This window comes from Equus asinus, chromosome 16 (genome assembly GCF_041296235.1).
Source record: "Equus asinus isolate D_3611 breed Donkey chromosome 16, EquAss-T2T_v2, whole genome shotgun sequence".
NCBI classification, from domain to species: Eukaryota; Metazoa; Chordata; class Mammalia; order Perissodactyla; family Equidae; genus Equus; species Equus asinus.
In genome coordinates, this window is record NC_091805.1 from 29,810,280 (window position 1) to 29,936,618 (window position 126,339).

At 38.2% G+C, this 126,339-nt stretch overlaps 1 protein-coding gene and 1 long non-coding RNA gene across 5 annotated transcripts; one reads left to right on the forward strand and one right to left on the reverse strand.

The window, feature by feature from the left end:
- Positions 1-3,997: 3,997 nt before the first annotated feature.
- Positions 3,998-41,188, reverse strand: LOC139040389 (uncharacterized). The gene is made up of 5 exons (XR_011494853.1): positions 40,942-41,188; positions 12,903-12,991; positions 12,496-12,640; positions 10,057-10,105; positions 3,998-4,133 (listed from the first exon to the last, which is right to left on the reverse strand). It is a non-coding gene; the product is annotated as an uncharacterized lncRNA (long non-coding RNA).
- ABCD3 (ATP binding cassette subfamily D member 3) lies at positions 40,450-115,801 on the forward strand. 4 transcript variants are annotated; one of them, XM_070486870.1, is made up of 24 exons: positions 40,846-41,030; positions 66,889-66,925; positions 73,339-73,541; positions 73,943-74,041; positions 76,486-76,574; positions 79,911-79,980; positions 83,021-83,118; positions 83,479-83,602; positions 85,824-85,880; positions 88,417-88,559; positions 91,231-91,300; positions 93,622-93,691; positions 93,781-93,878; positions 93,988-94,079; positions 95,891-95,982; positions 96,067-96,139; positions 96,268-96,331; positions 101,961-102,038; positions 102,144-102,209; positions 102,307-102,396; positions 102,854-102,973; positions 108,852-108,956; positions 112,293-112,349; positions 114,345-115,801. In XM_070486870.1, exons 3-24 carry the CDS (start codon positions 73,503-73,505, stop codon positions 114,420-114,422), a joined length of 1,872 nt encoding a protein of 623 aa, XP_070342971.1. In that variant the 5' UTR covers positions 40,846-41,030; positions 66,889-66,925; positions 73,339-73,502; the 3' UTR covers positions 114,423-115,801. The 4 variants fall into 4 exon arrangements, with proteins under 4 accessions (XP_014691830.1, XP_070342970.1, XP_070342971.1 ...); XM_044748874.2 differs by lacking the exon at positions 79,911-79,980 and adding an exon at positions 81,584-81,653 and having other exon boundaries at positions 40,864-41,030; XM_014836344.3 differs by lacking the exons at positions 73,339-73,541; positions 79,911-79,980 and adding an exon at positions 81,584-81,653 and having other exon boundaries at positions 40,450-41,030.
- The last annotated feature ends 10,538 nt before the right edge of the window (positions 115,802-126,339 follow it).

The following is a 126,339-nucleotide window of genomic DNA, read 5'->3' on the forward strand; positions in this document are numbered from 1 at the left end:
CCAGAACGGAGACTGCGCCAGGCACGTGGGAAGAACAAACAGTGAGAGTACAGAGGGCAAGTGCCTACTTCACTGGACAAACCATCACTCGTCCGACACCTCTCAACACTGCTGTTTTCTGAATGAAATCCCTGGAAGGAACCTCTCAGGAGCGAGTCTCCCAGTTCTCCAGTCTCATTTATCATAACAACTACCTTGCAATGGAGTCAGCCCCAAGGTTCTTAATAAGGGCTCTTTAAAAATTTATTTTTAAATGTGAACTGATTTACTTAACTCATTCGTAATTTAAAAAACAAACGAAAACTAATAAAGAAGTATCATTGTCATACGTTACGGAAAACTTTGCCCAGACCCCCACCCTCTACTTCCACATAAAGACATTATCACTTGCACTGAAAAAAGTGTAATCCTAAAGATGTGAACACCTTTCAAAAGGGCGGATTTCCTTCCTTTTCATGACAATGACACAATAAATGTCCTTAATACAAATGTGTATGTACAATGTGCCATCCTTGTGACTTTTTTGCTTTCTCATTTATTATGATATTCTTTAGGAAATGGGTTTAAACTGTGGATGGAGTATTTGTATTGAAGGAAGAAGAAAGTTCTGGAGAGTAGGAGTTGAAGGCCTTAGGTGTCTACCTTAGAACTTAGCTCTCTGGGTTTACTGTGGTTAGGGGGCCTGACTGGAACAAGAGGAACAGATCGCACGATACCGGACACCTCCTGTAAACAGCCCAGGTCCTCCTGACCCCTATTCCGGCTGTGCTGCCATGATCAACGTCTCTCAAGATTCAACCAGCTTTGCCAGGGCTTCTCTAACGCTGACATAGGGATACCCCTGGCGACCTGCTCCCCAAAGGGTAGTTAACTCTCCAAGTGGCAAAAATAGGAGAGGAACCTATGGACAAACGCTTCCTTTTTCCTTCCCTTGAGTGGATAGTTTTGAGGCATCTTTTGCGATTCTTAAAAGATTCTCAAAAGTAACTGTTTGCCCTTAGGGGTAACCAACTGTTGAGAAGGAAAATAACTTTCCTTCTACGCTTCTGGTGTTCTTGGCTGAGACACTCACTGTAATAAAGAATAGATTAATGGGAGAAAAATAAACAAAAGTTTAATAACATGTAAACTTGAGAGAAACCCAGGAAAGCAGAGTAACTCTCCAAAATGGAGGAGGCCCTCACCTTAAATACCAGCCTCAGCTGAAGACAAAAGAGGGTGTTGGAGGTGGGGAGAGTCAGGGCCTTTAAAGAGAAGGAAGGCAATTCTCAGGTACATGAAAAAGAGCAAATGTTTGGTAAATAAATGTTTGGTGTCACATAGAAACAGCGGGGCACAGAGGGGAGTGCAACAAACAGGCTTTGCTGGGTTCCTCCCTATCTACCACCTAGTTCGTATTATGCTATGGTAAGAGCTTGCTTCCTGGAGCAGATTTTTTTAATTTACCTGAATTCCTTTAGGCAGTTAAGGGGTAGGTGATAAGAAAAACTTTCTGAGCCTTTTGTTTCTTAAAAATAATCAGCCTAAAATAACCCTTATGTTAGAAAGACACATTTTGGGGTGGCAAATTTTGTTCCTCTTCACAACCCATAGGGGTAATGCATTTTTGCACTGGTTTTCTCTCCATTCCTTTTTACTCTGATCCCTCATTCCAAGCTCCCAGTTATCACGTTCAACTAACTGCACACAAGCTCTTGTCTCGGGCTCTACTACTGGCTAAGACGACTATCTTTCACCTTCCAGCACTCCTCTTTAGACCCGTTATTGAGTGACTATTAGTTTGGTAGTGGTAATGATTGTTATGGGTCTTCTTTTATCAGTCTCAGCTATTTTTTCAAATTAAATCATCCTATTCTTAGCAAAGTTTCCAATAGATTACCATCCACAATCATCCTTCATTTTTATTGCATTTCTCTATATCGTGTTTCCTTTCTATACCTCTCAAACTGAAGCACCCCCTACTCAAATAGCATGTTTTATAAAAGAGTTCTGAGTAATGCCTGATATGATGGGTTTATTCCTGCAAGGATAGTGAGGCATGGAAACCCATGAATATCTGAACTCTCTGGGCCCAGGAAATCAGAGTCCATGGGTTGTCTGAGGCCCACAGTGAGAGCAGAGGCCTTCAGGACCCACTATAGGGCTTCTCTGCCAGCCGCACTCAGCTATTCCCCACTAGTCTGCGCCTATTGGGATCCAGCTGTTTCTGAAACTAGCCTGTTTCTCTGTTTCACCTATTTGCTCCTCTACTTAAAGCGTCTGCTTGCTGCTAGTTTCCATTTTATGATAATAACAAGGGCTTGTTCTGACTCCTCAAGGCCTGTACTCTTGTCTTTTCCCTTGTTGCCCTACATCATGGCAGCTCTGTGGGCTTCCTGTCATGTCCACTTCTGCTATGCTAAAAATCTTCTCTTCCTGTTTCCTAATCAGAAGGGAGGTGGGGGAGAGAGAGATTGAGAGAGACAGAGTCCCATTCCATCTTTTTGTGCTGAGTCATATCAGAAGCTGCTGGTCAGCCCATAAAGTCGCCCTCCTTAAGAAAGCTTAGAAAACCCAAAATGTTATATTTGTAATCCTCATTATGACCCCAAAGGATTCAGAAAATATACAACTATTATGGGCATCCTAAAGCATTTTTTATTGTGCTAAAACAGACAACATAAAATTTACCGTTTCAAATCCTTTTAAGCGGACAGTTCAGTGGCATTAAGTACATTCACATTATTGTGCAACCACCTATCCATCTTCAAAACTCTTTCATCACCCCAAACTGACACTCTGTACCCATGAAACAGTAAATCTCCATTGCCCCATCCCATAGCATTTTGCCTACCTTTGCTGAGTTTATGTATTCTGACTTGCGTTAGCATTAGTCAGTCATTAACCGTCTTTTCACCTAACTGCTTGAGCGTTCTGCCTGACGGGACTAGAAGGTTAGCTAGTGAGTTCAGTTAAGCGACGCCAGCTGTGTAGGATTGGGGCCTGGGTTTCTCAGTAGGAGGGAAGACATCTAAGCTGAGTCATCATGCTCTGAAAAAGAAAAGGGAAATAAACAGGGATCTTTATTGTCAATAATAGGCATTATGATATCCATTTTTCAAATAAGGATACTGATGCCCAGAACATATAAATAATTGTTGGTGATCACGCCGCCAGAGTGACTGAGTCCAAAACAGAGGCTCGTTTCCCCTCTCCTCCAGGCAGGTTCTGCTTTTTGGTTCCATGCCATTTAGGAGACTGTACTTTCAAAGTTACGGTGACTACTTTGTGTTGGGCTCCAAGGGAGAGAGAGAAAAAGAAGACTGAGGTTTTGCTTTCAGGGAGCTCACAGATCTTAAAGCCTCAAAGTGCTGCTCACTAGTGGCTCACCAGGCAAGTTCTTACCTCCAGGCTGTCATCACCTACTCAGACCTAAGCAGGGTCATATGAGGAGGTAAAGGGTGAAAAGCTGGATTGTCTTTAGTCAGCGCTGATGAACGACTCGGTGAAATATACAGCGAGGAAACAGCCTGTAATCCACACTACGTTAAAAAGAAATAGCCCGTTTCTTCAAATAGCCAACTCCTCTAGGGCACTTAAAATGTCATTTGATTTAAAAACTTAAAGGTGCTACAGTTTTTTTTGAAAATGTATAATCAGTTTTCAAAACCCTTTTCATCCGCTGTACCAACGGTTGAGCGCAAGGAAGCAAGGTCCTGATGAAGCTGTGTCCTATCCAGCAGGCGGGCCACTGCTTCCCTTACTTTTCCAGCAGGTGTGTTTGCTTGGCACATGGTCTCCAGTGTAGAGGATGGCTGGCCCCGCATGCCCTTACATAATCCTTCCCTTCAAAGAAAATCCTGTTTCCACATTTTGGCTCTCGCAGCCCACGGTTTATATAAGTCATTCACTTCAGGCTGGCAAGACCCAGAGCCAGAACCAGAGCCGCCAGAAGAGCTCCTATCCCACCCTCACCTGTGGGGATCCCCTCCCCCTTACACACACAGAATTTAGTTACCTGTCTTCTCACTTAAAAACATAAGGAGAGCAGAGCGTGATGATTAAGACTTCAGGCTCTTTACTCAGGCGTCTAGATTCAAATTCGCCACTTACTGGGCAAGTTCTTTGATCTATCTCAGTCTCAGTTTCTTCATCTGAAAATGGGGATAATAATAACCTCATAGGTTAAGTTAATTTTTATACAAGTGCTTGGAACAACCCAAATGTCCATCAACAGATGAATGGATAGGCAAAATGTCACAGAACGAACAATGAACATACTATTCAGCCTTAAAAAGGAATGAAGTTCTAATACATGCTCAGCGTGGATGAACCTTGAGACATTATGCTAAGTGAAATAAGCCAAACACAAAAGGCCAAATACTGTATGATTCCACTTGTACGGGGTACCTAGAATAGTCAAATACATAGAGACAGAAAGTAGAACAGAGGTTACCATGGGCTGGAGGAGGGAGAGAATGGGCAGTTAATGTTTACTGGATATAGAGTGTCAGTCTGGGATGATGAAAAGTTTCTGGAAATGGATGGATGGTTGCACACAATGTGAATGTACTTAATGCCACTGAACTGTACACTTAAAAACAGTTAAAATGGTAAGTTGTATGACGTATATTATGCCATAAAAAAAGTAAAAAAGTATATCACGCCACAATAAAAAAAATGTTTTTAAGTGAACTGGGTCTGCTACATAGCAAATTCTGTGTGCTGTGTGGTATCTCTTGCACTATTGCCTAATGTTTTTCTTTAACTCTTGCATTTTTATTCAGCATTCAGTTTGATGTCCTCTCTCCTACTTCAGGGCAAGGGCTGTGTCATGCTTTGGCTTGTCCTTCACTGTATCTGCCTATGAACCGTGCATCTTGTTAGACCCTGTAAATCATTGACTGATAGTACAGATTCCAATAACCTGTGTAAAATAATGCGGCCCATGCTTTTACTCCAGTAGAGTGGATCTCAAAGTTTTTTCTGTGGGAGGCTGTTAGTATGGTGACTAACAGCTAAGATTTGGAGTCAGTCAGACCCTGATTTACGTTCCAGTTTTGCCATTTACTAGCCGTGTATTACTAGCCGTTTACCTTTGGGAAAGGTACTCTTTCTTCTCAGCTTCTGCTCACCTGTTATTAGGATTACTAATATGTTACTTTCTCATATTTTTGTGCTGGTAAAAATGAAATAACATGTTAAGAACATGGCCCTGGGGATGCAATAAATGATAGTTAATATACACATTTTTTATCCTAGCAATACTGCACCTTAACTTCATCACTCTGAGAGTTTCTGAAACTGGCCTTTTCCCTTAAAGCTGATGAAATCCCTGCTCTACTGTGGGTGTTTCTGCAATGAAAGACAATGTCTTGAGACCATAAGTGCTCAGGACGATTGTGGGCCTTACTCTGCTCCCCAGGTCCAGCAGTCTCAGATGCACCAGGACGATTCTAAAAGTGCAACAGAGTGAAAGTAGAGGCTTTCTCAACTCAGAGGTAGTTTGCACTCAATGCAGATGGCTGTTCTTGGATATGAATAGCTGCTCAGAGCCCTTAAGGGAAACGATACCAAGCAAAGTTAGAGCCAAAAGCCTGGTCTCTCTCCAAAATCCACAGTACAGTCATGCATAGCTTAAGGATGGGAATATTTTCTGAGAAATGCATCATTAGGTCATTTTGTCATTGTGTGGACATCACAGATTGTACTTACACAAACCTAGATGGTATAGCCTACTATACACCTAGGCTATATGGTACTAGTCTGATGGAACCATTGTTGTATGTGTGGTCTGTCACTGAATGAAATGTTGTTATTTGGCACATGACTGTAGCTAGAGAGATGGGAGCAGAGGGGCTATTGGTCTATCCAGCCTTAAAAGGCAGTAAATACGTGAAGACCAGGTACATTGCTCAGAGGCTGAACTTGGCTTAAAAAAAAAATGGTGGCCACCATGGTTGACTTTGAAGTCAGCCAGGAACGGGAAGCAGAGGGATAGCCACAGAGATGAACCACTGAGAGCCGAGTTTTTTCTGTAGCGGGAATCAGATCTCAGATCTGGGCAGATTAAATCTTTCTCTCCCTGAAATATCTCAAGGGGCTTATTCCGGAGTGGAATTTTGGGACATTCTCCTAGCCCAGGGGAAGGCAAGTGGTCATACTTCGAGGAGAGTGTTGGAGAACAAAGGAGATTCTCTTGGAACTGGCATTCCAGGAAGTCTGGAAGTGATCTTGAGCAAATGAAATACAATTGTGAACTGGAATAAGACATTTGATTTAACAACACTTGAGCTGACTCCAGGATACAGAGCAGGGAGAGAAAAAGAAAGCTGAGAAGGGAAGGGAGCACACAAGTCAAGAAACCACACTTTAAGTGAAGTAACTAAGAAGAAGGAAGGCCAGAGAACTGTAAACATACTCTTACACAGAGCACTTCCACCTCTGCCACCTGTCAACATTCCTTTGAGGTCATGCACCTGATGGCACAAAGTTTTGTATCTCTGTTTGTATCAGGCACTGCCTCAAACATGGACAGATTCCATTTTCCTGCCCATGAAAAACATTTGTGACTAATCTTCCAAAGAATGTTACATTTTATAGCCCCTATGTCTAAGTTATGAATCTTCGATCAATCATAACCCACAACTTGAAAAATATCACCCTAATTCAACTTTAGGAAATGTTTATGTCACTAAGGACTTGTCTTGAAATTTTCATAAACAGTGGGGAAATACACAACACACGCACACACATGCACAGGGATACCAGTAGAATGTATAGTGTATAATCATAACTATGAAAAAAATATAGGAAAAAAACACTGGAAAGACATTCACTAAAATGTTTAGAGGTTATATTAATTTTCTTCTTCATATTTAATATATATTGTAGTTTTCAAATTTTTAGGAGTGAATAGGTTCCTTTCATAAACTCTTCTCTCTCTCACTGTAGGCGCCCCTTCTCCCTCCTAAGCAAAATGCCTCACTCTGGACCACGGGGTGGGCCGAAGTCTTGTGAGACTGGCATTGGGTTCTATTACTTAAATGGTGGTCTCGAAGGCCATGGTAAACAATGAGCTCCTTAGAAGAAAGGTGTGATATCAATTCAGATGATCCTAAATTATATTTTAACTTCATAGTAGAAACAATAAAAGTCTAAGAGTTTCAAAAACACATTCTTACCCTTTCCAAGGCAAACACTAAATTATTGAAATAACTTAGGTTTTATTCTCTCTTCTATGTGATTAGCACTGGCAAGACTGTCAATTCAATTCAGCACATATTCATCACTTGCTATGTACAAGGCGGTTTGAAGGAACACAAAGCTAAGCTTTAATCTAGGGGAAGAGAAAGTACAAGTCCATAAACAACAATATCACAGGTCAGAATATGGTCAGTTCAGCAAAGACTGTCACAGTGCTCTAGGGTGCCTATAACACCTTGTTTACACTTTCTGAATCCTTTGGGGTCATTATGCAGATTACGGATGTAACTATTTGGGCTTTCTAAGCAGTCAATTGAATATTTGATCATTAGAGAAATTCATGGGAACAATTAAGATTTTCAATAAGCAACATTTCTTAAAGATTTTTGTATTTTTAATTTTTTTTTAATTTTTCTTTTTTCTCCCAAAGACCCCTGGTACATAATTGTGTATTTTTAGTTGTGGGTCCTTCTAGCTGTGGCATGTGGGATGCTGCCTCAGCATGGCTTGATGAACAGTGCCATGTCTGTGCCCAGGATTCAAACTGGTGAAATCTTGAGCCGCCAAAGCAGAGTGCACAAACTTAACCACTCAGCCACAGGGCTGGCCCCAGTAATGTTTCCTTTATTCGATTTAGTTTTCAGAGTTAAGTCTCTCAGAGAATCTGTAATGATTATTTTGAGCTGCTAAAAGAAGTGTAACTAATTCTTTGATTTCCTAACATTTTCTTTTCAGTAGATGTGCTCAGATAACTGATTTGCCTTTGGTTCTATATTTGCAAACATTTTTTCTGTGTGAAACATCCTACTGAGTTATGCATGAACCTCCATTTCACAATTTAAGGAAAGTCTGATGACCTCTTCAATGTTTCTGTCAAGTCCCAGCTCAAAACAGCCTGTGCATGTCCCTGACACCACTGCTTACCTGTCATCTTGGGTGGGTCATTTCACTTTTCTGGGCATCTATGTAATAAAAGGCCTTGAGTGGTTTAAGATAGTCCATGTCATCTATTACTTACTGCTGGTTTGGTGGAAGCTAGCAGTGATGGTGGGTGGCTTCACTGGGGGAATCAAATTTTTTAAAAAGACACTGAGAGTTAGCAATTTATGTTCCTACAAGTTCTTGGAGCCCATGCTCCACCCTACATGGCACCAGGCTATTCATTATCTTGCTGCTTCTCTCTCTACTCCTCCCATTCTCCTCCTTACCTCCATCCCTTTCCTTCTGGGTTCCCTGAAGAACTCCAAACTCTTCTATTATGAAGAACAATTCCATTTCTTGAGCCTTTTCAAACTCAGTTTTTGGTTTACCTTTGCGAAACCAAACCCATTAAGATACTTAACTCACAGGGAAAAAAATTCAAATATAGGACCAGTCATTCATAAAACATCGTTATAGGAGAAAAATAGCAACTTTTACTCTGCATGGATGAAAGCGTCACGCGGACATTGTCAAGGGTATGCAATATTCACTTTTTGTAAGTAATTCATGTTCTTATAAGGTATCTGCAAAATAATTTGTCAGCAACTTATTCTGGATATATTCCAAATTTTTCTAAAGATGTTTTCTTTTTAAAAATAATTTTAATGGAAGAATTTATCACTAAAATTTCTATTATTTGTGAAGTGTATGTGGGTGCGTATATTTTTTACAAAATCTGCCCCAGATTGTCATGAGAAAAGAGTGTATGGAATGACTTTAACTAACTTTGCCTCTTACAGTTTATGATGTTCTTTTCAAAGTCGTGTCTATGTACACAACCAGAATTTGATTTCAGGTATTACTCAATCTACTTTCCCTTATTTGATGATCTGGGTTCCTCATTGATATTTATTCTCTTCCCACGGTTTCAATTGTATCCTCCACCTGAATCATGCGTAAATATATACTTCGGTCTTGTCCCCTAAGGGTGGCATCTGCTGGCTGCCAGCTGAATATCTTCCCGAGACGTTCCACATGCGTCTCAAAAACAGACCATCCAGAGCAGGAGTCATCATTTGACCCCAGACATTCCCCACCTAGTGTTTCTATTCTATTCTTTTCCTCTGTTCATTATCTTGAGTCATCACCATCCTCCTAGGGATTTGGCCTTGAAAGCTGTGTAATCTCCAAGTTCCTCCTTCTTTTAGTTCCACACTCAAAAATCTCTTCTCAAATCCTGTTGATTCCGTCTCCAAAATACCTTTTGAATTTACCATCACAGTGACTACCCTCATTCAGGCCTCATCCATAGGTCTCCGTCCACCTTGGTCTTCTGTCCCAGAGCCTCCTACACATGGCTGCTTAGGAAAATATTTCCACAGATTCAGTGATAAGGCCGTTCTTTTTGCAATCCTCAGATGGCTTCATATCACACATGGAATAAAGTTCAAACTCAACCTCATATTCAAAGCTCTTTGAACCTTGACCTCAGTCTTGTTTCCAGACTTATCTTCAATCTATCAACAAATATTCGTTAAGTCTACTATGTGCCAGGTGCTATGCTGGGCCCTGAGGATACAAGGGTGAGCAACAGCAGACCCAGTCCCTGGCCTCACTGCATTTCATCTGGGACATGCTTTCTCGTCCCCTTGAATTTCCAAACCACTCATCACTATCCAGATATGCTTTATGCTTTGCTCTCTCTAGGCTTGTCCTCTATCTGGAGTGCCTTTTCCTTCCCCATAGTCACCTGTCGAATTCTTCAAAAGGTCAGACCTAAATTTTGCTTCCTCCAAAATTTTTCCCAGGTTCCCCCAACCAGGATTAATTCATTTATACACCACAGGCCCTTTCTACTTCTATTATAATTCATTATGGTACAGAGGAACGACCATGAACCTTGAAGCTAAAAAACACTGGGGTCAAGGCCTGTTTCTGCCACTTACTGACCTTGCAAACTGGAACAAATCACACAGTTCTTCAAAGGCTATTTCTCCACCTGTAAAATGGAGACAATAACATCTAGCTCACGTGGTTGCTACAGGTTAAGCAATACAGATAAAAATAATATGATGGCACACAACATGGTCTATCTTTTATATTATATGTTTGTAGAAATGGCTGATTATTCTATCCCTGTAGGAGTGTTAAAGGGAAATAGTCCATCATAAATAGAAACTTTTACCATGGTGATATCACTTTACCCATTTTTTGAGTTGAATATTGTTGTCATGTATTTAATCCTTTCTCTAAACTGGCTGTTGTATGTAATCTCAATCATCTCCATTCCCAGGTAATATGTATTATCCCTGTGTTTAATATTGTTTATTAGCAATCAGCATTTATTTCCATCCTCTTCTATGCTTTCCCCTGTATCAAAAGGACTGGAAGCTTAAGAAGTACATTTCCGGATGCAATTTAAATTACAACAATAAGATAAACTCAAGATATGTGGAACAGGGAGGGAAAGTTGAAGGCATTCTTCCAAAAGAAGTGGAGGTAGACATGGTGGCTTTGGCAGACGTGAGTTTTTGCAGGTATGTCCAGACTCCATGTTCTACCAGTAGTGCCTAGCCTTGAGGCTCTTCTTTCCACTAGCTCCAAATAGAGAAAATTTGGAGAAGCGCTCTCCTTGGCCAATGTCCCATGTTCATCCCTTAACCAACTACTGTGGCCAGGGAAACAAAGCTCCCTAAGAATATGGCAACTCTCATTTGGATCATGTAGCCACAGATGATAGCGGTATACTTCCCCAAAGTAAGTGGAGTAACACAGACAAGGCCACTGAGAAGTCATCTTAGCCTAAGCTTCCCAAAAAGCAGTTTTGTGTGAAGGTAGCTTATTTAGAAGTTATCCTAAGGCACAGGAGTGAGGGTCTGGAGGAGTAAAACAGGAAAGGGGAAAAAAAAACCACAAAAATCCCATGATGCATTATTGATTTGGTAACCACTATGGGTAGCTGGTGCTCAATCCTGCCAGCATGTATTATTTACTTTGACACGTTAACTTGGCTGAGGGAAGCAACAGTTTCAAGTTTCTTACCGTAATGGCTCTGACTGCACAGGTTTGGGAACAAATGGGAGAGTTCTGCCAGCTACTAACTATACATATCCCAACTGCATGCCCAAAAACCAGGGAAATCACCACAGGGTAGACCCCACAGATCCACTGAACCCACTGTGAGACATACTTGAGCTCGAACTCCATTTATCACCTGGCTTCCCAATGGCCCCGTTTTAACTGAAGGATAATGAAGGTACTTTAGGTCCCCTGAGTCAGTATCAACACAGAGCCATGGGCTCCTATATCAAGAGTTGTCAGAAAGTCTGAGGATTCCCTTTGTGCCAGTCCATATTCACCCTGATAAAACAGTCTTAGATGCCTTTAGAGAATGATCATGGGAACATCTATCATATCTACTTGCAGTTGCATTGCTTCGTCTTTCCTCAAGGGGATCCACCTCTCCTTCAATGAGTGGGCTTTGGGTCTGGGAAATGACGCATTCGGAAACTGGGTGAGGGACTGTTTTTCTCTGAAGTAAAAATTGATGAAGGTTTCTGTTCACCAGCTCTTGATTTTCTTGTTATTGTATAAGTCAAATAACATTCTTGTTGGCTTTCTATCTATCTCACCCCTAGGAACACATGATTTATTAGTTATTACTACAGATTTCTGAGGGTCAAGGCATACTGAATACTACTGTAGCCTCACTGCCCATTATCCTAACAGATAAGTGCTGCCATTGGCCACTGTCATTTCAGAATCCTATCACTCCCTTGACATTAGGAATCTCAATTTCCTGGCAACATTCAGTCAACCCCAGACTATACAAGACAGTTATCACAGAGCTTCTCAAATTGACTGGTGCCCATTAGCAATACTTGCCTCATTGTTTTGGTGAAAGAAGTGTCCTCTGAGTTCTGCTGGGGAACATTGTCAAGTGCCAGCTTCTCTGATCACAAATAATAAATTTATTCTAACATTTTCACCTCTTTGAATCTTCAGACCCTTTCCTCTGTACTATGCCAAGGCAGTTCCAGCATCTCCACCTCATTTATAGTGGGCTATCATAGTGCTCAAGCTTCAAAAAGCCATCTCAGCAGCATGTCAGATAGGCTTCTGGTGCTAGGCTCCTGGTGTCTTTGCCAGAACATTGAGCCCCAAGTCGTGGGGGAGTGCTCCCATGTCAATAAACTATACCCCACCCAGCTTTATAATCCCACTCCCACCACCATCCCTGACGAAGTATCCTCAAGATCCTCAGGCATTTGTGTTCCCTAGATTCCCGAAATATTCATATTAACGAGGTCCTGCTATTTCTTTGGCATGTAAGCTACTTTCCTACAGAATGAACTGTATTTCTGCTCTGGGGCTATGCTGATATCTTACCATAGTTATGGGTCTGAAGGCAATGAGGGAAGTCATGTCAGATCTTGAAGAAGAAAACCATAACCTTGAGAGGAACCTGCTCAGGTGTGATCTTTCAAATGTCTCCAGACAAGAGGAGGTTGCTCTCTTCTACAAAGGTCAAGAGCTGGTGAACAAAAGGCTGATGTCAGTTACCACGATGGAAAAAAGGAGTCCACCTCATTTACTGTAGATCTGTGAGATGCTAGTTCTGCTCTAATGGATGACATTGGCATGGACATCCTCTACACCTGGTAAGGCTTATGCCTTGTGGGAAACTAATAAAAGAAGATGAAATCTCAGCATAAGAACAAAGTAAATATATATAATCAGGCTTATTAAATACTCCACAAAAAAGAAGCTACCAAACTGATAGGGGTAAAACATACCTTGGAGCCAAGTTGACGCTGGTCATATTTTATTCAGACCTGGTGTAGCCTGCAGTCAGGACACAACACAGGGAGTCAAGGAGAAGGCCCTGAGCAAGCAGAGGAGCTTGGATGAACTTTTTAGACTTTGGTTAAAGAAAAAAAAGACCCTTTAGGGGCCAGCCCAGTGGCGCAGCAGTTAAGTGCACACATTCTGCTTCGGCGACCCAGGGTTCGCGGGTTCGGAACCCGGGTGAGGACATGGCATCACTTGGCAAGCCATGCTGCGGCAGGAGTCCTACATATAAAGTAGAGGAAGATGGGCACTGATGTTAGCTCAGGGCCAGTCTTCCTCAGCAAAAAGAGGAGGATTGGCAGCAGATGTTAGCTCAGGGCTAATCTTCCTCAAAGAAATAAAAAAAGACTCTTGGCAGATGACCTTCCGTTCTTTTCTTGAAATTATAGTCAAAGTTGTCTTGTCTTCACTTCAGCACCTCTAGAAGTGATCCCCCCGAATAAGCCCTCCAATTAACTCCAAACCGTGTGGAGGAGGCAGTGTGATTGTGGCTGTCTACGTATGTAAACAGGTGAGCAGCTATGAATAAAATTAGTGAATTCAGAATTCTGTGTCTATGGTGATTTGTTTGAAGTCTTCTTACTCAAAATCTAGCTTAAGGAAGAAAAATACCATTTGTATTTTAATTGAAAGCATTCAGTAGTGAGGAATTTGCTGAATTTTCCCCAAGACATTCTTTTCAATAATTTAGTTGTACTGTAAGCAGTTTAAGAAAAGCTATTTGGACATACTGTTTTAGGAACATTTATACCCTCTACAGAAAAGAATCCAGTATTGTGACACCATCGTAAGCATTTCTCTGATAAGAGGGAATCGATTCCTTACTGTACGACACTGGAGTAGGGCTTACCCAGGGAGTTAAATTCTTTGTTTGGAGTAGGAATGAGGTGAAATAAGCTTTAAGTTAAGAAATTTGGAACAAAGAGGGGAGTCAAGGCAGTATCTGGGACAAAGATGGATCTAGGAAACAAAATAAAGATCTAAATGTTAACACATACTAAGGGAGCGATCTTGCCTATAGGAAAGAGAGACCTTCAAGGGCAGCAGTCTGACTGGGCCAGAAATGCCAGAAATGCTTAACCTGGTTTTTAATACAAAGTAAATATTGTCTTCTCCCTTAGTGAAAGCAAATTAATAAGAGATCAATTACGGTGTCTAATCACTGACATCTGCAAGGGGCGAAGGGTTTAGGGATAACAATCAGCCTGATAATCTTGCATGTTTTGTAATGTGTTTTATATCCATTTCTCATTGTTCACATATGTACAACTCATTTCCAAACTAATCTGTAAGTCTCTCAAAGGCGAGGGCCAAAGTACTAATTTTTCAGCAAACAACACAAGGCCTATCATAGTGTCTTACAAAAAAGTCAATGAGCAAATATATTCCATAATTCAGAACACTGTAACACTGTTCTAGTTTTGCTTTTAGATTAAAATTGATCTTGTTGCTAAGAAATTTAACAGATACTCTGCAATGAAATAAATTTGCTTATGTAGTGGAAAGTGTGCCTTGACCTGGGAGCAGACAAACCATGGTATTCTCTTACTTATTAGGTAGGTAAATTCAACCTCTATAAGACCATCTTAAATGAAAGAAGAGAAGAATACTATTCACCCCGGAGGATTATTATAACCATTCAGTCAGGTGAATTCTGATTTAAAAACATTTATTAAATACCTGTTATGTACTAGGATTATCATGCTGAGCTCTGGGGATAGAATGAAGGGAATATTTTGTAAGACAGTTCACATTCCACAGCACAGGGATTTCAGAACCTTATACCTCACACGGCCTAAAGAATTTTAGAACTCAGAGGGAATGAAGATATCATCTTGATCAATATCTTCACTTCTCAGATGAGTAAACAAGGCCAAGAGAGTTTAAATGAATTCGCCAAAATCACCAACAGGTTAGCTGTAGAGTCAGATTTACAGTCTAGGTCTTCTTGTTCCTGGTACTCTGTTCCCCTGCATCCTGACACAGTATGTCCTCTCCTTGTGGGTAATGCATGGATGCTTTGCTGGAAATAAAGACAGAACTTGAGAACAGCATTTCCTCCACAGTCCTGCCTATTCTCAAATGGAACAGCATTTTATTACTGCCCACAACTTATCTAGTTCACATTTAAAAATAAAAATGGTGTGGAATTTTTTTTTTCACTGAGGAAAATTTGCCCTGAGCTAACATCCGCTGCCAATCTTCCCCTTTTTTGCATGTGAGCCACCACCACAGCATGGCCGCTGACACATGTGTGGTGAAGGTCTGTGCCCAAGAACTGAACTGGGCCCACAAAATGGAGCATGCAGAACTTAACCGCAAGGGCACCGGGGCTGGCTCTTCAAAAAAGTTGTGGAATTTTAGGGGCCAGCCTGGTGGTGCAGAGATTAAGTGCACATGTTCCACTTTGGCGGCCCGGCCTTCGCCAGTTCGGATCCCAGGTGTGGACATGGCACCGCTTAGCACACCATGCTGTGGTAGGCGTCCTACATATAAAAAAGTAGAGGAAGATGGGCATGGATGTTAGCTCAGGACCAGTCTTCCTCAGCAAAAAGAGGAGGATGGCAGCAGTTGGCTCAGGGCTGATCTTCCTCAAGAAAAAAAAAAACAAAAAAAAAGTTGTGGAATTTTAGAGTTCATCAATATACAGCCACTCTAACATTTTGTCTATTTCTTTAGCCCCTGATCACAAATGCACCCATCAACATAGATGCAATTTTATGAATTGATCTTTTCATTAATAAATCGTAAACATCTTCTCTATGTTGCTACAGTCTCATAAATATACTTTAAACAATTAAGTTTATTGGTGGTTTCCATTATAAAAGATGACAGTTACTCTGGAAAATTTATAATTCAGAAAAGGCTAAAATTAGAGGAAAATGCAGCACCTATTATTTCATCACATATAAATTTAACCACTACCTGTTTTTTGGAGTTTTTATTATAATATTTAATGACAGTAATTTTTTATCTTGACAGAAATATATTCTTTATTATAACATATTTAGGTAACCGTGTTGGCATTTCTGGAGGAAGGAGGGGCTTGAATGGGTTGGTAGAATTAGTTTGAGGTTGTTTAGTGCTGTTCAACAATATTTCTGTTTCTCCTTTGAAGCATATGGCAGAATTGTATTTCTCTGCCCTCTTGAAGTCAACCAAGGCTTTTATCAATAGGATATGAGTGGAAATGACATGTGTTAGTTGAAGGTGGGAGCTTCTAAAAGCCAGTGCACAATTTGCTAAGTTTTCTTCCTCCTGCCATGGTGACCTGCAAAGTACCAAATGGTGGAAGTTCCATCAGCTCGAGTCCTCGTGCAAGGATGATGCAGAAACACGCCCACAGCAGGGCAACAAGAAACATACGACACGAGCAAGAAATTGCATTTGCTGTTTTAAGACGGTGAGATTTTATTACTGCAGCGTAACCCTAGTCTATACATTCTGACATTTTGCTTTAATTTTTGAAGCATTCTGTCTCACATTGAAATGACTGCTGGTGATAGGGTGATCTGACTTTGACATCCGCCACTCCACTGGTCACCAGAGGTCATGTGATTGTACTTTCGGTCTGTTCCTGTTCCATATATCTCCTTCCCAAAGACAAGAGTTCAGTGGGAGAGGATAATCTTCTCAGATAGAAGAGGACCACTTTTTATTTATTTATTTATTTATTTATTTATTTACTTTTGAGGAAGATTGGCCTGAGCTAACATCCGTGCCCATCTTCCTCTGTGTTATCTGTGGGATGCCTGCCACAGCACGGCTTGATTAGCAGTGAATAGGTCTGCTCCTGGGATTCAAACTGGCAAACCCTGGGCCGCCGGAGCAGAGCTGTGAACTTAACCATTGTGCCACCAGGTGGGCACCGAAAAGGATTACTTTTTAATCAAAGTGATAAAAATAACTGCACTCTCTCCTAAAATCTGAAAACAAAGCAAATTGGGTTTTTATAAAGAGATTTGTGTCCTTGACAAGAAAACAGTGTGTTTGGAAAAGTCCTATTATAGATGGTTATAATTCCTTGATTAAAGAACTCAAAGAATAGGATGCGTAGCACAATCTCTGGCATGTAACAGATATTCAATATACACAAATTCAGAAAGAGAAAAGAGTAAAGTGGAAGAGGAAGAAAAGATAGGGAGAGGGAGAAGGAGGAAGATGAGAAGGAGGCTGAAGACAGACATATATATATATATATATATTCAACCTGAATAAGATAATTTTCAAAAAGAAGGGTATGCCCATGTTGGCATTATCTTAATCAATCAAGAGGTTCTTTATAGCAGCTATGTCTCACAGAGAGACTTCCAATACCACTGGGTCTAAAAAGTCACAAGGCCCAAGTGGCAAGGCAACTTGCCTTGCAGCCCAAACCTAATATAGAGCCTTTTCTTGCTCTGGACGCCACTCAAAACCGGATGCCTTATGTGCTACTTGCTCAAAGAGTCAGAGAATTGTGCTCAAATATGGTATAGGTTGCCTCCAAAATCCAGAGAGGTCTTTTCTTTGTGATGGGAGATGCCAGGTACAGCAATGTGTTTGTAACTTTTAGAGGGGATATTTTAACATGCCTCAGACCACTGTACCCATCGAAACTCACTGGTGTGCCAGACCCCTGAAGTCTCTCAGAATTTGTCTTCCATCCTTTAGTGTACATATTAAGGCATTTAGGGTTCTTGCTTCTTCCTGCTCACCAGGTACAATTAGCATAATGTAACCAATGTAATGGACCATTGTGATAATCTGTGAGATATTAAGATCAAAATTTTCCCTCTGGGTTCTGTTATGACAGCAACAGGAGAGCTCCTATAGCCCTGAAATAAGACAATGATAGTGTTCTATGCTCCCTGCCACATAAAGGTAAACTGCTTCTGCTGACCTTTGCTAATAGGAACTGAATAAAGCATCTTCCAGGTCAGTATCTGCAAACTAGAGGCCAGACTACAAATGACATCATCACCTAATTAGGCTTGCAAAAATCTACATTCGTCCTCCAAGACCTATTTGGCTTTTGCCACCAGCCAATGGACAAGTTAAATGGGAAAGTGAAGCAAATTAGCAGGTTTTTATGCAGGGGGAGTCTGGTTCTCTGGGAGCAGGGGGAAGGTAATGCTTCTGCTGGCAAGGACGGTTTAGGGGATACGAGGATTCAAAGTTCTCAGCCCCATCTCCTCTGCTCAAATGTCCTGACTATGTCTTAGTTTCCTACCCCTTTCCTATCGATGGCTTAACTTAGCACAAGAGACTTAATGGTGTTGTGCATTTAACTGATGCTGCAACTCTGCAACCTTTACAGTCAGGCTCTGTGTTTAATTCTCAGTCACACCTGCCCTGAGCATCTTAGACCTAAGGGAGTCCTTTAAAAATGTGGTATATACTTTCCAATTATCCATCCATGCCCTGAGTTGGGCATTCAGTGCTCTAAATTTGCCCTTTTTTCTATATATGCTCTGCCGGGTTATGAGACATGGCCATCCCAAGCCACACAATCTTTGTACCTACCATTGTTGCCATAGCCACTAAGTGTCAAGGCCACTTGACATTCTAGTGCCCTGCTTTTAACCTTCTTTCCATTCCACGCCATTAGTAATCGTGTCCCAATATTCCCCCTTGCAAGATGGTTATCCATGTGGTCTGTTTCCTGGAGCTATCCCATTCTCCTTTAATAGTTCTATCAGTCAGGAACCTGCCAGGAAAGAGATAGAACCCTCAAAAGGGGTGATTAAAGAAATTTTAATGAACTCAGTATTTACAAAGGTGACAAGATATAGGGAAATCCATAAGAGATGGTGGAGTACCATAGGGCTAGCAATAGCAGGCACCATCGCCATCTCTAAACTAGAATGGGCAAGTAGAGAGAGGGATTATGAAACCAGTGAGAGCTGTAGTCACAGGAGAGGGCTTCCCAGCAGGAACTGTGGCCTTTGGTACAGGAATACATAATGTTGTCTAAAATGGACAGTATCTAGCACAGCACAGTCCTCTGACACGTTAGTATCTATGTGACTCATAACTGGAGGGCTCTGAGGCAACTGGAGTTCTCTGGAGGAAAATGGTTATCAGATGGAGATGGGGCCAAGACAGAATTAAGCACCAGGATAGGAGGGGCAGAGGGACAAACCAGGAGTTTCTGAGCTGGGTTGTCTTCAATATCAGAGCCCAATTCCAGAGATGTCAGTCCTGACGAGCATGCTCTAGCCCATCTTTAGAGGAAAGAAGGATCTGGACCCAGGGAAAGGACCTAGTAAAAAGTAGGTGAGGAGGTGGTTAGAACTCCAACCTGTTAGGCAGGCTTTCAGGACTAGGTACTAATTCTGTCCAGTAACAGGACAGAAGGTTGAGTAGATTAGCCTCTTCCAGCAGAGATTAGATAGACAGGGAGCAGCCCGATGCTCATGTGGCACCCTGTTAATCAACAAATATTGAGCTTTATTATGTGCCAGGCATTGTCCTGAAAACTGGAGATATGGTGTTCAAAGAAGAAAAAAATTCTTGTCTTTATGGAGCTTATGTAGAAGTGAGGAAGGCAGAGTTCAGATAAATTCATTCAAATGGTTAATTAACTATTATAGTAAAACGTGCTGTGGAGGAGAACCGTAGCGTGATATCAGGGCAGACCATGGGGACCCAACCTAATCTAGGGTCAGGAAGACTTCTCACGGTCATTAGCCTGCAAGGGTGAGAGGAGCAAACCACTTCCAGACACCGCTCCTCTATGGGGAAAGAGCTCCCAGCCTTGCCTCTGCCAAGCTCCAGGCCTGCACAGAACAGAGCCTGACGGAAGGCTGGCCCTGGAAGAGTCTAGAGGAGACAGAAGCTGCTTCTGGAGGTGTGTGTGCTAATGGCGGGGCTCCAATTCCATTTCCTCTGTGAGTCTAAGATTTCTGTGTGTGTGTGAGAGAGAGAGATAACACTTTTATGTCTCTGTCTCCATCGCTGTTTCCTTTTTGCTCCAATGTTGGGTCTTCAAACTTGGAAACCAAGCCCAGCAAACACTCAAACTGATTCTCAGGTAGCTGAGGCAAATGCTGAATTCTCTCATGTTATTCCTGCCTATCCCTTCTTTCTCTTCTCGGCACCTGTGTCTGCACAGCCTTTGATTCTTTCTGCGTTGTGATTAAGAGCTCCAACTCTGAGGTCATATAAACCTAGGTTCTAATTCTGGCCTCCCCAGTTACTAACTGTGTGACCTTGGGCAAGTTCCTTAATGTCCCTTAGCTTCAAGTTCTCCAAATACGAAGGGAGGGTATTAATAGTAGCTACCTCACAGGGCTAGTGTGATAATAAAATGAGATATGCCACGAGAAGGAAGCTCTAGTAATTATTCAGTTTTTCCCTTTTCATCCCTCGGACCTGACAACACAAATCTCACCCCTGAACTTTAACCCCCATCCTCCACCAGGACACTGACTGCAGTTACTCCTAGGTGCTTCTCACTCAGGGCTGCCTCACAGAAACACCTCATCCAGCCTCGTTCTCTAGGGCGCCACGAGAGGGTTGGCCATGAAGTCGGTGCCCACCCCAGGGTATCGGGCAGCTCCTCCTCATCTCCTATCCTCTCGCCTTTCCCTCTCATTCCATACACTGTTCCTAATGTGGATAGAAGGGTGTTTTTTTTTTTCATATTTATGGAACAATTTTATGTAAACTCTTCTTAATTTTAAAGTCACCTGAATATAATGTTACACATTTCAGTCTGCAAAAAACTCTGACAACCACAATGGTTTGTACTAATGCTAACGTTTTTCTCTGGTTCTATGGGCCTGGATAGGAACGAAACAGTTCCCCAGCCTGGGACGAGATGATCTCTTGCAGTTCTTATAGAGATATGAAAACCAAGCTAATGACAAAATAATGAGTTCTGGTCTTACACAATGTGCAAGGCGTGTGTCCAGGCTCTGTTGATAAGTCTGAGGGGTTTGGGGCTGGCATTTCAAGAAAAAAAGAGTACAGTGGTCTATATTTCTTTCTATTTAATCTTTTGTAGGATTTATTTATTTACGCTAGTTTCTTGATTTCTGGATTCGCCAATAAGGCTCCTGATTAGACACACATATTCTTCATTTCGACACTGAATGTATTTTATCATAACGTTTTTCCAACCTTTTTATTTTGGAACAATTTAGATCTACAGATAAGTTACGAAGATAGTACAATGATAAGTTACAAAGATAGTACAGAGAATTCTTTTATACGTTTTGCCCAGCTTCCCCTAACGTTGTTATACTCTTCATGACATTTATCAAACCTAAGAAATCAACACTGGTACCGCGTTGTTAACTAGATTACAAAGTTTATCTGAATTTCTGGATTTCACCATTATTCCCACGTATCCTCTTGTTCTGCTCCAGGATTCAGTGGGTACCCCATTGCATTTAGTCATCACATCTCTCTAGTCTCTTCCAATCTGTGACGGTTTCTCAGTCTTTCCTTACGTTTTGTGAACTTGACGCTTGAAGAGCACTGACCAGATATTTTGTAGAATATCCCTCAATTTGGGTTTGTCTGATGTTTTCTCATGGTTAGACTGGAAGTATGGGCTTTTTAGAATACCACCGAGATGAAGTGCCCTTCTCATTGCAACATATCAGGGATACAGGATATCAACATGTACTAATCAACTTACTACCAGTGATGTTAACCTTGATCACTTGGTTAAGGTGGTGTCTGCCAGGTTTTTTCACCGTAAAATTACTATTTTTTCCCTTTTCATGTTCTATTCATTAGAAGTGAGTTACTAAATCCAGTTAACACTCAAGGACTGGCGAAAATGCCTGACGCCTCCTGGAGGGAGCAGTACTGAAGAATTTGTGGACATATCTTAAAACCACCAAAGCTTTAATAAATATTTGGGGGAGCTACTTTGAGGTTATGCAACTATTCTGTTTCTTTTTAAAGTTTCACCCACTAATTTTAGCATTCATCCCTGAATCTTGCCCACAATTATCACTGTAGTGTTAGAATAGGGATTTTCTATTGCCCTCATTTCTTTTACATTTATAATGTGGAATTAAGGAATTTTTCTTTAAGGAGGAGTTTTTCCTTCTTCCCCATTTATTTATTCGTTGTCATTTGTTTATATTGGTATGGACTAATAGACATTTATTTTATTCTTTGAGTTATAATCCAATACTATTGTTATTAATTTTCTTGATCAAATTTTTCCAGGGTTGGCCAATAAAAGCTCTTTCTATTTCTCTATCTATCTATCAATCAACATCGGTTTATACTGATACCTTTGACTCATCCAACACCACGCAGTTCATTCTAGCCTTCCCTCCTTTGCTTATTTGTAACTTACTGTCTCTGACATAAAGAAACATGACTTCCATTATCCACAATTTATTTACTTATTTATTCAACCTTAGTGTACCTGTAAAGCAGCATCAGAATTGCTAACCTGTACTCTTGTGTGGAACACAGTTACCAACTAGAATACTTGTGTTTTTCTATAGTTCTTATGTCTTTAATCTTATAGTTTTCAGCAAAAACACTGTTTTCCAAAATTACTTAGGTCAGCTCCTTCCCCACACCTCCCATGTAGTTATGTCATACATTTTTCATACAGTTAGATTCATTTGTCATAGTCTTTCTGCATTTGGTCTCTGGATCCCCCAACATTCTGATTTATTTTTTAAAATTCACACACTGTAAAGTTTACTCTTTGTGGTACACAGTTTAGCAGGTTTTACCGATTGCATGAGTCATGAATTCACGAATTCATCCCCATAATACCATACAGAACAGCTCCATCACCATAAAATTGTGCAGCTCCTTTGTAGAGAATTCCTTCCCCTCACCTAACACCTTATCATAATGTTTTTAGTAATACACATTTTCAAGCAATAAAGGATATTAGCAATCAATTTGTCCAAAATTTTTCCATTTTATAATTTTTGATATTTTTTAAATTTATAGAAGTAATACATACACAGTTTTGTTAAATCGTAGAAAAATGTATAATATGAAAAGCAATTCTCCCTCAGTTGTTTGCATGCATGAAGATGTAAGGGCTTATCTACCTCTATGGGTCTTTTTCTCTCCACTGGTATGCTCTTGTCTGGCCCAGTCTTGGACCTTTATATCTAGAAGTCTCTCCCAGTAGTTAATGGTTCCAAGCCCCATTCTCAGAAGTAACCAGCACTGAGTTTTTTATTTCACATATGAGAAAGTCGAGAATCAGAGATTACTCACACAATTATTTATGGTAAAACTTGAGATGAAACTCAGACTCAAGACTCCCAGCCCATTAGTCTTCCTGCCTCCTGGTGTTTTTGTCCAAAGGTATGTACTCAGATCAATCTGCAACCCAAATATGGATGACTTTGAAATGAATAACTTGTCAAACACCCATGAGGTGGTAAGTAGACATTCTGACCTCAGCTGCTGCAGCTGTAGATAAAGGGCCATTCATGTGTTGGGGCAGGGTCTCAATCCCAATGATTTTTCTTTTCCATGTTATGCCCTGGAGGCCTATAGAAAACCTTTCCACTCTGGCTGCAGCAGGGGTTTAGTAGGGATTTGTAGAGAAGCTTTCGCACAGAAGGCCTCAGCAAAGATTTTCTTATGGAAGTCCCTGTTTTGAAACATTTGAGCAGTAGCGATTAGAAGCACAGCATTCCAGAACAATAAAAGCATCGTTAAGAAAATCTGTGCCCTTAAAACTGAACTTTGAGGAACTGAAGAGAATGAGAAACTCCAGATTTCAGATACTAGCTGTGACAAAAAGAAGCAACCCCCCAACTGGATCAGTGTGACACTCTGAAGCAAAAGAGATCAAAGAGAGAATGTATGGAGCCAGCCTGACTCGAGAGGAAGAGCTGCCACAGGAACAGAATAGGACATCCTCCTATCACCTCCTGGCTGAAGGGCTCACCAGCATCGAGAGGAGAGGAGCTGCTGTAACTCTAAAACTATACCATGATCATAGCTGTGAGTACTAGAGATACAGCACAGATAGTTACAGTCATTATTTCCATTGCACGATTTAGTTTTTCTGAACGAATTTTCTTATCACTTGAATAAAATGAACTCCTTCATGTACTGTTAAAGATAGATGCCCAGGGGCCAGATTGTGACCAAGTGATTAAAGTTCCATGCATTCCATTTCAGCAGCCTGGGGTTCATGGGTTTGCAGCCGGGGTGCAGACCTACTCCACTCATCAGCCATGTTGTGGTGGCATCCCACATACAAAATAGAGGAAGATTGGCACAGATGTTAGCTCAGGGCTAACCTTCTTGACACACACACACACACACGAAAGATAGATGCCTTAACTGGTTGGAACATGCTAACATGTATAGTTGCAGCCCTGGGTGGAGCCCGGCATGGGCAGACGGGGACAACACGCCCACTACAGAATGGTGCCCAAACAGGCCCGACTCCTTGCATGTATAAAACAAAAATCCCAAGCAGCAAAATGTAGAAATCTTTCCAAGTGTAGCAATATATGCATCTTTCTGGGTTACAAACTGGTTAGATATGTTTTGAAATTAACTGGATGTCCCATTGGACATTCTCAAATACTCTAAAGCTTCTTTAGGGAAGGTTAAGATAAATTATTTCCCTTCCATGTTTTCAGATACCCTAGGTCTTCTTAAGATAAATTATTTCCCTTTCACATGTTTAGATACCCCAGGTCTTTCTCAGGACATAATAGTCTTAACACTGGAACAAATTCCAGGGCTGTTTAAGTGAATGCAACTTCTCTTTCAACCTGAATTTACCTTAAAAGATCTCCCTTAAAAAATAATTAGCTTGTTTGTTTGTTTATTCTTTCATTCATTTAGTTGGAGTTATAACTTATATACTATAAAAGGCACAGATCTTAAGTGTTCAATTTGATGAGCAGTGATGTTGGTAAATACCCATGAAACCACCACCCCAAACAAAATATAGAACATTTTCACCACCCCAGAAAATTCCCTCATGCTATCTTCCAGTCGATTTTACCCCACTTCCAAATGCAACCACTTTCTGACTTCTATCATAAATTTATTTTCCCTATTCTTGTACTTCATATTCATTGAATCAAGTAGTATGTTTGTGTTTGTATCTTTTTTCATTCAATGTTCCTGAGATTCATTCATGTTGCTATACCTATCAGTAGTTCTTCCTTTTTCTTGCTGAGTAATGTTCCATCATAGGAATGTACCACAATCTGTTTACTCATTCTCTTCTTGATGGAAGCTGAGGATTTCCAGCTTTAGGCTGTTAGGGATAAGGCTGCTATGGACATTCTTGAATTAGTCTATAATTTTTCCCTTTTTAAAAAACTTTTTATTTTGAAATAATTTCAAACTTATGGAAAGTCTCAAAAATTAAAATGGCACAAAAACACTAATATACCCTTTATCTAGATTTAGCTATTATAAACATTTAACCTTTGCTTTATCATTTGTACGTGTGCTCTTTCTTTTTGTATATGTGTGTGTGTGTGTTTTCCCTGAACCATATGAAGACCCTTTACTCCAAAATTATGTCCCTTTACTCCTAAAGAGTTCAGGATATATTTCCTTAGAATATAGATATTCTTTAATATAATCACAGTATAGTTATCTATCCCAGTGAATTTAACATTGATATAATACTCTAATCTACCAATCATATTCCAATTTTGTCATTGACTCAATTCTTGACCCAATAATGTCCTTAATGAAATCTCCTACTCCCCCCCAACAGAAAATTCAGTTTAGGTTTATCCTTTATCTTTTAATTGCCACCTGTCTTTAGCCTCCCTATTTGGTCTGAAGTCTTCCTTTGTCTATACAACATTGGCACTTTTGACAAATACAGTACACCTCTCTTTTAAAAAAAAATGCTCCTTGTATTAGATTGTCCTGATATTTCCTCATGATTAGAGTCACATTATGTATTCTAGACCAAAGTACTGCATAGAAGATGTTGTGTCCTTCTCAGGGTAGCACATTTACAGGTCTGAGATGTACATCTCTCTCACACTGGTGATGTTAGTTTGGATTGCCCAGTCAAGATGTTGTCAACTTATTCACTGTAAAATTACTGTTTTTCCTCTGTTGTAACTAATAGGTAGTCCATGGGGAAATAATTTAGGATTGTGAAAATATCTTGCTCCTTATCAAAATTTCCTCCTATATTTGGCATCCATTGATGATTCTTGCCCGATTGAATCTTTACTATGATTGTTGCAAAATGATAATTTCCCAACTTGTGAATTCCTCCCATTTACCAGTTGGCTCCCAGCATTCAACTGTAATCAAGAGCCCTTTCCTCTGCACTATTATTTATTTGTTATAGGTATGGACTCATTAATTTCTATTTCTTCAATAGCTTATAATTCATTACTGTCCTTATTTTGATGCATCAATTATTCAAGATTTGGCCAAGAGGAGTCTCTTCAAGATGGTTCTGTGTTCTTGTGACATGTCCACATCATTTTTTTAAATTGCTTCTTTATTTTCTGGCATAACTAGATATTCCAGGCTCATGTTATACCTACCCTGCTCCATCCCTGGAATTAGCCATTTCTTTGAGGAGCCCTTGTTCATCTTAGTGAAGAATACTAAAGAACTTAGTACTATACCTTAAAGAACTTAAAGAATATTAAAGGTATTAAAGAGCAAGATTAGGTACTAGGTGTGATCGTTGTTATCAGAGTATCTTTGCTTCTTGGCTCTTTCAGTGGACAGAATTAAGAAATATAAGAGCCAGTCCTGATGGCCTAGTAGTTAAAGTTCGGTGTGCTCCACTTTGGCTGCCTGGGTTCAGTTCCTGGACGCAGAACCATACCACCCATCTGTCAGTAGCCATGAAGTGGTCACAGCTCATGTAGAAGAACTAGAAAGACTTACAACTAGAATCTACAACTCTGTACTGGGGCTTTAGAGGGACGAAAAAAAAAAAAAAAAAGAAAGGAAGATTGAAAACAGCTCTTAGTTCAGAGAGAAAATTTCCCAGTGGAAAAAAAAAGATAAAGAAGCATAGAACATCCCAACTTATTCCCTCCCACCCCTTGTATACCACCAATTTCATTTTTATCTTGTTTTTCCTTTAGTGTCTCTCTCTCCTTTTATTTTTTGCTGAGGAAGATTTTCCCTGAGCTAACATCTGTGCTGATCTTCTCCTATTTTGTATGTGTGTGGCCATCACATGGCTGCTGATGAGTGGTGTAGGTCCCTACCTGGGAACGGAACCTGGGCCACCGAAGCAGAGCACATGAACTTAACCACTAGGTTAGGGGGCTGACCTCTCTCCTTTAGTGTTTCTTTTGGTAAGATAAGCAAATATATGTCTATATCCTTATTTTCCCTTCTTTTGTACACAACAGGCAGCATCCTATGTAAGTTTTTCTGCTTTTTTTAACTTAACAGTACCTCCTGAAATTACTCTGTCAGTTCATAGAGATCTTCTCTATTATTTTTTACAGCTGCTTAGAATTGTGTGCCTGGGCCAAAGATTTTTCAATCAATGTCCTATGCTTGAATATTTTATTAGTTTCTACTATTTTGCAATTTCAAATAATACTGTATCATGTAATCTTGTGCATATGCGTTTTTATGTTTCTGGAACTGTATCTATTTCTTTGTGCATCTAAATTTCTAGAAGTAAAATTGCTGGGTTGAGGGGTAAATGCATACATAATTTTGTATTTGTATTGCCAAATTCCCCTCAATTTTTTCCATTCCCACAGTGATGTATGAGGGTGTCTGTTTTCCCCATGGCCTTGCCACAGAGTAACATTGCCAGGCTTTTGAATTTTTGCCAATGTTATGGGTAAGAAATGGACTTTAGTATAGTTCATTTTGCATTTCTCTTATTATGAGTGAAGTTCAACTTCCTTCAATATGTTTAAAGGTCATTTTTATGTCTCTTTTTGTAAATTGTCTGTTTTTGTCATTTGCCCATTTTTCTACAGGATTTATTGTCTTTTTCCTCAAGTTTTATAAGTTCTTTATAAATTAAAGATATTAGCCCATTATCTGTGATGTAGGTTGCGAAGACTTTCTTCTAGTTTGTCATTTGTCTTTTGACTTTGCTTTTGTTGTTTTTTGACATGACAAAGTTTTAAATTTTTTATTACTTATTATTATGAATTTTTTCTTTTATTGCACTTGGGTTTTTAGTCATAGTTAGAAAGCCTTCCTGATATCTAGGTTATAAAGGAATTTGCCCATGTTTTCTTGTAGCATGTGTATGGTATTATTTTTAACATTTAGTTCTAATCTGTTTGTAGTTTATCCTGGTGTATGGAGTGAGGAATGCGTTTAAATTTATCTTTTTTCAAATGGTTGTCCAGTTGTCCAAACGCCATTTATTAAAAATATATATATTTGCCCAGTGATGAAAAATACTATCTTTATCACATACCAGATTTTTATATGCAGTTGGCTCCATTTCTGGATTTTCTGTTCTATTCCACTGGTCTGTCTATTCATGTGCCGATACCATACTTCTAATTCCAGAGGCTTTATAGTATGTTTTAGTATCTGATAAGGTTAGACTCTTTCTTTTCAGCTATTCTTGCATGTTTTTTTTCCCCTTTGAACTTTAGGATTAACTTATCTGCTTCTACAAAAAAAATCTCATCAGAATTTTTCTTGAAATTGCATTAAGGTTATTAATTAACTTAGGGAGAATTCATCTACTGATGATGTTGAAACATCCTAACCAAGACAGGGATGTCTTTCCATTTGTTCAAAAAATACTTTTGTGTTTTTCAAGAATGCTTTGTAATTTTCTTCATTATAGGTTTTGAATCTTTCTTGTTAAGTTTATTCTTAAATATTTAAACTTTTTTTATTGCTACTGTAAATGGGATTTTCCCATCCATTATATCTTCTAACTGGTTGTTATTTGTGTTTCTGAACGTTACTGATTCTTGCATGCTAATTTTATATCTTGCTACCTTTGATAACTGTTTTATTGTTTGAGATAATTTTATCGTTGATTCTGTAGGGCAGAGGTTGGTAAACACTTTGTGTAAAGGACCAGAGAGTACATATGCTAGACCTGAGGGTCTAATGGTTACTGATGCAACTCTGCTGTTGTACAAAAGTAGCCATAGACAAGTCACAGGTGAATAGACGTGGATGTGTTCCAATAAAACTTTATTTAAATAACAAGGGAAGGGCTGAATCTCACCCATGGGCCACAGTTTGTCTGCCCCTACTCTAGGGTTTTCCAGGTGTACCATCATGTCATCTGCAAATAGATAGATTTACTTTTTATTTTCCAATTCCTCTCTCTCTGAATATTTTCTGTAGTCTAATTGCATTGCGTAGTGTCTTCAGACAATGTTAAATAGTGTCAGAGATAGAGGCATCATTATTGTTCCCGACTTTAGCGAGCATGCTGCTATGCTTCCTCATTAAGTAAGAGGCTAACTTTAGGAGTAAGGTTCATGTATTTTAACATGTTGAAAAACTATCCATCCATTCCTGTAGCACAAATAAAACTATGAAGAAAGCTGGTCCAAGATGCTCTCAGGGACATTAGGGAACAAGTAGTTAAGACCAAGAGAACAGAATAATTAGACCAAAAGATGAACCTAACTCTCCAAGCAAAAGATAAACAAGCCCAAAAAATTCAAACAAAACAATCAAATCAAAACCATCCTAATGATTGGGAATTGGTAGCCAAGTCCACTTTCCTACACATAGCTTTCTTAAGGAAGAGATCTTTAATTAGTTATATCCTTATATGAAATTGTTTAATAAATCTCCTTATTATTTATCTGTGGTGTCTTTTAAATTTATTTCCAGATAATCCTGTTTTGATTATTAAAGCCTCATGTTAATAGTTTTAAACAGAAATATCTGAATCCAAGTGTGTGGCAACGATGATTACATTACTACTCTGGATGGGTCTGTTTTCCTGTAACTATATTATAGAGGAAGGATGTGGAAAAAGTATAGAAACAAAGGATGGATTGGGGAAGATTACACTGATTTTGGCACTAATTCGTCACAAAACATTGGCCAAGCAACTTCACCTCTCCATAACTCAGTTTCTTCATCTGTAAATAAGGCCATTAGTCTAGATGTACAGGCCCATTGTAGCTTTAAGATATTCTGCCTGTGCTTGTCTTTGTATAGTTTCTCCCTAATAGTCATCATTATGATCTAAATAATCATCTTCTTGCACCTGTTTCACAAAATAGGAACCAAGTAAACCAACACTAAATCATAAGTCACCTGATACTTTTAACTGTTTTATGTTTCAGTGTTTTCTCCCTAAAAATTAATCACTGATAGGTCTTTGATACACTTGTAACACAAGCAATTGAGACAATATAACATGAGTTAATTTAGATCCATATTTTATTATAAGCCAATTTATATTTTTCTTATCTCAAAATTTAGCACTACAATACACAGGCGTATTGGTGAAGTTGTACTCATTGCAGTTTTTAAAACATTATATAAAGGAAAATAATTGTCTCCATTGGCCTTTTTATAGCTTTTTTATTTCAAAACTTTCTGGCATTATTCTAGTTTTTCTGACACACCAAATTTTAGTAGGCTTTTAAGCTTCCACTCTTGTGGGTAGCACAGTGATAGAGAAGCTAGGAGCCAGACAATGGCTGATTGTGATACAAGGGACTGGGGAGAAGGATCCCAGGCTGGCCAAGTTATTGGGCAAAGTTCTGTGTCTGAGAAGGAGGCCTGACAAGGCTCAGCAAAGTGTCCAACCCCAGCTGGCTTCAGGGCAGCACTTTAGTCCTAAGAGGGGAATGGTGTAATGGGGCTGAATCATGAGTCAAACTTAGCTTTATAGAGGTCCTGGAGCTGCGTTTGATTGATTGGATTCCATATGCAAGCAGATGACTGAGCATTAAGCCAGCTGGATAGGGCATCAGGCGGTACTCAGGGTTTCAATCATTCACTCAATCAATAAACATGATTGGAACTGAGCATGAAGTGTGGGGCACAGTAGACCAGACAGACAATAGAAATAAATGTAAACGTAAAAGGTAGGTACATGTGTAGCAGGATAATTTCTTGAGATCTCAGTTTATGTTTTCTCCCTATAGTTTCCCCTTTCCCTTTTTCCATTCAGAGAGCAAGCCCTATGCTTCATTGCCTCAGTTGGGCTTGCCTAGGTGGGCTTCCTGGCTTTTGATTGTCAAAGCTTAAACTGAGACTGGGGTTTGAGGAGAATAAAAAGATCCTTCCAGATACCATAGGACAGAAGTGTTCTTCAGCTGTATAGTACACCAGGTCATAGGGATGCTAATTCGGAACATCTCAACCTCAGCCAAGATCTCTTGGCATGGAAGGAACTGTGCAAGCTGGGACAATGACACTTCAGTCATGGCTGGTGCAGATGACCAATAAATGGAGGGGCCTCTCAATGCTTTGGTGATGTATCAGACACCAGAACTTTGACACACTCCAAAAGGAGGAAAGCCTGAGAAGACTAGGTTTTTGTGTTTTTTTTAAAGATTTTAGTTTTTCCTTTTTCTCCCCAAAGCCCCCCAGTACATAGTTGTATATTCTTCGTTGTGGGTCCTTCTAGTTGTGGCATGTGGGACGCTGCCTCAGTGTGGTTTGATGAGCAGTGCCATGTCGGCGCCCAGGATCCGAACCAACTAAACACTGGGCCGCCTGCAGCAGAGTGCACGAACTTAACCACTCGTCCACGGGGCCAGCCCCAGACTAGGTTTATCTATTTGTTTTATACTTAAATTTCATTAAGAAAATATAACATGTTCAAAAATAGTTCTGCAACAACTGGATATCCACATGCAAAAAACTGAAATTAGACAACTACTCCATGCCATATGAAAAAGTTAACTCAAAATGGATCAAAGATCTAAATGTAGGAGCTAAAGCTATAAAACGATTAGAAGAAAACATAGGGGCTAAATCTTCATGACCTTGGAGTTGGCAATGTATTCTTAAATATGTCAACAAAAGCACAAACAACAAAAGGAAAAATAGATAAATTGGACTTGATCAAAATTAAAAATTTTTATGCATTGAAGGACATTATCCAGAAAGTGAAATGACAACCTAAAGAATGTGAGAAACTATTTGAAAATCATATATCTGATAAGAAACTAGTATCTAAAATATAGAAAGAACTCTTACAACTCAACAACAAAAAGATAAACAACCTAATTTTAAAAAGGCAAAGGTTTTGAACAGATATTTCTCCAAAGAACATACACAAACGGCCAACAAGCACATGAAAAGAGACTCAACATCGTTAATTATTAGGAAAATGCAAATCATTATCACAATGAGATACTAATTAACATTCACTAGGATGGTTATGATAAAATGGAGGTGTTGGTAAGAATGCGGAGAAATTGGGACCCTCATTCACTGCTGGTGGGAATATAAAATGGTTCAGCTGCTGTGGAAAACAGTTTCATGCCTCCTCAAAAAATTTAAACATAGAATTACCATAAGGCCCAGCAATTCTACTCCTATGTATATAACCAAAAGAATTGAAAACAGGGTCTCAAGCAAATACTTGTACACACGTGTTCATAGCAGCACTTTTTACAGTAGCCAAAAGGCGGAAACAACCTAAATGTCCATTAGCTGATGAGTGGATAAATAAAATGTAGTCTATGCAAAAAAATCACCCAGCCATAAAATATTATTCCTCCATAAATAGGAATGGAGTATCGATCAATGCTACAATGTGGATGAACCTTGAAAACATTACACTATGTGAAAGAAGCCAGACACAAAGCATCACATATTGTGTGATTCCATTTATATGAATTATCTGGAATAGATAAATCCATGGAGACAGAAAGCAAATTTGTGGTTGCCAGGTGCTGGGGGAAGGGGACAGTGGCAGGTCACTGCTTAATGGTTTGGGTTTTCTTTTGAGGTGATGAAAATGTTTTAGATCTAGGTACAGGTGGTGGTTGCACAACATTGTGAAGGTACTAAATGCTGCTGAATTGTTGACTTTAAAATAGTTAATTTTATGTTATGTGAATTTCACCTTACCAAAGAATGTTCTTAAATGTAACAGATGATATATTCACATGGTTAAAAAGTTAAAAGGTACACATTTATTCAGTGCAAAGTTTTCTTCCTGCCTCTCTCCCTACTCACTCAGTTACCCTTCCCGAAGTCAGTCAATATTATCAACTTCCTGAATATCTTCCAGAGATATTATATTCATCTATAAGCAAATAAGTATATATTACTCCCCCTTCTACTCCTTTTATGAATAATAGTACACTGTACATACTATTCTGCTCCTGGTCTTTTTTCTGCTTAACATTATATTTGGAGATCATTCCATCTTGGTACATACAGAATTGCTTCATTCTTTTAATGGATGTATAATATTCCATCATATTTATTTAATCAGTCCTTGACTGATGGGAATTAAAGAATTTTCCCAATTCTTTGCTTTTACAAGCAAAGATGCATTATATCTATGACATTTCCCTTATGTGAGAATACATCTACAGAATCAATTCCCTGAAGTGAATTACTGGGTCAGAGGGTGTGTGCATTTGTAACGATTTCTCAGCTATTGACCAATTGTTCTACAAATTGTACTAATTTATCTACCTCTCAGAAATAGTGATGAAATATTACATAATGCATTATCAAACTTTTGGATCTTTGACAATCTGGTAGGTGAAAATTGTTTTGTAGTGTAGTTTAATTTTGTATGTCTTGTTATGTGTGATAAGCATCTATTCATATGTTTGAGTCATTTAAATTTTTATTTTATGAACTATATTTCATATGCTTTGCCAATTTTTCTATTCAGTTCATGGCCTTTTTCTTACTGATCTGAAGGTACTTTTAGGAAAATGAACCACTTGTCTGTGAAATGACATGCAATTTTTTCCTACAGTTTTCATTCTGCTCTGTTTACAGCGGGAGTTTTTTTGTCATGAAGAAATTATTTCTAAGTAGCAAAACTTATCAAATGTTTTCTTCTATGGCTTCTGGATTTTAATACTTGTAAAGGTCTTTTCCCTGCCAAGATTATAACATAATTATTTCATGAGGAATTCTTTCATGTTTTCTTCTAACAGTTTTATGGTTTCCTTAAATTTCTTTTTTCTTTTATTCATTCTTTGAGCAATTTGGAAATTATTCTCTTTATTTTGTTTGAGTATGACACATGGATCCAATTCTCTTTTTTCAGATGATGCAGGATTAAATAAGAAAATAAGAAAAATAAGACTTGGCTCCTTCCCTTGTGATGGTTACGGTCATTGGAATAAATAGGCATTATAGGAGCTGCGACAGACATCTGAACAGGGTACACTGGGGACACCAACAAGAGGAAAAGGGAGTCCAGAAAAGGCTTCACCAAGGAATATATCTCCAACACTTACTGATAATCTGAATTAACCCTCCTATACCCTTCTGGAAACTCTCTTATGTCTTCACTTTTGTGATCCTCACGCCTCTAGGTTTCCATATTACCTTTTTTATTTTTTTTCAAGGAAGATTAGCCCTGAGCTAACATCCACTGCCAATCCTCTTTTTCGCTGAGGAAGATCAGCCCTGAGCTAACATCCGTGCCCATCTTCCTCTACTTTATATGTGGGACGCCTGCCACAGCGTGGCTTGATAAGTGGTGCATAGGTCCACACCTGGGATCTGGGTTGCTGAAGCGAAATGCTCAAACTTAACTGCTAGGCCACAGGGCAGTCCCAGCCCATTTTACCTTTTTAATTATTCTTATTGTCCTGACCCCTTCTCCTTCCCCCACCTATCACAGGTAGGTGTTTCATAGGATTATATTCCTCTTGTCAACTTCACAGTCTTCTTTTTAATTCTTACTAAGTTCCAAGGATTCCTCTATTGTGTATATGGAAAACCTCTAAATCCATATATATTTTTTCGAAATGTATATTTGAAACTCATTATATTTGGAATTCTATATTTATTTGATTATTTAATATCTGTTCCCCTTCCAGACTGTTCTGAGTGAGAACCGTTATGTTTTTCTCATCACTGGCCCCAGCTCCTGGTACACAGTAAGTTATTAATAAATTTCATATGAATAAATGTTTAGTATTGATCCTTTTCCTAAGAACTAGAACTTAATTTTCTGATTACCTACTGGGAATTTCCACCAGGCATTTCATTTAGTACCTCAAAATCAATTTTTTTTCAGTTTAACAAACATTTGCTGAGTGCCAACAGTGTACAGGGCCTGAGGCTCTATCTCCTCTAAAGAAACAAAAGCACAGCTGTGTGTGAGTATGTTGTCAATCAGTATGACCTTCTTCCTCAATCTGGGGTGAAAATCACATATTTCATATCAGTTATTTTCCAAATAATTGTCCAATTTAGGCCCTTATTAGGAAATCCAGTATATTACTTGAGGCTGCTTCTCTCACCTAATTCACTTAGGAGCTAATTCAGCCCAAAGAGGTTAGACTTGTTTCCAGATAAGAGAGGGAACTGAAGCGTCCAAATAATTGCTGACCGGATATTTGGCTACCAAAAATCTTTGCCTGCTAGCTGGTGTTGCCATTGTGAGTTGGTTCTCCTCAGTCCCAAGTGTCCTTGCTCCCCTGCCATGATGTCCTGGATGCACAGGTTGTCAAGTGGCCGAAGCACAGACTCCCAAGCTTTCTCTATGCTTGGACATTGCTCCCAAAGAACACAGGTAGTTCCTAGGTGACCAAACTGGGATAACCTCATGGCTTAGCCATGTACTGCGCTGGAACCAGCTCTCCCTGTGGCCCCCAGGCTCTGTTGTTGAACTAGTTCACCAGCTCAGACTTCTTATTCCTTGACCTTGAGCTAGTGAGACAGGACTATCCCAGTCTATTAGAAAGGTTCTAATATTGTTGAACCTAAAACAGAAAGAGGTTAAGATCTCAGTCTCTTTCCTCCTTGGAGGCTCTCCTGGGCAAACTTTCCCAATATTGGTTTGGGCACACTAGGGCTAGTTCAAGGAGTGGTCTTGTCAGGATGGCCTGTTACATACTCTCCCTGGTGCAATGGGTACCTAATTCTCCCATTTGTATCAGAAAGAAAGTGACTCTTTTCTAAGCAAAGACAATCTGGTCTTGATGACTAGAGGTGTTTACCTTGTCAGAGAAATCAGTGGCAGTTTCTCTTAAAAAAAATTTTAAGATCTGTCTCCCCAGACACCCTACCATCCATTAATAGAATCATATATGAAACAAAAGTAGTACAAAGGAGGGAGTGATTAACTTAGCAGGGTAAGGGAGTTGGGGGAAGTGGTCGGAAAAGAGCTTGGACTAGGGGACCATCAAAGCTTTGTTTTAGAGGATGAACTGAGGTGTGAGGATGTTAGGGCAGGAAAGGATTGGTACTGCAGGTAGAAAGAACAGCATGTTCAAGGGAAGAATACAGAGGGGAATAGCAGTGCACATTTATCTCCTGGGGCGGAGATAGAATATCTCTATTGGAGGTGAGGATGCCAAGACAGGAATTCAGAGAGGTAGGCAGAGCTTATAGTACAGCTGCCTTTGTGTAAGATGTTAAGCATCTTGGAGTTTATCCTGGTGATGAGGATGCATGTGCCACTTCTAGGCCCTTGATCTCTGGTAAATATTATCATCCTCTCAGGCACTCAACCAGGAAATCTCAGAGTCAATTTAAAATTTTTCTTCCCATTAAATAACAATTTCATTCATCTCATCCAATTTGAATCCCCAAGTCCTTTACTTCCTGTTTGCTCTGTGACGCCCTGACTGAGAGTACATGACTTTTTACCTAGATTACTTCAAGTGTTCAAACTGGTCTCTCTGCTTGATGTTTTCTTCTTCAACTGATCCTGCCTACTGCCACTAATGTAGTCTTTCTTAAATAAGAGCTGAGGTCACTATCCTTCTCCAAAACCTGCAATACTCCCTCTTACATGCAAATAAAACCTCACCTGGTTAACTCTAACACCTAGTGTGTTAGATATTCCACAAGTTGACTTCCATTAAACATTTCAACCTTTTCTCTCATTTCACACCCCTTCTTGAAACTCCATCCACACCAGACTTAATCATCTTCCTGAATCAGCTTTGTATCTTCTTGCCTCTGTACCTTTGTTCCTGTTATATCTTCTCTTAAAGCCTCTTTCCTCCATCTATTTTTCAAGGCTTGCTCCAAACCACACCAGCTCCATAACAAATCACTCCAAAATTTAGTGGCTGAAAACAACGATAAACACTTACTATTGCCCACAGTTTTTGCGAGCCAGGAGTTTAGGAGCATCTTGGCTGAGCGATCCTGCTAGGGACTACTCATGAGGGGAGAGCCGCTGGAGGCTTGACTGCGGGCAGAAGATCCCTTCGCTTGGTGGGAGTCCTCCGTTCTTCCGCAGGGTTGTTTGAACGTTCTCTGTGGCAGCTGGATTCCCCAAGAACAAGCAACCCAAGAGACCAAGGTGGAAGCCACAATACTTTTTACGATCTGGCCTCAGAGGTCACTTACCATCACCTCTGTTAAAAGTAATAAACAGAAACCTCATTTAAAACGGAGTTCGGGGCTCTCAAGCTCTACCACAGGGCAGAGCCCCACAGGAAGAAGAAAGACTTCCTCTTCTGGCTGGCAAGAGCTTAGCCAATGAGATGCTGTCACAATTTAGCCAATGAAAAGTCACTACACTTCAAACTCTCAATTCCTCAATGGACTCTTTCTTTACAGTAGCCCTGCCGACTTCCTCTTCCCCTCTATAAAAGAGTTTCTCCTTCTCTTGCTGCTAGGAACTTGCACGTGACTTGCCAAGGTTGCAGATACTGAATCGCGATTCTTTGTTGATCTTGAATAAACCGATTTTTGCTGGAGAAATAACTGGCTGTCTCTTTAAGGTCAACACTTTCACCATACTCTTGGTCACTGTAGGGCCTGGGCCTTGCTTGCTCAGCAGAAACTCCCAGGCCCATTGCAACCAGTTGTCTTTCCGACTCTCTTCTGAGCAGGCGGCCCAGCTACTGGGATTTGTAACAATCTGGGCCTGGCCAGCCTGGATTCTCCCTTATCCCACGAGAAGAACATTGGTCTTACAGGGAGACACAGAGCCCCTCCGTGTGAGCTACTTTTCTGGGAACGCTGGTCATACCAAGGACAGCCCTTTGGCAAACATGCAGGCTTTGTTCCTCTGCCTACTTAAGCAAGCTTCTCTTAGGGGGCGGTTGTGGGAGGGCGCATACTTCTGTCCAGCCTGCCGCCTCCTCATAAGTAGGGCCCAATAAACCTGTGTGCCTTGTTCGCAGTCTCTGGGTCGTTTCTTCGGTCTCTCGGCATGATATCCCATTGTCAGAGCCCAGCTGGGCTCGTGGCGGAGCAGTCACACAGACCAGCTCTGATGTGAGGGAGATTACACAGTCATGACTACCAGGAAGCAAGGATCAGTGGGGACAATGTTGCAGGCTGGTGAACACAATATCGCTTTAAGAGGCTTTCTAGATTCCCTAACTCCATATGCCCCTCTCCTCCCTGTTCCCAATAACTCAAATTCTTTGAAAATCAGAGCTCATGGAGCTCTGCCAATAAAATCACATTTTCCTTAATTATTTAGTATTTTAAAGTGTGAACCTGAAAAACTACTTTGGTTAATTATCAAAAGATGTAGTGCTGAGGAACGTTGTTCTCTAAAATCCTAGATTCCCAGGAACTTCGTTGTTTGGAACTCATATAAGAACAGAAGATCCCTTTCATGCATGGAGGATGTACACCATCCGAGTCACTTTGACTTAGAGAAGAAGCCTCAAAGTACAATGAAGAGGTTCAGATAAGGGGTTTTTGGACACAGTATTCTACATTAATCTTAAATTTATGTTTCTAAGGAAATAGAATCCAGAGTCTGCTTCTCAAGCCGGGTCTGATACTAACCCCCTTACATATAGATCTGATTTGCTCTGAGCCTATTAAGTACTATTTCATTCAGATTCTATCTAAACTCCTCCCTTTCCGATACTATAATGACCCCCATTTCTTCCCTTTTTTGGAGACATGCCCACAATTCCTCTGCTGTGTGATGTCCTTTGCTGCAGCAAGCTAATAAACCTCTTTGTTGAGTTACAAGTTTGTCCCTGGTGGTCTTTATCTGATGGGCTTTATGAATAGCTAATCTTATTTGAGCTCGTATTAATTAATTTCAATTTTTTAGAATCACTCATGCTTCTTGAACAAGGGTACCTTTTAGAACATCTTTCCCAATGAGTTATTCTTATCTTTCCTCTGAACTATAGTCTACTTCCTAAATATATCTTTCCTCTGAAATATAATTTCCTAAATAGACTATATTTTAGACTAACCTTGAATGCCCTTCCTTCACTGCTACAAACTCCAGGATGATACAGTCACTTTCTCCCAAGATTCCTAACACTTTTACATTACTATGCAATTTATTAGTGAATTAGTAACTTTTCCTCTTGTCCTCCTGAGTGATTCCTTCTCTGGTTCTTTAGGATTCAGCTACAAAATCATCTTCTGGGTAAAGCCTTAATTGGAAGCTCTAGACAAAACTAAGCATTTTCTCTTTTATGCTGTCATAGTGCCTTGTTCATATCTCCAATGTGACACTTACCACATTTATAGTTTTTTTTTTCATGCTTTTCTTCTCTACCATCCTCTGGAAAATGGAGATTATGATCTGTCATCCTTGCATCTTCTGTGCAAAGCGTGCCTACTTACGTAATTGTTAAATAATTACAATGAAAATATCTACGAAGCAAACAGAGAATCTAGTAGAAGTTCCACTTTAGCAAAATTTAGACAGTTGAACATCCCTACACACACACACACACACACACACACACACTCCCCACATCATTACTGTATCTGGTCCTGGTGATTCTTGTACTCTGTAGGCAACTACCAATTTATATTGAGAAAACACCTAGGAAAACACTGTTTTGTGGGCTATGTTAACACGTGGGCTGCTTTATTATGTGTGTGTATTATGCAAGGTTTTAACGACTGACACACTTGGCTTTCTCCAGTTTTCTCAATTGAAGACAGGCACTCACTAAGTTACTGTACATAAGCCAGCCTAAATGCCAGGAATAACGATTTCTGTGTCATAAGGCCAGAGCGGAGTGGAATGCTGTAATCCGTAAAGCCCTTCTGACTCTGGGAGGAAGGCCAGCAATAATACAATGCACGGTTGTTATTTCTCTGCAAAGAACAGTGTTTCTCAAACTTTTTGTTTGATCACATCCACATAAAAAATACATTGTATATCACTACTCCGGACACACAGATACAAAAGACTGGAATACAATTTTCTCAAAACAACTCCTTTACATGTGATTCATTCTTAGATTTTTCTATTGTGTTCTTTTTTCCCTCGATTTCATTAAAAAAAAAAAAGTGGTGGTCTCGATCTCCCAAACTTATTTCACCATCCCTATAGTTTGGAAAACACTGGCTTGGAAAGGGTTTTCAATTGGTAGTCATTCTTCCCACATTTCCCTACACCTCTTCGGAGTTCCCAACTGTTGTTTTCGTCTACATAACCACAGCGCCCTCGGTTTTGTGTACCCGCTCCGCGATGGGGCCGTTCCTCTTCTTCCTGGGCTCCTTTAAAAGGGTGGTAACGGCGCACTACTGGGGATGGAGAGGCAGGTCTCATCAAATTCCTGGCGTAAGCCAGGCCCGCATTTCCAGCTTCTGTAAAACTGGGCGTGATGGAGCGGAGGCGCGGGAGGGGGAGGTAAAGGAGGGGAAGGTAAGTGAGGGGAAAGCAGAGGCAGCAAAGTAGCGACGAGCCACCCTCCAAAGGTCAAGGGAGTCGCCGCGGCGGCGCGTTCCCGGGCCCCCTGGGGGCCGCGCGTGCGCAGGGCGCATCCCGGGACTCTTCCGGCTGCCGCGGCACCACCGTGCGCGCTTCCGCCGAGCCAAAGTCCGAGGTGGGCTCCGGCGCGCTCAGGCAGGGGGCGGTCCTGCGCAGCCGGCACCGCCCTCGCCCCGCGCGCTCATCTCCTCCCAGTCTGCCCCGCGCTTCCTGCACTAAGGCAGTCTCCGCTGCGTCCCCGTCCCCGGCTCCTTCGCGCAGGCAGTGCCATGGCGGCCTTCAGCAAGTACCTGATGGTGCGAAACTCCTCGCTGGCGGGGGCCGCGCTCCTGCTGCTCTGCCTGCTCCACAGGCGGCGCCGCGCCCTCGGCCTGCACGGGTAAGAAGGCCCAGGGCCGCGCCGCTCTCCCGGGCTCGAGCCGCGCTCGCCGCTCGCTCTCCCTCCCCGCCTGGCGCCGGGCGGACGGCTCCCTTTGCTCGGCGGGGTCAAGCGGGGAGAGGGCCGGCGGCGGCTGCTGCTGCCAGGCTCCAATGTCTGGTGTCCCCGCGGCGCCGCCGTCCCGCGTACTTCCTGTGCCCCCCGCCGCCCTCCTTCTGACCCCAGGGTGTGAGTCTTTCTCCTGCGCCGCTGGCAAATCTGTGCCTCTATCCCGCGGCGGGCGCCCCCACCCCCTCCCCAAACCGTCTCCGTTCTGCATCAACTTTCCGAGTGTGTTCTAGTTTTGCTGTCTCATCTCCTGATAGACCGTGAAGGATTTGCTTTGTGGACGTGTATGTGTGATATGAGGATGGAGAAGGACTCGCTAGGCGAGATTGGCGAAGTCACTTGAACGAATTTTGGCCCGATTCCCTAGTAGTTCATGTTGAAAGTCGCGAGCGAGGATGGTTCGTGTGAGCTATCCTGGGTCCACTTGGCAACATTGCCTTCTAAAGTGGTGTCCCCTTGTAGTTGGTCACTGAACGCCCTGGCATTTCATCCGGAAAGGCTTGAGGGGTTTTCATGGTATTATTTGGAGCGCAAGGTTCTCTTGCCCGGGTCTGCAGGTGGAAGGTGAAAGTGTGCTTTAGGTGAGGATTAAGATCCTTTGTGATTATGTTCCTCTGCTTCCCCTCGAGAGAATTTTAAGGTTTAGATTTAACTTTGGGAGATTAGAAGGTTAGAGGAAGGGAGAGAATTGAGTTACTGTTGTGGGATTACAGATGTAAGTTTTTATTTGCCGGGAGACGCTGCCTTCACCAAACGAAAGAGGAAAGGTTACTTCTGAAGCGTTCCCGCCAGTCATTGAGTATTTCATATTACATCTTGGGATGCTGCTTTCATGCGTTTTATTTCGTTCATCTCTCTGGGCAGAGACTGTTTCCTCCTGTTTTTGATTGCCTAAAATATCCGATTAGTAGTAGACTTTACACTGAAACACTGACAAGTTGCCTTTCCGTAAAGTTCTTACTAACCTTCTCCTATCTTCCTTATCTTCCTAGAGTCTGAAGCAGTGGTCTTTCTTTCGTTTCCCAAATCCGCTTAACAAGGTTGAAAATGATTTACCTCTGTGTCTAGACAATACAGTACCTATTCACTGTGCTTTTAAAATGATTTATTCTGGAAAATAGAAACAGATTTTTCTGTTGGATTGTATACTTTCTGAGCTCCCAGTTGCAAATGAAAGTCATTTGTCATCTGGGACTATTCCAATAGAGAATGTCAAGTGCTATAAAATATCTTTGAATTACATTTGCAGTGAGGCATTTCAGTGCCTAGAACAGGTGTTTTAGTATAGGAGAGGGGATTTGAGGACTGCTCTGATACCTCTAGCTTACTTTTATCATGCTGCTTTTAGAAACATTGCTTTATTGGAGTATTACATATAGAAAAGCACACATAAGTGTAGCGCTTGAAGAATTTTCACAAATAGAACTCACCTGAGTAATTAGCTCTCCGATCTGCACCCAGGTGAGAACATTATCAGCATCCCAGAAACTCTCCTCATGCCCCTTCCAGTCACAGCTAAGGTAGCTACTGATGTAGTGCATAGGATCATAGATTATTGAGTAAGGAAAGTTTTAACATAATCTAATGGGAACTACTGGCAAAACGGTGTAATAGAATCTGTCTTATTAAATAATTTTAGGTGTTTATTCGTTATTGTAAAATACTTTAAAAATCTTTTTGAGAAACTGAACTTTTTGGGAGGTTAAATTATGCAACAATTTATTGAGCAGAAGATTGTTGTTCATCTTTTGCATTGGCATGAGTAAGGAAAATCTTTATTTTATACATTAAATATTTTGTGGATGGAGAATACAGGTTATGAACAAATAAGTGTGAAGTTTAAATTATGAGAGAAAGTGATTGAATTATTTTGAAACCATTAAGAATGGTGTTGAGTCTATCTCTGTTGATGTTATACTTCCAGAAATTTTTGGCTATCTTTCGGTCAATATCTTTGGCATCACAGTTTGAAGATTCAAGAGTTCTAACTTTGTATTTTACTGGCTTTTTGGGTGTCTTTGGTAACAGGCTAATTAGTTTTACTATCTGGTGCTTAATTGAGGAACCTCTGGCTGCTTGGCCTTTTTGTGTCCATGCTGTTAACAGTAGATTTTCTTAGAAAAGATTCCTTAGAATGGGATAGGTAATAGAGCTAGTAAAACCACGTTAAAAGTTACAATGTCACATTATTCCAAAGATTAGGAGAATGAGTAATTTAATGTTCTGAGTTATCTTTTAGTTTTGTTAAAGCAGTTTTTTCACCCAGCTAAATCATACACACACACACACACACACACATCCATCCATCTATCTATCTTTGTATTACATAGATATATATGACTTTATATATATGTTACTTTTTATTATGGAAAGTTTCACATATATTCAAAGTAAGCAAAATAATATACAAAACCCCCAGTACACTTTATCTAAGAAGTACCATCGACATTCTGCCATTCTTGTTTCATCTATGGCTCTGTGCTCCCCACCCCTTAATTTTACCGGTTTTAGGTAGAAATCTGTATATATTGAACTGTACAAATCTTAGTTATATATTTTTTTAATAAATGGATACAACAGTATAACACACCCCTGTCATAAGTTAGAACATTTTCATCCCACCAGAAAGTTCCCTTGTATTCATTGCCCATCACCACCACTGTACTGTTTTTTTTTTGTTAAAAAAACGATTTTATTTTTCCTTTTTCTCTCCAAAGCCCCCTGGTACATAGTTGTGTATTTTTAGTTGTGGGATGCCGCCTCAACGTGGCCTGACGAGTGGTGCCATATCTGTGCCCAGGATCCGAACCCGCAAGACCCTGGGCTGCCGAAGCGGAGCATGCGAACTTAACTGCTCGGCAACGGGTCTGGCCTCTGTGCTGGTGTTTTTCATCTAAGTTTTGCCTAATCACACATCTTATTTTGTTTATTATTTCTGGAGAACAGTGGAATCTTTTTGCTCATGAATAAAGAAGGCAATATTGAGTTCAAAGGAAGTGTTCCATTTCAGAATGTTGTATTACTGTGCTAAGTGCTGTGGGATCGGGAAGGGTAATGGGGTGTGTGTGTGTATTGCACATACATTCAAAAAATATGTGACATCTTTTCTCAGGGAGCTTATGTTCTTGTTAGAAGAAATTTAAATGCAAATAAGTTAAAAAATGTAATGTGATGACACTACTGTGTACAGACAGAGCATAGAAGTTCTGAGAAAGGAGAGGTTAACGTGTTTGGGAAGAGTTAGGGAAGGCTTTGTGAAGAATGTGAGCTAAGCCTGGCAAGGGGGTAGGAATGGATAACTGGAGATAAAGTGAATGTTAATAGCAGCATCTATCAGATTTTTGTTGCATTTTATAATAGAAAGAAGCTTTGTGGTGCCCACAATCCATCTTCCCCTGCCACCAGAGCTTTTTTTAAGAAACGCTAATAAGATCATGTTATTTCTTCACTAAAATCTTTCTGCTGTGCTAAAATACAGAATTTCTTAGCATGAGAGAACGAGTTCATGAGCTAGTCTACTGCTTCTGCACATCCCGCCATATGGAATTAGCAGTGTCTGAGTAGGGCGGGCTCTGCCCAGCCTTGGCAGGCTCACGGTAATCACTGTCATCCCCACCATTGATGTTTATTTTCCTTCAAGACTCAGTTCAGTCAGCACTTTCTCTTAGGTGATTTCTGTCGTTTCCTGATCTCCAAACTGAGGTTGTTCTCTGCTCTTGTGATACTCTGAGCATTCCTCTACTCCAGTAGTTCGACCCTGTGTTGTGCGATTTTGTTGCCTTGGCTCCTGCCCACTTTAGACTCTGAATTTCTTGAGGGCATGGACTGAGTCATCTTTAAATTCCTAGTTTTACGTTTCCCAGGTTGGACACTCAGTAAGTGGGTGGATAGATGGTATAGGATAGTCGAAGAACTTTTAAGGGTACTTCTCTGACAGGCAGGCAGTTGGAGATGTGGGACCAGAATAAACATGAGTAGAGGGATTATCTTCAGAGAAGTAATAGTTGTGTGCCTGAGGGTGTGTATCATGAGATGGGTGGTAGGAAATCAGTGGGCCAGTTGTAGAAGGCAGGGAAAGAGGGCAGTCTACATTGCCAAACTATTTATGATCTTAGAAGTAAACAAGGAACAGGGGCTGTCACAATGGCATAGTGGTTAAGTTTGGCACACTCTGCTTCCATGGCTGGGTTTGGTTCTTGGGCACGGACCTACACCACTCATCAGCCATGCTGTGTCAGTGACCTACATACAAAATAGAGGAAGATTGGTGACAGATGTTAGCTCAGGGACAATCTTCCTCAAGCAAAAAGAGGAAGATTGGGGACAGATGTTCAGGGCCAGTCTTCCTCAGCAAAAATAAATGAACAAAGAGCAGAAACCGAACAAAGCATTTTCTTTGCCTTCCCATGAATGCTTGTCAAAGTTCAGATTTCTCATCCTGGGTTTCAGAGCCTTCCTCCATTGGGTCTCACCGTACCTGGCTAATCTTGTATGCCATTGCCTGCCAATGAGTACTCTCTGTTCCAGATAGGCCAGTTTCTGTACTGGTCTCCGAACAGGCCACATTTATTCCTGCCTTTGGGCTTTTTTTATGATATTAACCATATGTGAAATCTCTCTCTGTAGCCTCTGTTCTTCAACTCTTATCCTTCAGAAGTTAGGTCAGGGTTATCCCTTCCATGAAATATTACTTAACAGCTCTGAGTCTAAATGATGACCACGCCCTTTTAACTTTCTGAAGTGTGAATTTAGGTACCTTTTTGTGCCATCTGTTAGTTCCTTAACTGGGTGTGATCTAGCTGTCAGCCATCAGGGTCTGGCCAAGTCCACCAGCTTCTGAGGTGAGCCTTCATCCTTTTCTAAACCCCTATTTATAGATGGTGGGAGCACAGTTTCCTCCCCTAAATATTTCTGAGGACTTTCAGGGAGTTTTTGTTTTTCTTAGTCACACCTTACTTCATTTCTTTGCTTCTGCTCTGTTTTAGATCCCTCATACATCTTTTTTCTTGAGCCTAGCTTTTTGGTATCTGCCTTGATTCCTCTAAAGCATCAGTCACAGAGCAGGTTTTTGTAATAGACTCTGAAGGTTTAGGAGTAGTGGCAGGGATTCTATCTCAGCACAGGGAACAGCTTAAAATGGAAACATTGTTTTATTTACAAGTTTCTTGGAGAGTCCCACTGTTGGAAATTTGTTGACTGTTTTTCTCTGAGCCTCAGGCCTGTGGCCTGTTGGCTGGGTCTTTTCTGTACCCTTTGGATGTTCTCACATCTTTAGCTTCTACTTCTTGCACTCTCTGGCCACTAACCTTTCTGCAACTTTCCTGCATACTTCAAATTCAGCTTTCCTTCCTGAGATCTCCTTTCAAATCAAGCTCTAGAAGTGGCTGGCTTCACTTTTCTCAATTTCACAGGCCCACTAAATGTTTTGCAGTGTGCAGACATGAGTCAGGTGGCGGGCTGGAGCTGCAGAGACCCTTAGGATGAACCATGAGGGGATGTTAAAAGAGCTGGCCCCATTTGGATTCTCAGAATAAAAAGGAGATGCTTAAGCAACCATAGTTGAAGAAGGCCTTAAAGGATGTGCCGGGAAAAGCAGCCGTGTGCTAAAACCAAGTGAGGCAGTCAGGTCCAGGAGCAGTGTTCTCAGACCTGTAGCTGTCTGTGGTCTGTTGGGGGGAACAGGAACAGACTGTTTTATTAATTACACTTCTCACTTTGGGGCACATTAGCATCGTTGGCCAGGCATTCTGTTTCAGGGCTTTTGCATTTGCTGTCCCTCTGCCTGGAATGCTCTTTCCCTAGATATCCACGCTGCTTACTTCCTCTTTTCAGTCTTTTTTTCAGATGTCTTTTCAGTGACACCTTCCATTACTACTCAATTTCAAATCGCATACTCTGCCCACTTTCCTGGCTTTACTTTTCTCCTTAGCACTTTTCACCATCAAGTGTGCTATTTATTTTAATATTTATCTTGTTTATTGTATGTCTCTGCAGCTAGGATGTAAGCTCCAAGAGGACAGGAAGATTGCCCATTTTGTTCATTGTTATAGCCCCAGTGGCTTGAATTGTGGCTGGCATATAGTAGGCACCCAAAAAATGTTTTTTGAATGACTAACTCTGAGATCCTCATTTCTTAGAGTTGTGGTTACTCTTGTTTTAAATAACAAACCTTTCTTGCTACAAATGTAAATATTGTCTCCTTAAGTATATTATGAGCTCTTTAGGAGCTGGGCCTCTTTTATATGCATGGGTAAAGCAAATCTTAGAAATTTATAAAAATTGTATTATTAGTATTTTATAACCTGCTTTTGACAGTTAACAATAGAGTGGAAACATTAAAGACAATTTAAAAAAATTAAAAATCATCCATAATGTCATCACCATAACACACGTGTTATTTTATTTTTATTACCTTTTATTCCTTATTTGTATACATTTTTACATAGTTATAATGGGCATTTTGCTGTTTTCATTTAAAGCACAGACATCTTTCCTATGTACATGAACTTCATAACTATACTTTTAAAGAAATACAGAAATACTGTTTTGTGTGACTATATCATAATTTATGTTATCCTTAAATGTTGGGCATCTAGATGGCTTCTGTAATTTTTACAGGTAATACTGTAGATTCTGGTGAGTGAACATTTCCATCTCTGTTGAATTATTTCGTTGGAATAAATTGCTAGATATAGGATTAATGAATGGAAGGTTATGAGCTTTCCTTAGTGTTTGTGGATGTGAACATACTGGAGCTACACAAATTACACATATTCTATGGCACACTTGAAAAGTAATACCATGAATGAGTGCTAATTTAATTCTCTAATCATCATTAAGGGATGTTTGATCTTTTTCTTTTTTGACTACTTCAGAGGTGTAAACTAATGATGCAAGATTATTTTAATCTGCAAGAATGCACATTTTTGTGTGCAGCACCTTGATCTTTATTATGGAGGCAGCTAGGCATAGTATAGCATAATGGTCTTTGAGTTGGATATGGGTTCAAGTTTTTATTCAGCTGTTTGCTAGATCTGTGACCGTGGTCAGTTTACTCAATCTCTTTGAGCCTCATTTTTCTCATCTGTAGAACAGGGATAATAGTATTTACTTAACTCAGGAGTTGTTAAGATTAAATGAGAAAATGTCTTAACTTAGTAGCTGGAACAAAGCTAAATAAATAAAAGCTTTACTCTCCTTATGCTTGCTGAGGGAAAACTAAAAGCAAAAACATTCCATTGTTAGGTTCTCAGAAACTATTGAGCCTTCCTAAAAATTTCATCAAACGTGTCCATGAAAATTTCCCTGAAGAAGGCTTTTGAATTGATGGAATCATTTACTTTCAGAGTTGGAAAATATTTAAATTACTTTTATGTGACATGGTTTCAGGCCTCAGTATTTTTTGCTTACTGCTTCCTGAATATGATACTCTGTATTTCTCCACTCCTTAAAGAGGAGGTCTGAAACGGAATTCATTATCATTATACTTAGTGCGGTCTGACTGACACAGAGTGGAAGGGACTGTTGCCTACTTTGTAGATCCTAAGCTTTTATTAAAATAGGTGAGGTTACTTTCATTTTTATGACAGTCAATATTCTTTACTCATGTTTAGCTTACATGATTGTTTTCCCTTCCTTTCCCCTCCTCAACTTGTTGTGTTTGATTTTTAAACCTGGGTGCAGGTAGTTATACTTATCTTTGTTTGGGTACATCACTTCCTCCCTCTAAATATTTTTTGATCCTGCACATTTAATTAGTATTCCTCCTGTATATTTTCCAAATAAATTAAGTTATTGGACAAGATTAAGTATAAAACAGTGTATTTACACCACTGTAGCCTTTCTATTCATTGATACTCTTTGGGTGTCGTCTTGGTTCCCATCTTTAACTTACCCAGCACCTTTTCATACCTTTCCTTCTGGTAGTGACCTGGCATTCTGACAAAAGGACCAGGCATCTGATCCTTACTGGGCCAGAGTCCTTCTTTGGGATGTTTCTTCTGGAGCCAGTGGGGAAGGGTCTTTCTTTTCTGGTCATGGAGCTGTGAGGAGGAGACCCTAGAGCTGTATGAGGCATTGGTCTCTTTTACATGGAGAAGGTAGAGAACCCCTGATTTGGTCCATCATCAAATGTTTTGTAGCATAATAAACTAAGTTTGTAGAACTGTCATGATCCCTTCAGAGAAGAGAATGAATTTGGTCTGACGTGACTTTTTGGTGAACTCGTACTTGCTCCTAGAATTTACCACTTTCTTCTAAGTCCCTCTGCCATAGTATCCATTTAGATAAATAAGTTGTAATTTTTTCTCAGGATCAACGTCAAACTCATTCTTGACCTGATGAATACCATTACCGTCTAATCTGTTGCAATGAAATACAAGCTGGAATTATGAAGAAGAAGGATAGACTCTTTGTAATTTTCTTTAGAATTGTATATTTCAAATTATATTTTATGCAAAGTGGATACTATATTTCTTCATTGTTTTTTCTTTTGGAATGATTTTTATGGAATGTTAGAGTTGTTTAAAAATGGCATTTGTAGTCATTTCTACAAAAAATTAGGCATCATGCCCTTGCTTAAGAACATGGCTTTTATCATCACATTCTTTTTATGAGGAAATCACCTTTTTAAGGCATCTGTCAAGAATATAGTCTTCCATAATCATAAGGATAAAATGCTGTGTATAACTCATGGTTGTACTCTTTGGTGGGAAGTATTATAGATTTTAAGATGGTTTGAAGCCTTGTTAGGTGTGCTAAAAATGTTTTCTTAAAAACATGCATTTGTTATCCTTTTGCTAGATTAGCAGTCCTGAATGAATGCAATTAATAAAGTATAAAATTGAAGATAAAGCATATCAAAGCATAATCAGCTAATTTGATATCTGTGAATAGAGTAGCAATCTCACATGCCACAGTAATGGTGCCATAATACTAGACATAAGCATAGATTGTATGATTTACTCTGTGCTTAAGAAGTTATCTGTTGATGTTAAAAATAAATACACTATATGGAATGAGGCAACTTCTCTAGGTAAATAATACTTTAGTCATTTAATCATCATGTTGTGTCTATACATCATGCATGTTACTATTTAAAATATATTTGTACACTTTCGTAAACTTATGAAGTAAGCAACATGAGGTGTGATGTCTCCTCAGAAGGAAAAACAATAGTCCTGTCAGTTTATCTTATTTTACTGAGGACTATACCTAAAAAGTTGTTTTAAAATTAAATACTATTTTCATGCTTCATAGTTTTAAAAATTAAATATTTTTGCATTATCGGAATAAACACATACTATGGAAAATTTGAATACTAGAAAAAAGGGACAAAACACCTATCTATCATGATTATTGTCATAGTGATTCTAAGACACATTTTTCCCACAGATATTCTTTTTCACATTTCAACTTCTCTCAAATTAGGGTGCAATTTGCAACTGATGCATTTTAGCTTTGATTAATATGATTTTGGCATATTGTTGAATTTCATTTTTAATATGCATGTTTTTAACTTGTAAAAAGACTTCATGTCAACTTGCATCAAACTCAGTCTTCTGACTTCAAATTCCGTGTTATTGTCATTTTTTTTCTTCACTATATATCTTGGAGGTATATATACTTTCTCCAAGTATATATCTTGGAGATTAACTTAAGTTGCAGGAAAAGAAGAAATTGAAGTAGAATCAAATTTTTTTCCACATTTCGGGAACAAGGACTGGAGAGAGTAGGGTGGCCTGGGAATCAGTGAACCACTCAAAGGCACCCAAAGATTATGTGCTGACTGCCCACTGATGTGTCAGATGCTGGGTTTTCGGATATTTGGTATAGAGATGAATTAGAGGTCCTATTCTCAAGAGTTGGGGGGTATGATACAAGTCAATACCTTAATTCACTATTTAGTGCTAGGTGCTAAGGCCACAATGGTAAGTAAGATAGACAGGTCTCTTTCCTAGGTGGATCTTGTAGTGGGAGAACACAGAACCTATTTCATGCTAGTTTTGTGTTGGGCACTTGGGAAGATTAAAAATTAAATTAAGTAAGATTTTTGCTGTTAAGAAACTTACAGACTATTGAAAGAGAGATTCCTGGATCTTAACATTTCACACCAAATTTCTAGTTAAAAAAAAAAAATCTGGTTATATTTTACTTAAAATATTGTTCTCCAGTTACCTATGAATACAGTTTTGTTGCATTAGGAAATCAGATTTAAGATGTTTTCAATTATAGTATTCATGTACTCTCTTCCCCCTCCCCCCATAATGCTGAAGATGTGTTGTTTAGTAGAGGAGTTGGGGCGGGGAGCAAGTGTAGGACAGAATAAATGGGATCCCTTTTTTTGTATAAGTATCATAATTTCCAGTTTAACTATTGACAGGTGAATACATTGCTCTATATATTTTCTCACAAGTTCAACAAAACAGCTGCTTCCCTCCATTGGAGAAAATATCAATGTGGGAGGAAATACAGCATTTATCCAGTACATTCTATTGAATGTTTGTTGTATGGCAGTAGACTAGGCATTGAGATACAAAATTGAATGAACATTATTTCTAACTCCAGTCTTGTGGGGAAATACAGATACATAGAGAGTTTGTGCAACTCAGTATGACTAGACATGTGGCAGGAACAAAATTCTGTGGGAGGGAGGGCTGAGTTGGGAATGTTTAATTCTTCTGGTTGTTACTGCGGAAGTTTCACATTTGCACCTGACCTGAAGAGCTATGTAGTGTTGTGCTAAGTGGTAGAAGGCTTTCTAGGTAGGGAAAACAGCATGAGCCAAGGCATGGAGTTAGAATTTGAGAAAAAGGGACATGAATGGAGATATTACTATTAACTATTTATTGAGCACTTACCATATTTTAGGCATCCTTCTAAATATTTCACATTTATTTCTCACAACAGTCTTTTGAGATAGTTGTTTTATTATCTTCATTTTACTGGTGAGGAATCAGAAAGGTAAAAGTGGTTGTAAGTGTTTTTAAATTTGAATTAGCCATGTGGAAGGTAAAAGACAGGATAAAGCATTTATATCAAATCCTTCAGATGGGCTTAGATTCAAAAGAACAGTCAAGAATCATTCAGGGGTTATTAAAAAAAAGTCATGTTAAATTCAAAGTGAAGTTAATTGTTAAAATTTTATTATAGTATATTAATATTAAAAAATTATATTCATGGTGAAATACTATGATTTTTTAAACCTTTTTATTGTTTATTATATACCTCAAATACAGAAAACTGCATAAAACACATATATAACTTAATGAATTTTTTTTAACAAAACAAACACCCTTGTAACTACCACCCAGGCCAAGAATAAATTTTTGCCATCCACCCCAGAAGCCTTCTTCATGCCCCTACGCAGTGACAGCCTCTTTCCTCTCTGCTACTAAAAACTGCTCTCCTGACTTCTATAGTGATTGCATTTTTGCATTTCTTTATAGTTTTATCACCCAAATATGCATTCTTAAGCGCTATAATTTAGTTGTGTCTGAGCTTGTTTGTTTTAAGTCTCTCTGAATCTTCACGTCCCCATGCCATCTCTTTTTCCTTCTTACAGTTTATTTGTTGAAGCAACCAGGTATTTTGATGTATACGGATTCTGTAATCTGGATTATGCCAGTTGCATACTTTTTCTTCGTTCTCTGTATTTCCTATAAATTGGTAGTTCGATGTGTTTAGATTTATTTCTGTCTTTTGGACAAGAATGCTTCCTTGGTATTGATGTAGTATACTCTCCATCAAGAGGTATATAGTGTGTCTGGTTGTTTCTCTTTTTGTGATTTTAACAGCCACTGATGCTTGATGCCTAGATCAGTGAATTTATGAGGGTTTGCAGAAGGGTGATATTTGAATTCTTTCATTTCTTCATTTATTAGGTGGAATGCTTCCATAAAAAGAAACTTTCTTCATCTACTATTTGGTTACGCAGTGGTACAGTTCATTTAGGACAGGCAGGATAGATATTTGCTTGTTTACCAGTTTTTAAAATAATGCATTAGTTCCCTGTTATTCTCTGAAGGTGACCAATGAGTTCTTCTTAAGTGTCATTATAAAACTATTGCTTTACTACAAGTAAATAAATATTTAAGGCTCACTATTTTATAGATGCTTTGGAGGACCCTGTTTTCTGAATGCAGTGAATTTTATAAACAGAATATGAAATGTGCCTCAGTTATCAATTCTTCATTGGTATGACTTCTGTATAAATTTTAGAATTACCGTGTTAGGATTTTGATGAAAATTGCTTCTAATCTGTAGATCCATTTCTAATATTGGTTATATTGCCCTCTTTTTTGTTTTCCTCAGTCTTGCCATGAGTTTGTAAAATGTGTTAATTTTTTCAAAATCCAACTTTTAGTTTTGCTTTACTTTTATTGTGTATTTTTATTTCATTATTTTTTGCTTTGATCTGTATTCTTTTGTTCTTTATACTTCAGTTAATTTTGTTATTTTTCTAATGTTCTGAGATACGTAACAAATTTTCAGCCTTTCTTCTTTTCTGACGTATGCATTTAAGGTTATACAGTTCCCTCTAAGCACTGCTTTAGTTGCATCTCACAGGTTTTTTTAATACGTAAACTTATCATTTGGTATGTATATCAGTCATTTAAAAATATTTTTTTATTTTTTTGACCGGTGACTTTTCACAAGTGTATCTCTTTATTCGTGTCATTTATCTATTGTTACATGACAAACCAACCCAAGACTTAGTGGCTTGAAACAGTTATTTTTTCCCCTCTCAGTTCTGGGGGTGGCTGGGCAGTTTCTCTGCTGGTTTTGTCTCGGTTTGCTTGTGAGGGTACGTTCAGCTAGAGGCTTGGCTGCAGTGGGTGGTTCCTATCTGGCGGTTGGTGCTGGCTGCTGGCTGGGTGCCCTGGTTCTCATCTAAGGGACTTTTTATCGCCCAGTAGGCTAGACCAGTTCCTCAGATGGTAGTCTCAGGGCAGCATTCCTAGGGCAAAGGTGAAAGCAGAAGGGCTCCCACCACATTCTGTTGGTTAGAGCTGGCCCAGATTCAAGGATGGGAAAATAGATTCCTCCTTTTTAGGAGGAACACAGGGAATTTGTCTTCATATTTAATCTACCACAGTTTCCAAACATTGGGGAATTTTTCTTGTGTTTTTGCTTTTTGTTGTTGATTACCAGCATAATTGCTTTGTGGTTAGAATATTGATTTCTTTTTTTCTTATTTTATATTACCCCTTCTAGTAGTTTGGAAGTTATTCTCTATTTTATTTTAATTATTTTACTGGTTACTCTAGAAATTTTAACATGTACTTAACTTTTCAAGTCTAAGTGTTAATCAGTAATACTTCATTGTCCTCCTGGGCAGTAAAAAGGCTTTAGTGCAGTGACTCCGCTTACTTAATTGTTGATTTATATGCATTTGTTACAGTCTTTTAAAGTACAATAAGACATTATTATTATTGTTTTATATAATATTCATTTAGAGTTAATTACATATTTACCACTTCCTTTGCTTTTCATTTCTTCTTGCAACCTACACCTTCCAACTGGGGTCATCCCGCCAGCCCCAAGTAGTAAGTCCTTTAGAAATTCCTTCAGTGCAAGACTGCTGCCAATGAGCTCTCTCCGTTTTGTCAGTTAATGTCTTTACTTGCCTTCATTCATGAAAGTGTTTTTTCCTGAATATTTAATTTTAGATTGGCGGTAATTTTCTTTCTGTACATTGAAGATTTGATTCTACCATTTTCTGGTTTCCATTATGAATATTGAGAATTCAGCTGTCAGTTTGTAACTGTTGCTTCTTTGAAGGTAATAGGTCTTTTTTTTTCCTCCAGCTGCTTTTGATGATTTATATCTCTGTCTTTGGTCTTCTGAAGCTCATTATGATTTGGTTAGGTGTGGATTTATTTATCTGTCCTGCCTGGGATTCACTGGGCCTTTGATTTTGTGGATTGATGTCTGTCTTCCATTTGGGAATATTTTCAGCCCTTATACCTTATTTCTTATTCTTCTTGGACACCAGCTAAGATAGTCTCATTGTAACCACTGTCTCTTACTTTTATTTCTTCATTTTCCTTCTTTTTGTTTTCTCCTTGCTATCCTCTGGATAGTCAATTCTGATTTAGCCCCCAATTTAGTAATTTTCTCTTCAGCTGTGTGAAATCTGTTAAGCTTATTGATTAAATATTTAATTTTAATGGTTGTATTTTTTTTTTCCTGCTGAGGAAAATTTGCCCTGAGCTAACATCCATTGCCAATCTTCCTCTTTTTTTGCTTAAGGAAGATTAGCTCTGAGCTAACCTGTGTGCCGATCTTCCTATTTTGTATGTGGGTTGCCACCACAGCATGGGTGACAAGTGGTGTAGGTCTGTGTCCAGGATCCAAACCTGTGAACCTGGGCCGCCAAAGCAGAGTGCACAAACTTAACCACTACACCATGGGGCCAGCTCCCAATTGTTGTAATTTTATTTTTTTGAAATTCCATTTGGTTCTCTTTGGTCTGTATAGCTTTTTATAATTTCCTCATCTTGGTAGATATCTTAGTTTTATGTATTTATTTCTTTAAATATGGTCTGTGTTTTTTTATAGGATGTGTTTGGAAATTCTAACATCTGAAATCTTTTTGGGTATGCTCTGCTTCTGTTTTCTGTAATTTCTGCTGGTTCTTGGCTAGGGAGTCTAGTTTCCTGTATGCTTGATTGTTTTTGATTATGGTCTGGACATTTAAAATTACTTGTAGGAATAATTTTGAGGTGTATAGTAAACATACGTTCCTTTAAGAGGACAGTTTGCTTCCTGAGGTACCTGGGAGCAGTATCAGTCGCAGAACAACTTAAAGCAAGTTTCTTAAGAGCACATTCTAAAATTTTTAGAATAGCATCTTAAAAAAGAGATGCAAGTCTCATATTTCTGATTTCTTATTTTTATTTGCCAGAGGAGTTAGGTCATTGTATGTCTACAAATTGTCACGTTAATGCCTTTCAAATGAACATCTCTATTCTTGAACTTCAGATCTAAACTTTAAAAAAATTGTCTTCTAGACAATTTCATATAATTGCCTTAATGAGACTTGAAATTTAACACATTTACAGTGAGTCCAGTCATTATTTCCCTGAATGTTTCTATTCCTCTTCTTTATTGTGGTTAATGGAATCACTGTCCTCCAGTCACTCAGGGTGCAAACTGTGAGACTTGAGGAAATATGATCTTAGCCTTTCAGGGCATCAGTTGGCGCTGAAGGTTTCTAATACCTCCTCTATCTTTACGTAGTTCTTTAAGTCTCTGCTCTTCTTCTCTCATTTCCATATTCATTTAGTTCCTAGCTCTTATCTATTCCCTCATCCTGTCATTTTTAGCAGTTTTCCTCCATCTTTTTTTCCATTTCCATAGTTACTGCCTTTGTTCAAGTCTTCATCATGTCTGGGCCCTGATTGACTTCCGTTCTGCTTACGTGCACCTGTGTGCATGCACACACACACACACACACACACACACACACTGTGTTTGATATGTCTATGGAAATGAATTAGAAGAGGATAGAGATGATAAGGAAACTACTTAGAAAGCAGGTGAGAAATTATATTCGTTTACATGAGAAGTTTTGATGGCCTGAATTTAAGTTGTGTCAATAGAGGAAAAGAAGAGCGTAGAGAGAGGTTATATAGGAACGGTATCAGGAAGGGAGAACATTTAAGAATAATTCCCATGTTTGTGGTTTGAGAGGTTGGCTAGAGGAACGTACATTCACTGAGTTAGGGCCCATGTTCAGTAAGAGAAGATGGAAGGAGAGATTTGGGGTGGAAAGGTAGTTCAGACATAGACATGTTGAGTTTAAAATGGTGTCAGTAGATCCAGGTACAGATACCTTATAAAAAAACAGATATTCAAGTCAGGAGCTCAAGGAAGAAGAGGGAGCTAGAGATTTGGGGGGTCATTAGAGAATGGATGATAGTTAGTATCAAGGTTCTGACTAAGGTAGCCTAGAGCAGTATCTCTAGGGCCTAGAGATAATGGATCTAAAGATGTATTCTTCAGGATCCTAAAATTCTATGAGAATTTTCTAATTTTTCATTTTGGTCATAAATTATAAATAAGTTAGTATAAGCACTTCTGGGTCATCTAAATAACTACCATATTGGTATTGCAGATTTTTGTGCCCATCTTTGTGTTTGAATTGTTGCTAAGTGATTGTCTAGAGAGACCACATGTGTGGTAAACAAATCTGCCTTAGAACCTGCATTAGGTTGAGGTGTAATAGTGTAAAACTAAGAAAATCATCTTCAACTTTTGTACTCATATTGAGTTATTTTGCTATTAAAATTTTCTTTTGTAGTGATAATTACAAGTGAAAGATGTTTTCATAGAATTTCTAAGAAACTGAAATCTTATAATGAAGCTTTGGTTTAGAGCAATAGAATAATGTAGTATTTTAATTGTCACAGACTAATACATGTAGATGATGTGTTCAGGCCAAGTGAAGGCCTTATAAGATGTCATGGTGTTCTCTGAACAAAGTATTTAATGGAAGCTTGAAGAAAGAAAAGTGATGGGATAGCTGACTGATCATGTGGCCCATGGGGGGGTGTGTGTGTATATGTATATTTGTGTGTATGGGTGGGTGTGTATGTATGTGCGTGTATATATGTATGTAATATATATGTATATATGTGCCAAGCATAAAAGTAAATACTTATTTTTGTGAGCAGTTCATTGCATGGATCCCTATTTGTCTCTATAAATATCAACTTGTGGGCCGGCTCCATGGCCGAGTGGTTAAGTTCGTGCGCTCCGCTGCAGTGGCCCAGGGTTCGGATCCTGGGCACAGACATGGCACCGCTCGTCAGGCCACGTTGAGGCGGCATCCCACATCCCACGACTAGAAGGACTTGCAACTCAGATATACAACCGTGTACATGGGGGGTTTGGGGAGGTAAAGCAGGAAAAAAAAAAAAAAAAGATTGGCAACAGTTGTTAGCCCAGGTGCCAATCTTTGGGGGAGGGGGTGGAAAGAAGAAGATTGGCAATAGTTGTTAGCCCAGGTGCCAATCTTTAAAAAAAAAAAAGAAAAAAAAATCAACTTGTAACATTTATTGGCACTAAGTAAATTGAATATTCATTGAATATTTTAATTTTTAGAATTTTATTTTGGGATATACTAATAAAGTGATTATCCCATCAACTTTAACAAAACAGTGATTTAAAACCAGTTCATTGTTTACAAAATAAAAGACAATGAATATTATTAAAAAAGTCTTAGACATCACCTGGAACATACAACACATAATTCTGTACTCTTTTTACCCCAGCACTGATGATTAGTTGTTGCAATGTTATATCACCTATCATTTTAAATTAATGTTGATTGCTTTTTTACTGCTTTAAAATTTTACCTGTTTTTAAAAGATAAATTTTATTTTGTGATTGTAGAAGAGCTGTAAACAAAAGTAATGTGTATAGGCATACCTCCTTTTATTGCCCTTCGTGGATGTTGCATTTTTTACAAGACTCTCCACCGGCAAAAAGATTATGACTTGCTGGCTCAGATATGGTTAGTAATTTTTAGTGAAGTATTTTTAATTAAGGTCTGCACATTTTTTTTTTTAGATATAATGCTATTGCATGCTTAGTAGACTACAGAATAGTGTAAACATAACTTTTATATGCACGGGGAAACCAAAAAATCTGTGTGACTTGCTTTATTGTGATAGTCGCTTTATTGCAGTGGTCTGGAATCGAACCCTCAAAGTCTCCGAGGTATGCTTATACTTAATTTCATGCTTGTGCATATTTAAGGAGGCACCAGTTTAATTTAAGGCAACACTGGGGTCTGTAAGAATTTTTTTTCCTTCAGAAGTAGTTCATACATTACCCTGGCTCTAGGAAATGCTGGCCTAGAAAAATGAACTGAGTGAGAAAAGCTTTAGGGTCAAAATTACTGTTCTGGTTAACTAAATTCTGATTAAAGTTTTGTGTTTTTTTTTTTTTAATTATTCTGAAAGATCTTATCTAAAAACTTCTATATTTTAATCCTTGGCAATTTCTTTTTGCTAGTCTTACAATTTGTCTCCTCTCATCTTTAGCGGAAGTTCCTGCTTGTTAATTTTACGTATTTTGTTGCCATTTTTAAGGAGCAGTTAACTTTGTCTCCCTCTCCCTCACCCCTGCAACAATGGAGAGCAAACGAAATGCGCTGTTCTGTTATTTTCTTGGGAAACAGTCTGTCTGAGGTTGTGGTCAGAATTTTTTTTCAGCTTTATCGAAGCATTATTGATGTATGATAAACTGCTTATATTTAACTTACACAATTTGCTGAGTGTAAACACCTGTGAAACCATCACTGCAATCAAGATGAGGAACATTTCCATCACTCTAAAGATCCCTCATGCCTCTTTGTAGTCAGTTTCCTCCCTGCCACCAGCCTGAAGCAACCACTGATCTGCTTTCTGTAACTACAGGTTAGTTTTGACTCTAGAATTTCATATAAGTGGAATCATACACTATATGCTTTTTTGTCTAGCTGCTTTCTGTCAGCGTAATGATTTTGAGATTCATCTGTGTCGTGTGTATCAATTGTTTGTTCTTTTAATTGTTGAATACATTTTATGGATATACCACAATTTTTTAATCCATTTGCTTGTTGATGGACATTTGGATTGTTTCCAGGTTTTGACTATTAAAAATAAAGCTGCTATGAACATTTGTGTAAAGACTGTGTGTGGGCATATGCTTTCATTTCCCTTGAGCAAATACTTAGTAGTGGAATGGCTGGATTGTCTGGTAGATATATGATTAACTTTTTAAGAAACTGCCAAACTGTTTTCAAAGTGATCGTACCATTGTTTTACTCCCATCAGCTGTATAAGAAAATTCCAGTTGCTGCACATCCTTGATAACACTTGGTATGGTCAGTCTTTTTAACCTTAGCCATTCTAGTGGATGTGTGTAGTGGTTTCTCATTGTGGTGTTAATTTGCATTTCCCTAGGAACTACTGACTTTGAGCACTTTCATGTGTTCATTTTCCATCCATCCATTTTCTTTGGCAAAGTGTTTAAATCTTTAAATGAGTTGTCTTCTTATTTGATTGTAAGAGTTTGTTGTGTATTCTGGATACAAGTTTTTTCTTGGATATATCTTTTGCAAATATTTTGTCCTAGTTGGTGGCTTGTCTTTTAATTTTTTTTCTTTAAAGATTGGCACTCGAGCTAACATCTCTTGCCAGTCTTCTTTTGTTCCTTCTTCTTCTTCTCCCCAAAGCCCCCCAGTATATAGTTGTATATTCTAGTTGTAGGTCCTTCTGGCTCTGCTATATGGGACACCGCCTCAGCATGGTTTGATGAGAGGTGCTAGGTCCACACCTAGGATCTGAACGGACAAAACCCTGGGCTGCCGAAGTGGAGTGTGAACTTAACCACTTAGCCATGGGGCCACCCCCTTAATTTTCTTTTTTTAAAAAATTTGAGTTCATAATAGTTTACATTATTGTACACTTTCAGTTGTACATTATTTCTTATCTGTCACCATCTAAGTGCTCCCCTTCACTCCCTGTGCTCATCTGTCACCCCCCTTCCCCTGGTAACCACTGAGCTGTTTTCTTTGATCATGTGTTTGTTTATATTCCATGTATGAGTGAAATTATATGGTGTTTGTCTTTCTCTGTCTGGCTTATTTCACTTAGCATAATTCATTCCAGGTCCGTCCATGTTGTTGCAAATGGGATGATTTTGTCTCTTTTTTATGGCTGAGTAGTATTCCATTGTATATACATCCACATCTTCCTTATCCAATCATCAGTGGATGGGCACTTGGATTGTTTTCCATGTCTTGGCTATTGTGAATAGTGCTGCGATGAACATAAGGGTACATATGTTACTTTGGATTGTTGATTTCAAGTTGTCTGGGTAGATACCCAGTAGTGAGATAGCTGGGTCATAAGGTAGTTCTATTTTTAGTCTCTTGAGGAATCTCCGTACTGTTTTCCATAGTGGCTGCATCAGTTTGCATTCCCACCAGTAGTGCTAAAGCAATACTGAGAAAAAAGAACAAAGCTGGAGGCATCACAACCCCTGACTTCAAAATGTACCACAAAGCCATAGAGATCAAAACATGGTACTGGTACAAAAGAAGACACACGGATCAATGGAACAGAACTGAAAGCCAAGAAATAAAACCACACATATACACTGCTGCTTCATTTCTTTTTAGTCTCAGTTCTCTCTCCTCCTCTATCTGGAGCAGTTCAACGTGTCTGTCTTTGATTGTGCTGATATGCTCCTCTATGATGTCTGCTGGAGTGTTCAGGGAATCCATATTGTGTTTTATTTCTTCTATTGTGTCTTTCATCTCTAATATTTCTGATTGATTCTTCTTTATAGTTTCAATCTCTTTTGTGAAGTAGCTCCTGAACTTGTTGAATTGTTTCTTTACATTCTCTTTTAACTCACTGAGTTTTTTGATGATAGCTATTTTGAATTCTTTGTCATTTAGATTACATATTTCTTTGTCCTCAGGACTGATTTCTGGGTACTTACCATTTTCTCTCTGGTCTGGAGATCTGATATAATGTTTGATATTGCTAGAAAGAGTGGCTCTGTTTTTTAGCATCCTGGTGTTATTTGGTTGCAGTTACTGCCTATTGCCACTGGGTGGGGGTCAAGGCCTGGATATTCTGAGCCCTCTGCCTTCAGCCAAGATCCCAGGCACTGCAGCCTGGGTGGGTAGGGGAGGGGTGCTTTCTCCTGTGTGCTCTTGGGGTTTTCTCGCTCTGCTCTTGCTGTCTGCTCTCCTGGGGTGTTGGCTTGATAAGGTCACCCCCTGTGAAAGCTTTCGCCTCGATAGAGGGCTTCTCTCTAGGCTGCAAGGGCCCACCAGGGATCCTTGATGCTCCTGTGCACTAACACCCTCTCCCCTGTTCCTTCCCTCTCAGAGGCCTCCTGCAGTCCTGGATCACAGTCTTTGGGGGAGGGAGTGAAGTTTTCTCTTACCCTGTTCCACCTCCTCCAAGAGGGGCTCCAGCCTCTCCACCCTCCATTGTATGGCTGCGTGGGTCTCTCCTACATTTTTTGTGCTGTGTTTAGATGTCCTCTGTTAGAATATGAATGTCCTTTTTGCTGTATATTGGAGGGGAGAGATCACTGGGGAAGCTCACGCCACCATGATGCTGACGTCACTCCCCCTTAATTTTCTTAATAATGTCTTTTGAGAAGCAAACATTTAAAGTTTTGATAAAGTCCAATTTATTGATTTTTTTCCTTGTATAGTTTGTACTTTGTGTGTCCTATTTAATGTCTTTAACTCAAGATTACTAAAATTTTCTCCTGTTTTTTTCTAGAAATTTCATAGTGTGAGCTCTTACATTTAGGTCTATGTTCCACTTCAGATTAATTTTTGTATGTGGTGTGCAATGAGAGTTGAGGTTCGTTTTTTTTGCATATGGCTATCCACTTGATCCAGTACCATTTGTTTAAAAGATTATCCTTTCCCTGTTGGAATTGCATTGGCACCTTTGTCTTAAATCAGTTGACCATATATGTGTGAGTCTACTTCTGGACTTTTCTGTTTCTTTGATCTATATTTATACTCCAATGTCAGACTCCCTTGATTACTATAGCTTTATGATAAGCCTTGAAATCAGGTACAGTTTCTCCAACTTTGCTCTTTTAAAAAATTTATTGGTTATTCTAGCCTTTGTATTTGCATATGGATTTTAGAATCAACTTGTCACTCTCTACAAAAAAGCCTGATAGGATTTTGATTGGAATTGCATTGAATTTCTAAATCAATTTGGGGAGAATTGACATCTTAACAATATTTAAATTTCAATTTCCAGTTGTTCTTTGCTCATATGTAGAAATACAGTTAGTATTTATGTATAGATGTTGTATCCTGGACCTTGGTTGAACTCAGTTAGCTTTTTTGTAGATTCCTTAGGATTTTCTATGTAGATGTGTATGGAGTCTGCAGTCGTTTCTTTCCATTCTGTGTGCCTTTTATTTCTTTTTCTTACCTTATTTCTTACCTTATTGTCTGTGTCCTCCAGTAACAATATTGGATAGATGTGGTAAGAGTTGTCATCTTTGCCGTGTTCCAGAACTTAGCAGAGACTCAGTCTTTCATTATGATAGTATGATGATAGTTGTAGGGTTTTGTTGATGTCCTTTGTTAGATTGAGGAAGTTCCTTTTTATTCCTCCTTTGATGAGAGTTTTTACGAGGAATAGGTGTTGGATTTCGTCAAAGACCTTTTCTGTATCTGTTGATATGACATGTGGGTTTTTTTAGACTGTTAATATAGTGAGTTACATTGATTGATTTTTCAGATGTTAACCTGACCTTCCATTTCTTGGGTAAAATCCTCCTATAGTTCTTATAAATAGTTAGTTATCAGTCTTTTCTTGCCAAAGAAAAACGAGAAGTTTGCACCAAGCACTTCTTGCAGTATTCTAAAGTACGAAGGTTGTCTTGAGGGAAAGCACTGGTGCAATTCACTTGTGAACTGAACTTTTTTGTGAGCATCATTTTTACTTGAAAGAATGCCTGAATAACTCTGGTTATTTAGCCTTGAGTATTGCAGGCATTTTCGGGTAATGCCATCAAGGAAAAAGAACTGGCAGTGTTTGTTACTAATGTTACAATTTAGGCTTTCAAGTGAAAATTAGAATTTGGAAAACTTGTCTTTGTCACCATGAGCTTGATAGCTTACCAATGCTTAAGACTTTTCTAATGAGACTGTTACAGTATTAACAAATGTAATTTTTAAAAATATTATATAATGAAATATATTACCTTCATTGATATGGTTTCAGACTACACTGCAACATTATAGTATCACAGAAGAATATCCACAGTTATTAAAATACTCCTGTTTACAACTGCCTGTATGTATTGCCGTAGATATTCTAGAGAGAATGCAGGCTCAGATGTGAGAATCCAGTTGTCTTCTATTAAGCCACATGTTAATGAGATTTGCCAAAATATAAACCAGTGCCACTTTTCTTACTAAATTGTTTTGTTTGTTAAACTATAGCTATTTTTATAAAAATTTTATTTAATGTGTATTGTGTTTATTATCTTCAAATAAGTAAATACTTTAAAAATTTCTGAGGTCAAATTTCCATATGATAAATATCCACAGATATAACACAAATAAAAGCTTTTTGGGATCCTGAGACCACAAGGTATGAAAAGTGCTGATCCAGAATGGTGCCTAGTATATAGTAAGCAATTAGTAAACATTTGAATGATTCTTGACCATGTCACTTTTATAATTTACCTGTCTTTTCAGTAGTACATGTATTTGATAGTGTATCTTTTTTATGTCTTTCTTTCATACTCTAGCAACCAAGTTGTTTTCCATATCTTGTCCTGGTAATGTGATTCTCTTTTCCTTGCCTCTGCTCAGGCAGAGCTATTGGGCAGGCAATGAAAAGAATTGATACAGCACCTGACGTATTTTGGAAAGCTTGCTGACTTATTGAGCAAGAAAAAAATAGATGAGCAGCTCCTGTCAAAATGAGATCACTATTGGTATAATAGACTGGTTATATAAGTGGTCATGATTCACAAGATTTAAAAATACTTTCAGTTGGTTATACCCTGAAATGTAACAAGACAACTGGTAGTACTGACTGTTATAAATGTTACAGATAGCTTGCCATTAGTGGCAAATATTAATATATTTTGAACATATTGAATACGTTTATTTTAATTTATTTAGCTGATAAATTGATCATTTCAGTAGCCAAAAGGAATATACAAGAGTAAAAGACATGTTTGTTGTAAAGCCTTTTTAGTTTCATAGGATAAAAATCAAGAAAAGGGAAATAATGAATTTTTGTTAGATTTGAATCTACCTTCTAGTAGATCATGTTTTTGGAAGTAAATTAACTTCTCTCCAGTCTTTAGCATGACATTTCAAGTGAAAAAAATGTAACCCATGAAATAGGATTCTAGTATACTGCTCTCATTTATCCTAAGTGATCTATATATAGTTGTATAGCTAGTATCTTCAAAATTGAGAACATCTGTGGAAAACATTAAAGAATTCTTTAAAAGAAGGAATTTAGAAAGCCTTAGAAAAGAGGGCTCATAATTAACTGTGCATGCCTGAACGTATATATAAAAAGCATTTTCTGAACTAGTTTTTGCAATCTCAAAAATTTAAAAACAGATAAAACAATCCTGTGATATATTTGAAGTTAGAAACGATGGTAAACCTGGGCACTGTTAAAATAAGACCATCTACTGAATTGTAGTTAAGTTTCGGTTTCTAGCCTTGTTTAGTTACCTGGTATCTTAGTACATAAAACGTTCATTTTACAGATTGTTGGAGCTCAGCTAGGTGTTGAACATAGGGGATTGAGTAACATATGACCCCTGTAGTAGATACGGAGATGTGCTGCCCAGATTCCCCTTCAAAGAAGGGCTTACTGTCCAGCTGTGAGGAGTGCGGATTACCAGGTAACCCCTACTGCCCCCACCTTAGGATCTGCCTTAGCCGCAGAGCCACCTCCCCTGAGGTCTTACCTCTTTGGAGTGGCATGCATTTGCACTGAGCAAGGAAGAGGTATAAAGACCTGACCATTTCAGCCCATCACAGAGCACCCTGATGGACCGTGCTTGCTTCAGGGCTTCCCACCTGGATAGCTGAAATTTTCTTGGGCCTGCATCACAGTTTTTCTGCCCAGTCTTGCTTTGCTCACCTTCCTTTCACAGTGTGATCAGTAATTAACATTTTCTACCTCAAACACCACCTCACCTTTACTTTGGAGAAGCCAACCTATAATAGCTCCTGATCTTATGGAGCTAATTTCCTGGGGGGGAATATGCATTAAACAAGAGATTTAAAATGTGATCAATGTTATATAGAAACATAGGATGCTATAGTAATGTGCTATAAAAAGAACCTAAGCCTGGTTATTATTTTGTTTAGGGAAGTAGCCTGGATTAATAATAGTCAGACCTGGGTTCAAGTGCCAAATTAACTGCTTTGAGTGCCATGAACCTTGGCATGCTCTTGACTTTCTTCCCAGCCAGTTTTTCATTTGTAACATGGGAGTGACACGTGGTTTTCTCGTCCTTTAGGTAACTAACCTGGGATTATTCACAAGGCTAGGAAAAGATTCCCAGCAGCAGGAGAGAGGGCCCAATGCACAAACATTTTTCAAGCCCTTGCTTGTGTCAGTTTGCTAATGTCCCATTGGCCAAAGCAGTTCACATGGCCAAGCCTTGATCCAAGGATGGAGAAATAGACTTCACCTCTCTATAGGAGAATTTGTAAATAAGTGTGTGTGTGTGTGTGTCAATTGTCAACATGATGCCTGATACGCCATAGTAGTAGTTAACATTTACTGAGCACTTTCTATAAATTATACTTAGTAAGAGGCAGCTGGGCTATTTAATATATTCTATTTCCGTATGATATGTAAAAGAAGAAACTCATTTGGAGAATTTGGTGTATTCTTTTGATATCTTAAAATAATTTTTTGGGGCTGGCCCCATGGCCGAGTGGTTAAGTTCACGTGCTCCCGTGCGGGCGGCCCAGTGTTTCGTTGGTTCGAATCCTGGGCGCGGACATGGCACTGCTCATCAAACCATGCTGAGGCAGCGTCCCACATGCCACAACTAGAAGGACCCACAACGAAGATTGTACAACTATGTACCGGGGGGCTTTGGGGAGAAAAAGGAAAAAAACTAAAAGCTTTAAAAAAAATAATAATAATTTTTATGGTGGGAACAGTTTGCAAGTAAAGCTTTTTCTCTTTTTTCTTTTTCTCTACAGTAAGAAAAATGGAAAACCACCATTACAGAACAATGAGGTAAAATTTTAAATCATCTCTTTGGGATTTCATGCATATGTTTCATTTATTTTGTAGTATAATTTTTGAATTAGGATAAAATCATAGAATTGAAGAATTAGAAGGAAACTTAAATATCATCTCCAATGTACTACCTATTATAGGACTTCTTCCTGAAATAGGAATCCTTGATAGGTGACTTGAATCTGTTCATTTGATGGAGAGTACTACATAGGAGACAGCCATAACTGTTTTAGTTCTAGCCTGTGATGAGATTAATCTTTTCCCTCTAGCCTCTTAATGATTGACTCTATTTTGTCTTTTGTAGCAACACAGGCCAAGTTTACTCTTATTTTCTCTAATGGACTTTCATACTGTTTAAACATAGTCGTTATCTTCGGAGTCTTTTTTTCCATGCTAAGCAACCTTCATTCCTTCATCTGTTTCTCACGTGACGTGGTTTCTGATCCTTTTTCAATTCTGTACGCATTCCTGTGGACCTGGACTAGTGTGTTTGTCTGCACATTATGCTTAGAGTAGAATGTGGTTGTCCAGATGTGGTCTGGCTAGCATGGAATACAACAGCGCTATTACATCTCTTGGTGTGAACACTATATTGCTAGAATTCAGCCTAAAGTTGCTTTTACTTTTCTAGCTATAACTGCCGTTTACATTTGGAGTTTATGGTGAATGGTCATCTTCAGATGTCTTTCTGATGAATGACTCTGTTGACAGGTCTTCTACATTTGTATTCATTAGTTGATGTCTTTCTTTTCTTTAATAACAGTTTTATTGAGATATAATTTACATACCATAAAATCCATCCATTTAAATGTACAATTCAGTGGTTTTAGTATTTTCACAGAATTGTACGGCCATCGCCACTATCTAATAGAAAATTTTCATCTCCCCAAAAAGAAATTCCTTACCCTTTAGTAGTCGTTTCTCATTACCCTTCCCTCCAAGCCCCTGGCAACCACTAATCTACATTCTGTTTTTATTGATTTGCGTATTTTGGACATTTCATATAAGTAGAATTATGTAATATGTGGCTTTTTATGACTGGCTTCTTCCACTTAGCACAATGTTTTCAAGGTTCATCTGTGTTGTTGCATGTGTCAGTATTTCATTCCTTTTTATTGCTGAATAGTATTGCATTGTATGGATATGCCACATTTTATTTATCCATTCATCAGTTGAGGGAAATTTAGCTTGTTTTCCCTTTTTGGCTATTATGAATGATGCTGCTACGAACATTGATGTGCATGTTTTTGTGTGGACATATGTTTTCTTTTCTCTTAGATATATACCTAAGAGTAGAATTGCTGGGTCATATGTTAACTCACTTGCTTTCTTTTAAATAAACGTTAATTTATCCCTGTAAATGTCAGCTTATTGCGTCTATTAGTCTGTTCTATAGTATATCGACACTATTAGTGTAATTTTGAATGTAATTCTAACATCTAGTATGTTAGGTAGAAGTATTACCAACAGAGTTAATTCACTTTCTCTTTCTGCCTCAAAATAGCAGATAGTATTGATGAGGTAAGGACCAAGGAAATCCCTCTGTGGCATGTCTTAATCTTTGTTTTTTTTTTGTTATGGTTTATTCAGCTTTGACTATATCCAACTGTAGCAAAATCTGGTTTTTATTTTCTCCTTTAAGACCACAATAATTTTATAAGAAACATCAAATTCCTTGATTAATTTATTAATTCATTTATTGGGTCGATCTGTCAACAAATATTGATTGAGCCCCTCATATATGCCTGGCATTGTTCTTGGCTCTGGGTGCATAGCAGTTATAAAAATGAGTCCCTGCCCTCATGGAGCTTCCATTGTACAAGTCAGCTAATATACTGGTGTAGTATCCTTAACAGAGAAGGAAATTAGAAGAGTTTGGCATGACTTATTTCTAGTAAACTCATGCTGGCTTTTAGTTATCAGTGTCTCTTAAGTCTTCCTAAACTCTCCATATTAATGTCTAACTAATCTCTGAATATCATGGAAATTGACATTAAAATTGCTATTCTTTATTTTCCATACTGTTTTTCCAAGGCTTTGAAAAATGAGAGAAGATATGCTTATCTCCAGTCTTTTGGCATATCTCCATCTTCATAATCTCTCATATCTAAATTATATTTGAGTAATCAAACCTCAGTTATCCTAGCTGTATCTGCTGTCTGCGTATCTGTGAGTTCTAGGACATCATTGAAACTAGTCAGTACAGCTAAATTCATTCGCTCATTTTTTTGATTCTTCCTACTTTTTGTACTTTTTTTTTTTTTAGCATATTCTTATTTGTAAATCATATAATGTGGCCAAAATAAATTTAGGGTAGATTAAATGGTTGACCAAAAAAAAGATCTAAGACAGTATGCACACTGATAGCACATTTGTAAAATTTATAGGAAGTTCACACACATATATATATGCTAAAATGAAATCTGGTGAGATATGTGTCAAATATTAATAGTTGATATCTCTAAATGGTAGGTGTAGGCTCCTTATTTTTGCTCATCAGGATTTTCTAGTTTTTCTGCAGTGAATGTTACTTATGAGGGAAAGCAATTATAAAGGAATCTTTTCACTGAAATATTTTATAATCTTTGGTTGGATGAGTGGAGTGAGAATTTTCATAAGACATGAGATTTAAGAAGGAGAAAAAGATTGAATGGAGTTAGAAAATAGTATAAAGAGAGAATTGATTTGCCTTTAAAATACTGCTCATTTGGGGCCGGCCCCGTGGTGCACCAGTTAAGTGCACATGTTCCGCTTTGATGGCCCAGGATTTGCTGGTTTGGATCCCGGGTGCAGACACGGCACTGCTTGGCAAGCCATGCTGTGGTAGGCGTCCCACATATAAAGTAGAGGAAGATGGGCATGGATGTTAGCTCAGGGCCAGTCTTCCTCAGCAAAAAATGAGGAGGATTGTCAGCAGATGTTAGCTCAAGGCTAACCTTCCTCAAAAAAAAAAAAAAATACTGCTCATTTAATTTTGACGTAATATGCATGGTATAAAGTTCAAAATATATAAAGGTAAATACTGTGCTGGGTTTGGTATTTAACATTCCCATGCATATTCTTATACTTTTGGTGGGTGTGTATGTATGTATATCTTCGTAAACAATATCGATAGAATTATTTTGCGTATTGAAAATTTCTATAAATCTAATCATTTTATGTATCATTTCACTTTTTTTCCCAGCATGTTATTTTAGATCGTTTATGTTGATAAGTGTAGATCTAGTTAATTTAACTATTCTATAGTATTCTACTGTATGAATATGAGCTGCTTCCTTTTTTACAATTATGTAGAATTTTCATTGCATACATTTACCAGAATTTATGTAATTATCTCATTATTGATGAACATTTAAGTTTTTAGTTTTATAGTATTATAAACAGTGTGCAAGTTTTTTTTATTTCTGTCTTTAAGCATATGTGCAGGAATAGCTGTAGGATACGTTCTTAAAAGTAAAGTTGCAGCGTTATTTTACATTTTATAGTCAGTGTACGTTTTATATTTTGATAGATGCTACATAATAGTTGTACTAATTTACACTTTCCCCAACAATATGTAGTAATGCTTACACTCTTGATGGCACCATATGGCCTTTTATTTTGTTTGCTATTTCAAACATTGATCTTTTTCAGTCAGTTCTAGTTCATCTCACCTTTCTAAGTTGATTGACACATCACTAGGAACTTCTCATTGCCCTTGACCTTGTCGCCTGCTGAATATTAGATACATTTCTTCTTCTGGTTGCATTATTACTTTAACTTCTTAAATGGTCTGTAACTAATGGTTTTCTTTTTCTATTATTTACATGTTAGATTTATATCATTAAAGTGTTTTTTTATGTTTAAAAAATTACTGAGAAGTTTAGAGGTGGGGAAAGTCAATTGTGAATTTAAAATGAATTCTTAGGAGAAACTAGTAGTGTTTATGAAATGTACTGTCTCTGTAGTTATTCTCATTTAGTTTGGTTTCAGGTATGAATTTTATTATGTATTGAAAATGTTAGAGCATCTTAATATTTCTTCAGCCTTTTGGAGCCAACCCTCCAGTCCAGGTGTTTCTTTGCAGAAAACGGTGTGATGACTTTAGGAAGTATATAGTTCCCTTCATAGACTGAAATGTACTGAAAATTGAGTCAGTTTTCAGACAGCTTAAGAAATAGGAGCGGTGACACAGGAACAGAAGAGGAGGAGGAATTATATACTAGGTAGCTGCTATTATTTAAAGCTTCACGGTTACTTTCTTCTAACTTTTTTGTTAAACATTGTTTGCTCTAGATTATTGAGAGCGGCTTGAAGTAGGTAGTCCTCTCTTTAAGTCAGAAGATGGCTGTTTCACCTCGGAATTATTCTGTCTAAGGATCAAGCTAGGAATGGAGAAGGATGTTGACTACAGGTGGGATGAGGTGAGGCAGGAAGACCGTGACAGGAGGAAAAACTTGAGAGTAGAAGTTTAACTTTTTTTGAAAAAGGTAGTTGATATGTATTGCCTTCTCTTCATTCTTTTCTTCCTATGTTTTCTTAGTTTGGGGAAGTAAAAGGGGAGATTTAGGTTGAAGTTGTAAGGTTCGACTTGAGAAAAGGCAGGCTAAAGTGAATAGACTGTGAGTAGGGCTGTTCGTCTGTCTTGGTTGCTGGTGTGTCCCCATCATTTAGAACAGTGCCATGGACCAAGTGCAGTCATCCCTTGGTATTGGCAGGGGACCGGTTCCAGGAACCCTCAAGATACCAAAATTTGCAGATGCTCAAGTACCTTGTGCTATAAAACGGCATAGTATTTTCATATAACCGATGCATATCCTCCCCTATACTTTAAATCATCTCTAGATTACTTATAATACCTAATAAAATGTAAATGTGATGTAAATAGTTGTTATACTGTATTGTTTATGGAATAATAACAAGAAAAAGTATCTGTACGTGTTTAGTACAGATGTAACCATCGTATAGCTCTTTTGATCCACAATTGGTTGGATCTGGGGATGCAGAACCTGAGGATAAAGAGCGATGGCTGTAAATAGTATTTATTGAATGAATAAGTGCATACATGTGTGAATGAAATAAACTGGGCTTGTTACTCAGTAGGAAGAGGTTTGCAGCCTACATAAGGTTTGAAAGACCTGAACTCTGTTCCAGCAGATACAGGGTAGGCTGATTCTTACTCACTTCTTTCTATCTTAGTCTTCCTGATGTAACTCCGCAAACATAGCGCCTTCAGACTTCCCTTCTTGGTCTGCAGTTCTGTACTACGGTCAGTGCCTATTTATTAGAATTATATATAAATCACTTAGCACAGTGTCTGACATATAGATGGTAGCTTATTATTATTATTATTATTATTCTAATTCAGTACAGAAACTATTCACTTTACGGCTCATCGAAGGGCTGGCCCTGTGGCCAAGTGGTTAAGTTTGTGCACTCTGCTTTGGTGGCCTGGGGTTTGCCGGATTGGATCCTGGGCCTGGACCTACACACTGCTCATCAAGCCATGCTGTGGTGGCATCCCACATAGCAGAACTAGACTGACTTACAACTAGGATGTACAACTGTGTAGTGTGGCTTTGGGGAGAAAAACAGTAAAAAAAGGGAAAGATTGGCAGTAGATTTTAGCTCAGGACCAATCTTCCTCACCAAAAGAGTTTGGAAAAAAAAGGCTCGAGTTAGGTATTAATTTAATTAAAACATATTTACACCAAAGTTTGTCTAAATAATAGGATTTACTATGCCATGGGTATTTGTTTTTCAAGAGCTTAGTAGTTAACAAATAAGTGAGCTGTGATTATGGGAGTTGGGGAAGGGGCTTCGTGTGGGATGAGGTCTTTCTGGAGTGTCTTAGCTATTCCAAGAAGTTTCTCCTGCCTGTTCTTCCAAACAGTCCAAGGGACATAAAGTAAATAGCCTCCACCATACCCAATTCATGTCACATGCATCCTTGCAAATGGTTTTATACCTTCATTTTCATGAATCAATGAAAATGAAGAAATCTCTGAAGATAACAAGATTAATTACTACTCTTAAATATCTTCAGGAGTTTCCCTCTATATGGACAATGTACTCTCTATCTTTACTGTGGCTTCAAGGCTCTGTCCTTTGTAGGCCCTGCCCACTCTTTAGCTTCTCTCATTCTTGTTCCCTTTGCCTTAGCAATGCTGTCATCTTGCTCTTCAGTGTGCACACCAATTTTATTCCTCTCACTGGGTTTTTGTGCCTGGAGTTCCCTGTGCCTCACTGTACTCCTCCCTCCAAGATAGTCACATGGTTTCACTTTATTTATGCCTCAGCTTAAATGTCACCTCCCCAAAGAGACCTTTCTTGTCATCCTTTCTGAATCATTCTTTTTTTCATTACCCTGCCTAGACTGTCTGTAACTATTTATTTATCGGTTTATTTTTTATCTATGTTTCCCCTGCTAGAATGGGAACTGTATGAGTGAAGGAACCTTGTTTATCTTTGAATTTATGAGGAAGAGAGAGTGAATTGGCAGATTGCCTCTTGGAAATGATAAATGATAAATCTAGGAATCCAAAAGTTTCCTGTAATTGATATCAGGAAAATTCCTGTGCAAGATTTTTAAAAAATGTCTGCTGTTGATCAGGAAGTGGATAATAAACCATCAGTAAGTACTTGACCATTGCTTAGCTGTCTCTCTGACCTCATCTGCTGCTGCTGTCCCTTGCTCACCGCTCTGGCCAGACTGGCCATTTTGTTGTTGCTCAAGCATGTTAAACAGGCCTTCACCTTGGTATCTTGCACTTGCTGTTTCTTCTGCTTGCAGTGTTCTTCTCCCAGGTATTCACATGGCTCCAGAACTTCCCACTTCCTTATTCAGTATTTGGTAACATCTTATTTTCTTGAAAGCGTGTTTGAATATGCAGAGCAGTACAAGTCTGTGTTCTCTAAATGCAATATCCATCTCAAGAGTTGTTTATATTGATGCAGATGAAACATGGTTCTTTAATCTTATTTGTTGTAGATTTGTTATAGCAATCGTAAAAGCTTTTTTTTTTTTTAATGTAGAAAGAGGGGAAAAAAGAGCGAGCTGTGGTGGACAAGGTGTTTTTTTCAAGGCTCACACGGATTCTGAAAATCATGGTCCCTAGAACATTTTGTAAAGAGGTAAGTCTTATAAAATTATAGTATTAAGTGTTCAACTCTGAAGGTTACATAAGATCAGAACAATAGAATTATAAAGCTTTCTTTATACTACAGGTCAAATGTTTACTATGTAGGTAATGACAACGACTACTAAATTTTTATCTTTAAATCATTTCTTGTCATGCAAGTACTCTTATTCATTGCCAATTTTTAAATAGTTTTTGCTTGTGTATGAAATATTTCATTATATTTTATGTGAAATACTAGAGTTCTTCAGTGCAGCTACCCTAAATGGTGTTGCTTATTATAATGAAACAACATTAAATTTAGAAAGACAGACCTTTTCATTACATTCAGATGTTAATAAATCACATTGATATAAAATATGTTTGAGGATTTATTCGTTATATTTGAATATATTCTTAAGATACAAGAATGATGTCTGAATTCTTCAAGTATTTTCAGGAAATGAGCTGGTTATAGGAACAGTTTTATTATCCCTTCCTTTGCTCTTTAATCAAGATTATCATTATTTGATAAGTATTTTTAATGATTAAAAAATAAAATAATTGTTTTCTCCATCTTTAATTACCTCAGTATTCTCCTTTTATACAACTAGAAATATCACCTTTGACTCTTTCTCCTCCCCATACCTCCCCATGCTTTCAGTGACTGGGATCTGATCGTTTTTCCTTCTAACTGTTCTTACCTGGATATTATAGTGTTCTTTGATTAGTCCCACTTCAAAGAATCTTCCCTTTTTAATCTTTTCTGCCACATTTATCTTCTTAAAACATAATATTTCCTGTTGTTCAAATTTTAAAAAGCATTAGCCTTATAATCTATTAGTAGCATGAAAAGGATAAGATACTTCAAAAGCGCCATAATTCCCAAAGAGAACGCACATTCCTCCATCACACTGGACTTGCTCTCCTTCCTCCTCATTTCAGCATTATGTCTTGAGAAACTCTTAAAAAACAACTTAATAATATTTGGTTTTTCCTAATTAGATGAAGAGAATACATGTTACTTGAAGAAAAATAGGAAAATGTAGAGAGATTTTTTCTTCTTGTTGTCTGTCAGCCACCCACTCAGAGAGAACTTCTGCATTATTTTGAAGTATGATCTTCTTGTGTGTGAGCACGTATTTTAATAAAAATGAAATCACATCGACACTTTTTAAATCTGTCTCTCTATTTTAAGTGTTTTTCCAGGTATCCTTGAGTTTATCTTAAATTAGTCTCTCCCTTTCCATTTCTACTGTTCTCACTATATCTTGTCAGGATTATTATAATCTCTTAATTGGTCTTTTTACTTCTCCTTTTCCAACTAGTCTTCAGTTCCATAACTTTGAAATTAAACACATTACCCAACAAATAGCGCCCTGCCACACACCCTCTTCCCTGACTTTAGCTTCTAAGTTACTGCCGTATCCTTCCACTTTAGAAAGTTTAAGATCAGCTTTGAATGCGTGTATGGGAAGTGGAGGGTGGATTCTCACCTCACACAGAGAGACAATTGACTCCTCGCTGGTCACTCGGCCTCTCATCTCTCCCCTCCATATTCCATCTTGCACAGCATTGCTTAAGTAATGTTCCCTAAGCACTTTTTAACATTTGGTTCTACCTAGAAGCTTGTGGTAGTTTTATATTGCCTAAACTCTGCTGGATATGTGATGCCATAATTCATATGATTGTAATCTGTTTCTTATTTTCCATTAAATCCTTCATCTTTTATTTTTTTTTCTCATAATCCTCCTTCTCTCACTTGTTTTCCTTGGTCTATTTAATATATTTCTAATGTTATAACCCTCTTTTGCTAGCCGAGATCTTCCCATCCTGCCATTTATCACATGAAATAATGCAAATATCCCTACCTACATTGGTCTGTTTTCTTACTTTTTATGTGTAAACCTTACCTTAATCATTAAGTTGAAAGCCCTGTGAGGGCAAGGGCACTATTAGAGATTTTTCTAACAAATTGAACCAAATTTATTCTACTTAGTAGGTAGAATTTTAGGCTTCATATTTATTATTTAACTGTATATTGACAGTTGTCATTTTTCTTTATTAAAGTTGTATGTTAAAAATATAAGACAATCACAAAAAAATATATATATAGGACAATCACAATATACTGTGATTCAGGTAATCTAAGTTATACTGCTAGTTTCTGTCACAGACTAATTGTATAAAGGCAAGGCATTTGACCTGCCTGGGATGCACTTTTGAATTCTGGATGAAAAAGTTAGATGAAATCATCTGTAAGGCCCTTTCCATTTATACTATATTTTAAAATTCTTTTAAAGTTGTATTTAAAAATTGCCTGTAGGAAAAATGTCAGCCAACTGTATTAAAGCTAGAATAAAGCTTTGAACTTAGAAACCAAAAGTCTTTACCAACATAATGTTTCTTTTAACTTTCTAAGATACGTTTATTTAATTTGCTTTATCTGGTTTATTTTAGACAGGTTACTTGATACTTATTGCTGTTATGCTGGTGTCTCGGACGTATTGTGATGTTTGGATGATTCAAAATGGGACCCTCATTGAAAGGTACTCTTCTGTTCACCTTTCTCCCATATGTATGAAATACTAATTTGTCTCTTATTAAGCATTGTCTTAATAAGCAAGAAATAGATTCTGAAATAGGGATAAATACTTAGGTCAAATTATGTCTTTGTTCATTTACTTAAGAGGTATTTACTGAATGTCTCCCATGTGCCAGGCACTCTGCTCCTCTATGATGGGGATGTGCTGGGGAACAGGAGAACCCCTGTACCGAGGCCTGCAGAGCTGACAGTTTAGAGAGGGTTAGAGACGAGTACACAGAAAATTAACATGCAGTATATAGTAAATGCTATGGTGGGGTTTAAAAAAGTCACCAAGTTGAATGTCTAAAATTAATGAGATAATTTGAAGGAAAATATCAAAGCCCTTCAGGGAGTTACATTGAGAGTGTTTATTAAAAAGAAAAAAAAAATTTTAGCCGTTTCCTATATTTTTCCTGTAGTATTTCTACATATTATTAATCACTGCAGTTGATAATTTTGAGTTTAAAAGCAAAAATAACAGTTGGGATATTAACATGTATCTGTTAATAAAGAATTTATTTCTCATGATACCAATTTGAATGTTAAAGTAAAAAATTTTTCTTGGAATTTTATTTCCTGGTATGCAATATTTTATCAGAAAATTTCTTAAAATATTTAATGTAACTTTTTGAATGACAGTACTTAAAATTTTTAAATGCTCCCACATTTTGAAATACAGGTTTTTTTCTCGTATCCTTGATTTGCTTCTTAGAGGATACGTAGGAAGAGGAAGAAATGCTTTGTACATATGTTATCTGACTCATCTCGAGGGGAATAACGAGGGTTGTCTTCTTAGGAGTAAAGCCCTGACCTGTGCCTCTGCTCGTGTGTAAACTGAGTAGGTTCCTCTACTCCAGCACGCGGGTCTCCCTGAAGTCTGTGGTTGGTCCCGTGCCTCTTTATTTTAATCAGGGTAATGCAGGAATAGCTTAAAAAGTGATACCTGAACATAGCTTAATGTCAAGTAGTCTCTCAGGACTACTCACAAACACCCCAGTGCCCTGCCCTATTCCTCCCGCTCAGAACTGGCGTTCCCAGAGCCAGTCCTTTTCTATTCTTGTTACTGTTCCTTTCGTTTTCTATTCTTTTTACTGTTTCTTCTCTTACTTTATCTCTGCATTTCAGTGTAGCGTACCTGCATTACTGTTTCTAGATTTTTCAGTTTTAGAGAGTATGTATTTATTTCCTACTTTGGAAGATGAGCTCTTTCACATGCCTGGCCACACCCATGCTCACCCTCTCAATGTGATGTCACAGTTTTTTGTTAAATCAGAATTTACTCTCTACATGATTTTGACTGTTGTATACAGCTGAGCCATAAGGTAGTATACTTGTTAGTATACCAAAGTATACTACCAAAGTGTAAGTTTTATACACAACTTTTTGTTTTTCCTAGTATTTAGAAATTGCATGTTTTTATTTGTGTGCTTTAGTTTTTTACCTCCTTCTTACTAATTCAGCTCAAGCTTACTGACAACACTGTAAAATCTTTTTCAGTATTGTAATATGGTTAAACACATCAGGTCATCTCTCCATTTTTACCTGTTACCGGCCCCCCCATACTTCTTGTCAGTTTCCTGTCTTCCTGCTGGAATCAGGATTGATTGCTCTTTAGGCCTACCAGAGGTCAGGTTTGAATTTGTTTTTATCGTGATCTTGGGAATTTCTTTCATCTTTCTCTCCTGCATTAAATAACTTGTTTTCTGGACCTTTTATTTTTCTCTTCCTCAGTTTACCTTTTCATTTTGGCAGAAGCAGTCTTTTTCTGAGAAAGGGTACGAGGAAGTACATTTTTGAGACCATGTAGATCTGATAGTCTTCTACTCTCACACTTGAGTTGGGTGTATTTATACATTCTCACTTCTGGTCAGTTTTGGAAAGCCTCACCCTGTTGTCTTCTGTAGTGCTCAGTGGTTCTCAATTTTGGCTACTGGTTGATTTGAATCATCTGGAGAATTTTGAGAACTATTAATGCGTGGGCCCACCCCCTAGAGATTCTGATTCAATTAGTCATTACTTTTGAAACATCCCGGGTGATCCTAACGTGCAGCCAAGATTAAAAACTGCTGATCTAGCTTCCACATTGGGAGTTGAGGCCCATTCCCGTGCTGATTGCCCTTTGTTGGCAGCGGATCTATTTTTTCCCCTCTCCGGAAGCTTTTCTGATCATCATCTACCATCAGCCGATGGTGCATTAATTTAATTAGTGATAATGGATAAGAGGAAAGTTATTATGTAGCATGAACCAGCTTTTATAACTCTACTAGGTGGAGTAATCAACTTGTTGGGTGTACTCAGTTTTAAGCTTGAGTTACGAGATGTAGAAAAAAATGAAAAACAAAAAAAACTTTTAAGGGGCTGGCCCCGTGGCCGAGTGGCTAAGTTCGCGCGCTCCGCTGCAGGCGGCCCAGTGTTTCGTCGGTTCGAATCCTGGGCGCGGACATGGCACTGCTCGTCAGACCACGCTGAGGCAGCATCCCACATGCCACAACTAGAGGAACCCACAACGAAGAATACACAACTATGTACCGGGGGGCTTTGGGGAGAAAAAGGAAAAGATAAAATCTTTAAAAAAAAAAAAAAAACTTTTAAGAGTTTCTAAAAAACATGTTATTTTGATACAATTTAAACTTATGGAAAAGTTCCAAGAATAGTATAAGGAACTTCCTTATACTCTTAGCCCGAATTCACCAATTGTAAAACAGTTGTTTTAAAAGTTAACTGTTAATTTTCTCCTTAGTAAATATTTTTGAACTTCTCCTATGTATGAGATCTTTGATATTTGGTCAAATTAAAAGTTTTAAAATATTGTGAATTCTTAAGATGGAACAATTTTATTTGAAAAATTAACAAATTTCTCTAATTTGCTACTAAAGCTACACTGTAAATTGATTTATTTGTCTTTTCCTTTTTGCCCCTTCCAGAGTAGGTTTAGATTCATGTATTTCTGCTAAAAAAGAGTCTCAGAGAGACTTGTTATGGTCCTTAATGTATTTGATTTTAATGTCCTTTACATCTTTTGGGGTTATTTGTTAGCAGCGTGGTCAGATTTTAATAGGACAGACCCTTCATTAGGATAGAAACTGTGGTAATTCCACTATACGGAGAAGAATCTTTCATACCTTAGTACTGCTATATGTAATCAGAAAGACATATTTTATTTTCACCCATTTGACTACAAACAGCATTTTAAAATTATCGAACTATCTTTTGTAAAGATCCTTATGTGTTTTGGAAGAAATAATGATTGGGGCCACAGTAAAATTCCTCTTTATTAACTGTTATTTCTCTTTTGCAGCGGAATAATAAGCAGAAATAAGGCTTTATTCAAGAAGCCATTTTTTAAATTTATAGCTGCTACTCCACTGGTAAACCATTGCTGAATGATGGCATGTGCTTTACCAAAGTTTTATAATCTTGTGTGTTTCACAGCTTGGACAGCACTAAAGCACTTTGGTCTTATGTAGTTTGGTTCAGACAATTTGAATCTAAACCTCTAAACTTTTTGTGCTCTCTTAATTGCTGCTTGTCTCTAATATTATTGCTATAAACTTTTTTGTGTGGTTCTATTTTAACTTTTCTCTAGTTCAGCTTTTTTTTAAAATTTTTTACTGTTTAGGAGTTATATCAAAATTGGACTGTTAATTTTTCTGTCAGTCCCAAGTACCATTTCCCAAAGTATGTTCTGTGGAATCCCAACTATGACAGAGGAAATGCTGCATGCTACAGAGCTCTCAAAGGGTTACAATGCACACACTATACATTAAGAGCTTTGAGAGGTCTTTGGTAGAGACATATGTTAGCTTTGTTTATCAGGTTTTCCCAAAGTTATTTGACCATGGAACTTTTTTACTGTAAAAGACCAGTTATCATTACTTGGCATTATTCCCCTACTCCCTCATAAAAGGCAAATTATTTCTCTATCATATACAGTCATTTTTTTGTGTGTATTGAGCTAGGTTTAAAGCATTTAGTGCAGTGTTTCTCAAAATATATTTTATTTACATTTGGGAATATTAATAAATGTTATTTGAAAAAAGAGCATGTGATCAAATAAACTTTATCTCTTTCTTAGATCATAAACATATGGTACTCAAAGATCCTTTACTTATACAGTGTAATAATTTTCAAACTTTTTAAAAGAGTAGTGGAACCCTCGTTTTAAATAAGTTCTTAATGGATGTTAAAAAAACATAAATATGTAAAATAGATTAAAAACATACAAAAGAGGAGCTGGTTTAATTGAAGTGTGTTAACAAAGCTGAGGGCTCTATGGAACCGTTCTGAGGCTCTGAGGAACCCCACGCATCTACTTTCTGATTTATCATGTAGTCCCGGAGTCAGCAAAGCAGGACCTGCAGGTCACATCCCACTGCCATCTGTTATGGTAAACATTTTTTAGGGCACAGCCAATCTCATTCTTGGCTGTTTCTGCTCTACAATCGCAGAATTGAGTAGTTGCAACAGAGACCTGATGGCTCACAAAGCTTAAAATACTGCTCTTGGTCCTCTGTTGTCAGAGGCTGCTGATCTCTCCTTACTCTGTCTCCCTGCCATCAGTTCATACACATGAGCGTCAGGATGTTCAAATGTTTAAAAAGAAACAAACAAATACTAGTTTGTTTTATCTATAGTAACCCACTCCTCTATCTATAAAGTTAATTGTTTCAACATCTAGCCCCTTTTGTGGCAGCTTAAGCCTTTTAATTACCATTTTTACTTAAGAAAGAACTAGTTATCATTCTTATGATTTTGCAGTTTATAGAGTGATTTTCAAGCAAGCTGTTTAAAATGATAAAATTTCAAAAGCTGGAAACATGTTTTTGTAAGAAAATGTTTTTTACCAACATTTTTCTTATTCTTTTGAGTCAATAAAAATTTTCAGGAGTAATTTTAGAGCTTTACAGAAGTTTTCTTAGTGTTAAATGTTGCTGCTTTTGCAACTAATGCATTGCATGTGGTGGTTTGCAGTGGTATCATTGGTCGTAGCAGAAAAGATTTCAGGAGATACTTATTCAACTTCATCGCTGCCATGCCTCTCGTAAGTGTAATTCTTTAAAAATCTTCACAGAGGGAAAAAATTGCATCGTACTAAAATCTTTAAGGATTTTTACATATTAAATTCTTTAAAGATTTGTGATACAAAGTTCCTGTTTTGAGTTTAGTTTTGTAACTTACAGCAGAATTTTTCAATGTCAATCTTTAAATAGAAAAATTAAAAGGAATTCTGTTTGTGATTCAATTTCATTGTGTACGGATATGGATGTATACATATGTGGATGATTTTTTTTTTTAACCTTTAGGCCAGGGTCTCTCAAATGTTTAGTAGCATACCACTGGATGGCAGTAGTACCCCTCCCCCCAGTTGTGACCACCAAAAATGTCTCCAGACGTTGCCAAATGTCCCGTGGGGGCTGAGGCAGGGAGGGGGGAAGGGGTGTCCACAAAATCACCGGGGTGGAGAATCCTTGCTTTAGACCATAAACCGTTAGAGTAATTTGAACCACTAATACAGTTGAAGTTAAATTGGAATTTAATAAAAATAAAATAAAAAATAAAAGTAAGTGTTTGGTCTAAATTATAAGTGATTTTCTTGCTTGATTCTTTATTCTATTTTATTGACCCTTTAAGAATTTTAGTATTATAAATGCGGGAGTAAAAAGGAAGAGCTTGGTTGTAAAATACAATTAATTAGAAAACATATCAGAGATTTACTAGAACTTCAGGATGGACATACATGGTTTTTAGATCTTTTAAAATAAAAAATTGAGGTAAGCAGCATAGCATTCACTAAAAAATTGAGATTCAGCAAAAGACCAGGGTTTTCTTGAGAAAATTTTTATGTAAATATGACTTCAGAACTATAGAAGAATTAATTTTAATATAATGATGGAAAAGAATAGTAAAGATGACTCTAGAAATAATCTGAAAAATGGCATTTTTATTTAATAAATGCAAACACCATGTGGATAGTATTCCATTGTCTAAGGTTATAGTGCTGGTAGTAGGGCACAGAAGATAGAATCATAAAGGTCAGAACTCCTAAAAGCAAGTCCTTTACATTGGGTAGAAAGGGGACAGATTTGGCTTTTAGTTTTTTTACAAAAGAAAAGGTAGCAAGGTGCTTCTCATAATTAATGATATTAACAGATTCTAAAATTAAGTTTGAAGTAAAGTTTAACAAAGCAGGTTATATAGGTTATAATATATAAACCAGTTGCATTTGGTTTGGCATGTTCTCTTTGTATCTTTGTAATTTTTAAGTAAACTAGAACTGAATTATACCAATTTGGGCTATCAATTATAAAAATCATAGGATTTGGGGACATAGGCAATGATACAGAAATAAATTATAATTTAGTAAGTAGAAATGAAGCAAAACCAATAAAATGTGTTTGTCTGTTTTAGATCTCTCTGGTTAATAACTTCTTGAAGTTTGGGTTAAATGAGCTCAAGCTGTGCTTCCGAGTAAGACTAACTAAATACCTCTATGAGGAGTATCTCCAGTAAGTCATAACCTATTTTTTATTAAAAATATTTAAATTGAATAGTAATACTTACTATATTTAGATGTTAGAAGTTTTTCATTTTTATTGGATATGTTTTTCAAGAAAATTGCTCTTAGACCCAGAAACATAGGAAAAGATCTCAGCTATTTGGAATCTAATCCTGGCTCTTCTGTTAATTGGCAAGTCATCCTTCTCTGGACTTGCTTCCTTGTCTCTAAAATCAGTTAGGACAGTCTTTAGGGCCTCTTTCAGCTCTAAACCTCTGTGTTTATGTGAATTTATACTGTGTAGTATAATGTGAATTTTTTTGTTTTTAAAATCGTTTGTTTTAAAATCATTTTTTTATTGCTATTTTAGAGCTTTCACATATTATAAAATGGGAAATCTGGACAACAGAATAGCTAATCCGGACCAGCTGCTTACCCAAGATGTAGAAAAGTTTTGTAACAGTGTAGTTGATCTGTATTCAAATCTTAGTAAGGTGAGTGTCTCTCTTTCTTTTTATTATTTGTTAATTTGTTGAAGTTTGAATCTGAGCAAACTTATATAGCATTGATTTGTTGGACGTAACAGCAGCATATAAATATTTCATGCTTTTTTTAAGAAAATTAGAATTGTTATAATAGTTTCAACTATAATTTTTTAATTTTTTATATTATTTCTGTGAGATACTTTGGCCAAGAACTGACAATTTAGTGTCTTAAACAGATTGTATATGAATTTTTCAGGCTGATTTCAGAAAAGAGCAAATTTAAATTTTTATCTCATGACCTGTGTACTTTTGGTAATCGTTAGAGATTGACGCTCATTTGTGTTTTCAATTCCACACCTGTAACACTGGGCTAGGACTTCTTCCTGCTCATTTCTCTGCTTCAATCTGTCTGATTCTAATAGATCATTTAAGTAATAGTCAAAAAATTTTTACAGGGTATTAGTTTATTTCTGTTTTCTAATTTACTGTTTTCTCCCTTCCAGAATATTGCCAAAGCTCTTGACTCTGATGATAGGCCTTATCCAGTTCTCTTCCTGCTAATTTCCTGAGTTCTTACTTATCTTACTCGTCTTATCTCACCACCTGTACACCTTTTGCTGTGGTCTTCTCATTAATCCATCTTCTTTGCCCTTGCCTCCTGCATTGACTAGGACATGTAGTGGGCACCTACAAGGTCTTCTACCCAGCATCTCCTCCCCTCTCCATCTTAGATCCCCCATTTCCCACTCCAGTCCACATGACTTCCCTTGGTCTGGGATGGGAACTTATCGTATCTTTGCCTCTGGCCACAGTTAATCCAGATATCTAGTCTGGAGACAGAAAGCTATATACAATGGGCCAGGTCACATTGTGAGAACAGGAATGGTCCTGGTTCAACCACGTGGATGGAGGGAGGATAGGAAATTCTTGGAAAAGTGATATGTATCTATAGGAGCTTCCCCCTCGTGATAGGCCCACTACTAAGATACCTTTTCACTTCATACCAAACCGTTCTTTACTCAGCTCTTCAGAAGCCTTTGCTAACTGATCTCAAACTCTAGCAACTCTGACAACTACAAATTTTTCAGTAATCCAGCTCTTTTTTTTTCTGCTCCCATTATCACATTTTAAAGTTTGTTCTGTGTGTGTGTGGGATGGGGTGGGTATATAGGAAAATGTTCATGTAATTCTGTAGACGTTGTTACGTATTCTTTACATCTTGGCACTTGATCAAGTCTACAGCTCAGGTCTTGTCACATCTGCAATAGAGAAAAATATTATCAAATTAATTAATTTGTGATGGTGCTATATAACTACAGTATATTTACTTTTTAAAATATCTAATTGAACTCTGACTTGAATTATGAGTCATTATTTTTGTCAACAACGTTTAAATATACTGGAATTTTACAAGTATGTCTATCTTCTTGATAATTTATAAGGCAAAAAAGAAAAGATTCATCTTAGTACAAGCCAATTAATAAACCAAGCTGCCTATCCTAGTAATAACGCAGACGTTAGAAGGGGATGGCTAAGACTCAAAGTGAGTGAACACAGTTTGGGTTTCTTGAAAAACACTTCAAAATATGTACAACTTTTAGTACGTCAGTTATCTCTGTGTGTGAGGAGCAGTACATTAATGTATTATTTGACTTCTAGAAGCTTGAGTTTTATATCAGAAATTAGATTCATAGGCTTACTCAATTATTTCAACATACAGATGTTGTGATAAAGTAATAGAATGAAAGAATATTAAGACCAGGAAGAGCTGCTCATTTTACAGGTGAAGGTAACATAGAAACCAGAAAAGCAGCTGGCAGATTTGGGGTTACAACTCAGATCATTTTATTCAGTGTCTTTACACTACACTGAGAAATTACTGAGTTACTAATAGTTACTTATCACAGTAGAACTACCTTAGTTGATGAAAAGTGATAAATGTTTTTCCCTCTGGATGGTTAGTAGACGTTGGTCTCTATTTGTCAGTTTCTTTAGAATAAAAGCTGTCTTATGTATTCATTAGTCTGCCACTGTGATAGCACATTATTCATAGTGGGAACTCTGCCTGTTGACAGTTATGTGTTAAATGTTGAATAGCATTTTCTACTTAATATGGTGTGTTAGCTACCAATCTAGGCAGTGAGTACTAGATTACCTAGTAGATTATAGATCTGCTAATCTGTAGATTAACTACACATTAATTCTGTGCTTTCTAATATTTATTTTACAGCCATTTTTAGACATAGTTTTGTATATCTTCAAGTTAACAAGTGCAATAGGAGTCCAGGTGAGTTTACTTTTATTTTATCTTTTAAATCGCTGTAATACAGTATTGTGAATATCTAAATGATTTGTAAGTGTAGGGGAGGAAGACATTTCCTCTACCCACTCTAGGTCCTTCTGGCTGGACAACGAATTCAAAAAAACTCACAAGACAGAATAACAGGAGAAAATTAAACAAAGCTTTATAATGTGTATAATGGGAGAGACCCAGAAAAACTGAGTAACTCACCAAAACAGCAGAGATTCTCATCTTAAATACCCTCCTGAGATGAAGGCAAAGGAGGATACTGAGGTGGGGGGAGTCGGTTATGGGAGATTACCAGAAAAGCACAGTAAACAAGAATAAGGTTACTATGCAAATTTAAGTCCTTGCCTTCTGAATTGATAAGAGTTTCTAGAGATAAGGTCTTCCTCCCTTCTTCCTGGTAAAGAGAGGGAGACACCTTTACAGATGGAGATTTCCTTTACAAATGTAAATGTCTCTTAACAACGGGTAACTTCTACTTTTCAGAGTTTCTCTCGTGTCTGCATTTTTTAAAAGTAACCAGCCCAAAATAATCCTCATGCCAAAGAGACATATCTTTGGATGGCCAATTCCAATACCCCACATAAGAATATTTATGTATCTCGAAGAATGTGTTTTTACTATATGTAGCTAATAGAGTATGGTTATAAAATAATTCTGTACTAGAGATTTAGAAAGTATTCTAATTTGGCTTTTTAATTTTCCTTAAGTTAGATACTTGGAAAAATTTTGTGGCATTAATAACCAGAAGTGCTTAAACATTGAACACACATGTATTTATTGTTGCAAAGTAATGTCTAAGAAGAGATTTGCAGATAGCCATTTTAATATAAAATTTGAAGGTTAAAATATCAGAAATTCTTTTAGAATGGCTATAACAGTTTCAAGAATATAATAATGTAAATGGTTGACTATTCTCATGAACCTTATTACCCTGCCTCTCTGATATTTGTGTTGGTAAGAATGACCTTTAAATTCTCTTTGCGTATTCTCGTTGAAGTCTACCTTTAGTCATTCAATATGTAATGTTATTATATAACAGTCATATAATAGTGTGGTTGTCTTATCTATATATGTACATGTGTATGTATGTACATTTTATAGTTGGTTAATAAACAGTTTATATAGTGGTTTTTGTTCCTTTCTAAAAAACTGGGGGAAGCAGTTTTTTATTTGTCGTCTTGTCTATCTTCTTAGCCCTTTGCTATCCCATGATCCAGGTTTAATCATTCTTATAGCTTGTTTTTACTATAAGAAAGTGAATACACCTAATCCCTCTTGTCTCTATGCTGTAATATTTTTATGATACTTAAATTACATTTTTATAATACTTAAATATATCTTCATGTATTCCTATTATCTGATTCTGTATTTCTTGAAAATAGAAACTATTTTTTAGTTATCTCTTTTGCCCATATTTGCAGTAATTGTTGAAATGCATTGACTCAATCATACATAATTTTTAAAATGTGGAACACACACTGTGTTCCACACATCCTGTGCCAAGTAGTAGGAATAAAAAGATGAGTAAGCCACTGTTCCTCCTGAAGAAGCATTATGATCTGGTGAGAGGGTAGATATTCAAGCAATTATAACGCAGTGATAAATCCATTAATAGACGTTTGAGAAAAGTATTTACTGTCCAGAAGAATTGGAGGTGATATTTGAGCTGCTTTGAGGAGGATGAGTTCGGTGTCCATTAGATATGTCAGGCCTGCCAGACATAAGAACAGCTTGACTGCATGGCATGTTCAGGAAAACAGTTATTTCAGGGTGGCAGAACATAGTATATATATGGGAATGAGGGAAGTGCCTGCGATGAGCTTAGAAAGGTAAGCTTGAAGCTTCTTTCTTGGAAGTGTCAATGGGTGATGAGGTCACTTACAGAGTTAGAAAGTATGGCAGCTGGAAGTAAGATGTAGGAGAAGGGAAAGGCAGATCAACTCCTTCGGAGGAATTGAGCTTGAGGCTCTGCAGAGTACTTATTTGGAAATAATATCTTAGATTCTTTTTTTTTTTTTGAGGAAGATTAGCCCTGAGCTAACATCTGTGCCCATCTTCCTCTACTGATATCTTAGATTCTTAAGAGTGATGGGATTAGAGATATAAATTTAGAAGGAGAAGAGAGCTAAGGAAGAAACCTCAAGAAATAGTAACATTCAAAGAGAAGATGAAAAAGAGGTCCGAGAGTTATTGTGGAATCTTAAGAGAATATCCAGAAGAATTCCATCAGAAGAATTGTAGATGCCATAGAGAGTGAAGACCGCAGTTTGGAGGGTTTAGGTGAGCAAATTTAGGACAGCTAGGACATGAGCTGCACTGGTGGGAGGAGTAGATGAATAGCAAAAGAGTAAAGCCCTGGAGTGTATTTTCTCAGAAAATAAGGGGAAAAAATTAGTCAAAAGAGTAACTTCTCTCAAAGACACTGGAGTTACAGAAATTGTGCATGTTGCATCCAATGAATTTATTGTATCATCTTTGAACTTTGTATATCTTTCTTTCCTAATAATAATAGGGCCCAGCAAGCATGATGGCCTACTTGGTTGTTTCTGGGCTATTCCTAACTCGACTGAGAAGACCCATTGGTAAGATGACAATAACTGAGCAAAAGTATGAAGGAGAGTATAGATATGTTAATTCCCGGCTCATCACAAACAGGTATGGAGAAAAATATTAAATGCATTTAGCTGTCCTAAAACTTCATTTTTATGGATATTAATGTCATATAGGTTGTCTCCAAAAAGAGCAGTAACACTGTTACTGAAACTATGTTTGTGTGTGTGTATTTACCTCTTTTGAAAGTATACGTTGTAAAGGATGTCAGTTTTATAAAGTAGTAATCCTTCATAGTTCTAACCCTTTTTCTTGTTAACTGTGTAGTATCCCTGATTCACCTCTTCTTGTCTTCTATTGACTAATTTTCTGTTAATTTCTCTTTAAACATAGTCAAATACAATTCAGATTTACTTAGAATTACTTCTTCAAAGGAAATTTTGTCTCAGATAATCCACAGCTATTTTTGTTTTGAGATTATGTTTGGAATACTCAGTAATTCATTCTCACTATGTGTGTCTTTACCTATTTTCCAGATAGTTTAAAATCTGAAATAGGAAGAAAAAGTATTGGGGCTTTGGAGCCAGCCTGACTAGTTTCAAAATCTACCTCCCCCACTTAGCAACTGTATATTATATGACTTTTGGCAAGTTATTTATAGCCTCACTTTTCTTATTTATAATAGGTAGATAATGCAGGGTTATTGTTAGGATTAAATATGAAATAAATATAAAGCTTCCAGCACAGTTTTTAATATGTAGCAGGTGCTCAATAAATTTTCTCATGTATTGGCTGTCAATCTTAAGTCATTTTGAGAACCCAAATATTTATTTACTACCCTATAGTCATTTACACCATTACTTAGGAAATTATTCTTTTAACAGTTCCCTCTTCCTTTATTTCCTTGGATTGCTAAAACAGTACCAGTTTTAAATAGTTTTGTGCTGTAGGGAGGCAGAAGAATAGATCGTTGAGTAGAGGGGTGATGTGCCAAGTGAATGAAAAATGACATCAGCTAGGATGCTTTCTGTTGCAAGAAACAGAAAATTCTGACTCAGATGGGTCCAACAATAAGGACAATTTACTACTCCACACAAGAACGCTTAAGAACAGAGCAATTCCAGGCACAGCATGATCAGGGCTCTGGCTCTTCTTTGATGCTCTCTTGGCTCTACCTTCCTTTGTATGCTGCCCCTTTCCTCAGGCTCATTCCTGTTGTGATAACAAGATGGCAAACGCAGTTTCAGATCTCACCAGCTCTCCTCCCCTGTTAAAAGTCCCGAAACAAAAACAGACCATCTCTTCTGCTGCCTCTTTAAGAGAGCAGGGAAACTTTCCCAGAAGCCCCACAGCAGACTGTTTCACATCTCATTGGCCAGAATTACCACTTTAGGCAAGCAGGTACGGCAAAGTGATTGCCTTAGACCAGTTGGACTCATCCACTGTGGATGGGGTTGAGACCATTCCTGAACCATTTGGCTGCGCAGGAACAGATAGATAACTTTAAGAAAATTGGAATTCTCTGAGGAAGAAGAAAGTGGAAGAGAATAGATGTTGGATAGGCAGCCATCAATATTCTGGGATATTCTGTCCTTTCCAGTTTTAGATTGGGGCTAAAATGACTTAGTTCAGGAGTAGAATTCTCACTTCATATTCCACCATAGGCTTAAATGTGAAGGAAGTAAGAGAAGTAATTATAGGTGTAGAATTGTGTTTCTTAAACTGGGATTCTGATTCCCCAGGGTATCATTGTGTAAAGGAAACCATGAAGCACAGGTCGAACATGATGCGTCTTTATAGAAAGTTAGTTCCATTTGAAGGGGTTGAGGTAGGAGCTACCTTATTTTTATGATGGAAAAAAACACAGGTACATTTTGGAGTGGAATATGAAATTCACATAAATTTTTAAGGAAAAAGACTTTTTAAAGAAATATTGGGTGTTTATTGAAGGCTGTTTTAACTGTGCCTTCTAGATGCCTATGTAAATCTTTACTTTCCTCTGCTGTAAGAGGTACTTTGCTGGGAAAGTTTACCTCGTACTAGATAGAGTGGAAACACTAGACTTTAGGGTCAGATATGAGTTATAATCTCAGCTGCTTGACTTGCCAGCTCTGTGACTTTTGCATATTTACTTAACTACACTGAACATTTCTTCGTCTATAAAAATGCCTTTTTTTTCCTAGTGAAGATCCTTGTGGCCCTTGTGGCCCCATTGAAGCCAGCTCAAGAAGAGGGAGTTGTGAGGATATGGTGGGGTTCCAAGAATAGGAATAACTGTGCAGCTGGGCCTCCTGGGAGCTGGTGCTGTGAAGCCCTCAGGACGTTGTTCGCTTTTCTGTCTTTGAAAGGCTGTATGTCGTGACATTGCTGCCTATGGTTTAAGCTGCTGTTTTCCCTTCTCCCTCTTGTCTGGGTCTGTTCTCAATTTGTAGTCTGTAATGACTGTCCCAGCCCTGCCTTCCTATATGTCATGGCAACTTCCTTCTTATTTCTTACTTCTTTATTCAAATTTCTGAGAATTAGCCCAGCACATCTTTTCTACTTGTGGCACATGCAACATATGGTTGCAGTCCAGTCTGTCATCCAGTCAGGTGTGTGTTCCTGTGCTCCACTCAGCTGAGCTAGGTACAGACCACGGCTTGACATGCCCCCAATAAGCTCTTAGTCATAAAATATCCATTTAAATACAAATACTCAGTCATCAAATACTGTATTTCAGTTATTTTTCAGGCTTAGATAACATTAAAATTAATTGCTAAATTATTTTCTTTAATAGTGAAGAGATTGCCTTTTACAATGGGAATAAAAGAGAAAAGCAGACAGTCTACTCAGTCTTCCGAAAACTGGTAAGATAATGTGCTTGAGGCTCACGTATTTATGGAAAGATTTTTTTTTTTGGTCTATGCCAAGATATGTGTATATATCTTTACTCTTCAAGATATTTGTTTTTAGATAACTATAAAGGATTTTTATACTACATTTTCGTAAAAAATATGAGAATAGAAACTATCGTTTCTTTATATTAAGTTGCCCAGTTATAAAAATGGGTGGATTTCTTAAAATAATTGCTAGTGTGTTATTACATAGGATGCTCAATAATCTTATTTAGTGATAAATTTAGTGATTCCCACAGAAAGAGTTTATTCCTATAGAAAGAATTTATAGCATTCATGAAAATACTGTGAAGATTATTGTTTAGAGCAGGGGTCAGCAAACATTTTCTGTAAAGGGCTGGATAGTACGTGTGTACTTTAGGGTTTTCAGGCCATGTGGTCTCTTTGCAGCTGTTCCACTCAGCCACTCAAAAGTAGCCTTATACTATATGTAAAGGAATGAGTGGGACTATGTTCTAATAAAACTTGATTTACAAAAATAAATAGCCGACTGGATTTAGACTAAGGGCCATAGGTTACTGACCCTTGAATTAGAATATAAACATTGTTTCTTGTGAAAACTATACTTCAGTTTTTATTTACTTGCCACTTAGAAAATCTGAATTCGAGTAATTTTGTTTATTACTCATTCAAAAGATATTGAGTGCCATCCAGGTGCCTGTGCTTGTTCCAGGTGGTAACGGGTGAACGTGACCAACAAAATCTTGCCTTTAAGGAGCTTACATTTTAGTGGAAGTTTGTGGAATTAAACATATATTTTAGGTGATTTAAAAAGGTTAAAGAAGTCATTTTGAATTATTTTAGAAATTGTATTTTTGCGTTATTTATGTTTAACATGATTGAACTTTAATCGTGCTTACTGATAAAATATATTTAAGGTAATTTTCCAGGGTACTGATGTTCACCGGCTCACTCTGCACGTGGCTTGCTTATTTTGTTCCCATCCTTTAGATTTCAGCCCCAAAGTTAACACCTTAATGAGGCCTTGCCTTCTTGATTAGTCTATCTGAAATGGCCTCCACCACTTCCTTCTTGTTTTAATGATCTGTTTCCTTAAAAGCATATATTGCAATTTATAATTATCTTGTTTGTTTACTAGTTTGTCTCTTTCATTAAAATACAAACTCCATGAGCTCAGGGATCTTGTCTGTTATTTATTCTTGTTTCTCCAGCATTGAGCATAGTGTGTAACACATGGCATTTGTTGGATAAATGTTCCAGCCATTGTTCTTTTGCATAAGATAGTAAGAGCAAGCTACCCTGTACTCAAGAAACCCACAGCTTAGTGGAGGAGACAATAAACATTTAAACAGCTGGATATTTTTTATGGGTTCAGGTAGTAATGAATTCTATGACCAAAAGTAAAATGGGATGGAGTGGTGCAGTCTGATGGGGGCTGTTGCCTAGCTATTTTAGCTAGGATGGGAAGAGGGTCTTTCTTGAGGAGGTGGCGTTTATCAGAATCCCACATGAAGTGAGGGAGTGAGATTTTTACATTTTACAAAGTCTGAATATCTAGGAAGACGGTGTTCCTGCTAGAGAGAACAGCAAGAGCAAAGCCTTAAGGCAGGAGCATGTTTGAGGAACCAGTATTTCTGGAGCTCAGTGAGGACGAGCAAAGTAGAAGCAGAGGAGGTTTAAGATGGAGCCCAGTGCCAGATCATGCAGGGCCTTGAATTATCTGATAGATGGAAAATTTGAGAGCACTAAAATGCAGAATAAAAAACATTTTTAGACTTGTAATTTTGAGATTATACATGCTCAGATTAAAGCTACAGACTCAAGCTGTGCAGCATAGGTTTATATCAGCACTTCGTTAAGAGAGGAATATAAATCTTGGAGAAAGCTCAGACCAGATGTTTCCAACTACAGCCCAGCACTGAGTGCCAATCCAGACAGCTAGTATTGCACCTAAATTTGCTCATTGTTCTGTTCTCTTTGTTTTGATTATTGATCCGTTTTAGCATATGTGTATCTGATAGTGTTGTGAATACAACATCATTGTACTATTACATGCAAAGGACACCACATTAACATTCTTCATGTAATTCCCATTCTGTTTGCATAAAAATGGTTTCATCAAGTGTTTGGCACTTGCTCAGCGTTGTGCTCCAGAAAATATGGTGTATAATATAATCAAAAATCATAGGCATTCAGTAAATATTTGTTGAATAAATTATATTTTTATATTTATATTTCTTTTATCTTCATGGTAGATTCAATTTTTTTTAATGCATAGAAAATACCTATTTTTTGTTTTTGCTTTCTGCCAGGTGGAGCACCTACATAATTTCATTTTGTTTCGGTTTTCTATGGGCTTCATTGATAACATAATTGCCAAATGTAAGTATGCTTTAAAAGAGCTGGAGGGGTGGGATCTGTGGGAACGTAGAGAACTTGTACTATTTTAAGTCTTAACTGTTTTGTTTCAGATCTTGCCACTGTAGTTGGTTACTTGGTCGTCAGTCGTCCTTTCCTAGATTTGGCTCACCCTCGACATGTCAAGAGTACACATTCAGAACTTCTGGAGGTAAAGCAGTAGTAATAATAACAAATGGAAAATTTAAATATAAAAGTAAAGAAAACCTAGTTTTTACTCTTAGAAATGTAAATGAAAACTGATATTTATTTCTATTTAGGATTACTACCAAAGTGGAAGAATGCTTTTGCGAATGTCTCAAGCTTTGGGTCGAATAGTTTTGGCTGGTCGTGAAATGACTAGACTGGCTGGGTAGGTAAGATTGGTAATAATGAGCAATTACAGAGATTGATTTTATTTTTTTGAGGAAGATTAGCCCTGAGCTAACATCCAACACCAATCCTTCTCTCTCTCTTTTTTTTTTTTTTTTGCCTAGGGAAGATTGGCCCTGAGCTAACATCCATGCCCATGCCTGTCTTCCTCTATTTTATATGTGGGATGCCTGCCACAGCGTGGCTTGATAAGTGGTGCTTAGGTCTGTGCCTGGGATCTGAACTGCCAAAGTGGAACGTGTGAACTTAACCACTATGCCACCCATCCAGCCCCATACAGAGGATAATTTTTAAATTGGGTTATCCTTAATGATTGTGCCCAGTTGAGGTTAAGATAAGGGGCAACTGAAGCCCTATTTCCTACTCTTAGAAGCTGGTTTTGATAGAAAATGAAGGAAAGTTTTTCTCTGATAGGGAACTTTTCATGTTTCCTTAAGATAGCTGTTTTGAGCCTTAAACTAAGTTAGTGGTTCTCAAGCTGTCTGCTCCACGGACGCTGGTATTAGATATGTTGGGAAATGTTAAATCATGGCAGTCTTTTCTTAATTCACAGAAAATTAAGTTAGTGAATGGAATTTTCTCATTTGAACTTGTTTGTCCCCCAACCATATATTTTTTTCTTAGATCTTTGATACTAGAAACCTAGCAAAAGATAAAGATGAAGTTGATTTTAACGGAGAAAGTGAAAAGTTACCTTGTGGTGTCTGTAGGTGCAGGTGTAAGTGTGGTCATATTATCTAGTAAAATTGTTCTTAGACCATAAAATGGGATTAAATATTTCAGTATTTCAAGCTGTAATATAAAGGTCTTATAACTTGAAAAAGCACTGTAAGTTTCAGGTCATCCAAAGAAATTGGATGACGAGATCTTTCCCAGGCCTGTGATTCATTGCACATTTCCTCTTCTTTATTCCTCCTCCTCTTCTCCTGTGGTTAAGGTCTCATGGAAGATAGAAGTAGTGGTAGCTACCATGAGGAGTCTCTTCCTCTTGAGAATGCTGATGCTCGTCCTGCTTTTCAGTAACCTTTCTCATGCCTTTACAGCTTTGCTCCTTTAGGAGGTTTCTGCTTGTTATTCACAGAAAAATCCTGTTTGCTTCTCTGACGCAGAGTGCTTTCTCTTTGACCATCATGCCATTCTTCTGCTCCTCAACCTCTTGTCATGAATTTTCATTTCTCTCTACTGCCACAGTGATTTCCAACTAGTATGAAGAACACTTCATCTTTTCCCCTCTTCAGAGTAGGAAGGAGGAATCTTTCCCGTTCCTCCATGTTTGCAGGGAGGTAGCATGCATTTGGCAAGCATGTAATAAACGCCTTCCTCAGGTAGAAAGGCCGACTTTACACGTGGGTTTGTAGGCCACTCCAGCAGGAGCTCAGGGGCCATACTTCCTGGGGTGAAGGAGTGCTCCAGCACTGGTCCTTTTGTAGTATCCACTAGAAACTTCCTTAAAATTATAGCAGCAAACAGGCTGGTTGACATAGCTGTTAATGACGTAAGTATCTGTGGAGGTGGGGATCCTCTGAAGCCTCTTCTCTTTTATCCCCATGTCCCTGTCCTCCTACTGAAACAGTCATGGAACACGCATGCCATCACTCATACTTTAGGTTGATGAGACTTCTTTTAGGTTATTTCATTTAAGCTAAATTATAATTTTAGAAACTTCAGTTAAGTTCATATAAAATAAAAGATATGAACTTACACAATGTGTCAGTTATCTCAAATAACGAAAATAAAATATGATAGCCTTTTGAGTTTTGATTGTGGCTTTTTTTTCTTTTTAAATTTCAGTTTTACTGCTCGGATTGCAGAATTAATGCAAGTACTAAAGGATTTAAATCATGGCAAATATGAACGCACAATGGTTTCACAACAGGAAAAGGGTAAATATGAGTGTACTAGGTCACATAACATAAGTGTTTGTTGGCATAATATGATGCTTTAATACTTATTTCATACCATTTAAGGTGCTGACGGAGCAGAAGCCATTCCTTTGATACCCGGTGTTGGAAAAATCATTATTGCTGATAATATTATAAAGTACGTACAGGAAAAGGTTCTTTAGCACCATAAACATTTGTTAAACTACATAGTAGCCTTTCTCTTTCAGCTCCATTTACTTAGTGTTTAATGTAAAATTATTCTCTTTTTATTACTTTCCTCTGTAGATTTGATCATGTTCCTTTAGCAACGCCAAATGGAGATATCTTGATCCGAGACCTTAATTTTGAAGTAAGTTTTTAAATGATTGTATAAAAGCTAAATCATCTTCAAAATGTGAAATGAAAAATGTCTGAATATTTTAAATAATTTTAAGGTTTCACTTAGTCTCTGAATCCACAGAATTGCTTTAAAAAGAGTTTTTGAAACACTGAGAAATCTGTTTTTCTTAGCTGACAGGACTTTAAAGTTTCAAATATTACTATCAAAAAGTCTTTTGCAAATAAAGTCCATCTCATGAAAGCCACAGAAGACACAATTAATTGGAATCTCTAATGTAGAGTGAATGTTTAAACATACAAATATAATTTTAGTCTGTTTAAATTTTTAAAAATTATGGTTTGGTATTGTTTTGACTGTGCAAGAGGATCTGCACCTATAAAAACAAAATATAGAGTTTCTTATTACAAATGAAAACAGTGAGACAGCAGCACAGGATCAGCGCAGATAGCCACTTATCCAAAACAGGTATCATCTCATGCCAGGTGAAGAGTGGCGCTGACTCAGTATAGTCTGTCACGCAGATGGGAATATGACAGGCCAAATTAAAAAGAGAAAGCACAGGTTGAGTATTTTTGTATGAGTTTTAAGAATCTCACAAACCTGAGGGTTACTATTTAGGTTATACATCTCTTGTGACTTTATGAATAGTTCGGATCTGAAATTCTTAAAGATTAGTAAGAAATTCATGTCATGCAGGCTATCTCCCAGTTCCGGATATCATTTCTCCAGAACAGCACTGTCCCATAGAACTTTGTCTGATAATGGACATGCTCTGTATCTGTGCTGTCTGATATAAGGGCCACATGTGAATATTGAACACTTGAAATGTGGCTAGTGCAACTGAGGAACTGAATTTAAATTTTATTTAATTTTAATAAATTTGATCTTAAATAGCCACATATGACTGGCAGCTGCTGTATTGGATAGCACAGCCCCAGAGTTCTTCTCCCTGTGCTTATGTCTGTGACCTTCTGTAATTTGCGTTGGATGCTGGGATTCTTTTCAACTGCTTTTGTTGAAGGAATGTTGTGTGATAGTTTATAAAATAGAGACTGTAATTATTGTATTTGTTTTTAAATTGTTCTCATCTTAGGTCAGTTTTCAATTTTTCTACTCTTAGTAATGTATATTAAGTACATCTCCACTTTTTCTTAGGAACTATAAAAATTAAAAATGTTAGTTATGCAGAGTACTTTGAACTTATTCAACAGTGAATATTGTATATTATCATATTTATTAAAGCCAGGAAACAAGAGGAAGTAGAGAAGATGTAAATATAGTTGGTAAATATTGAACGACTGCAAGTATTACAGAAATGTTTTCTCATTGGCTCTGGGTTCTCCAGTCAGGTTGGTGTGTTCCCTTGACACAGTCACTAGCCACCCATCAGGCTTAATTTCAGGGATAAACCAGAGCTCAGAACCTCATCTTTGTTAGATTTCTAGTAGCCCCTTTATTGCCACAACCCAAGGGTAAAAGGGCCATGAGATTTCTCCATTGAAGAATCCTCTTGGCCCTTTCTCCCACCTTCTCTCACTGTCTTTATGCAGAAATAGATTCACCAACAATACAGATGTTCACATGGCTTAAGCCTAATGAGAAGGGATTTGGGATCTGTGTACAGATATGTGGAGTGGATAAGATCATGCTGATGGTCTGTGATATTACTCTCTCTGTCATAAGGTTACCACACTAAGCTGTTGCTTTCCTTTTAGTCCAAAAGTCCTTCCCTTTAAAGCCTTTATGTTTGGATTTAGAATACTCTGGCCAGTCTCTGTAACTTCACTTTCACAATTTCAGAAAGGCCTTTACTGTTTTGCTTATTTTGGTGAGGAAGATTGGCTGTCCTAGTCTTCCTCTATTTTGTATGTGGGAAGCCACCACAGCATGGCCCAATGAGTGGTGAATAGGTACATGCCCGGGATCCGAACCCGTGAACCCTAGGCTTCCAAAGCAGAGCGTGTGAACTTAACCACTATGCCACCGGGCTGGCCCCTTTTTTGCTCTTTTTTTTTCTCATTTGGAAAGTCATACTTGAGTCCCCAGTGACACACCTACTTGTTTAAGTTTTTTACTTTGTGACCATGTTCTGTCCCACCTCTTGTCTGTCGTATGGTTCTTGTTTTGTTTTCCCCTCCACTGGGAGCTGTGTCTTTGATTTCTGTCCTCCTGGTCTACTGTAATGAATTTCTCTTCTGTCTCTTTCTGACTTAAGGTATTTTAAATTAGACTTGGCTCTTTCTCCTTTATTTTATTTCTTACGTTTTTCTTAACATAGCCTTCCTTTATTCAGTAAACATCCCTTGGTTCTTTGTAACCTCTGATTAATTTCTACCCATCTGGCTCACTTGAAAATAAGGATTCCTTTCTCTTGGAAAGAGGCATAATAAAATAGACTTGGCCACTAAAAATAAATGTATCCTACTTAATGACTACTTTATCTTTTCGGTTACATAATAGCCAAGTAATGTGAGCTTCTTTGGAAAACGAGATTTTATACCTTATTCTTTTATGAACTCCCCCAGCACAGGCGTATTTATCTATCTATAGACTGAACACCGGAAGAGATAACAACTTGTAGGTTGTCATGTGGGCATTAAAATAGTACTTTATAGCTTATTCAGATTTTTACCTTTTTAGTAAGACATGTTTATAGTGTTGAAAGAAGCCTACAAATCTTCATAAACAGCATACTTTTATATAATCTCTTAAGGCATATTTATCTGTAGGATTTTTGATGATTTATTATGGTAAATTCATATGAAGTAGGATTTATCAATAAATGTTGTTTCTGGGGGAATATTTTAATTGGTAAAAATATGGTGGTTCAAGGCATTCATTGCCCCATTAAACCAATCCAGGAGCCTCAGTAGTACAGTGTTATTAAGAACTTAATTTTTATTGGAAGTTACCCTTGTCTTTTAGGCTTAATTCAACACAGGGGGAAAAAAACATTTTTATAAGTCTTAAATATAGAAAAATTATCACTGGCTCACCATGCCTAATGTCATAATTGCAAGTTTTGTCCAACATTAGCAAAAGCCCTGGAGTAAATAAAAGTTAATGCTGAATCTAAGATATTTGAGTGTAAGAGAGTACCTAGGAATGTCCGTAAGTCTAGTTGTTATTTTTACACATTATTATAAACTTGGTTTTTGGGTTTCCTGGCTTATTGCAACAAATAATGTGCAGAAATATTGGATACCAGTGAAAACTGCCATAATCAGTTAAGGACAGAAAAAAATGTATGTGGCTGTCATTACTCCAAGCATAGTAGTAGGGAACCATTTAATTAACAGCTTTCTGAACTTTAGGAGCCCTTAAGGACATCACTATTATAGTAGAGTAAAACTATTATATGTAATAACCTTGCATTATCAGGAATACTCATTATATTCAATTTTACAGGAAAAGGAAATAGGTGATTGCTTTGAAAGAAGTCCATCAAAATGATTCTTTAAAATAACTTTTCAGAAAAAGACACAGTTCATTCATCTGGCAAAGTCATTCAGAATAGCGTATTCTCTAACACTGATATGCATAAGATGTATTTTATTGTAGATAACTATGTGGAAGGCTAGAAATTCTCAACATTTTTTTCGAAGCTCATTCCTCTTTTTATTGTAAAACATAACCTAAAATTTACCCTTTCAACCATTAAATTTTTTTTATTGTGGTGAAATATACATAACAAAAATTTATCCTTTTAACTATTTTTAGTGTACAATTCAGTGACGTTAAGTACATTTACAGTGTTGTACAACTGTCACCACTAACCGTCTCCAGAACTTTTTCATTTCAACAAACAGAAACTCTGTATCCATTAAACTATAACTTCTCATTCCCCCCTCCCCCAGCCCCTGCTAACCTCTGTTCTCCTTTCTGTCTCTATGACTGTGAGTATTCTAGTTACCTCATATAAGTGGAATCATACAATATTCATCCTTTTGTGTCTGGCTTATTTCACTTAACATAATCTTTTCAGGATTCATCCATGTGATAGCGATTATCATAATCTCATTCCTTTTTAAAGCTGAATAATATTCCATTGTATGTGTATGCCACATTTTGTGTATTCATTCATCCTCTTGTTTCGCTTCCACCTGTTGGCTGTTGTGAGTAATGCTGATGGCTCTCCATTTCATCAGAACAAAAGCCAGAGTCCTTTTAGGAGCTTACAGTGCCCTTGGGGTTTGCCTGCCACTACCCTATCCCCATCTCTTAGCCCTCTGAGCTCATTTCCTACTACTCTTCCTTCCTACTCATTTTTCTCCAGCCAAATCAGCCTCTTTTTTGTTTTTTGAATAGGACGGGTACATTCTTGCTTCATTGCCTTTGCCCCAGCTTTTTGTGGGTAAGAGTTGAGGCGGGAACAAGGCTCCTCCAGATAAACTTCTAATTCACACCATCTTTCAAAGTTTTGTCCAGTTGTCATTTTCAATGAGGCCTGGCCTGACCGCCTTAGAAATGCAGCCTCCTCCACCCACTCCCAAGTTTCCTTACCCTGCTCTAGTTTTTCTCCATAGCACTTATTTCCTAACGTGCTATTTAATTTACTCATTTATTATGCATATTTTTTATTGTATGTCTCTCTCACCACAATGTAAACAGGTAAGGGCAGGGTTTGGATTTTTTTGTTTTGGGGTTTTTTTTTGTCTCTTTTGTTCATTAATGTATTCCATTGCCTAGAACAGAGCCTGACTTTGAGCGTTCAGTAAATATTCATTGAATTAAATAACAGGAACCTAAGGCTCAGCAGTTTAAAAGCTTTGTGAAAGGCCGGTTCTACAGCTGGGGTAACACATCTCTGTCGTCTTCCTTCCTACTTGGATTCATTGCTGTGTAATATTGTGAGCTATAATTGTAACCCGGGTTTTCTGATTCTTCATGGGGTTAACACTTATTTAAGACCATAAGCTTAGAACTTACTCACTCTACGTTTTCTCATTTAACTTTACGTTGTTGCAGAGCAGTTGTGTGGCACTTGTAAATATTTCTAATGCATATATACCTTGATCCAACACTTCTAATTCCTTCACTCCAGTTTCTTCTATAAAGACATTTCTCTCTAGTGTATAAATTTGCTCACTCACTCAGAGGTTCATTGTAATATTATCTAAAGGAGCAAAACAAAATGCCACTGACCCCAATATTCAACAAAAAGGGAGTATTTAAATAAGTTATGGTGTATCCTTACTATGGAATACACTGCAGGCATTAAAAAAAAGGAATCTGAATATACTGACCAGGAAGAATATTTCTGATAGATTGTTAAATAATAACAAATGTAGAACATATATAGTACAATTCCATTTTTTGACAAAAAGACTGTACACATATTTATTGTTTTCAGGAATTCTCCACTTTTACGCTTTAGCTGTTTGTATTCTGATTGAGATTAAGTTGATGATATCAATCAATAATGATTTTTAAATTACAAAAAAGGTAACTGAGTAGAATTTGAAAGTAAACAAAAGTAAAAGCTCCCTTCAATCATACCCTCCACTGCTTCTACCTGATAATCACATTTATAGACAAAATAGAAAGTTTATCATTAGCAAAGATCTGACTTCAAGAAAGTGTTTATTGAGTATATGTTCACTCTATGTGATTAATTCAGAGACTGGTTTTCTTTCAGGTTCAGTCTGGGGCCAACGTTCTAATTTGTGGTCCAAATGGCTGTGGGAAGAGTTCACTTTTCCGTGTTCTTGGTGAAGTAAGTGCAAATAAGCCTCAAAATTTTGCCCTCTTATTTTGCTGTGTAATCTACCACATAGTGAAATTTACAACTGCTCCTCCCCTCCCCCGCTGCCTTTTACAGTTATGGCCTCTTTTTGGAGGATGTCTAACTAAGCCTGAGAGAGGAAAGTTATTTTATGTTCCTCAGGTAAGACTTTGAGTTATTTTGTAATCTTTGATTTAAAGATCTTTCTATTTATTTTCTAAGAATTCACTTCTAGTAATTTTTGCTGTACCACTACTAGAGACCTTATATGACCCTTGGAACACTTCGAGACCAGGTGATATATCCAGATGGAAGAGAAGATCAGAAAAGGAAGGGGATATCCGACCTTGTAAGGACCTACTGAAATACTCTGTTTCAGATTCTTTATCTTAATCAGATAAGTGCTTTAAGTGCCAGGTAGTTTATCCTAACCTGTAAAGCCGTCCAAAGCCTTGTCCTTAATTATAGCTTTCCAAGATGAAGTAGTATGTTAACCACTTTGCTTAACTGTGACTTGTTGAGTGTTTGACCTTGTCTTCTATTGTTTGTTTTCTCATTGCCCTCATCCTTTAATTATGTACAATAGTTTTGTTCTCTTTAAGCTACTGGATATATTTTGTCAAAGTTAGTATAGATAGAACGTAAAGGGTTCAGGTCTACCTTTGTGCCACATTCTTTTGTGAAATGAGCCTTTTTAAGTGATGTTGGCAATAGAATTATAGTGATTCTAGTTTAAAATATAAAGCAAGAGAGAGAATGTTGGTTTATAGTAAGCTTGATTTCATCTGTAATCGTTTTGTTGAAAGGTACTGAAGGAATACCTAGATAATGTCCAGTTGGGTCACATCCTGGAACGTGAAGGAGGCTGGGACAGTGTTCAGGATTGGATGGATGTTCTCAGTGGGGGAGAAAAACAAAGAATGGCGGTAAGTATACTCTGAAGACGTTGCACAGCAATGAGACCAGTTGTATAAAGCCGCTCTTAGAGTCCAGCATTTTTGACTCAACTTGATTAATCAAGGCACACAGGTGTATTTCAGTCTTTTTATTCAGCAGTTGTTGTAGTATGGATTATTTTAAATGATAATAAAAGTGCTTAAAAATGTATAACTTGCATGTAAGTTTGGAATTTGAAAAATTCACAGATTTTCCTGTGAATGGAAAAGCTGCAGATCCAATTATGTACCATTAATACTTTTTTCTAAAACTTAGGGAAACTTTGTAGCATGGTGATCCTGGGATATGTGGTATTCCTGGCTGGGTTACAAGATCTCTCCAGTATGTTTTCCCTATAGACGTTTCTTTCTCTTACTCAGATTGTTCTCTCTGAAGTAGCTAAAGGTATTAGAGATGATCAACTCTAATGTTATTATCATTTTATTCTTTACTCTGTTCTTGCTCTTTCCTTCTGCCATTATATGTATCCTTTAGGGCTCAGTGTCTACTACCTGAAGTTATTTAGAATTTTAAAATTTTCCTAGTGTAAAGAAGCATTTGAAAGGAACTATTTTAATTTTATGATTGACTAAAGTTATCCCTAATCAAACATGACTACTAAATACTACATATTAAGAGTGATACTCTGTTAAGAGGGATAATTTTCAAAGAGTCATTTTTTAGCTATGCATACCATAGTTTGAGCAGATGCAGAGGAATTTTTCTTTCCAGAGTCTTAACCTGGTGGAAATTAGAGAAAACTGTAGCCGAGGAAAGACAGCAAAGGAAATGACTGTTTGCAACATTGCTTAGTCATTATGTTCAAGTTATATTCTGCCTTTTTATTGCCTCCTTTTCCCTGATTTTGCATGTTGGTTTTTCCCCCAAATCATACCCGTTCTATATGAACTTAATAGCAACCTAATATTGTGATTTGTCTGGCTAGTGCTGTGAAATGAGATTAATCTGGTGTTAAGAATGCATAATAAACAAAAGAGATGTGTCAGCCATACTCAAAATAGAATTTGGGCTGAGCAAGTGACAATTTGAAGTGATTGGGCATTTCTGGAGTCAATTTAGGAGATGACTATAGAAATAACTGCAAGTCAGGAGAACAGATTTAAATTCCTATACTATGACTCAAAGAAAATGGGAGGAAAAGTCAAGATTCACAAATGGGCACAAAGGAAACTCAGAAAGAAAAATAAATGTGCTTGTCTAAGGAATCCTGTGTGTGTGGTATAAAGGTACAGAGGGCACAGTTTTTATTTAAGATAAGAAATTCAAGGATGTGCCTAGAGAACTGAGAGGATATCTTGGAAGAATAAGGGAGCAGGGGAAGGAATCCTGTAAAACCAGATGAACTGTGCTAGAGTCGTTTGGGAACTGGAGGAAGCTCACCCAGGACGCTGCTGTGTACCGAGCCACTGACAGGCCGGTGTTTGGGGAATTGAGTGTGAAGGTTAAAAGAGAGCATGCTGTTTTGCTACTTTCAGAGGATTCAAGGGGAGAGAGAGAAGCCTCATGCAACAAAAATAACAACATCAGTGAAGTTGAGTGAAGAGTATGCGTGTGTTCATTTACTGTTCTTTCAGTTTTTTGTAAGATTGAAAATTTTCAAAGTAAAAAGTTGAGGGAAGAGAAGACATTTTCATAAATTATGAAAGTTTATAAATTATAAAGGACAGACTTGAAAGGTTTATCCACCTAAAACAGTGAATCCGTAAGAGTGAAGGTTAGTGTAAAACACATGAACCAAAGGAACTTGTGGGTAAGGAGAGTCAGGATTTGAATTGAGGGAATGGAATAATACTACTGAGTAAAGGGAGGTCTGGTGAACACAGTTCTAAAAGCATAAGTGCTGGGAGATAAGATGATTATTCCGTTGTTTTAACAGTGAAAAACTTAATTATGATTTCCACAGAGTTCAGTATCAGGTCAGAATCTACTCTGTGCGAGGTGCTGAGCTAGGTGCCTGCCCTTATGATCCACTTAGGAGTACCAGACATTCTCAGCTAACTGTAGACAAGGCAGCCTTCAGGGACAGCTACTAAGAAGGTGCACTGGGGTAATGATGAGGGAAAGATTGGTTTGAATGGCAGATCCCATTTAATTAAACTCGGAACAGCCCTGTGAGGTAAGGTACAGACCAGGAAAAGACGTGGAGAGCCTGAGCAGCTTACTAATGCCACAGCTGCTGAGATTCAAGGGCAGGTGGACTGACAGCAGAACTCCTGCTCTTGACCAGTGCATTGAACAGCCGTCAGTGTGCAGGTGTGCTGTCTATCCAGTTCTTCTCTCATTGTGCTTGGAAGTCTCAAGGGATGTTTCCCTCCATCGCACCCATTTGGGCCCAGGCATCATCACTCAGGGTTGCCCCACCTATTGTCATCAGTTGGGATGTCTTCTTTCTCTGACCGACGGTTATCTTTCCCACTCCACTATTCTTGTTTAGTAATAGGTTTTCTTATTTTGAATTATGAGAAAGAATGTATCCTAGAAAAGTTGGAATATTTATAAAAGTATAAAGAAGGACCAAAACCCCCTTACCAGAGATAGCGTTGTCATAAAATTTTGAGGTTTTTAAAATTCATTTTTGTAATTCTTTTTCTTTTACCTAATTGGTGGCTATCCCCCTTCTTCAAACTCACTGAGATCTCTTGAATGTTCACCCCTCCCTTCCTGACAGTTGATCAGTCCCCTTCTGGCTCTGCCTTCTTTCCTGTGCAGTACAGACTTAATCTTCGAGGGCCTGCTTGGGGCCTAGTACGCAGGAGGTCTTTCTTAAAGGAATGAGCCATGGTCCCTTCCCTTTAACTTTCTTTTCCGCTGTTTGTTTCCTCATGTAACCTATACCCCAAGCCAAGAGCAGTTTTTCACCTTGGCATTTCTGTACATAGGCTTCTGAGCACAGCTGGAAAAATCAGAATGCTGTGGGTTGATGCCACCCTACTTTCTTGGTTTCCAGTCTTCAGGGGCTCACAGCATGGCTTGGCAATCATTTTACTTATTTTTGCCCCTCTCTCTCATTTTTCATGATAATCATTTAAAAACTACCAAACTCAGGCTTTCCATCCCATCACCTACTCCACACTCTCAGCAGAATAACTCACCTCCTACTTCTTAAAGAAAAAAACAGAAGCTGTTATTTCAGTTACATGACAGCTAATTTTTATTGCGTGTTTAATAGATGATAGGCAATATGCTGAGCGCTTTACAGGGGTTATCTCTTTAATTCTGACAACAGTCCTGTGAGATAAGAAGTGTGAATGCCCTGTTTTACAGAGGAAATTGAACCGTAGTGCAGTTAAGTAGCTTGCCAACCGAAGACAGCTAGTAATATTTAAAGCTAGTGGTGCGGGATAGGGGGTGGCTTTCCAACTCAGGCAGCAGTGTAACTGCAGTGTTCACATACCTCCTCGCTGTGCAGTCTTCTCGTAGTGTGGTATCAAGTAGCAGCATAGTGGGAGAGAGAGCCATGACGAGAAAATTCCCATATAATGTGGTAAGTGTGGTGGTGAAGGTAGGCAAAAGGTTCTATGGGAGACGCGGAGGAATGCCTTCAGGTATCCACGCCTCTGACTGACTTTGCGCTGGGCTGTCCTTACCTCCCTATGTCCACTATCTGTGGAGGATATGGCATCCTTCCTCTTGAGAGAGGCTAAATGTCTCCATCTGTGGTTTTGGACCATCTCTCCTCTGACTTTATCACATCCCCTTCCTTCAGTTACACACACACACCTCTGTTTAATCTCTTCTAGTCCTTCTCTTTCAGAAAGACATTTTCCGGTCTCTCTGATCTAAAAGCAAACTCTGCCTTAACCAAAGGTCCCCTATAGTGTGTACCTTTCATTCTCCATACAGCTAGCTTCGTGATAGTCTATACTTGCTGCTTCTCCTTCCTCACCTTATACAAAGTTATAAACCTCAAGAAAGCTGTTTATATGTTTGTCATTTGTTTATCAAATATTTGAATGTTTCCTATAGTCAAGTGTTGGGTGCACAGTAGTGATTAAAATGGAGTCTGCTTATTGTGAATGTTGTAGCCTAGGGAGGTAAACAAAGGAACAGACAACAAACAGTTCACGATATATGCAGTGCTGCAGGGGTGTTACAGAGGGACCCACCTGGATTGAGGGGGAGGTCAGGGCAGGTTTGTGTGAGGAGCTTATGTTAAGAGAAATTTGAAAGATGCAGGAAGTAGAGTAAGGCGTTTATGCTAAGCCTCGAAGACCTGACACACCTTGTGTCCCGGTAATTGAGAGGAGGCAATGTTGGCTAGAGTGCTGAGGTTAGAGAGTGAGTAGGAACGAATAAGATTCTACAGGTGAGAAGTCTGATGTTTATTCTAAGTGAAATGGGAAGTTATTGAAGGGTTGTAAGCTGAAGAGTGAAGTTCTCTGATTTATATTTCTGAAAGATCCTCTCCAGTTACATGGAGAATGGATTGGAGAGGAGCAAAAGAGGAAGTAGGAAGCTGCTTGTCATCATCCAGGCAGGAAATGATTGTGTTCTGGGCTCAGGGCATGATTGTGGAGGTGGGGAAAGGGAGTGGACTGTAAAGTCCACAGGACTCATTTGAATGGACTAAAAATGAGGGGATAGGGGTGAAAGGGAGGAGAAGGGAAAGATCGTGAAGACTCATGGCTTTCTAGCTTGAGCAGCTGTTTGATAGCGTCATTTTCTGAAATATTTAAGATTGGGGAGAAATGGATGAATGGATTTTAAGGGGAAAAATCTAGAAAATCTGTTTGAGTTTTAGATTTTCAAAGTCTGAAAGTCCCGTGAGTTACACAGGTAGAAAGATCAAATAGGAATTTTTATATATCGTTGTGGAAATTAGAAGAGAAGTATAGGCAAGAGATATATATTGGGAGTTTGCAAATGTAAATATTTGAAATGGTGAGATTTGATGAGGTCACTCAGAGAGATACAATATAGGAAAAAGAGAAGAGGGCCTAGGAATTAGCCCTGAGGAACCCCAACATTTGGTGGTCAACTGGAAGAGAAAATGCTGGAAAAGGAACTGAGAAAGCAGCCTAAGAAGTGGGAGGAAACTTAAGATCATGGTTTCACTGCCACTTTCTCAAGAAGGAGGGAGTGGTCATCTGAGTTGAGTGTTGCAGAGAAGATGAATTGGGTAAGGCTGGAAGAGTGTCCATGTTGGTCTTGTGACATGGAAATCATTGTTAGGGAGAGATGACAAATTGGAATATCTGTTAGACAAAGGATCAAAATAAAGAATTCCCAGAAAATGTAAGACGTATGGAAAATAAACATGAGAAAATGTGTAGCAGTCCTGCTAAGCAAAGAAATGTAAGTTATAACAATCTTGATGTTAATTTTTACTTGTCAAATTAGCAAAGGCTTTAAAAAATGAGCACACCCGGCATTGACCACAGGGATATAAAACAGGTGCACCCAGAAATTATTGGTGGGAATATTAATTGGCAACTTAATATTAATTGTCATTACTTAGTAATAGAATGTTTTAAAATATACACATTTTTGCCCCTGAGCTATCTATAGTCTGAATGCTAAAATTTGATTAAAATATGTGCCCTTTAATCTTGTTTAAGGACTTTCTTTAGTGTTAGTTTAAAACTCAACTTCATCTCATATCAGTCTTAAAACTTTGTTTTACTCTTAACAATATTTCTCATGCTACATTTTACCCTTTGTTCAGGAAGACAGTAAAAACAATTAGGTTTATTTATATTGTTTCTATTTCTGGGAAGTAGATTTTTTGAGTTAGAATAGTTTTCATACTTGCTTTATAAGGCTAAATGCATATTTAATTTAAAGTAAATCTATTTTAGCTTATTAATTTCTTCATGTGGTCACCCAGTATTTCTTTTTATGGTTCAGATGGCAAGATTGTTTTATCATAAACCCCAGTTTGCCATTTTGGATGAGTGCACAAGTGCAGTTAGTGTGGACGTGGAAGGCTACATTTACAGCCATTGCCGAAAGGTAAGTGGGACAGAGTCTCAGTTGAGGGTCCATGTCCCCCTTCCTCATTTGCTTTGTGTCCAACCAAAGAGAATATTCTAAGATATTAAAGGATGATATCTCACTTTAATAAAAATTTTAAACTGATAATTAATAGATAGGAGTAAAAGAAAGAGTTGTAAATGAATTCTGTATATAATTCTCTTTGGCCATGTCTTAGATATGAAACAAATAATATATTTAAATTTATTTCCGTTTTACCTCATTGCCTATACTCAGAGTTAATAAATTGATATTTTCTTAATTTATACCATTAACTTTACCTAATAAGGAAGATTAGCCCTGAGCGAATATCTGTTGCCACCTTCCTCTTTTTTTTGCTTGAAGAAGATTAGCCCTGAGCTAACATCCATGTCAGTCTTCCTCCACTTTATCTGTGGGTGGCCGCCGCAGCATGGCTGATGAGTGGTGTAGGTATGCACCTGGGATCCAAACCCCAGAACCCTGGCCACTGAAGCAGAGTCTGCCAAACTTAACCACTATGCCATGGGGCCAGCCCCTCATTTGTTTTTCTAATCAAGAAAACTCAACAATAATCATTTGGCAATTTTAATTTATCCATTTTTTTCTCTCACCCAGGCAATATTTTACCAAAGCTGCTTTTAGTAGTCTTTTTCTGAGGCTGTCTTCCTTGGTTCCATTCTTTAAGTAATTATTCAGTAGTCTCAGTTATTTTTTTTTCTGTGAGGAATTATCACCACCATCTCTACTCTTGTTGAATTTTGAGAACAAGATAAGTATATCCTAACTGTTTTACAGTTTTAAGTAAGTAAATGAAGTACAGGAATCTTCAGCATTTTGTGAGTGTCCTTTGGGAGTTTACAGTAAATAGAAAAGGTCATGTTGCCTATATACAGTATGGATTCCTGCTCCTCACAGTGTGGTCACGGATCAGCAGCATCAGCATCAGCTGGGAGTGTGTTAGAAATGCAGGATTTCAGGCCCTACTAAATCAGAGTCTGCATTTTAACAGAATTCCCAGGGGATTCAGATGACGTTCAAGTTTGAGAAGCATTGGCATAATGATGAAAGAATAAATTTGCTACGTTCATTTTTGTAGGAAGATTTGAACTACTGGTGTTATTTCTTTAGTAGTTTGCTTTCTATCCTTGAGTCAGTTTTGATCATTTGTAATTCTTAGTGCATTTGTCCATAGAGATTCTCAGAGTTCTGGCTATCGGAGGTGTTTGTGAAGTTCTCTCACATACACTGTGGGGTCCCTGTTTGATCAGGCGTTTGGAGGCTCCTCGCTGGTAATTTGACCATGCAGTCTCCTCTTGGATCTCGCTACAGCCTGTAAATCTCCTGTAAAGCATAGAGTCCATTTGAAAGAAGAAAATTCTTATGGGGCCCCCCAGTTGATAAATTAAATTATATTACTATAATAGCACTGGAATATGTATAAACTGTAATGAGGAATGAACTCCTTAAACTTAGATCTCATTTACAACTCTAAAACCAATATAAATTTATAAATTAAGTACAGACAAAACACTATTTCAAAGTTGCATCATCAAAGAGACCTATGACACTCTTTTGCTGAAAGTAAACCACTGGCTTGGGATTTTAATTATGGAAAAATATAATCCAAGGTCCAAATCTTACATTTTGTATTTTGCTTATGTATTTTGACGTAAGTAATTCTGTTATAAAGAATGCCTTCATTAGGTCGAAATCTCCTCCAATTATTGTAGAATCATTAAAAGAGAAATAATATATGAAGTAAGCTTTCAAAAATCAGATAAGGGCTGTACCATTGAAATATATGTTTTATTAACAACTAATAATATACTTATTTTGTCATGCAATTACTAACCAATTTGAGAACATTTCCACATGGCAGCCAAACTTACGACACATTAGAAGTTTTAAGTGATATCATAAGTTATCACTTGGTACCAGAAGTATAAACACAAACTTGGGCACTGAAATCTCATGGTAGGAAGGATTCAGACTGTACTTAGGCTAATTTTTTTTAAATTATCAAAATGAAAATAAAATTTAGAACTCATGATGGAAATTTCCTGGATACCCTAGCATGTATCTGTCAGCCTCGAGAGATTCATTTTGAGAAACAGTGATCTAGAGCAGGGTTTCTCAGTCTTGTCACTGTTGACGTCTTGGGCTGGACAATTCTTAGTTGCAGAGGGCTGTCCTCTGCATTGTGGGATGTTTGGCAGCATCTCTGACCTCTGCCCCTTCAGTGCCAGTAGCACTCTGAGTTGTGACCATCAAAAATGTCTCCAGGGGCTGGCCCAGTGGCGTAGTGGTTAAGTTCACACGCTCTGCTTAGTCAGCCTGGGATTCACAGGTTTGGATCCTGGGTGCAGACCTACACACTGCTTATCAAGCCATGCTGTGGCAGGCGTCCCACATATAAAATAGAGGAAGATGGACACAGATGTTAGCTCAGCGTCAGTCTTCCTCAGTAGAAAAAAAAAAAAGAAGTGTCTCCAGATGTTGCCAAATGTCCAAGGGATGAAATCACCACCCCCCCCACCCCCAGTTGAGAACCCCTGATCCAGAGCAACTAGAGTTATTATCAATTAGTATTTTTTTTTCAATCTGAAGTACCCATCTATAAACACTTATTCACAATCTAAAACCAGTAAGCTTTTAAAATAGAAAGATTTTTCGTTCATTTGTTAGCAGACTCGCTGGGTAGCTGTACCTGGCCTGAACTAACAAAGGATCTTTAAAGTCATTGATTTGTCTCACTTAGTGTCAATGTCCATACGTGTTGCTGCAGAAACGTTCATGTGTTTAATTACAGAATTTTACCCCAGCACCCCTGGGAGTGGTAAATACTACTTTTCCAAAATCTGAATTCCAAAGCACATTCCAAAGCCAGGTTTCCAGTAAAGGATTATAACCCTGTGTTTGAAAAACAGATTGACTGTAGACAGTGCTATGTTGACTTAATTTTCCTGATTTTTGACCTTTTGCTATTTCTACCATCCTTATACTCTTTTCATATAATTTTCACAGTAAAATAGAAGATGTGCTAGGCTATGTATTTTCTGCCCCAAACAAAATAATACACTTTATGCTAGTACCTGTTAGTTTTGCTTTGTTTTTTTCTTAAAGACTTATTGATACCTTTTAGTCTTTATTATGTGATTGATGGCCTGTCCTTTTCATTACCTTGAACACGGCATCAGGTATAATATTTTCTCTTTGACATTGATTTTTAACAATAGCTACAAAGACAGTCATCTTAACAGCTTAAAATAGATAGACTGGTTTAATTTGCGGCTCTGCGTTAATTCACATAAACCGTACTCATTTCTCTGTTAGGTCGGCATCACCCTCTTCACTGTGTCCCACAGAAAGTCTCTTTGGAAGCACCATGAGGTTTGTATTTCTTACATTGAATGGTACAGTGAAAGTTTATTTTATTTAAATATGTGAATTGAGGTGATTATGGTTCTTCGTGTATATTCCCCTATAAATATATGCTTTAAGGCAAAAAGGTGATTCTATTTCAGTTTTATAAAAATAAAGTAGGATTTTCTTAAATATTATTGTAGTTGTTTTGAAAGCTATAATATATATAAACAATCCCTAGTTATATATGAGAGATATTAGAGAACCAATTAGTGATTCTCTAGTTTTATAAATGACAATTGAATAATAATTAACTAAAATTTGCATAGTCTTATCAGAACCGTGGCTAGGTAAACTTTTTCTTATCATCCAATATTGACAGATAGGGGAAAGAGGCTTAAAAAGGATTAGGTGGCAAAAAGTTTAGGGACCTTTTCAGTGGAGGTCAGGACTGCGAGGGGAAACTGAACAGTGTCAGCTGCGTTTCTCCTTGCGCGGTAACAGCGTAGCATTCACTCACTGGGCCCTGCGGTTTGCAGAGACGTGGCTGTGAGGCTTGACCCGGCCCGGGTGTTGTCTTCACTCCGGCGTTCCTGCAGTGTCATGCTCGGCTAGTCTTTTCAACTCTTAACGTTAAATGAGCAAACCCGAAAAGTAAGCCCAGCGTAATTCCTTTTTGTTTTCTTTCCCCTTCCCTCTTTTCTTCCTTCCGTTTTTTTCCCCTAAGTGGTAGAGAAATTTTGGATAAAAGAAAGGATTTGAGAAAAATTGGAACAATGGTGAGGGCATTGTGTCCCATAAAGTACACACCTGATTGAACCTGATTGTGCATCTTTTTTGCCAAGTCCTGGGCTAAGTGTCACAGGGGATCCAGGATACTGTCTTTACCCTCAAGAAACTTACAGTTTAAATGATAGTGTACAAGTGATAATATGAAGAACGTGGGATTTGAAGTCAGTAAAGCTGGGTTCCAGTACCACTGTTCCCAGCCTCAGTTCCTTCCTTTGTATAGTAACAATTATTGATCCTTCCTTGCCCACCTGTCTCAGATTACCGTGAGGATCAAAGATGGCCTGATGAGAGTGCATAGTAAAGTGTAAGGATGTTCTGTATAGCTGTGTGACTTTTAAAGAGTTTTTATTGTCTTATGGCATATTATAATTTGTCTGTTTCTCATGAATTGGATGAGAAATTGCGTAACTAGAAATCAAAGCAGTTTAAAATACATCCAAGCCTTAGTGTTTGTCAGAAGTTTACGAGCATTCCAGCCATGGGACAGCGAGAGGACTCGCTTCTTACCTCTCTCCCCTTCGGGCAGTGTAGGCAGAGCAAGATAACCATCAGGCCAGTGAGGTGAAGGAGGGGGTCACAGGAAGAACTGCAGGGACAGAGGCCAGAATAGCTAAGAAGTAACAGTGTAGAAGACGGAAAAACCAAAGTCTCTCTAAATAAATCACCGCTAAATGAAACAGAGGCTTCCTAACTACTGTCCTAAGTGCCGTCACGGGACGGGATAAATCCGCACACTACATAGCTCTTGTCCTCCAGTGCTAAATCAAAATCCAGACAGACAAAAAGCCTTAAGTTAGAGGTTCCGAGCTGATCTGGGAAACCAGCTAAAGGAAATATGTTCAAGGCCGCCCTGTTGACAGGCTTCCGCTTCGCGCAGTTCTACCTGCTGGTACATCAGCCTTGGTGGCGGAGTCCTAGAAGCATTCTCATTTGTAGAATGCACAGAGATTTGGTTTCTTTAAAATGATGAGGAAGGCTCATATGTTAGTTCTCATAAAGGGAAGTACTCTGTCCACTCTAAGCAGTTATATTGTGACTTTTTAAAAAGAGCAGACTTCTTCATTTAGTTTTACCTTGGAGAACTGTATGCATTTCTGAGTATAAACTTTTGAAGGTTTTAGTGACTTAAAATAATTATTTCTGATCATTTTCTTGTATAAAAACTTCTACATAAATTCCTTACAAAAAGGAAATTCTCTTATTTGTTTTTTCCCCACTTCTTTCCCATAGTACTACCTGCATATGGACGGCAGAGGGAATTATGAATTCAAACAGATAACAGAAGATACGGTTGAGTTTGGCTCTTAGGATCGGAGAACTGGACCCTCTTCAATGAAATAATGACGGAGTACACTTAGGAATACATTGTAAAATAAAGTTAGCTTGTTTTTTTTAAACAAAGCAACAAATGAACTAGATATAAAATAATTGAGAACAAGTTGTTAAAACATTTAATATTACATAGAATATTGCTAATTGTGTATATGTTGTTTAATTATTAATATGTACTAAGAATGTCCTTATTCTTGTGGTTAAAAACCTGCCTAAATTAACTTGGGCTTAAATCAGTGTAACCTGATTCATCCTGGGATGTTAACCATTTGAAGTCAGCTAATTTGACTTTTATGGCTCTATCTTTTCCTTCAGTGAAGAACCCTATTTAAAACTAGGGTCATCACTTGTCCTGTTCTAACGACATAGTCTTGAATTTCATTTTCTTTCATCCCATGATAGTGGGAAACAAACGAATCATAGTGTATTATCAAGATGTACAACATAATTGCATAATAGCATTTATTACACAGTGACAGATTTCTTTAGCTGCCACAGTTATACTCATTCCTTGTATATGTCTTGGGGTACGTTTGACTCCAGTAAAGCCATTTGAATTTTCTTTGGCTAACTAATAAATGTGCCCCACTCAATCTGCAGTATTGATTTGTTCCGAGGGTTCTTTGTGGTGATGTCACAAAAGTGTATGTGCTGTCTTGCTTATAAGGGGTGCTTACTACGTTTCACACCTGATCTCTCCAGTGATTGGGGTGTTAAAACAGAGTCCTCACATGTCAAGTCAAGGTCTTACAAGATTGTTAGATTTTTAAAGAATTGGTTGGATTTCTGTATGTCAGAAGCCCATTCATTGGAAGTGTGGTGGTTACATGGTGTTGAACTCCTGATGAGCCATAGAATGCACTACATGAGTAATGCACTGAGTATGCAATGTTAGCACTATCTTTGACCATGATCTCATGTTTAAAAAATATGTTCTAAAGTTATTATGCACATAATAATTATGTTTCCTAGGCACTGGTTTGTCTCTGTGAATCTTTTTTATATTTGGGTTATTATGTTGAACTATCCTAAGAGAAATCGATTTCATCTCACCAAACCACCATTAATGACTATTATTTGCACAGGGAGAACTGAAACTGAATTATCAATGTTAGATATGAAATCAGTTTTGTCAAACTGGGGTTCAGAAAGGGGCATTTTATATTGTAGTTTCTGCATAAGCGGTTTTGTTTTTTTGCAGAATTAACTGTAAGAATCACTGGCTGCCAAAGTAAAACTTGGTGTACTGATTCCACAATACGTAACATTCAATTTTTACCACTTCCTTTTAGCAAACTTGTATACTTACTTATTTTCTGTTCAGATTAAAAAAAAAAATCAGATATCCTATACAATCTTTGCTTGTTCCTTTTATTTTGGTATCTAAATACTGGGTAGTTCATACCTAGTTCGTACAGACCTGACTTGAAAAACAGAAAACTAAACATTCAGAAAGCCCTTTGAGCACCCAGAGTCTCTTTTTTAAAAATTTTTGTCAAATGTAGCTTTAACAGAATGAATTTCTCTTTTAGAAAAGCCGGACAAAACCTTCAGTGTACCTCGCAAATGCTACCAAATAGCCAGAGACTTTAAAAGATATCATCAGTCCTGGGAAAGATTTAATGGCGGGAAAGTTGGAGATTGTCATATTCTCAGATTTCTGAAAGTGTCCTAACCTGAGTTACCCTCACCCTGCTAATAGAAGTCTGCTGGCTGCCTCCCGACTGTTTCTATAATGGATTCTTGCCATCAAAAAAACAATTTTGGTTTCTATTCTTTACTTTTTCTTCCTTTTTTAATTTAACAAATATTAAAGTGCCTCAGCATTTGAAGAGTGGAGGAAGATCTCTCTCCTGGAGATTCACAGTGTATATTAACAAAATGATTGTTGTGAGAAGGCCTACAATAAAGAAATCCAGTGTTTCCAAAACTTCATTGACCATGGAACGTCTTTTTCCACATAGTTACTATTCGTATCCTCCATAGACTGCACTAGGAAACGGCAGTTTAATCTGAAGAAAAAGCTAAAGGATAAGAACTTTTCATCCATGAGCAGCAGACTCCAAACCAAGTTTATCACTCTGTGTTGTAATACCAAACTTTACACTCTATATAAAGAGAAAATAGGGATTTAAGCAACCAGGGTTGTTTGCAATGCATTAATAGGATACAACCTATCTAGGCTTTGCTTCTGTCGTGGAGGCAAAATTTTACCTCTACCCTCTTAGGGTTTTTGGCTGGGTCTGAGAATTAAGTGGACGTAAGACAGATTAATAGGAGAAAAGCATACAAGTTTAAGTTTTATGTGACACGGAAGCACTCATGAGGAATGAAGACCCAAAAAAGTGGCAAAACCTAAAGGCTTTTATACTAGGTTGAACAAAGAGAGGCAGTTGTAGAAAAGTGAACTACATGGAAAGGCTAAAGGAAGCTAAGAATTATTTTTAATAAGGTTTGTTTGTATAGAATTCTCTGAGTTGCAACATCCTGTCCTTGATGATAAGAATGTTACTTCTAGGCTAGGGAGGATGTCTCCCATATGAGACTTTCATCTCTTGTTTCCAGGAAGAAAAATTGGGAGACTCAGGACCCTTCTTGCACTTGCTGTTTAAGTCCCGTTAGCTCAAAATAATCCCTGTGCCAAAGTAGTGTATTTTGGAATGGCATATCCTGCCACCCTTCAGCTCCTTCCTCCTCTCTTAATGATTAGGATTTGCTTTAAAACTGGTGATATAGTATCTATCATTTCCTTCTATGATTTTTTAACTTTTAAACTTGCTGTCTAAAACTATGGTTTGCCTAAAAGAGTGAATTTACTTCTGTCAGGTGGACTTTAGTGTTGGTTGTAGGAAACTTTACATTTTACCTACAACAGTAACTTCCCCTTTGTGAAGAATTGCCATGTTCTGACCTGTAAGCATATCATATGCATGTCACTTAAAAAAAACTAGTACCAAAAATTACTGAAAAATAGTCCTTTCCCCACCTCCTAGGGGTAACCATTTTTAACTTCTAATTGTTTTGTGGCAGTTACTTTTTATTTTTTAAACAATCTGCTATATACCTATTTCTTGATTTATCAATTTTAGACGTTCTGTACTGCCCATATTGCTACCACATCCTCCACATATAATGAAGTCATTTAAAAAATTTGTAAACACTATTTCAGTATAAGACAATGCAGAAAAGCCCATAAATCTTAAGCTCAATGAGTTTTTAGAAAGTGTGCATGCTCATTACCACCCTCCAAATCAAGAAATAGAACATTGTCACACCTCAAAGGCCTCCTTCATATCGTCTTCCAGTTATTAGCCCCTATAAGCCACTCTTCTGACTTTTATCACGAGTTAGCTTGCCTGTTTTTGAACTTTATGTATATTAGATACTTTCTTGTGCACGACTTCTTTCCCTCACCCTTTGAGACTGACACGTCCATGGTAGATGAGGCAATAGTTCCTTACTTTTCTTGCTGTATAGTGTTTGTTGTGTGAATAGACCATATTTTATTCATCTTACCGTTGGTGGGCATTGGGTTTTCTGTTTGGAGCTGTTAAGGAATAGTCCTTACAAAGATTCTTATACGTATCTTCTGGTGCATATGTGTGCGTGGTTTTGGAATGGAATGTGTCCAGCTTGGTCGTGTACTGCCGTACTGTTCTCCAAAGTATTGTACCATCTTTACACTGCCACCATGAGTGTATGAGAATTCCATTTTCCCAGTTGTTGCCAATGTTTGGTGTTGTCTGTGTTTTCTTTTTAATTTTAACTTTATGTATTTTTAGCCGTCAGCAGTAAATCATTGTGGTTTCATTTTGCGTTTCCCTGGTCAGTAATGAGATTGAGCTTGTTTCATGTTTATTGGTCGTTTGGATATCCTCTTTTTTGAAGTGGTCATTTAAATCTTTAGGCCCCCTTTTATAAATTGTCCTATTGATATTAAAGATTTTTATGTATTCTGGATATGAGTCCTTAGTAGATAAATGTTCTGGTATCAGACAAAGTAGACTTTAAGACAATGAGCATTTTTAAAAATTGAGGAACATTTCATAATGATAAAAGGATTGATCCAACAATAATTTAAAAAAACCCCACATAAATACTTGAACACAATTAACCCACTTGACCTAATTCACATATGCATCTAGCAACCGCAGAATTCTTCCAATCACTGAACATGACAGATCCCTCCATTTATTTAAGACTTTTTACATTTCAGTCACTAATGTTTTGTAGTTTTCTGTGTAGAGGTCTTACACATTTTTCATTAGCTTTATTGCTAGGCATTTGATGTTTCTTGATTCTAGTATATATTTTATCTAACATTTCATTTTCTGATTGTTGCTACTGAATAGAAATTCAGTTAGTTTTTGTATATTGATCTTTGTGACAGATTGTATTTTCCAAGGATGGTCCCTTGAATATGTATTCCAGCCCCGCATGCTCTTTACAGTATGTATAACCATCCTCCATGGAGAGGTGAGGTCTCTTCCCTCCCCTTGAACCTGAAACCTTTGTAACTTCTGGTGGGACTTCTGGTGGTGGGTGTAACTTCTGAACTTCAAGTTCAGGGCCTTGGGGTTGATGGAGGAGGAGATAGGATGATGAGAGGCTAAGTAACACTTTATTGGGGTGGCACTTGGAGAGAATTGCATGACAGGGAAAGTCTTTCCCAGTGACATAGGCTCAACACTCAGGAAAACTGACATTACTAAGGAAAAATTGGTTTCAGAGATGGCTGTGTGGGACCACCGCCCATTAGGGGACTAGGACAAGGGGACTTCTAGGATGAAAGGGGAAATCAGAGGGGCTCATGTGTCCAAGAAATGTCTCTCAGCAGTAATTGCCCTGAAAGGCAGCTGTGGTTTGGGGTCTTTTATGGCTATAAGGCTGTCTTATCTATGGTTAGCGGATGTTTGATGCAGTTTTGTGGGGTTTGTTAACTTGGTAGGCTCTAATTGACTAAAAATACTGTCTGGGGACTACATTTAAAGCAATTGGATGTGTGAGGATTTGGCATCAGTGGGCTTTGGGCTAATGGTCCTAGCCTGCTGTGAAGAAGTAAACAACATGGGGGCCATTCTAGGTGAATACAGAGGGGCCATCTCTGACCCATTTACAGAATCTTGCAACCAATAGAATGCAGTGGAAGTGCCAGTTAAATCATTTTAAGGTAACAATCAGTGTTTGCTTTCTAATGAGTGTACAATATTGTTCACTGCAGAACCAAGTAGAGAACTGTGTTCCTTCCTTTCTGTCTTTACCCTCTAGTATCTGATGGCCTTCCCTTTTTTTTTTCACCTTGCTCCATATGCCATAATTATCATAATAGTAATCCTTAATTATTTCCACTTGTGCCACCATATCAGTGTTCTGTTACTTTCCAGAGATGTCCTTCAGGGGTCTTCTGTCCTCCTCCACCTGCTTCTGTAGGCTGGCTGAACCATCAGCCTGACCCTGAGCCCTCCTGCCTTGGAGCCCATGTCTTCCTCTGAGGTTTACTCCCTTATGTAGTGGAACATGTCCTACAGTAGCTTCCTGGGAGAGAGTGCATGGGAAGAAAATCCTCTGAAGTCTTAATATGTCTGAAGATATCCTTATTCTGTTATACCTGGTTGGAATACTGAGTTTAAGCTAAAGATTATTTTCCCTTAAAATTTTTTATAGTCCTTGTCCTCATATTTTTCTTATATCAGGTTTGCTGTTGAAAAGTTCAGTATTCTGATTCTTGTTCCTTTGCATCTGACGACTACTACTTTTTCTCCTCTTCCTCTCTCTCTGTCTCTCTTCCTCTCTCTCTCTTTCTCTCTGTCTTCCTCTCTCTCAAGAATATCCTCTGCCGTATCTGGCAAGTCCTAGTGTGCGAGCCTCTCGAGAGCTCTCTGAAGGCAAATTAATTTTCTTCTCCCCTTTTTCTCCTCTGCACACATAGGGCATGGCTCCCTTTTCCGTGTACAAACATTTTCTATTCCCTTGTCCCTTATTAACTGAAAAATCTAGTCCATTAATTTCCTCTCTTTTTCTCTTTGTCCCTGTGGATTTAACCTCTTAAGTTTACTTGGTATCATTAGTAGGATCTTGGGAAGGTGAGGAGAAACACATGTGTTTCATCGTTGACTGGAAGTCCATAAAGACTTTTTGAAGTCCCTATGTTCATATTTTTTTCACAAAAGATTGTTTATTTCAGCAGTAAAGAGGATAGTATGTTTAAGAAATCTCAAAATGAATAATTGAGCCATGATTCTGGGATGTTCTTTAGAGCATCATATTTCCAATGATTATGTAGAGCAAACTCATGATGTTTAATTTCTTAGACCTTTCTCTTGATTCGAGTAAAACCCCTTTTGCTGGTTCTTAGAATGGAAGAGCAAGCTCTGTGATCTGGTCATTCTGGGTCTCTGAAAACGCTTTTTAAAACATTGACAATCATCCTAAACATAAAATAGCTAGAGCCAATACTTTAAAAGCTATCTTTTTATTTATTTATTTATTTATTTTAAATATTGGCACCTGAGCTAACAACTGTTGCCAACCTTCTTTTTTTTTTTTTTTTTTGCTTTATCTCCTCAGGCCCCCTCGTACACAGTTGTACATCTTAGTTGCAGGTCCTTCTAGTTGTGGGATGTGGGACGCCACTTCAACATGGCCTGACGAGTGGTGCCATGTCCACGCCAAGGATCCGAACCCTGGGCCACCGCAGTGAAGCACGTGAACTTAACCACTCAGCCACGGAGCCGACCCAAAAGCTATCTTTTTAAAGAAAGATAAATGCTAAAGATAAATTAATTGGCCCAACTCTTTAGTCAAAGCCATTTGGTAAATGGCAAAAACTTTGGGATGATTGGGCAATGCAAACTCTGAACTTTGTCAAACACACATTTGTTTCTGACATTATCCTGTGCCCAATGATGTGAGCATCCCCTCTTCCCAGAACACACTTGCATGTCCTCCTCTCCCTGCCCCCTTTTGCCTGGTTAACTCTGTGTCCTACAGCTGAGATTTTAGATTCACCCTTCTAAATCCAAGTTACATGGCCGCATGAGTTCCCCAAACACCCTATACTTTCCCTATCATAGTATTTATGTCCTATTATCATTACTTGTTTGATGTTTTCCCCTGCAAATATGTGAGCACAAGAGCTGAGATCAAACCTGTTGTATTTTAATCAAATGTGTGCGTGGCACATAGTGGGTGCTTAGTATTAGAATAAATTAATGAATAAATGAGCGAATTCGAATGCATAAGCATGGTTCTTGCCAAGGAAATTACGATCTAGAGAAGGGGCTATGACAGGTAAAGACCGCTTCTGTACAATATTAAGGGTCGTAAGAAAGAGTTGTGAGGAGGTAGGAGGAGTGTGCTGGGAATCTGGGAGAGGAAAGCTCCTGGGTGAGACCCAGGAAATACTGTGGACACTTTGAAGGATGAGTAGGAAGAAGCAAGGCTCCTGACTTGGTGAAATTGAGGCAGGAGAACTTTTGGTCTTTGGAAAGCTGTGGATTAAGGCAGAGGCCCTCAAAGTATTGTCTTTGGGAAATGCGTAATATTTGCAATATGATTGTGGCTCTGCTTTTACTTTTGGCATGGATTAATAACTTAATGATTTCTAAGTTTCGTAAATGGCATCTTCTCATCAAGTCTGCATAGTTCTATCCGTTGGTGAGGTGTCTGTTTCCCTTCTCCACCCCGCCTCCCCTCCCCTGCCTTTGTGAAATCCGGAATAGCAGCTACATGGTTGGGGAAAGCACAGAGAGCAGAGCTTCTCAGCCTTCAGTGTGCGTACAAATCACCTGGAAAACCCGTATTTCAGTTCAGTAAGTCTGGGGTGGGGTCCAAGGATTTCCATCTCTAACTAGCTCTCAAATGACGCTAAAGCTGCTGTCCCCAGACCACGCTATAAGTATCAGGGCCTGGAGTGGGAGCTCTAGCTGTGGACTAAAGAGACAATTACAGGCAGAGCCATAGCAACTTGGAGAAGGTTCCCTGGTTCAGTGACTCCAGCTATCCCTCCTCCAATGTTCCTTTATTCTTAATCATTTACAGGTGTTTGTGTTTTTGTTTGATTGCTTTTCTCCTCTTATAATCCAGTCTATGAACATTCTAGTCAAGTTGTCAATTCTGCTCAGGAACTGAAGATGGCACCACAATCTTAGTCATAAAGGACACTTCCAGTCCCAAATGCTGTTATGCAAGGGAAAGGCATTTTCCTGCCCCTCTTGAGTGTTACAGTTCTTATTCTCTGGCCTGATTTTTGCTCAGAGAAGACAAGTTACTTTGCAAATGGAGCATAGTTTTTGGGGGTTTTTTTGAAAATCAGGCTGGACAAAGATTATGGCCAGAACCTTTTTCTTAAAGGTTTTTTAGAATCCTATTTTAAAAGGTTATTTTATATGTTCAAGATGAATTGCAATTTCTGTTTCAAAATACCTGGATTTTTTTCCCCAGTATTTTCATTTCCTTCAGAGAAAGAGTGTTATTTTTGACTGATGCTCTATCTAATAACCCATAATAATGGAATTTAGGTGAAAAAGGGTTGAAGAGTTTTAGACCAATTAGCTCACTTGACAAAAGAGAAAACAGGCTTCCCAGTTTTGCTTAAGTTCTCTTGAAAGAGTTTCTGTTCCTTGCAACAGGAAAAATCCTAACAGACCCGTATGTAAGGAACCCTCGCCCAGGGAGTGTGCAGCCTCCAGGCGGAGGATCCTGTCTATGCTTTATGTCTTCTTAATTTGATTTTGGCTTCACCGCAGGCTGCATTCTGACCTCTCCAAGGGCTAGGAATGCCCCATTTGGGTCAATAGCTACTCCCAGCCTCTCACTGCAGTAAATAATAGATGAAGCCAGTGGTTCTCAAACATTGTTGGGCATTAGAGTCACTTGAAGGGCTTCTTGTTAAAGCACAGATTGCTAATTCAGTAAGTCTGAGGTCAGGGTTATGAATTTGCTTTTCTAACAACCTCTCAAGTGATGCTAATGCTGCTGGTCTGGGACCACACTTTGAGAACTATTGGATTAAGGTAACTTTGGAACAAGGCCATGGTTTAGAAGTAGCCAGGAAAATGAGCAAAATTTCTTCAGGGAATCAGATATGCACACAAGATTTAATCTTTGCCACCATGCAGACAGCTTCCCTTTAAAAGGAAGTAGCATAGCATAGCTGTTCACGGAGGGAGAAAAAGAGGATATTAAAAATGTGGACAAGTGGGAAGCTAGGTATGGAGCAAAGCAGAAGCAGGATGAGCAGGGAACGTCAGAAGGGCTCGGGTCTGTCCTGCAGAGTGGCTGACCCAAATGTGCTTGCATTTAGGAAAGAGGGGTTCCTCTTCCGCCTTCCCACCAAACCCCTCACAGCTGCTGATGAGGGAAAGTCCGTCCACTACTCTCTCATTCTTTCTAAAAGTATGACTCCTGGTAAGATATTATTACGCTTCATTTACACTTGAATGTGAGTGATTTTTGAGTCGTTTCTTTAGTTGAAATGGTGGAGTGGTGTCCTTTGAAATATCAGTCTATGCTTTTTTCCCTGGTATGTCCTCTGACCCTTGACCCCTCTCCCCATTCAATCAGTCCGCAGTTCTGTGATCATTGCCTCGAGAAGAGATACGGCAGCTGAAAGCAGAGAAAAGTGGTCTCCTCTGGTTGAGGACAGTTTGAACAGACAGGACTAGGGCACAGTCAACGGATCTAAAAGAGAACATGGCAACAAGTAAGAGCAGGGCTTCCCCACTCCAGCCCACTGCCCTCCGACTAGAAAAGGATTTCCCACGGTGGAGGGAGAGGCTAGTCAGAGGGGAAGTGGAGGGACCTGGGGGGCAGGAACAGTGGTTGGTGGCGGTGGTGAGTTGGACACAACTCCTGGGAAAAAGCACATATTTTCAGGGGAATCACCAAATTGCTTGGGTTGGTTTCTGCCAGCTAGTGGAAAGGAAGCCTAAATTAAATCAAGTCCCTAGAAAATGAAGAAAGTTACAATTACTGTGTACATGGGCTATGTACTGCTATTTCTACCACTCTAGGGGCCTTGGTGGGGGGAGGGCAAGAAGACGCATGGCTCAGGGGTAGGGAGTGGGGGCTAAATGGTGAGGGACTGGGCAGGGCAGGGCTGAGCAAGGGGTCCAGTGTATGAACTGGCCTGTGCACAGCAGCCTTCTGGTCCCCATGCTCCCAGGGCGGTCACCAAGGGATCGAGTGCTCAGCTCTGAAAGCTGGGGAGACTGTGGAAGGAAGGACCAGTGTCAGCTCACACCCATCTCTTCCTTGAAGGCTTGGTGGCTCCCCAGAGAAGAATGTCGTCAGTCCCTCTTTGGACTCCCGGAGAGAGACCTGGCGGAAAAGCCTGTGGAGAATTGTTTCCTCTGCATCTGGTGCCGGGCCTGGGGTCTCTGTTTGTCAACAGGGTTAGAAGTCAGGAAGAAATGCTGGTCACAGAGCAGGGGAGAACAAGGACACGCTGGAATTTGTTGGCACCTCTGTGCCTGTCTCTCACCCCCTCTGACCGTGCCAACCTTCTCCTGGCTGCTGCTTCACTTCTGTCCAAATCTTCTGCACGTTTCTCTTTTGGTCACCTCTAATCTAGAATCACAGAGGGAAAACAAACGCTGGGAATACGTGGTTCCAGATTAGCCAAATTGACACACTACACAACCCCCCGCAGAACCGTCTTGAAGGGTTGAGAACAGTACCCATAAAAACATAATTTACCTTTTGAAAAGGATTACTCTGATTGCCATGAGGAAAATAGACTCTAGAGAACTAATTGTGGACAGAGAGAGACCAGCTAAAGACTATGGCAGTAATGTAGTCGGAGATGGGAGTGGCTTGAATTAGAGGGGTAACAGAGGAGGAGGTGACTTTTGGAATTGGGATATATATATATATATATATATACATTTTTTTTTTTACTTTTTGTTGAGATTACGATAGTTTGCAACCTTGTGAAATTTCAGTTGTACATTATTATTTCTCAGTCGTGTTGTAGGTGCACCATTTCACCCCTTGTGCCCACCCTCCACCCCCCTTTCCCCTGGTAACCACTAATCTGTTCTTTTTGTCCACCTGTTTAACTTCCACATATGAGTGGAGTCATACAGAGATTATCTTTCTCTATCTGGCTTATTTCACTTAACATAATACCCTCAAAGTCCATCCATGTTGTTGTGAATGGGACGATTTTATCCTTTTTTATGGCTGAGTAGTATTCCATTGTGTATATATACCATATCTTCTTTATTGGAATTGGGATGTATTTTAAAGGTAGCGCTGATAGGCTTTGCTGATGAATTGAATGTAGCATGGGAGAAGAAAAGAGAAGTCAGTGATGACATCAAGGGTTTCAGCCTGACCAAATGGTGGTGCCATTCCTTGAAATGGAAAAGATTGAGGGGGAAATGAGTTTTGGGGTTGGGGAAATTACATATTCTCTTTGACCGTATTAAGATTGACATGCCTGTTCGATATCCAGGTGGAGATGTGGAAGTAGCTGTATCTACAGTGCAACTCTGGGGTGCAGGAAAGAGGTTGGGGCTGAGATGCACATGTGGGAGTCAGCATCTGGATGATATGGGCATATAGCGAGATTGAGCTAATGACAGGGCCATGGGCTTAGATGTATTACCCAAAGAGGGTTTATTGATGGAGAGTAGTTTGGAGCCCTAAGGTAAAACCAACATTTAGAAGTCAGGAAGAATAGGATAGTGTCCAAGAAGAAGTAGAAAGTAAGGAGGACATCCAGATGAGGCTTCTGCGAGGTCAGAGGAAGATGATTTTTTTAAGATAGAAAATATTAGTATGTTTGTATTCTGATAGAAATGGAAGGGCTAGCCCCATGGCCAAGTGGTTAAGTTCACACACTCCACTGCGGTTCACTAGTTTGGATCCTGTGCATGGACCTACACAC

Bases quoted from the DNA above. Each gene is read 5' to 3' on its own strand.
- ABCD3 (XM_014836344.3), top strand. From the start codon at position 40,921: ATGGCGGCCTTCAGCAAGTACCTGATGGTGCGAAACTCCTCGCTGGCG. The intron at 83,119-83,478 runs GTAAGTCATAAC...TTGCTATTTTAG, and splicing joins CTCTATGAGGAGTATCTCCA to AGCTTTCACATATTATAAAA. The intron at 83,603-85,823 runs GTGAGTGTCTCT...TTTATTTTACAG, and splicing joins TGTATTCAAATCTTAGTAAG to CCATTTTTAGACATAGTTTT.